The sequence below is a fragment of the Stegodyphus dumicola genome, chromosome 3 (assembly GCF_044657685.1).
Source record: "Stegodyphus dumicola isolate Sdum_Otavi_A_Nest chromosome 3, ASM4465768v1".
In the NCBI taxonomy this organism is placed as follows: Eukaryota; Metazoa; Arthropoda; class Arachnida; order Araneae; family Eresidae; genus Stegodyphus; species Stegodyphus dumicola.
Window position 1 is genome coordinate 115,075,907 of NC_140770.1, and position 140,424 is coordinate 115,216,330.

The 140,424-nt window shown below is 33.2% G+C and overlaps 2 protein-coding genes across 2 annotated transcripts; one reads left to right on the forward strand and one right to left on the reverse strand.

Annotated features, from left to right (window-relative positions):
• Nucleotides 1-28,497: 28,497 nt before the first annotated feature.
• Nucleotides 28,498-101,401, reverse strand: Pgant35A (polypeptide N-acetylgalactosaminyltransferase 35A). Its single transcript, XM_085813208.1, has 11 exons — nt 101,118-101,401; nt 93,996-94,641; nt 87,578-87,744; nt 78,490-78,623; nt 77,018-77,262; nt 72,596-72,713; nt 61,526-61,678; nt 57,319-57,564; nt 54,678-54,779; nt 37,734-37,865; nt 28,498-36,601 (listed from the first exon to the last, which is right to left on the reverse strand). Exons 2-11 carry the CDS (start codon nt 94,496-94,498, stop codon nt 36,461-36,463), a joined length of 1,941 nt encoding a protein of 646 aa, XP_085669334.1. The 5' UTR covers nt 94,499-94,641; nt 101,118-101,401; the 3' UTR covers nt 28,498-36,460.
• Nucleotides 101,402-101,645: 244 nt separating this feature from the next.
• Trs33 (trafficking protein particle complex subunit Trs33) lies at nt 101,646-102,548 on the forward strand. The gene has a single exon (XM_035374237.2). It carries the CDS (start codon nt 101,759-101,761, stop codon nt 102,224-102,226), a length of 468 nt encoding a protein of 155 aa, XP_035230128.1. The 5' UTR covers nt 101,646-101,758; the 3' UTR covers nt 102,227-102,548.
• The last annotated feature ends 37,876 nt before the right edge of the window (nt 102,549-140,424 follow it).

Genomic DNA, 140,424 nt, shown 5'->3' on the forward strand with positions numbered 1-140,424 from the left:
AATAGCATGTATCTGTAATGTGAAATTTTGACTCTATTTTGTTCATAAGATGTAATGTATGAAGTTTTCTACATGTATTTTTACAAGTACTCTTCTGTTTTTCCAATTCTGTGTTTGAAAGTTGATGTGTTAACACCTCAATGTATATGATATGTATTTTAAGCGATATATTAAAATACATCATTTTAACTTAATTTATACCATTTTACAAATAAACTTTGAAAGACCTCTGTATGAATTGTAAAATTATTCCATATCTATATGTCAGCTTTTTATTATATGTTTACAAAAAGTGAGAGATAAGATATATTTTAAAAATTGTTTATGAAATGAAAAAAAAAGTGCGTTATCTAAAAATTTGACTATTTGTTTCATTCCATTTAATACCAAAAATGAAATTATTATACACTAGTAAAGTTAATGTATATAAATATTCACATATTTATAATATTTATTTATTGTTTGTCTTGAAATTTTAAGCAATTATTTGGCAGAATATGTAAAAGATAAAGTTCAGTATGATATGTATAATTATCGTTTACTTAATTGCATCTTTAATTTTGTAAATATTCAAGATGAGCTTTTCATATTTGTACCTTTTTATGAAACTTCGATTTTTTACTAAGCAGATCATTGAGTCTATTATTTTCCATTATGCTGCAAGTTTTATTTTCAGTTTAAAGAGAGAAAAGGAATGCTAACGATATGTTCTTAATTTCTTTCTCAAATGTTCCCTTTTAAGTCTAAATTTGAAAATGATAAAAAATATGATGTAACTCACTAATTTCAAATAGTAAATGTTTCTTTAGAATCTTATCTAATCAGCATATGTTCTGTGTTATTTAAAAATTTCATTATTTTGTAAAAACGTGTTTTATTAATTCAATAAACGAATCCAAAGTAACGTTTTAAAATGTATTATATTTATAAATAAGCTTTAAAAAATTTCGAAGCATTTTTTCTTTTATCTTCTGAGTTATAATAATTTGAATAATTTAAAATAAGGATTCTCATCCTTACCTATAAATGGCCTTTATTTGGAAATTCTTTTTCGGTATCCCCTCTCATACGAATTTAAGGTTAAAAAAGTAAAATTTCGTTCAAAAATAGGCCGATGTACATGGCCTCCTAAAAATTCTATAGGTTTAAGTTGACAACTGTTCTTTTTAAACATTGAAAAACAGATAACTGACTCTTAGGCTTGAGGTTTCTAATTGAACGAGGCCCAAAAATGTGCGGCTACTTACAAAAAAAATGTTTGACTAGTGTTTTACTAGTAAACGCTGCTAAACCGCTCGTTTAAATTTTATTAATTTTAATTATAATAAAAATAAGAGACAAAGAAATTTTAGAAACATCAGCGATTCAAAAAATTCTATAAAACGTATATCTGTGAATAAGGAAAGGTTTTATTAAATTAAAGATATGTTTTACAAATTGCTGTCTAATATATTTTAAACTTCCTGTATAGCTTTGAATATTATGTAATTTTTATATCGTAAAATATGCACTAAATATAATGTAAAGTATACTGTAATATATAAATATATAAAGTGGTTCTATATTCATGTATATTCACTCATATTTGGAAAATAAAATACTTTCATTATGATAGATAAATATGTTAATTTTTGTAATCTTAATATCAAGATTTCAGAAGTAAAATCTACTAATACTAAAACGCAATACTATTATTTAAAACTATATGCATATTCATTCGTCTCAGGACTACATATATTTAAAGTGGAAGTTAGTATATCATTGTAAAAATTGCTTACTTTTCAAATTCATATTTTTTTGAGCAGTTAGATGTATTACGGCGCTTTACGGTAATATTTGATTTCAGCTCCTTAATTATACCTAATTACTTAGCTGTAACTTTCCTCGGTCTATTTTTTCCGTATCACTCAACGTAAAGATTAAACTAAAGAATTCTCCACGTAGCACAGAGCACTGTAAAATAAACTAAAATTGATTCTCTCGCTATAATGAGTTAAGTGCAAAATAAAACCAGGTTCCAGACTTCGCAGGCAGTTACAATCAAACAATTTAATTATTTAACACACACTCCAAAATTCTGAAAAAAAAAAAAAAAAGTCTATCTACAATGTTTGAATCCATTTTTTTCCCAAAAACTCAAATTTATTCGACTTTCATTTAACACTGGAGATTTCTTAACAATTCTAATGATCATAAAACTAAATCAGATTAAACGATTAGCATGTAAGAAAAAGCACATAACAGCAAGTACAAAACGATAAAACAAAAAGTTCGTGTTGTTTTCCATATTTAATAACACGTTACCATTTTCCTTAAACATGAGATTTTAGAGCAAAAGGAAGCCAGTGAATTCTTTTCAAAAAATAAAATCTTGCACATTTCTAGAATACAGTAAATAATATCAACCTATTTTTACTTCCTTGTACGAAGTAAAAAGGAAGTATTGTAATCGCGAAAAGCTTCAGGCAGCATATTTCAACGAAAATATCCACTTTGACCGCTTTCGAATGCAATTTAACGATGTTTTTGCGTGATATATGTACGTAAGGACAGAATAAAAGACTCTTTTCCTCCAAAAAAACTAAAAAAACTGCTTTAAAATGAATTCTGAAGAGAATTTTTTGTGGCGTCTGTACGAACGTATGTACGTACGTACGTATCTCGCATTACTCAAAAACGAGTAGCCTCAGAACGTTGAAATTTTGTATATAAGACTACTATAACATGCAGATGTGCACCTCGTATTTTGGTTTCAATCGGCCGCGCCAAACGTATATAAATATATTTATAAGTATATCCACTCTGTTATCCGGCTCAGTGATCTCAGTTTCTTTACTCTTATATGTTTGTAAATTGTACATTTTTTGCTTTAAAAATGATTGAATTATGTTATTTTTATCTTCCGGTTAAGGGTTTTATGCCTTTAGTAAATCTGTATATATATTTTTAGAATTATCAACAATTTTAAAGTTGTTTAAGTGCCGCTAAGCCTAACAATTTTTTTGATGGCGGGCATTGCTTGTTTACATTTGAAGCAGCAGACTAGTGGATTTGTTGCCAATCTAGAGAAACTTAGCTTCGCAACAACAAAGATAACGCATTCATTTATTATTGCCAATTAAATTATGCTTAATCCTTTCTTGAATTTTTTCGAGGAAATAAGCGTTTAAGATTTACTTCGCAATTTTTAATACAGATATTTTGAGTTTTTATGTATTTTTGCCTTGTCGCGAAGTGAGAACTGAATTAATTGAATGAGAAATTCTCAATCATTTGTGAAAAACTGTTTCTTTTTTGTTTTGTTTGCTTAATTTCTTTTATACATCGTTCTAGCTTTGTTATAGTATTTGAATCGAACATGTGGCAACGATTAGATAATTCTTTAAATGATATAAATATTGTGCATTCTGAGTTATAATATGAACGAAATATAATACTGTTAAATAAACCTAGCGCCAGAGTGTCGCTATGGTAAACAAAGTGAATTTTAAAGAATGCATTTATTCTATTGTGGTTTATGCGCTGTCGGCGAAGTAGGTTTAATTCAATCTAATAAGTTTAAATAAAATGCAAGAAAAAATGCGTATAATTTAATATTCCGTACAAGGAAGCCATGCGGTGTACACATGAGATTTTTTTAAACAAAGGATCAAAATCTTTCCAGTAGTTGCTTTAATGTAGGTATTAACTGACTTTAATGTACAATATGCACTCTCATGATGACATAAAACGACCACCGCTGAAGGCCAACAATCTTTGGGAATATAAATAAACATCAGCATTAATAATAATTATTTTACTTTCTGAGACAGGCATTCCCCAGTCTTACCGAAGCCCAAAATTGTGTATTAAGGCGAGCAGTAAAATGTCTAATTTCATTGTCCAGCTAAAATATTTTATATGCTAATAAAGCAAGGAGTTATATTTACCATTCTTACTGCAACAGCTGAACTACGTTTAAGGATAACAGTAATAATTAAATGAATATTATGCAATTTATTATGTAAGAAGGAATCGAACTATGAAACATATATCTTTACATAATTCATCATATTTTTAAAGTATTTATGCTTATTTCTCCTCTGCGCGGATTTTGTAAGGTTATATATCACGGATGTTCTTGAATGATCGTCACAAAATGCCCAATGAAATGTCAGTTCTCCGCAACCACTACAGAGGTACCTGTCGATGAAATATGTAATTATTCCTGTAAGAAAATTTTCCTCATTAAAAATAGTTACAAGTCTTTTTTGTGAAAATAGCATCCTGTTTCTATTTATGCTTTTTGAATTATTAAAATTTTATTTTTTCTATTACCCGGTGTACTTTTTGGATCATCCGGTAGATTATTATTTAAACAGGAAATTGCTATTTTTCAAATAGAAGAATCTGAATAGAAGAAGTTATTAAAAAAGGAAAGAAAATTGATATTGCATTCAAAGAGGAGATTTTGCCTTAAAAAATATTAATAAAACAAATTACTTCAGAAAGAAAAATTCGAAAACGCCTAGCATCCTCTGAATGTCTATAATACTTAGAATGAGCATAAAATCAGTTAATAATCAATCAAATTATATTTTTATTCTATTTAGTATTGTTTTTAGGTAAACAAACTTCATTATTTGCTTTGTATGGAGTTATCGCAGTCCTCCTCGCGTGTTTTTATGGTATTAGTGGTTAGCATGTGCATCTATTAATTTTAAGATCCGTGATTCCAATCTCTATAAGGCCGAGGACATTTCTCTTGTCTTCCAGCCTTTAAAGTCCTGATAATCAGCATTATAGCTCCCAAAGTAAAATGCAACAGATAAAACTCGTTATCAGTTAGATATAATGGACTGGTTCTTCTACCTCTCTCAAATCTCCTTTTAATTGGAGGAAGAACGTAATGAATTAGGCCATTCTTCTGTAAATGCTATCCTGGTAGTAAATCGGTAGTCATAATAAAAGTAGTAGTTTGGTACAGGTTTCCTGCTGGGAAGTGAAAGCTTTGTTGTTCGAATGCTGTGGGGATACATTTGTTTTTCACATTTTCTGGCTTCGAAAAGTATATCGCTTATACCGAAAATTATCCGGAAAATATAAATATATAATTATTATTAAATCATTCTATTTAAAATAAAAAACAATAAAATATAATATTTTTAATATGAGAAACATTAATTTAAGGTCTTGTAAGAAAACAGAATGAATATTTGAAGTCGCTTGTTTATAAAATAATAGAAAATAATTTACATAGCAAATCAAAAACTAAAAATGGAATGAATTCTATAGGAAACGCATATTAAATGTTTATAAAACTGAAAGAAAATTTAAGAATTTGAAAATGGTTCCATCACTCAAATTACACTCAGAGAGTTTCAAGACATCATTTGAGTGATAAATTTTTTTCTCTTCCTTTATCAGTCTAAAGATTTGATGTGGTTTAGTAAAAATATGTTTTAATGCAACTTTTAAGAAATAATATGTTCAATTCCTCGAAATACGATTTTCAGATACAAGTCTAAATTGTGCAAGTTCCCAAACAACAAAGATGATGAAACTTATAGTTGTACTACACCACAATTTCAAGCATTTTTTCATTTACATTTTTTCATCTATTAATAGTTTAATATAATTCCATACTAATGCTTTAATTTTATAAACCAATCTATGATTAGAAAATAAAGGATTACGAATATTAAAAACATCAAGGATGTAAATAATATTAAAGAGTTAAATTATTTATTAAGTTTATTATTAATTTCTTTTGTTTCGAAGCAGTGATTCTTTGTTTTCCCCCCAGACAATCTCTTAGGAATGGGTTATTTACAGCATACACATGCGATGGTGTAAATATACATATACAAAATCAATTAGGATCAAATATTTATAGAGTTGTTTAACATCTCGCAAATTATTTTACATGAATAAATATCAGATCTTATCAATAATACAAATATCAGCTTAACAAAAGCAATAAAGTGGATGCAATTAAGAAATTTTGCCTTTCCTTTTGTTAATTTATGTTTTCCAGAATCATTAAAAGATTCATTGCCGTTATTCTTAAATTTAATGAAATGTTTAACTTTTCTCAACGTCGTTTATTCCAAATATGTCCTAGCGGTATTGCAGAAGTTCTTTAAAGAATTTTTTAAGAAAAGGTTTAATATAAAGTGCATTTGTCAAAAGACAAATATTAGAGTGTTGAACCAAGTTCAACCAAGATTCAGCCAGCAATACATTTCGTACTTAATTAGGCTATTTGAATGCTGCAAAACCAGTCATGCAGCGAGCCTGTTCACCTGGATTCGAAACTAGGCTAGACTACCAAATACTCAGTGCTCTTAACCAACTGGCCATTGTGGGGACTAACCTTTCGGACTTAACATTCAGGTGATCTCTGAAAGTATTGTTTTGAAAACTTAAAAACCTAACCTGGGACAAATATTTTACCAGTATTTCTTTGTGGTATTTTAGTCATATCTGTTCATTTCCGAAAGGCTTCCATTCTCTCTCCTAAAATATTTTCTATATCTTAAAGCTGGACACTGTCGGCTGATATTACCTTTTTAATTGGTGTTATTACTAGTAACAATTTAAGATGTTATAAATGCGGAACATGTGAAAGGGTAATGATTAAAATCACCAAATGCGCCAGAGGAAGATCACTTTCGTTGAATCCAGATCATAGATCCATGGTTTAGAGAGTTTACGGAAGTACAACCTGCATTAAATTTAACAAAATCAAAAATCCAGACTCATCTATTCGAAAAACATGACTAAAAATTGACTACCTTTGGAAACCCTTCAATCTGCTCATTAATAGAATTTTTCTAGAACATAAAAATTCCTTTTTTTTTTTTTTTTTCATAAAATATGCGTTTAAAAATCATTTAACATCTAGAAAAGACGGAAAAAAATAAATACGACTTAGAATCGCTTCCTTTTAATGTCATTCGTCTGTAAGCAATTCTATGGGTAAAAAAATTAAATTACAATCAGTATTTTCAGCAGTAAAAGAAATTAATAAAGAGCATTTTCCATGAAATGCTACATGTTCGAATTCAGTGCTTGAAAATGTGATACTTGAATTCATTCCTATTCCTCCACATAACCTTCATTCATTAGAATTAGAGGTCAACATTAGCTGTTAGGTATTTTACTGTACAGAACAGCAAAAGGAAGCTCTAGCAGAAATCGATAATGAGAGACAAAGATGTTTCAAACAACCAATTTAAAATACTTCAAGCAATTAGTCAGATTTTTATCTCGCCACGAAATAGTATCAGCACTTCATACATTAGCTCTTTGCAAATAGTTTAATAAACAGGATTTTGCTGGATTATTTCATTTAGGCAAAGCAAGGGAAGATTTTTGCTTCTTTGCTTAGTTTCGACCTAAAGTGCACATAAAGAGAATTTACAGGAAATTCTTGCATTTAAAATTACAAATTGTTAATTAATAAATATCATTTTCTGAAAGGAAAGTGACATATTCATCTGACTCAATACAAAATTAATATATCCTCTCAGATAATAATGCTTCGACATCAGAAGTGCAAATGAAAACGGTGATTAGCTATTATAAAATGACTGATTATGAAAATTAATTCGCATCAAAATTCTGCATTGCTCTGGAATCATTGAAGATTGTTCGTAAGAAAATAGTTGCTCCTGTGAATTAAGGAAGTATTTTTAAAACAATAATAAAGAATTCGCTGTATTCAACATGCATGAGACACATTTAAGCAATCATAAATAACATGATTCCTGAAAACTTAAAACAAGTATAAATTCTCCGAGATCCCAGATACGGTTAACTAACCAAGATGAGCAAGAAGAAATCGAATCTTTATTGATATAAATAACACAAGATAAACAGCTACAAATAGTTCAAGAAGGAAAACAGAGAACAGCCAAATCTTCCTTACTAGTCTAGAAACACTACAGATTAACAAAACTCAATCGGGAAACAAAGTTCCAAAAGTCACCGCTAGGGGAATATTTGGCACTGTGTAATAGAAAATAGAGTGTTAACAAATGCAAATCAATACGGAAATTACCTTTTATTTTGCATTCAAATGAGGTTCATTGTGGCTGCCGTTGTTGTGGACCATATATTGCATTCTGTGCACAGTATGCACAACAGCAGAAAGTAACATGTTTGCAGGAATCTCCCGTACAGTCCGTGATATGTTATCCTTCAACGTAGCCAGGTCCTGGACCACTCCTTGATAGACCTTGGACTTAAGGTAACCCCATAGCCAGAAGTCGCATGGGGTAAGATCAGGGGACCGAGGTGGCCATGCAGTTGGAAAGTAGCGGCTAATGACACTTTCTATTGTGAATTTCTGTCGTAGCATCTGTTACATATATCTGTTACATATACAAAAAATATTTGCCTTCAACAATCATTTTGTTTATAATAATTAATCTCATACTTTAAGCAAAATTTAAGTAAAATTTTCGACCGGATATTTTTGCTGAAAATATTTAACGAAAGAATCGCCGTCTTTATGAGTGATCTATTTTTAGTCAAGATCACCGTTTATCAGAACATTACGTCAGTCAGATGTTTATATTTGTGTTGGGAAGGAAGGGAAAACAGGTGTTGCGCTGACGCAACGTCAGCAGGAAACGGGTAGTCAATCTCCTCTTTCACTCATTCCTTTCGATGTTCTGGTTCATGTTCTGGTTATTTAAAAATGCCTAGAACGAGGTATCTTACATTAGAAAAAGGCCCTTCAAAGATTTTTTGATGAAAAAACAGATGATGATAATGTTAATAATAACCAGAATGAAACTGATATTGTTGTTGTTCCCCCAGAAATTGCAGAGGCTAGTGACGAAGAAGAAAGGAATGTCAATGTTTTAAATAATGATAATGATATTTTACCAAATGGTATTGCTGGGGAAGTTGAAATTTACATAAGAAGTAAGTTTCAACCTTCTACAAGCAGTTATAGTTATACTAAAAAGTTTAAAAACAGAAGACTGAAATCTTGAAGTGGATAAAAAAGGAACTGTTAGTTATGTCTCAGGAAGAACAAGAAGAAAGAGATAGAAACGAAATTATAAAAGACAAAACACAAGGTAAAACTAGTGCACAGATTTTCGATTTTCTTTTTGGTTTAGACATTCACTCATGCATACATCTCGTTGAATAGACAAATATATACGCTCAGCAAAAACAAACAAAAACAAACAAAAACAAAAAAAAGCCCAGAATTTATTGCATCTGAAGCCTATATGAGAAGATTTATTGCAATATTATTGCTTACAGAATATGATTCTTTACCTCAAGAAAACATTTATTGATCTTTTGATAACGACATTTCTGTTCTTGTTGTACGAGAATTGATATCACGTTTGCAGTAATCAAATTAACAATACTGATAAACTATATGAGGTGAGACCGTATCTAAACTTACTAAATATCACCACTTTTTACTATTGGAAATATACTCTTTTAGATTTCAGACGTGAGAATGCATTATTCCTTTTGCAACCTCCTATTGAGAGTGTAGAATTAGCCAGAAATAGATCAGCAACAGGAAGAGCTAGTAAATTCAGCATTCAAAAACCATTGCATGGAGATGGTAGACATTTTATCGTAAAGTCCGTTGATAACAAAAGACTTTGTTGTAAAGAGTACCATAGCCAGACTGTTTATAGTTGCAAAGTATGTAATGTAGATTTACATCCTGATTGTAGTCAAGCTTTTCATGCTTGAATCTTTCAAATGAAATAATCTGTATTTGTAAAAGAAATACAATGTATATTTTAATATTAAATTAATTACAAGTAAGTGATTTGTAGATTTATAAAACGTTATAGAGCTAAAAAGTAATCCTGCGCTCCACTCAAAAGAAACATCACACGAGTACAATCCTACTCACTCAACATCCGTAGTCTTATTCCGCTAACGTTGCGCGAACGCAACACTCGCTTTTTCCACGGGTAAGAGCTTTTTTTTTTTATTTTCAATGTAAATTTATGTCATAAATGCTTAATTTAATATTTGTTATTATTTTCATGAGAAAAGAAACATTTGTTGTAGTTTTGGCGGTTAATGGGTTAAAAGTGCTGGAGATTTCAGAAAATAAGGTAAACAAGATAAATATTAGGTTTCATGGTTACGTAAAAAAATTAGTATTTGCTAAAGTAAATGATTAACAATGAAATTTTGCAATGAAAATCCAAATTTCTTGTCACATGTAATAACGTTATTTTCGATTAAATGAAATCACACAACCTTTCAGTGAATCAGACTCGCACTGATGTCCGCATTTTAATGTCTAGAAAATAATTTGAATTATTGTTAACCGAAAATCGGAAAAAAAAATCACTTCACTTCAGAAGAGAATTAAAAAGATCGCAAAAACTCAAAAGCGTGATTTGTAAAGGGTATAGACTGCAGATTTCTTTAAGACAGGAATTTGGTTCGTAAAAATGATACAATTAAAATAATGAAGTATACAATCATACGATAACGTATGTCGATTTTATTTACCCATAATCTTAAGTTCAGTTACAGTCGAAAACATCGCGGCAAAAACATCTAGGACGAAAACGTCGCGGAGAAAACAACGCAAGACGAAAACGTCGTGGTACAAAACATCGTGGAAAAAAAGAAAACATCGCAATTCTAAAATCATCATGGCACAAAATATCGTCATCGAAAATAAAGCGATTCAAAAACTTCGCAATTTAAAAATATCGCGATAAAAAGTAAAGCACCTACAAATGATGACATGACGATAACATCGCACACATGCATTTTTCAGGTTTTAAAAGTTGTAAAGGCATATTCGCATAAAGATTTGGAAGCGCAAGAAATATTAGCGACACTTTATGAAAAAATGGAAACAAAACAAGATACCAATTTCACCAAAACAATATCAGATTAACAAACGGGCAAAAAAAGTAATTCTATAATTAACTAAGCAGTTTTAATAGAGGTAACATCATGCAGTTATTTATCTTCCTTTTTCTAAACATTTTTAGGCTATATTTTTCATGAAAAATTATGAGTAAAACTTTGTGAAAAAGGATTAATTTATTAACGATCTTTGTAAATTAGCTATGTAAATTTAAAATTCTATGAAGCGCTGTAAGTTGCATTAATTTTCTACTCATTTTCAATTTTTAAATGCTAAAGTTTCCTTCTTACGTTTTCAGTAAAAGTTTATTAGTTCATTCAAAAAAAAAAAAAAAAAAAAAAAAAAAGAAAGAAAAAAGAAAAAAGAAATGTATAAGTAAAAATATCTCTCTTTCCTTCTTGTGCTCCCAAACAGTTATACGAAAATGCATCAACAACTTTTAAAACCTGAAAAACGCATATGTGAGGTGTTATCGTCATGTGATGATTTATAGGTACTTTATTTTCGACGGTGATATTTTTAAACTGCGACGTTTTTGAACCGCTTTTATTTTCGACGACGATATTTTGTACCACGATGTTTTAGAACTGCGATATTTTCTCTTTGCTTTCTTTTCTCCCACGATATTATTTACCACTACCTTTTCGCCTTGCATTGTTTTCTTCGTGACGTTGTCGTCCGCTATGTTTACGGAGGACACCGGTGCTTTCATATTTTGCTTAATGTTGCGTTACGCTACTCTAACATAGCATTACCCATTCAGTCTTGAAAATTACAAGTTCTTCGAAATTTTTCCAGTACTTCTTCAACATTAGATCTTTTCTATTGAATAGAAATAATCCTTTGCTTATCATCAAGTTATTAAAAAATAATACAAGGTGCATTTAAACACTCTTTGCATGTAGTACTAATAATATTATAAAAACCTAATTTTGTACTACTCAATTATTTTTATTTTAAGTAATTTTCCTTTCACTTCTGATTTCGATTTCGTGCCAGAACGTAAATTTAAATGACGTATGTGCAAATTCTCAATGAGTTTGGAAAAAGTATTTAAGTTTCAGAATTGAAGAGTTCGCAGTAGAAGAGTTAGTTACGATATACGAAGAGTTAGTTACGATACGAGCGGGTTATGCCGAGAACGAGTTTATGCCGCGTATTTGCAAGTAGCTCTGTAGCTGAATATTTCTGGTAGCTACTTACTTTAGATTATATTGGCATTTTAGACTCGACTTTGCTGTGTGCAACCGATAAAGCGGATTTAGGTTGAAGTAGAAGCCAGTCATTAGTTAAAATTAATTCATTCTGATTGTACATGTTATTTTGTGTTTAAGTTACTTTGTGTTTAAGTTAAACACAAAATAACATGTACAACTAACTTACTTAGCCGCTAGTGATGGCTAGTTGTAAGCACCAAGTGTGTGCATGTTCTGCTGAGTTTAGTAAAAGTAAAAAGGTTGTTATAATAACCTTAGTCGGCAGTCGTCTGTTTTTTCATGACATAGCGAGAATTCGCTATTTCGTCTTCAACAGGGTCTACATTTTATGCTCTCAGAAAGACACTACAATATACCTGATTTTTAGTAGAATACTGATTGTATAATACATCTAACTGATAACTTTTATAAGTGTTTTTACCATTAATGTAATTGCTAACAGGCGGTCTCTGAGCTACACGATACAACTTAAACTACTAAACTACTATTTTGTCCTTTAACACTTATGAATCTCTTCAGCAAAGATTAGTATACATAGATTATTTTTCAAGTCATAATTTTTTACCTTTAGTAATAAAAAAGGACATAAAATAAATATTAATTTATTTTTCAGTTAAAAAACTAGAAGAAAACAATTGCTATTTTAAAAGTTTTTGAAACAAAAGTTTTAATGTTATTATTATTTTTCATAATTAGTTGTTTTGTGATTTAGATCTTTACTGTCACTTCTCTTTCCGTTTCCTCACCAGAATACAAATTAGATTCAGAATTTAAGTCAAGAGTGTTATACTGTAAGATAGAATGTGTTTTTGATGGTGTGCGTGCACGTGCTACGTTTTTTCTAGCTTTGATGGCCTGAATTACTCGGCTTTGCATTATTTCTTCCGAATATTTGAATACTTATGATGGTTAGATTTGTGAGTTAACTTGGCGTTAAATTGAATTGCGTAGTCTTTGACTACTAGTTTATTTAAATTTTAAATTTACTGTTACTTTAAGTTATCTCGCCACAAGTGCTGGCTAAGTTTGTCAAGCAAGAGAAGTACCCTTCTCTTAAAGCTCGCGTTGTAGGGTTTTGGTGGCTGAAAGATCTCAAAAGCTAGAATGCTTAAAAATGTAAAACCTATTTCTCTTTCCTATAAAGCTAATCGTAAGTCATGCAAGATGTCAAAATAGCTTATTAAAATTAAAGAAAATTAAATAATAAAAATTAAAGAAAAATTAAGAAAAGGGGTGGGTGAAGAGCTTCTGGCCAAAAAACGAATCCTCTGCTCTTCATTGACCAAAATATCGGAAACTTAAACTAAAATGTTTTATTGCTCCTGAACGCAACTCCGATGCCGGAACTTATGGGCCAAGACATGATCAGGAATTTGATGTGCTGCTACAGGAAGTGGCTCGTTTAAAGCATTTCGGACGAGTACGACAAGCATTTCGTTTGTAAAAATTTCACTTCTTGATGGAATGGTACCTCCAGGGCTTAATAGAGAATAAACCATATTGAATTGTTTCCGACATGCTGGACTAGCAAAAGGTAAGAAAGAGATGAAAATGACGATCTGCTTATTATTAAGTGAATAAAAATAGTGTTTTAATATTTTCAGAATGTAATATGGAGTTTTTCAATCATGCAAAGATAATGTGGCTACATGAAACGATTCACGTGATGAGAATACTGCGACAGAAATCAAAATGAAAAATGTTGAGGGGGGTTCTAATCGTGGATGGTGATGAAAGTACTGAAGAAACGCATCAATCGGGAAGTAAACGCTCTACCACAATCAATGTTTCGATGCGTATCAGAAGTGCGTTTTTATTTACACAAACTCTGTAACCATAAATGATAGAATCTTTTCAGTTTCGGGGTAGAAATAAAATAAAACTTTCCTGCATATTATATACAACTAGAATTTTAAAATTATTTTCGTAGTTATTAAATGACATTATTTGATTTACTTTTTTCATAAAGAAGTAGATTAGCATGACAAAATATAGCACAAAAGAATTATGAAGAGGAAGATACACAAATTTAAAAATTGATTAAATTAAATAAATTAAAGCATTAATTTTTACTAATTTCCAGATTTTCAAGCTCAAGTTTCTTTCTAGCCTTTTCAGTAAACATTTATTAATATAAAAGTACGAAATAAAGACGTAAACATATTATTTAATTCTTCTTGTGCTCATAAATCATTATGCGAAAATCACTTAATTTTTCCCTTCAGAAAACGCTTGTCTGTGATGTTATCATCGTTCAATAATTTACAGGTGTTTTATTCTTTTACCACAAAATCTTATACTGCGATGCTTTAAAGCCCTCCAACCGTCAAAGGGTTTCGCTAAGAACACCTGAATTTTCCAAAATTGCCATGAGAAAGAGGTATTTTATTTTAATGCCAAAATGCACTTCCTGTTTTATGCCTGAATTTATATACCCTTAACATATAATATCAATTTTTTGGATTTATTTCATGATCTACAATACAATATATATATAAAAAAGAAATTATCTCCTAGGAAATCCGGAGTGAGATTAATAATGCAGAAGTGAGCTTGAGTTTCGGATATGTTTAATTCTTAGTTGAAGCGGATTTTTTCGGAATAGCGAAATGACCGAAAGGCGCTTTTCATGAATTGTTGACTGTTTTATGGAGAGATTCCTGTTCCCCTTGAAAAGTCTAAATGTTTATTAGCATTCAAAAGTGCTTTCTTTTTTGCCATTTTTGCCATAATTTTTTTGTCTTCTACATTATAAATTTCACTTCAGATCAGGAGATAATTTCCTTTTTTTCTCTATTATTAAATTTAATATTATCTTTGCAGCAATTGGGCAGGATTTTATTTTATGGTCCTTCTGAAATAATTTTGAAATTGACCTTTATAAAAATTTTTAGTTTTTTTCTCTTTATATACTTATATATGTTGAATGATCTAAAATTTACTTAGTTCGAAAACAAATACATATATATATATATATATATATATATATATATATATACTAGCGGAAGTACCCGATGTCAGTTTTAAGTTAGATTGGGAGTAATGTATTATTTTACTCATGACATCATTTGAAAATTCGGTATAAAGCATAAGGAATATGATGCGTCATTGTAATGCATAAAAAATGCCAAGGAAATAAAGTAACATTCAATACATGTACAGCTAATTATGTAATCATAGAATCATATGGTATATATACCGATATGACATATGGAGCTGCCATTTGGATCAGCAAAAATATAAACAAATACATAATTATTTTGAGCAAAATTAAATTATTTTGACCGAAATGGAACCCACATAAAAATTTTGATAGAAAAATAAACTAATCAGCAACAATGGCACTCAGTTTTTAATGATTTCGTCTTTCTAATCAAATGGTCGTACAAGCGCCAGTTCCATCTAATATTTCACTTATATTCGATTTTAGTCGATTAAATGTAGCAAAAAATTCACCATAATTAATCAGAAATCAATAACGCGATCAAACAAACACATAGACGTTCTTCCTTATATAGGGAGATTTTGCAAAATTTACAAATTTTTCATTAACAAACTATACGATTCGAAAGCGAACAGTAGCAACATTTTTAGAAATAAAGCATTTTTTCCTCCAACGCGCGAGACTGTTGCCACTCGGAAAAATGAATGCGAAAATTAATGTTTTCGGAGTTTTTAATTAATATTTCGGCTGATTAAAGTCGTACGCAGCCGAAATAGCTTCCCACGAATTTTTGGAATCGAGAATATTGTATGTAATGTTTGGCAATGCTATTTTTATTTCGTTATAAAACTTAGAATTTTTTTATTAACAAACTCTATAATATGAAAGCGAGCAGTGGCAACAACTTTCGAAATAAAGCAGATTTTCATCTCCAGCTTGCGATGGTTCGCTGATTTTGTTGGAAGCATGCCAATTAAATGTCAAAATATTATTGTATATTGCATTATATTATTATGTTTTTATATTGAATTTTGTGTTGTATTAAATATGCGTATCCACAATAAAAACATAAAGAAAGTAGTATATTGCTACATGAAAATTGTCAACTCAATCTGTATTATAATGGGAATATTTTCATCAACAAAATTTGAAAGACTTTTTAGTGAACATTTAGTTTGTGAAAATATATGAACATTTACCTGATGAAACTTTTTGCATCATGCATCAACAGACTACACAAAGCTTTTCATTGGACATTCAAAAGACATTGGATATTTTAACAACTTGAGGACTTTTAAAATGAAAGACAAAAATTATTTTTGTATTAATTTACTGTTTAGTTTCTTTAGAAATTACCTTGTTTGTAAATTATCTGTTAAGTATTTCGTTATCTGTATATGAGAAAGGTCATGAATCATGAAGGGGCATAGGCAAACCTGCAGGCTATGTCCTTGATGCTTCCTCATGTCTTTCCTCGTATAATAAACTTTCTCTCGAATCGCTAATTCAGTAATACTTTTCTGCCACCCTGCTCTCCCGACTTTTCTTTGAAGGGGGAAATATGTAAGATATTATAAAATACGAGAGCTGCTTTAAAAATAATTGGTGACCTCAAATTTAACTATTCTTGATTTGGTGCTGTCCCCCTAAATTCATCTGTTCTCCCAAATGCGAAATCTATGTTAGGTAACAACCTAAAATTAACCAATCACAGATTAACTGTACTTATATGTCAGACTTAGTATAAATACTTTTGGCACAATAAGCTACGTCATTCCATTCCTTTCCCTGGTTTCCACCCTGCAAAGACATCTGCGATGCTTATGCTGTCCTCTCTAAAATGCCTACGTCTTACTTTTAAAATCAGTGTACAAAGGCGTAACCGTATTTCATTATGATTGGATAACTATCTACTAAGATGATTTTATATGCGTGAAAATAAATACTGGAACTTCTTCAAAATTCATTTTGTGTCGGCGTCATCTGTTCCTTTTTCGACTCAGGCAGCACGACTACGCATTAAAAATATCACATTATATATATATTTACATACATTATAAAAAATATTCTAAGCCGGATATATACGGCCTTGCGGATCAGAGAATTAAAACTGAGAAGTTTATGCACCCATTTATTATTTCAGTGTGTCACATGTGACGCTCGTTGAAAGATGAAACACGGACAGCTGTAGTGAAGCCAAAGGGTATGAAATCTTTTATTGGAGCCAGTAAAAACCGAGAGGATGGGAAGTTAGTTTTGTTTAAAAGTTGCACACATATCGAGGTCCACGAAAAATGTAGAAACCAGTACACTAATGAAAAACTGTTTGTCGCTTTTGTTAAAAGGAAGAAAGAGAATACTAATGCATATAAATTACGCTCACATATACCTGAGTTTAAATTCAAAACCCACAGTTTTCGTGTGTGGTGAGAAGGTATTATTAAATTCCTCGAAGAAACAAGTAAAAAGCAAGCAGATAAGCGCCTCCTGCGTACCTCGTGAAAAATTAGACGTAGCAGAAAAGGGATTAAGGGTGGAGAGAGAGCAAAATGATGGCTAGGAACGTTCCATTATACATCGTATAGAGTCAATGCAGGATTTTACAGCTGCTGATGCACAGTACCATTTCTTTTGTATGAAAGGTGTGTACCAGCTATCATACAAAGGAGGAAATCCATATACTAGCAGCATATACTCTCTCTGTCTCAGTAAGTAACTTCGTGGTTTAAATACCGCTCCTTCTCATTAAATATTCAGCAAATTCCAAAACTACGTTCTGGCCGGAAGTAGTAAGTTGAAGTTAAGAATTTGACAGGAAAGGAACTTAAAATTTAACTGTTAATAAAATTAACATAATTCTTACAATAGAAATAATAATTTTTTTATGCATCCTCATGCATTTCTGAAACTTTCCTCAGGGGACATAGCTTCAGAATGTGCAACATATATACATCTACTTCAGAAGTCAAACAAAAAAATCAGCTTATATTTTCAATATTTTCACAGAACTAGTTTCGATGGTTTTACCGAACCACCATCCTCAGCTGCAAAACCGCAAATGAACAAGACAGGAAATAATGATTAGATAAGATAAGAAAGCTTGGACAAGAATAAGCAAGTGGCGCCATCTGTTCATGAAACCAGAACTAAAACATAATTTCTTTAAAGGCCGAAGGCAAAGATGGATTGGAATTAGGATCGTTAACTAGAACAGAAAGATTTTTTTGAATGTGAAATGCCTCTATAAAATCCAGTTCTCCAATGGAAGATATTTTTTGAATAATTTTGGCAGAGAAAAATTGAAAGTGTGATTTTCGAACCAACAATGTTGAGCAACAGAAGACTTCTGTGTTTCCTTTTTTCGAACATATGCCTCATGTTCCTTGACGCGAAATTTTAAGGCTCTCTTAGTTTGACCAATGTAAATTAAACCACTCTAGCAAGGAATCCTATAAATACCCCAGGAATTCATATCCAGAATGGGGTCCTTGAGTATGGAACTCCGAATTTTATTGATGGGAGAATAAACAACTCGAAAGTTAAATTTCTGGAAAATATGTGCAACTGTATTGATGGAAAGAAGAGAATGACAACAGAATTTTTATAATCTCCTGAAACAAGAGTGTGCCTTTTAGTGTGTTGACATGACAATTTTTTAACTGCTTGATTAATAATGTTGGATGAAAAGCCCCTGTCAATAGCTATTTTCTTTAAATAATTTAGTTCTTCATCAAGGAACCCACCAGCGGCCGAGCGGTAAAGTCCCTGAACACTGGTAGTTCGGTCCGAGGTTCGAATCCCGCGAACGGGCTGGCTGCATGGGTGTTTTCGTGGTTTTCCCCATTTGTAACGTGTATACGAGCCAGTTTCCCTTAGAAAGTCCTCCACGAAGGCATCCCTCCTCTTAGGCAGATAGCCCTAGTGTGCTTTGCCATAATTAAATACACCAAACACCAATCTTCATCAAGGGATAGTTTGGAGGAACAAACTTGAAGAACACGAAAAACATAGGAATAAAATGAAGCTAACTTTTGTTTAGTCGGATGGCATGATTTAAAGTGTGGTGGAAGGCAAATCGATGAAGGTTTACAGTAAACCGTAGTACTGAGGTTGGATGTGTTACGCGTGACCAGAATGTCGAGAAACGGAACAGAATTGCAAGTCTCAAGTTCAAAAGTGAACTGAATAGCAGGATCAATAGAATTTATTGATGAAAGAACTTTATTTAAATCATATTTATTACCTTCAAAAAGGGTAAAAGTATCGTCTACGTAGCTGAACCATGCCGGGAAGTTTAAAGTTTCAAACAATTTTGATTCATAATAATGCATGTAGATATCAGCCAGGATGGGACTGAGGGGGCTTCCCATGGCTAATCCCTCAGTTTGTTTGTAATATTTATTTTGGAAAACAAAATGTGTTTGTTTCAAACAGAGTTGAGTGAGAGAAATTAGCTTATCAATTTCGATGCAAGAGAAATGAAATTCGCGAAGTCTGGTTTCTAGACATCTTAATGCACCCTCCACTGGAACATTGGTGAATAATGATTTTACATCAAAAGAAACCATGAGTAAATTTCTAGGACAAATGTTTTTAATCTTTTTTACAAACTCTATTGAATTTTTTATGGTGTACATGTTATTGTCTAATAAAGTTGAAAATTTAGAAACTAAATATTTAGCTAATGGATACGAGGCAGTACCTAAATTTGATACAATAGGGCGGAAAGGAATACCACTTTTATGAAGTTTGGGAAGAGCATATAATCTGGCACAATTCGCAGCAGATGGGATAAGCGAATGTTTACAGTCCCATCCTGTCTGATATTTACATGCATTATTATGAATAAAAATTGTCTGAAACTTTAAACTTCCCGTCATGGTTTCGCTACGTAGACGATACTTTTACCCTTTTTGAAGGTAATAAATATGATTTAAATAAAGTTCTTTCAACAATGAATTCTACTGATCCTGCTATTCAGTTCACTTTTGAACTTGAGACTTGCAATTCTCTCCCGTTTCTCGACATTCTGGTCACGCGTAACACATCCAACTTCAGTACTACGGTTTACCGTAAACCTTCATCGATTTGCCTTCCACCACACTTTAAATAATGCCATCCGACTAAATAAAAGTTAACTTCATTTTATTCCTATGTTTTCTGTGCTCTTCAAGTTTGCTCCTCCAAACTATCCCTTGATGAAGAACTAAATTATTTAAAGAGAATAGCTATTGACAGGAGCTTTTCACCCAACATTATTAATCAAGCAGTTAAAAAATTCTCATGTCAACACACTAAAAGGCACACTCTTGTTTCAGGAGATTATAAAAATTCTGTTGTCATTCCCTTCTTTCCATCAATTAGCTATAAAGTTGCACATATTTTGTAGAAATTTAACTTTCGGGTCGTTTATTCTCCCATCAATAAAATTCCGAGTTCCATACTCAAGGACCCCATTCCGTATATGAATTCCTGAGGTATTTATAGGATTCCTTGCTAGTGTGATTTAATTTACATTCACCAAACTAAGAGAGCCTTAAAATTTCGCGTCAAGGAACATGAGGCATATGTTCGAAAAAAGGAAACACAGAAGTCTTCTGTTGCTCAACATTGTTGGTCCGAAAATCACACTTTCAATTGTTCTCTGCCAAAATTATTCAAAAAACATCTTTCATTGGAGAACTGAATTTTCTAGAGGCATTTCACATTCAAAAAAATCTTTCTGTTCTAGTTAACGATCCTAATTCCAATCCATCTTTGCCTTCGGCTTTTAAAGAAATTATGTTTTAGTTCTGGTTTCATGAACAGATGGCGCCACTTGCTTATTCTTGTCCAGGCTTTTTTATCTTATCTAATCATTATTTCCTGTCTTGTTCATTTGCGGTTTTGCAGCTGAAGATGGCGGTTTGTAAAACCATCGAAACTAGTCCTGTGAAAATTTTGAAAATATGACGCTGATTTTTGCTGTTTGACTTCTGAATTAGTATTTGTTCGGCATGTTATTGTGTCTTAATTATATATACATCTGTCGATAGGACGTAATAAGCTGATGAGCGTTTACTTGGAAAATAAGCTGTCCGTTGTTGGCGAAACGAAATGAAACAAATATATTAATAAATTGCGAAAATCGAATTCTTTTTATCCCATTAATAGTCGAAGAGTAATAAGAGCTGTCGTGGATTTTCCTGTGTGTAATGTTAAATTGTGTAAAGTTAGATTCCTTAAAAAAGTCTTCCCCGAAGATATTCTGTCCTGTCAACGTAGGTTTGCCCAAGAAAAAAGTATAGAAGTTTTTTCTCACCTTTTTTATGTTTTTAGTAGTGCTGAATTCGAATTTCAGGTTTGCCACCTCATCACTGGCCGGTTTCACAACGAAAATCGAGGGAGGAAAACCCTCAAATTTCTGGCAATTCTTTCAGTTTGTCGCTTAGAAGTCAAAAAAGCATTTTTTGAAGATGACCACTCTTCACAAAATTAAAGTAGACAAAATTTGTTTTAAAATGCATATATTAAGTTTAATATTCGAACAATTTGCGATGCCACTAGAGCGAGCTGGAAAAACGCCACTTTTGGATTCTCCGTGAAAAACGCACTTCTAACTGTCCGTTAGTTTCCTCATATCAACGTCATATATGTGAAAATAATTACTTTTTGAATGCTTTCTATGTGTAAGTCACTTTAATTGAATCAATAAACATCTTTGAGGTATGTGGTCAGCGGAGCGACTAGTTTATGGGAAATCGCGCTATTCCTTTCATTGCTACATCTGCAAATTGTGAATAAAACTTACGTATTTTAAGTGAAATGAATAATTTTGTGCTCTAAGTTGTAGAATGTCATTAAGATACCATGTTAGTGGGCATTTGTTGCTTGTATGTTTGTAGCATTGCACAGGCCATAATTTGCGTAGTCGAGTTAATAGAGAATCACTAATAAAGGAAAATATGATTGAACCAAAATTTTATTTACATAGAAAACGTTCTTAGGTCAAAGTAATTAAAGATTTTCTGTCTATATAAACTATTATTTCAGCTGTTTTCCGACATTTTCGGAGATTAGCTTCATCTAGAAAAGAAAGAATGAAGTTTTAGAGGAATATTATTCGGAAAAAAATAAGTCAATTTGAGCGGCGGATTTCTATGAAAAAGAGATATAAAAGATAGAATTTGCTGCAATGAATTAGTGTATGAAGTTGATGCCGCTTAATGCTCGGTGCTACCTCGATTTTCCTCCGAATGGACCAGTCTGGTCATCCTGAGAGTTGGTATATCGTCTTTTAGGTTACCTTATCTTACGGTTCTTGGGTTGACGGATATAGGAGTTTTTAGGTTGGGCATCAGTTTCATTGGAACAGTTCCGACACGTTCAATACTTCTTGCTGAAGGTGCATGCTTCAACCGAGCAATGTGCGTACTTGCGACAACAACAAACTTTGGAGTCATACAAAGTATGCCTCCCATCGAGTGGAATGTGTTGTCTTTATAAATATATCGCACATTGTAGCATGTGTTATCATATATTGTTTTAGAAAGTGCTTGTTAATTAAAAGTCAGAGGTGGTTGGATGATGGAGGACATTCCAAAACGTATGTCTTTCGTGATGAGCAAAATTTTAATGAACTCAGCACATCAAGTAACCTGGCGATCCGTACTTTCTATGCTGCAACCTTCACTTTCAGAAGAGATATATATACGACTTCACAGCTTAATAACGAGAAGACTTAATTTTTTAAGACGAAGCAGTGCACTATTTTTTCTTAAATAGATCATTTGTGCATGACACGTTATTCCAAGGATTTGAGATTTTATTTTAATTTAAGGCTTTATTAAGTATTTTCAGTAAATGAAGTAGCAAAAATTTCCATTTTTCTAAGACGCACTGGAAAAAATTGGCACGCTGAACACAATAACACACCTTGTTAGAAGTAGGAGTTATTGTATATAATAAAATTCTTCATAAATGACATTATGGATCATACCATAAAATAGAGGAAAAACCACTAACCATGGGGGAAAACACTCATACAGTCAGTATGGGTGACTGACACTATACAGTGATCCCGTTCGCCGGGATCTTGTGCAAGTTAACACGTTTTAAGTTGTAAACTCATTAAAGTTACATGAGTTTTTATAGTTCTTTCTCTAACTTTTTTGCAGATTTTTTCATATAATAAGATTTCGCTTTAATTATTTTTAAAAAAGTGAAATTTTGAAATACTATGCTAAAGAAAGATTAGGTTCAAAATGTCTAGCTATAAGAAGAAACTAATTTTTTAACTTAAAAACGGCAAATTTGTGCAATTTTACTGTCTCTGACATTTTTTTTGTAATAAAAATTCTTAACTATTCTCTTACAGCTATAAATAACAACAAAAAAGGGCTGGAATTTTTCTTTCCGATATCCAAGAATCATATTTTAGTTTGCATACTTTCGTCTCAACTCATATATAAATTCCATGCATAAATCCTTATACATTTTACTGCGTATGGTAGTAAAATTTAGAACCAAAACTTGAGCCACAAGCATGTTTTCCAAAATGCTAAACATGGTGAGAATAAAAACAAACTATATTGTGGAGAAAATAAGAAATCTTAATATTGAACTTTATTTGAACTAGAGCTATTAACGACTGAAACTGAAATGACGTATTCCCGAGAGGAGTTTTCAGTTTTGAAATGTGAACAGCTGCCAGTTATCACTTGCGTAACTTACTTTAGTCTCAAATATCAGAAGATCGACGAACTTAAAAGCCAAGAATAGTATAAATGCAGTCTTCGTGTCTATAGAAACAAACTTCATTTAAGTATTTCATATAATCCTAAATGGAAAAAAAAAAAAAAATTTTTTTGGAAGACTGTATTACACTGACTTATTTAATTATAGCAAATAGTGGAGACTATTTAATCATGCCACAGAACAACATGCCTATGGACTAGCACAAGTGTTTAAAAATCTTTAACGGGAAACCGGTCCGTATGTACACTGCATACATAAAGGAGACTGCAAAATGATCATTGAACTGTCAGAAACATACACCAGGTACCAACATACACCAAACATACCTTACTCGGCTTTAGCAATTCGACCGCTGACTTTCGAATAAAAGGGGGCTGGATTTACAAGTTATGACAAAATTCACTAGGGCTATCTTCCTAAGCGAAATTCATTGCGACTGGTTTTCATGTCATGCATAAGGGAAAACATGCACACTTCCACGCCTGTTCACCGGGATTTGAATTTTGTTCTATGTACCAGTGTTCAGTGATGTATGGAAAAGAAAAATATTTTTCACAGCAATAATAAATAACCAAAAAACTTCTATATTCAGTTTTTATTATTTGTTAAAAAGACTAAAATCTACATTTAAAAAAGGGAGAGGAATTCATTCCAAGAGGATTATCATCCTTTTTCAAGATAAGCATTACAAATCATAATTGTTAAAAATTTATCAAAATTACTTTATACTGTCATAAGCAAAATTTTTAACTATTTACAAACATAAATTAGCCTTCCCCTTAACTTTAAATTGTACCATAATCTAAACTTCGACATAAAATTCTATTTACACTACTGGCCATGAAACAAGCACACACCAAACCTGAAATTTGTAAGAAAGGCCTGGGATGTCATGCCATATGCACATTGCAGACAAGACTAATTACACTTCTAAGCAATATTTATAAGCTGACTAAAATGTCAATTTGGGTGGGGGTTGTGATTGCTCATTGTTTTTTCTGTTGCAGGTGATTCTTTGCATAAGAAAAAGTTCACTATCATGTTTCAGAATTCAGCCACAGAACTGTAGACTACTGAAACTGTGGATTATTGTACTATGCAACTCGTAGTGAAGATCCAGTGATTGTAATCAGAATTTGCACTGAGAAATCCAGGAAGGCCATAGAGAATGAGGTATGAGATCTCAGCGGCCCATACTCGGCAAAACACATCTCGTCTTCATCACCGTCAGAAACATCACATAACCTGGGTCAGGAAACAAAGTATCCTTACGTAGGGTGCGATGACATCTGTCATACCCTATATTGTCAGCAGGGCAACCATCACTTTTTTCTTGATGCTACAGGGCAGGAATAGGAGCCTTCAATGGTACATTTAACAACATAACGACTTTCATTGTCACGTCGTAATGGCGGGACACGGTTTTTTTTTCTAACGAATTTCACTTCTCCTTACAGTTTCATAACAAACCTATGGAGGGAGACATTGAGAACGTTGGAAGCTAGCATTCCTCATAGGCATGCCGGTCCAGCATCTGTACTGATGGGATGTGGTGCCACTGGTATATATCTCACTCATTTCTAATCCGCAAACCTAGTACTTTGATCAGTCATCATTACATTACTGAAGAATGCTCCTGACCGTGCCATATCTCTGGGCCCTCCTTCACTGCACCTTTCAGCAGGACAATGCAAGACTGCATATTCCCATGCAACACAGGGTGTTTAAATCCAGCATAGGTCAGTGAATACTCTAGAACTTCCACCGTCTGATCAATGGTTCAAAAAGACATGATAATGCACCAGTAAGTACTACATATGAACACTGGCACTGAATTGAAGCCACATGGACAACAATATCTGCAACAAGCATCGAAAGTCTCGTGATGTAACAGCTGCTACTTTTGACAAAGATAGGACTGAAAGTACTAATTTCTGCATATATTGATGGCATGTGGTGCCACTGGTATATATCTCATTCATTTTTATTCCACAAACCTAGAAATGATGACTGATCAAAGTACAAACCTAGTACTTTGATCAGTCATCATTACATCACTGAAGAATGCTTGTGACCTTACCATATCTCTGGACCCTCCTTCACCCCACCTTTCAGCAGGACAATGCAAGACTAGTCATGTAACACATCACGTTTAAATTCAGCGTAGGTCAGCAAATTCTCCGGATTTTTCACCGTCTGATCAATGGTTGAAAAAGACATTAAACATACCAGTAAGTACTACATATGAACACTGGCACTGAACTGAAAATGCATGACCTTCAATATCTGCAATAAGCATCAAAAGTCCGGTAATGTAATAGCTGCTACTTTTGACAAAGACAGGGCTCAGAGTTCTAATTTCTGCATGCTCTGTATCTCATAACTATCTAAATTTCTAGTCATGCCATAGTTAGTTCCATTATAATGCATTTGTAAAATAAATATGATTCTAATTCAGAAGTCGAACAACAAAAATCAGCGTTATACCTACAAAATTTTCACAGGACTAGTTTCGATGGTTTTACCGAACCATCATCTTCAGCTGCAAAACCGCAAATGAACAAGATAGGAAATAATGATTAGATAAGATAAGAAAGCCTGGACAAGAATAAGCAAGTGGCGCCATCTTTTGGCGAAACCAGAACTAAAACATAATTTCTCTAAAAGCCGAAGGCAAATTTGGATTGGAATTAGGATCGTTAACTAGAACAGAAAGATTTTTATGAATGTGAAATGCCTCTAGAAAATCCAGTTCTCCAATGGAAGATGTTTTTTGAATAATTTTGGCAGCAGAAAAATTGAAAGTGCGATTTTCGGACCAACAATGTTGAGCAACAGAAGACTTCTGTGTTTCCTTTTTTCTAACATATGCCTCATGTTCTTTGACGCGAAATTTTAAGGCTCTCTTAGTTTGGCCAATGTAAATTAAACCACACTGGCAAGGAATCCTATAAATACCCCAGGAATTCATATCCGGAATGGGGTCCTTGAGTATAGAAGTTGGAATTTTATTGATGGGAGAATAAACAACCCGAAAGTTAAATTTCTGCAAAATATGTGCAACTTTATAGCTAATTGATGGAAAGAAGGGAATGACAACAGAATTTTTATAATCTCCTAAAATAAGAGTGTGGCTTTTAGTGTGTTGAGATGAGAATTTTTTAACTGCTTGATTAATAATGTTGGGTGAAAAGCCCCTGTCAATAGCTATTGCTTTTAAATAATTTAGTTCTTCATCAAGGGCTAGTTTGGAGGAGCAAACTTGAAGAGCACGGAAAACATAGGAATAAAATGAAGCTAACTTTTGTTTAGTCGGATGACATGATTTAAAGTGTGGTGGAAGGCAAACCAATGAAGGTTTACGGTAAACTGTAGTACTGAAGTTGGATGTGTTACGTGTGACCAGAATGTCGAGAAACGGAAGAGAATTGCAAGTCTCAAGTTCAAAAGTGAACTGAATAGCAGGATCAATAGAATTCATTGTTGAAAGAACTTTATTTAAATCATCTTTATTACCTTCAAACAGGGTAAAAGTATCGTCTACGTAGCTGAACCATGCCGGGAAGTTTAAAGTTTCAAACAATTTTGATTCATAATAATGCATGTAGATATCAGCCAGGATGGGACTGAGGGGGCTTCCCATGGCTAATCCCTAAGTTTGTTTGTAATATTTATTTTGGAAAACAAAATGTGTTTGTTTCAAACAGAGTTGAGTGAGAGAAATTAGCTCCTCAATTTCGATGCAAGAGAAATGAAATTCGCGAAGTCTGGTTTTTAGACATCTTAATGCACCCTCCACTGGGACATTGGTGAATAAACTTGCTTATTCTTGTCCAGGCTTTCTTATCTTATCTAATCATTATTTCCTATCTTGTTCATTTGCGGTTTTGCAGCTGAAGATGATGGTTCGGTAAAACCATCGAAACTAGTCCTGTGAAAATTTTGTAGGTATAACGCTGATTTTTGTTGTTTGACTTCTGAATTAGTATTTATTCGGCGTGTTATTGTGTCTTAATTAAATATGATTCTATTGTATATTTACCTTCATGGTATAGCAATTTTAAACATCAGTAATGTACTTATGTACCTTTTCTCATAGTTCATAAATTTATAATTATACAAGGTCTCCTAAATGAGAATTGAGAAAATGAAAAACACTGAACTAATTGGGGAATAGGACTATTAACTGTTAAGACTATATTAAGCAGCTGTTAATGAGGACATAATTATTAATTTACATGCATTCTTCATTCACATCACAAAATATATCTTAAAATGCAGAGAGACTAAAAAAAAGTTTTAAAAACTTTCATGACTTAGTAATTAAAACTGAAACATTTTTAACTTGAAAAAATGCACTTTATTTTTTGTCTAAAGATAATGTAAACATCCTAACAACTTAAAGGTTGAAAATTTATAAAAGCAAAACAAAAATACAAGTTCATGTTTTAAATTTACTTTTTAAAGTCAATGCTTCTGAATGATTTTCAATGCTGATTCCTTACCACACACATTAAACATTCAATATTAATATTTGCTGTTTATATTTCAATGTTAAATATACTTGCATATGAATGACACAAGCAATTGCTAATTTTCAGAACTGCTGAATACAGATATTTTAATGATAACTTATTCTCAGTTCACATAACCAAAAAAGAATTTCATAATATCCATCTGCTAATTTTATGAATTATGGAAGCAACAAAAGTATGTTGTAAATATACACTACACAGTTTTATTAAATGATTTTATTGCTCAAAGAATATATGAATTCGACATGCAAAATCTATAATGATTTCATTACACTGTTGTCAAAACTTCAAATATATAGTACCATTTAATATCTGAAAAAATGAGTCTAGGAATTCAAAAATTAAAAATGACACAAATTTAAAATGCACAAAACCTTTTCAAGCAAGCTGAAAATAACACATGCTATGAACTGAAAAAAGTGGCTGAATGGTGTTGTGGGAAACACGATCAAGTTACGAATGCTGATCTTACTAATATTATTTATTACGTAAGAGATAAACAAAGCAAAAAAAAAAAAAAAAAAAAAGAGCACCTGATCATTACTAAGATGTGTGAGTAATGCTTGTGAGAGTGTCTTAGTTTAAACTTCAAATATACTTGAAAACTTTAAAAAATAATAATAATAAGCTGTTCCTTTAAAATGCATCCACGATTAGAATATTAGTTTGAGCAATATTATAACAGCAATATTGATGAAATTTATAAGAAAAATTATAAAAGAAAAAAGGGCAGTTTCGATGCTAATGGTTGCCCAAAATTGCTCTTTTAAAGTTTAATAAAGTTCATCAGTAGAGATTATTGATACAAATGGCTCAGGTGGAATATTAAAGTATTTTATAGGCTACTACATGAATATTTATTTAGACTAATATGACAACATTACATATCTTCTATATATTTGAAAAGTAAAAAAATACATAATGCAAGTCAATACAAATATTTTATGTTTTTAATTACATATATATCATAAACTAAATGAATTTTTATTTAAAGCATATTAACATTTTTTTAAATAATATCCTTAAGAACTACATCTATTGTTTTTAAACAGCTTAGTTTATTAATCAGTAACCAATAGATTAAATTTGAAATATATATATAAAATTTTCCAAAATGACAACAGACTTGAATGAAAAGTCAAACAATGCATTTACAATGGGACATTTAAAGCATATCAACGCAAAATTGTGTTTTGAGTCTTAGGGCTTTATCAAACAGCTGAGCAAGTAAAGTAACTGTTTACCAGATTGTATGGCAAGAAATCATTGATTCTGGAAACAGTCACATTACTTCAAATTCAGGGTAAATTAGCATAAAGAATTCAAAATGTAAAATAATTCCATTGTTTCACATTTATGAGTTATAGTCTTATTTATTCAGGTATCAATAAAAAGAAAATTATAAGGAATGCAATACACGTATTGAGACAAAGGGAATGAAATATAAAGGGGCTTTATCACAAATATAATAAAAAAATTAAATAGCATTAGTGTTATGGAATAAATTTTAATTAATTTCCTTTCATTAATAACAATGTTTCTGTATTAAAATAAAAACCAACTACATAATTTAAAATCTCTTGTTGAAAGAAAAAAATATATATATGAGAAAAAAAAACATTTACGATTGTATTCTGTAATAATTCATTACATTTTATGACATCAGCAAAAGTAACAAAACATTTTCTTTAATAAATTTATACATTATGATTGCTAATGTATGAAATATTTTTTCCATTAAAAACAATACAAAGATCCTCAGTCTGAAAACAAACTCAGTTATTTAAACTTCGAAGAGGGGATTAATTTTTGTCCTTGAGAGGATTACTCTCAATTGATACTTTACAATGACATAACACACCTCCTCGTTGAAATATTCTGCACAGAAACAAAAGTGCCTCCTTCATTTATTATTTTAGATTACTCTTGGACAATGCATTTTATATAATTCAGACCTTCAAACCCAGAAGTCACTAATATAGGTTACTGGCAAGAGCTACTTTAGTAGATGAAAGCAAGTATAAACAACTAAGTTCAAAGTTTTAAATAATAACTGTGATTGGCTTTTTTAAAATATAGAATACAAAATTAACACATCCAATCATGTATATTTCTTACTCTACTAATTTTCTCCTGCAATCTCTTCCTTTAGAAATGTTCATTGCATAATTTTTACTGGTGGACATGCAAAATAAGTACAGAAATTGTTTACACAACGCTGCTTTTCAAATAGCAACTGTGCTTCGAATATATTAATAGCAGGATTTTAAAACAAGGGTGCTCTTTTATAGTTTTAAACAAACTTGGGAAGCAAGGAGAAATCATTATTCATTCTAAATCCAGTAAGTGTAAGAAAGCTGGATGTATATATTTTTTTAAACAAAAATTATTCAGCAGCAGATAATTTTTAGAAGATAACAAAATGAATGCACTCCTCAAAGGCAAATTTATTTCATTGCAATTTATTTCAAAGTTTTGAAATTTTACTTGGCCAACTGATCTCACTGTTTGATAAAAAAAAATCATTGCATACTTGATACAGATAACAGTTTGTAACCTACAGATGCGGGTTTTCGTGAAAGGAAGCTAATCTTAAAACATTTTAAAACTGAATTTTTATTCAAACTCCAGTTTCAGTCTGACCACATTCTATGCAGCAGTACATTATCAGAATATTTAATACCTCTCAATCACTGCATAATGAATCACAGACATCAACTCTCTATACTTGGATTAACAACTTGTTTTTGAGTAACAGTTTATAAAAAATCTAAGAACAAATTCTCCAAGTTTAAATGACCTTCAACTTGAAGAGCATTAAAAAACATAAAGAATCAGCATTTTCTTTCAGAACTAAGGGAAATATAAATCATAAGCTCATGTTTCTTTTAATAATTCACTATCTCGTGTAATGAAAATGAATTTTGGTGGTGATTACATTTTTATACATTATAACAATCCCAAACATACAGAATTAGATATGTGGCAACTGATGTTATACAGCAGGCCTGAATTTATCAAATTTCATTTTAAGTTTTCAAACAAACTCAAATGACTGTTGTTGGTAATTTCTTAATGAAAAATCCTGATGGAAGTTTCAAGGCAACTTCCATCAAAGAATACTTAAAAAGAGGTTTTTAATACAAATGGGACTGCATATCAAATATTGAATTAAAGCACCAAAGGCTCCAGGCTGACTATTCATGTAAAGAGGATTCCACTCAAATATTAATTACAGAACAATAAAGAAATGTTTTACAAATGTATAGAGAAACTAGGAAAGCAGACTGGAATAGAGACAGAAATTAATCATTCTAAAATATTAAAATCAAACTGAAACTGATTTGCATAGAAGTAGGGAGAGATATTTTCAGATTTCCATTTCTAATGTTGTTATATTGTAATTACATTAGGCACATAAAATTAAAATGCTTTAAAAGTTTGTATTGCATGGCATTTACAATCAAAAATTTAATTTTATACTGCAGTTCATTAACATAACAAAGCTCTTTCCAAAATAAAAATTAAATCAATATGCAGTGTTACAAATTACAACTCAATCATGAATCAATCAATTATGAAATTATTTAATCTAAGAAAAAAGAATATTATAAAAAAAATTTCAGTTGTTATCAGGCAAGCAGAATATTTAATATAATCTACAATTTCTACTATAACTTAAAAAAATCATATATAATATATTTTTATAACTTTCAAATCATATGCAAATTATTAGAAAATATCCGAAAAATTCATTTTAAATTTTATTTATAAAATCTATTACAAGTTGCTATAATTTATGCAATATTATTTTTAATTAAAAGAGAGCATTCATATATCAAAGGGAATGTAATAAAAAATATACTACATTTAAAAAATAACACTAATAAAATGAAAAGTTAAAACAAATAATAATTCACAAATTTCTAGTAAGATCAGCAACAATATCTTAATTCAATGTTATCTTTCTAAGACACATCCTTTTTTACAGTTAGTTGTAAAATAATACCTTGTCACTCACTTTATTTAAAAATTGAATATTGTATTTCTCACCAAAAAGATTTGCCTCTGGCACATACCCATGAACATTGTATTCAAATAAAACTGGTACAATGGCAAACATTTAACACACCTATCACAGCATTTATCATATCTTACTCTTAAAATGTTTTTCATGTTTTAAACATTAGAAACAAGAAAGACCTTTCAAAAGGAATGCTAATTTGGGCTGAAAATGATACAGTTGATTCCATTCAATTGAAAATAATATTGACCAATATTGGCTGCTAAACTGGTACAAATAATTCAGAAAATGTTAATACAAAGTCTTGAAGGGCAACCTTTTAAGTCTTAAAGCAAAAGACAATGACATAACACACCTTCAAGTGAACTGCTTGAAGTTTTATAGGCCACTCATGATCACCAAAGATATCTCATGATTTATTATAAAATGAATTCTGAGTCTTTATGTGTTTGTCATAAAATAATCATGTCTCTAAATTTTAAATTAATATTAACTTTTTGATTTCCTTTTCTTTTTAAAACAACATTCTGATTTCATAACATAATGGTTTTTGAAAATCAAAAATACACATGATAAACACTGTTCTCAACAAGCAGTTCATAAGAAGCAAGTTATGAAATAACTTCAAAATGAAAAACTTTGGGAACTATGCATATCTTTGCCTACAAATGATACTTTAACAATATAGATATATGTTACATTAATATAGAATATCTGTTACATTAACTAAAAAACATCAGAAAGGGGAAAAAGGAGGCAGACTAAAATAATATTGAAAATATGGAATGTTTCACAAAAATCAACATATTAAACAACTTGGTACAGGCACCTTTTAATTTGATTCTCATAAAAAATGCTTGCAACAGTTAAAAGAGTTAGCATTTTAAATTCAGAGAAATATACTTCTTAATATTTCACTTCTGAAACAAACCTGACTAGATAATAAAAAAGAAATTCATGTACATGCATATTTCATATACGAAATGCATTTTAAAATAAAATGTAAAGAAAATGCTTCAAAGTCATCTCAGTCATCATTTTCAGCCAAAAGGAATAAATGGAAAAAATGGAATACTCACTATTTCAGTGCCATGCAGAGATGACAATGTAATTGCTGCCTTAGTTATTTAAGAATTTATCATAAAAATTTTCTTTAAAAAATTACTCTTTTTTGGGGGGAAGGGATGCAGTTATCCACATTTTTTCTTGATTTACATTTCTATGCTGATCAAAATTCACACAGACTTTTAAAAAAAAATAGATGCAGATTCACTGTGAGACTAGAAGAGTTGACAATAAAAAAATCCTGAGTCTCCTGAAAAAACCTGGGAGGGCTGACAGCTCTGATAAATGTCATATACTACCTCAAATCTATTAAAATTATGAAGATTTATTATTTTAAGTTTTAAAGTTTAAAAAAAAATCTTCAATTTTTAAAAACTGAAGAATTATATTAAATGATTAGATTAAAAATTTGAGACTTCAAACTGAGTCTTAAGAATTTTAAGGCTCAATTTTAAGAGAAGCACTTAAAAGTCTTAAAATTAAAAAGAACAAAATTATTTTATTTTTAAAGATGCTAGAAATTTTCACTAAAAGATTCTCATATTTTTGAAATATTTCGCCTGTGCATTTAATATTTAATAATAATGAAAACATCAAAAAATATGAATGAGAATTTTATGTATTATTATGATAAAATTTATGATACATTTACAAAATTTAATTATAATCAATTTTGTTACAATGCCTATTATATAAGACAGTTTCTAACAGTTAATAAGTTTTAATATACTTTTTAGATCAAAAATCATCTCACTATACAAATATATTCTACTAGGATAATTTTAACACACACAGTATTAGTATTCTAAAATATTGCATCAATATTAAAAATAAGTAACTAACTCAGTTAAATTAATCATTAATGCTATAAATTTTAACAGACTTTACATAAATTTTCCAGGAAATTAAACCTAAATTGTTCATAACACAGATTGTGATAACTATGTTTTAAATTAATTGTTCTAAAACATCGCTCTCTGCAAACAGAATACTTGAATAAGATACTATTGGCAAATAAAGTGAGATACTTTAAAGTGATAACTTTTAATGACATGCTCCATCAATGCTAAAAAATATGCATTTATATATTATGGACACGAAACGTTAGGGAAAAATATCTCTCATTTAAACAAGATATTGGGATAAATACTGCCTATGAACAAGTATGTACTAATATAGTATATGCTACTGTATTAGTTATCAGAGTCTGAAACTTATAAATAATTATTGGAAATATTGGGACAGACACATGCACACATGCAAACACAGTCATAAAAAGACTGCACCCTACATTTTCTTTTTCATTTCTTATTAAATAAACATTCAGGCTCGATTTTGATTATCCTTGAAAACAATTCTTTCTTCAATTAGATTATAGATGCATATAATGCTATGTTAGAGGTAATTCTGCATACCTACCAATAAAAAAATGAGTTTCTCTCAGTAACATCTCTAATCTTTGAGAAAAGGCAAAAGTTGCAAGAAGGCAGATTTCACAAATAGAGTGATACTGAGATTAGATACAATTTACTTCATAGATAAAGCATTGTAGATTGGGATAGTTTCTTGTGCATTATCTGACCATTTCTTAACAATTTCCTTGTTTTGAAAATTACTGAAGTTTCATCAAGGCAAAACTCTAGATTTACTATCTTGCCTCTGGAAACCCACTCTTGAAATATGAACAATTTATGTATGTTTAAAATTGGGCAAAAAAGCAATCTTAGGTTGGTGAAGATTCTGAATATAATTTTATCGATTATGAAGGAATGCAGACATATATAGGTGGATTTATCTGGAAATGGCAAAACAAATTTTGCCTTCTCAAGTAAAGGAACCTATGTCTGAAAGCTCTCAAAATCAATAGTTTTATTCAAAATGTAAACCAACCTGAGGCGGCATTTTTGCCTAATTTAAAATTTGATATTAAAATGTTCTCCTTCTAGTTTAGTTCATGAGCTCTTTTGGGGGAAAAGGGGGGTGAAATTATTTTTTCAAAAAATTTAATGTTCACTCGCTATTACCCTACTTCCCAACATTTTCAAATCAAAGATAAGAATATATCTATATTTTAATGTTCCCACTCATTACTCAGTTCATCAGAGAAAATTGAGTCATGGTGGTAGGCTAGAACAAGACACATTTAATCTTCCACTAAATATTAGACACAAAGTTTATAGTTAAAAGCACTATTACAAATAATACAAAACTCTTAAACCTTTTTTAATATATTACCTAAAACATGTGTATATTTTACATTCAGATTTATTTTTCAGATTAAACGTTATAACAGTCGCTTATGGTCTCCATTAAAATGATATAACATAAATAAATTAAGGCTTGAAATAAACATTTTTAACTTGTACAACAAAATACTTTTCAAAGCAAAATACATACACAGTATGTATGTTTTTAATACTGAACAAACAATTTAATATTAGATAAAATATTAAGATTGTTTGGGGCAAATTAAAAAGCAAAAAATTGTTCATATTTTCTTCATGTTCAATAAAACATATATAAAAATTAAATAACACATATTTTGTTCTTGAAAATACTTAATATCACTATTTTTACACACAGTATAATATGGTGAGTTAAAAATGCCAAAATGAAATACAATCAACAAACATAAAATCATTTCACTGAAAATTAAAGTAAGAATCAATTTATAAATTTTATCACATAGCATTCTTACATTATGAGCAAACTGTATAGGAAGAAATGAAATAATTTATAAACCACCATTTAAAATAATAAAAACTTTAAAATTACCAGATCAATAAAACACTAGAATACAACAAAACAAAAAAGTTAAAACAATGAAATTGTTCAAACACTTGTTCAAAATACTGACATGATTGTTCAAAATACTAACTCAATTTCTATGATTATATTCCAATGTGGTTTGTTTTAAAAGAATAAAAATCACAAAAATATCTTCAAATCAGATCTGTCAGAAGGAAACATTAATATTTTAGTAAATACACTATTATAAATTTAGTACAAACTATCAAAATACTATATGGTAAAACTATGAATATATATCACAGGGAGATAATGGAGGTATAGATATCATGGTAATGCATGAAAGAGCAAATTCCATTTACGAGATGTGGACTGGCTGCATATAGAGAGAATAACATATTCTCCAGCAGATTCCCTACTACACCCAAGGCACAATCCAGCAGCAGTATTATATATGGGTGAATTCATCTGTAAAATTTAATATCATTACTTATTTTGTATGCAAAAAGAATATATCATATTTTTGTAAATAATTTTAAATTAAATAATACTATCCAAAATAAAACTACTATAAATAGTTAATTAGCTTGTTTTGTTGAAATCAAGATACCATATAATCCACTTAATAGTGATTTCTCTGAGGAGATACCTATGGTGATATGATTAAATTTTACCATCAAGTTAATATTACAAGGTCGTACATTAGGAAAAAAGAAACTGAATTAACTTTTCTAAGTACTTAAAATTTAAGGGGGAGAAAGAGCATAACTTTCAAATAATCAGACAAAAAAATACTTGCAAATAGTTTCTTAATTATTATGATCATTTAATCCTTTGCAAATAGCTTAAGGATATCTGCTTTTACTTGAAACAAAGATGCATCACTTATCTACAATATAAATATTTAAAAAATGGTTAAGCTTATCCCTTGAATCAGTAGATAATCAAATAGAGATATTATTCATTATAAAAGTTGTAATGCTCATACTATAAACTATATTATGAAGGCTAATACTGTAAAAGAAGTAGAATTTAACAATACAGAAAAAATTATCTGATTCAAAAAGAGTTTTGTATGAATATAGCTTTCAAGTCAAGACACATAGGATTAAAATTTAGCATCTAGTCAATGAATATTTGGAGCCCCAGGACACTGGATCTAAGGCTCATAAAAATATAATCATGAATGAAACTTGACTTCAAGGGTAAAATTTCCTTTAAATTTTGATTGCATCTACACATGCTGTCAAAATTGAAAAATATATTTATAAAGTTGGCAAAAAAATATACTGCATATTTCCTTAAAAAATTAAAAATCTGATATGCTTTTGCAAATTTCATTTTTACTTCTTATAACCTATTATTCTAAAGAGTCATATTATTTATTAATGATAAAATTTTAAAGCTATCTCAATATAAAGCATTTCTTCCCCTTTTTGAAATTTGAATTAAAATCAAAATTTAGCATTGCTAAAAATATTCAATAAACATAAAATTAAATTTTGCTAGGAGTTATTGTTATTAGTATTATTCTGCCCATTATCTGAGCCAACATACATACATCTGCATTATACATAATAAAATATGTGAAAAAATATACATTATCAGCATGTCTCCAGTCTTGAGATCCTCCCATTTCATGACACTTGGACAGATGAGGATACTTTGCACCAGCATCTAGACATAAAAGCTGTGCCAATCTCAAGTCATGTTTAGCAGTTTCATACCACATCTGCAAAGAGAAATGCATAACTTTTATCAGAGCAAAAATTTCAGAAGAAAGTTTTCCATTATTAATATGGTCATAGCTAGATTACCTAAGATTCGAATTTGGGCCACATGAAATAAAGATTTCTGAAGAAGAAATCTTTTTTGCACTATTTCTGTTTTACAAAATTATCTTTGATTTAATTATATGATATTAAAAAATAAATAAAGCTATTATCTTCTGCTCTGAAGCTTGGAAGTTTATACAATTAGTGTCAGATGTAGGATTCAGTAGTGATTAGCTGATTGTATTCGTGGTGGGCCGAATCAAATAAAGATTTCTGAAGATCTTCCACTATTTCTGTTTTACAAAATTAACTTTGAGTTAAGTATATGATATTAAAAAGTAAATAAAATTATTATCTTCTGCTCTGAAGCTTGGAAGTTTATACAATTGGTGTCATATGTAAGATTCAGTAGTGATTAGCTGATTGTATTCAGTAACACTTGATTTGCTTGCACCATGTTCCAACTAAAATTTCCTAAAAGAGATAAACTGATGTTGACTTTTCCCGCGACGGGGGGGGGGATACAGTTGGAACAGAACGGAATGATGATATGGTAAGATGTATAGATCCGGCACTGTGCCGTGTATGATATTTCATATTTGTTTAAATCATGTTTGTTGTTACTGTTTCAATAAATAATCAAAAGACAACTACTGTGAATTAAATAACTAAACACTTCAAAACAAAAACACCACATTGTTGGTGAACGCCGAACATGATTTGGGATTACTGCTAACCTTCTGATAGAACGTGGAACTTTCTGATTCACGACCATGAAACAGTTCTTGAAGTGCTATGATTTTGTATGTGATAGGAAGTTTTGAATTTATAGTGGTGATCTGATTTTTTAGTTAATGTAAATTGATTTAAAATTTAGTTTTGAAAACAGAAGTAGTTTATGCAAACATGTTGAAAAGAGTTGAAAGGTTAAGGCAAAAGCGAAACTGCATTAGGCAGCTTTTTTGTAATCTTTTGACAAAAATTGAAGATGCAATAAATAAACCTTTCAGTGAAATTTAAAGAACAAAAACTTGATGATTTTTATGATCAAAGAAACCAGTTGATTGAAAAGATAAAGAATCTTAAGGGTTTAGATAGTGAAATAGAAGTGATAATCGGTATAGATGAGTTAGAAAACGAAATTGCTGAGAGTGAAGAATATCAGGAACTCGATATTTAATGGAAAACAAAACTAGATAGGCATATAGAAAGTGCTTTTAACAGGGTTTCACAAAATGAAATTCGGGTTAATGAAAATGTTAGGTTGGAACAACGCAAAGTAAGAAACGAAAGTAGTGTATTTAAGCTTCCGAAATTAAGTATTGAAAAGTTTTATGGCGATTGAAGCTCTTGGTTGGATTTCTGGAATTCCTACGAAGTAGCTATTCATAATAACAATTCCTTAAGTAAAGTTAAGAAGTTTTCGTATCTGAAAACATTTTTAGGAGGTACTGCCTTATCAGCAGTTTCGGGATTTTTGTTAACAAACGAAAATAACGATTAATCAATTAAGTTGTTAAAAAAAAGATTTGTAAGGCTAGATTTGTCTATAAACTCGCACATGAATAAACTGTCGATAATCAATTCCGTTAAGACATGTGTGAATGTTCCAGCATTGTGAAGAATGTATGATATGACTGAGATTCAAATTCAATCATTAAAGACGTTAGGTGTTGCAGCAGGCACTTATGGTAGTTTACTTTGCCCGGTAATACTACAAAAAATTATAGAAGAGCTAGATTTGTATTACAATAGACAATGTAAATCACGTGAATCATTTGATATAGAGCACTTAGTTGAGTTTTTGAGGAAAGAGGTAGAAATAAGAGAAGTGTCTTCTTTATTTTCAGATTCAAAAATTTTTAAGCGAAATGAAATTCCTTTTAGTAATAGAGGAACGAGTCAAAATTATCAGAAAAATTATGTAGACTCAAAACCAAACATTTCAAAAGCATGCATTCCAACAGAAGCTGCTTTAACAGCCATAGCGAATGAAATATGTAGTTTTTGTTCAGACAAATCTCACGAAACACATAAATGTCCTTTACCATTAACAGAAAAAAGAAATTTGTTAAAAACACAGAGACGATGTTACATTTGACTGAAACGTTGATATACACCAAAATTTTGCTTGAAAAAGGACCAGCTCTGAAAAATATGTAAAAAACTTCACAATTATTTACTATGTGATAAGGCTGAACCAACAAATAATGCAGCCGAATCAAATGGTAAAGAGACGGACAATAATTTATCTACAGTACACTCATTGCATTGCTTTGGAGGAAGTAAAAGGGAATTTGTAAACAAAACCGAGAGAGCAGGAAAGTGGTCTCCAGTTTTATTACAAACATTCAGCACTATAGTAAAAACAAATAAAAAGAGCAAAATCTTGAGGGTGTTAATAGAGGGCGGGAGGTAATAGAACATTTATAAGAAGGAAAACTGGGACTGGACTCGTTAGGATTGAAGGCTACCCCGATGTGAAAGGTTTGTATTACAGTCAAAAGTCGTTAATCCGGACACCCATGGCCCGGAATGATCTATAATCTGGACCTCAAAGCTACAAACTTTCTGCTCATGCGTCACGTTGATACATGCGCATAAGACCTTTACGGCTGCAAATATGCATGTGCGGCTACGCATAATATGTTTACGCTTCCGCGTTTAATGTATAATGGACAGTATAAGCTAAGCTAAAATTATCTAATTTGGTTAATGTTGCAGATTGCGTTGTTCCTTAATCTTCAAATTGGATCCGGCTTATTATTTTTTGCAGACTGTTAGAGCAATTTTATAAAAGTAAGCTTGAACTTTCGATTATGTCAAATAGAATTTCCGATATATATTTACTAATATGTAAAGGATCTACACAGCGAAAGTATGTTTCGAAGTCCATTAAACAAAAAGTGGAATTGCTGCAAAAAATGGATAAAGGTATATCCTTCGTTTCTGAAACTATTCCAAAATCTGTTTATCAATTTCACGTTGCTCTGCGGTGGGGGGAGGGGGGAGGTGAAACACCACGGCATGCAATGAATTGGAAGTTAATCTGTCAGCACTATCCTTATCTTCAGGGCAGATGTTTTTATTTTATTTGGCTTATAATTCCTTACTAAATGTAGTATTTCATCAAGATGTACTTCGTCTTTGATTGATTTAAATCAAATTCCTCGTCATTATAATTTGCTTCCGATAAAGAAGAAAGTGACACAGAGGTTATTGAAAACAAAAAAATTTCGATTGACAAATTAGTCGGTATTCTCGACACAGCAATTATAGGACTTGAACAGCAGAACTTTGTAACTGAAGAAGAAATTATGTCTGTTTATAGAATTAAAGAGAAAGTATTATCACATAAAACGAAGCAACTTAACTTATATTGAAAGAAATATTTAATAAAGTAAACAAATAAATATTAAGCTTTTTTTTAAAAAAAATTTTGATACCTTTTAGATCATAACTGTTCTTTATTTCATAAATTATGGTTTCATATTTTTAACTTTATAATTTCTGCATGCCATCTTACCAGATTTAAACTGATGATCTATAATCCGGAAAAATCGATAATCCGGAATCGCCGAAGTCCCGACGAGTCCGGATTAACGACTTTTGACTGTATATGGGTTTGGTAGCGAGTGTAAACCTAAACAGCAGTATAATATAGTTCAGCTTGATTTGCAGAATAGAATCAAAAGTTAGAGATAGACAGTCGTCCAATAATTGTTTAGATAGTGTTCCAAACCTTAATCCAGATTTGCTCAGGATTATTTTAAGATTTCATTATCACTCAATTGGTTTTTGTGCTGATATTCAGAAAGCAGTTTTAGAGACTGGCATAGAAGAGGAGGATCGAAAGTTTTTGCAGTTTTTATGGAGAAATGAGGAAGGGATTGATTTCAATGATTGTGATATCAGAATTTTACGAATTACATGTGTTCCTTTTGGTGTGAAATGCTGTCCCTTTATTTTGACAGCAACTATACAACTTCATTTATCAAAAAAAATCAACAAAATTCACACAATGAAGCACGTTCTTTATGTTGATGACCTAATAAATGGGGCATCAACTGTTGAAGAAGTGGTATCTCTTACAAGAGTAAATTTATAAAGAGTAAAGCAAACATGAATTTATGGCAATTCAGCTATCCTTAATCAAAGATGGAACGAAACCCAAATGGAATGCCGTACGCCATTGAATCAAACAGATATACCATTAAAGTTATTAGGATTAATTTGGGATAATGATAAGGACACCTTGAAGATAGATCTGATCAATTTACAAAATTTAAATATGTGACACCAACAAAACATACAGTTCTAAGTGCACGTGGCATGTTGTTTGATCCATTAGGTTTAATTACACCATTCAGTGTTAGAATTAAATTGATAGTGCAGACTCTTTGGGAAAAGGGCTTAAAATGGGAGGAAAATATTCCAGTAGAATTGGAATCTATGTTCCAGAAGTGGTAGAATGAAGTAAGCTTGACAGGCTTGTCATACCTCGACCATATTTTGATGAGCTGGAAGTACATATATTTTCTGATGCAAACCCAAAAGCAGGGGTGTTTGTGGGACCCCAAAAAATCCCCTGAAACTTTTACGGACTTACTACCGACATTTTGGAGTTTCGAGAAGGGGGGAGAGAAATGAAAAATTACAATTATGAAGTATTGAATGACCTAATTATAAAAGTTCAATGAATTACTTCTTTTGCAAAATTAATAACCATAAATTTTCAAACATATAAACTACTACATTTTATGTAAATATTTTAAATTACCGGAATTAATTCTTTAAAAAAAAATATCTAATTTCTGCTGCTTTTTTTTTATTTTCTGATGTTTGTGGGCTTGTCTTTCTTTTGTGGTGAACTTCATAATTACAGGAAGGTTGACTTTTATTTTCCTCATTTACAGTTGAAGAAATTTTCTCGAGAACTGCACATGCAGAGGTAGAAGCAGTTTGCTTTTCTGCTAATGTAGAAGGTTTTTCAGAGACTTTTATAGGTGACTCATCTGAAATACATGTTTTTAAGTCCTCTTGATAGGTTTTTCAACTTCTGTTCATATTCAGTAAGAGATCTTTGTGAATTGGATCAGTCATTGGATTTTTTGAGCCATATTTTTCACATGAGGTTTCTTTAGAACCCATTAAATCATATTTAATAGTCTGCACTGCATCTAGGGAATCAATCTTAAGAGAGGTTCTATAGTCAGTGACAAGTGTATCCATTAAGTTGAATGCACTTTCCACTAATGGGCCATGGAAGCAGCTAAGGCAGGCTTTGACCAATTTAACCAATATAGGACACTTATAATCATTTGTGAAATCCTCTTTTAAATTAAAAACTTTAGACCAATATTTATCAATTGTACACTTGACTTGATTTCCACTTTCATCAGATGTGTAGAGCATTTCTTTGGTGATATCAATATCACTCTGGTATAACCTTATTTTAGCTTCTACTTTTGACTTTTCATTATCACTAAAAATATGGGACATAAAAGATGATAATTTTTCAAAAGCTAATATTGTACTGGTTTTACCTCTTAGCTCTGGATCTAATGCTGTAAAAATTTCATAGTGAAATTCTATTGCGTACATAAATAAAAAAATATTTCAATAAACGAAACGAAAAATTTACACGTGCATCAATAAATGAAACGAAAATTTTACACAGCGGAGAAAAAAAAGTTGAGAAGCGATCAATGACAAATAGCTAATACGGCAAAAAATCCCCCTTCTCTACTTATTGGCGCCACGCCAAGAGAGATAAGACCTTTGAACCCAGAGTCACGTGATTGCACATCTGGTCGAACGAAGTCTCTCCCTTTTTTTTCTGCCGCGCCTACTTGCCGAAAAGAATCCAGAAGAGAATGTCCGAGAACCGGGGGAATGAGTCATAACTCGCAATAAGGAAAGAACAAAAAAGAAGTTTTTTCCCCCTTTTCACGCATTATCACTGCCTTTGGAGAAAGAAAGGAAAAGTTTTCACCACACACACTGACCTTGCGTTTTCTGCTTTCAAAGCAAATAAAATTACCCAGATCAAAATAAATAATTCATTATTATTCCTACTTCCTCTTGAACGACGATCCCCGGAATTTTCGGGTATCGAAGTTCAAAATCCCCGGGATTCCGGGGTTTCCCCGGAGCTCAAACACCCCTGCAAAAGCACATGGTACGGCCACATATTTCAAGATTAGATACCATGACAAATGTGCGACAAGTTTTATAATTTCAAAATGTTGTCTAGCTCCACTGAAGAAAATGATTTTGCCATGATTAGAACTACTAGGGAACTTGATTTCCGCATGATTGTCTGATTATATACGATCCACATTTTCTTCTTTGAAAGAAAGTGATTGTTTATGTGAGTATCGTTTGCTTCATTTTATTGTTGCAAACAGCGTAAATTCCTTTTGCTTTTCTTTCTTTAGTTTTGAACTTTATGTGTGGCAACAAGATAATTGATTGATAGAATTGTGTTTGTGACAGCCATTTAGAATGGCTCGCTTATTTTGTATCAATTATTTTGCATCGCTGACAAGTGTAATTTAATAAAAGTGTAGGAATACAGTCCATTTGTTGATTGATTATAGTTTGTGAAACATATTAATTTAATAGAACACATATTGTTGGTCAAAAGTCTAGCCGGAGAGCTAGTGAAGATAGTGACTGTTCTAAGTGTATTCTAACAACGCAAATATGTATATGGTTTGTGAAAATTATCCACTTTGTGAGGTAAGCGGATTTTGAACAAAAATTCGTTTAATTTGTTGTTAAATTTTAAGAACAATGTTGTAATACAACATAGAATTCGATTTCATTTTAATAATAGTGTTAAGTGATTTAAGAACAATTTCTGTTTTTGAATTGATCAATTATAAGTGAACTTATAACTTTTAAAACAAAAAGAGCGGTCTTACGCAGGAGTGCTACTAATTATGTAAAGAAAATTGAAACTATTTTAACTGCAGATGAAATTAATTTAATAGAACTAGAGGAATGTGTCGAATTATTGAAACAAAAAGAAACTGAGTTAAGGAAGCTTGATTCTGAAATCGAAAGTTTAATTACAGATACTAATGAATTAGAAAACGAAATAGATAATGTTCAGGAGTACACAGATAAAATTTATTTGTGGAAATTTAAAGGTGAAAAAATATTAAAAAATCAAAATAATAAAAATAATTCTAATAGTGTAATTTCAGAACAGGTTCTTGACAATATTAAATTACCCAAGTTAACATTACCGACTTTTGGTGGTAATATTACAGAATGGATAGCTTTTAAAGATCTTTTCAGTGCTTGTGTAAGAAATAATACAAATTTATCTAATGCTCAAAAATTGCAGTATTTGAAGGCTTCGTTGAAAGGTGAAGCATATCGCATTATTCAAACCATTCAAATTTCGGATTGTAATTTTGAAATAGCATGGAATCTGTTAGATGAAAGATATTCAAATAAGAGAGAACAAATTTTTGCATATATTAAACGTTTTTTAAGTTTACCAACTATTCAAAATGAATCAGCATTTGCTATTTTAAATTTAGTTGACAATATTAATGAAATAATTCGTTCTTTAGAAGTATTGAATCAAACCATTGATAATTTTGGTGACACGTTAATGACTTATTTAATTTTGCAAAAATTAGACCCTGCTACAAAATTATGGTGGGAACGTCAGTTAAAATCTAATGAAATTCCAAAACTTACGACCTTAATTGAATTCCTAAAAAACTATGCAAGAACACTTCAAAATAGCAAATCAACTTTATGTGTGGCAACAAGATAATTGATTGATAGAATTGTGTTTGTGACAGCCATGTAGAATGGCTCGCTTATTTTGTATCAATTATTTTGCATCGCTGACAAGTGTAATTTAATAAAAGTGTAGGAATACAGTCCATTTGTTGATTGATTATAGTTTGTGAAACATATTAATTTAATAGAACAGTGATATTTTCATGTGGACAGATTCCACAATATGTCTACATTGGATTAGAGGTGTTACGAATGAGTGGAAGCAATTTGTCCGCAACAGAGTGTTGGAAATCAAAGAAAAGACAAATCCATCGAATTGAAATTTTTGCAACGGAAGCTGAATCCTGCAAATAAACTTACTAGGGAAGTAAGTGTATGATCTTTAATTAATGGTGAAACATGATTGAGAAGCCCCTTGTGGCTAATAGAAGTTGATGTTCTAAACAGTGAAGAAATACCGAATGCTGATATTGATACATTTGAAGTGGAAAAGAAGAGGAGAAAAAAACTGTATTGCTTTACCAACATATGTTGAACGTACCAATTAGCTTGTTGAATTTGCACAGATACAGTGACTTATCTAAGATACAGTGACAGTGACAGCACAGATACAGTGACTTATCTATTCTTCGAGTCACTGCATACATCCTAAGGTTTATTACTAACTATAAGAGGAATTCCGAAAGGTGTAAAGGAGCGCAAACTGCTGAAAAACTCGCAAGTGCTGAAAGTTATTGGATTTGTTTTATAAAGCATAGTGCGTTTGGAAAAGATCTTATTAAATTGACTTGAAGGGAATCAGTTCCGATTTTAAATTATATGGTCTAAACCCGATCCTGACGGCAGAAGGAGTCATATGTCTTGCTGATAGATTACAACATTCTGACTTTCAGTTTAAAGAAAAGCATCCATGGATTATACCGAAGAAATTTAGATTCACTGAACTGCGAATCAAAAGAGATCATGAGAACTTGCTTCATGCTGGTGTTTCAGATACACTCACTCAAATTCGACAAAATTATTGGATCATCCAGGGCAGACAAGCTCTAAGATCGTGTTTGAATAACTATTCCGTTTGCAGGAAATTTAAGGCTAAAAGGGGCACTCAAGCAATTGCTCCATTACCAGCAGATAGAATTCATGCAGCGAATGACTTTGAAATCACAGCTGTTGATTTTGTTGGACCTTTGTGTACGAAAAATAGAGACAAGGTTTACATTTGTTTGTTTACTTGTGCAGTCACACATGCAGTTCATCTTGAAATTGTTTCTAGCCTAAGCACCGAACATTTACTTTTAGCCTTTCGTTGCTTTGTGTCAAGAAGAGGTGTTTGCCAAACTATAAACTCTGACAATGCCAAAAGATGCAGATGTAGAATTGAAGAAGTTATATGCAAATATTTTTGCTCCATCTGTACAATATTATTTTGATAAAAAAGGAATAAAATGGCATTTTATTGTTGAAAGAGCAGCTTGGTGGGATGGATACTGGGAGAGAATGGTGAAGATGACAAAAGATATTTTGAGAAAAGTACTAGGAAAGGCTTGAGTTTCCTTTGAAGAATTACAAACCATTTTGACAGAAATAGAATCTATTCTGAATTCTAGACCACTTACTTACATTTACAATGATACATCAGAGCCATTCCCTCTCACTTCTGCTCATTTCCTAACTGGAAAACGGTTAACATCCTTACTGCACCAGGCTGGTCATGTTAAAGAACATATTGCAAGTAACAAAAGGATTTTAATTAAAAGATATTTGCATTGGGAAAAAATTTTAAATGATTTTTGGAGACAATGGAAAAGAGAGTATCTTCTCCAATAAAGGGTGCAAACTGTTTCAAACCTGTTAATGTAACCACTGATTTTAATATAAACAATATTGTTTTGATAGGGGATGACAAACTACCTTGGCAGTTGTGGAAGCTGGGAAAGGTGATGCATTTGTACAGAGGCCATGATAACAAGGTAAGAAGTATCACAGTGAAAACTTCTTCAGGATAAAAAGACCTATCCAAATGTTATATCATTTAGAACTCGGAAAGAGGTATGAATGATTGTTTTCAGAATTTTCAGATATCTATTTAGTATTTCTTTAGTAACTGAAATTTGTTACTTGTGTTAGTTATTGTTTGATAATAATTGTTTTCTTTTCTATTTGCATTTAGCTTGTGGTAGTTAGTAAGATAAAATGTACAGTAGTAGCTAGTATGATGATAATGTCCTTTATATACAAAGTATTCATGCTATGTTGCATGCTACAAGCTTGTAAAAGTATAAGATGTACTATTTTATTGTAAGATTTTGAATTTATGATAAATGCCTTCGTCGCAGGGTGGAGGATGTTCCAACTAAAATTCCCTAAAGGGATACACTGATGTTGTCTTTTCCCGCAACAGCGGGAAAATGCAGTTAGAACAGAATGAAACAATGATATGGTAAGATGTGTACAGATCCGGAACTGTGCCGCGTATGATATTTCATATTTGTTTCAATCACATTTGTTGTTATTAGTTCAATAAATAATCAAAAGACAACTACTGTGAATTAAATGATTCAACACTTCAAAACGAAGACACCACACACCATTTATAACAGTTAGAAGTTCAGAAAAATTTTCCAATAGTGAATTTTAAGAAATTTAGAAACATTTATACAAATGGAAATGAAATGATAACTAAACATAGGCTTCCACGTGATGCTTAAAATCCAGGAAGAAATGTATGCCAGCTAGGAATTTAAGAAACTTTTCAAATCTCTATTCACATTATCAGTTCACTCAATATTATCATATATATAGGAAAATGTTCCAATAGTGAATTTTAAGAAATTTAGAAACACTTATACAAATGGAATTGATAACTAAACATAGACTTCCATGTGATGCTTAAAATCCAGGAAGAAATGTATGCCAGCTAGGAATTTAAGAAAGTTTTCAAATCTCTATTCACAGTATCAGTTCACTCAATATTATCATACATATAAGTGATTATATGGTCACTTTACTTAACCTGTTCCGCCAAACTGAGTTAATGGCACTACAGGGTTAGGAAGTTATCCTATTCATTGCTAGCAATCTGACGGTTAGGCCGCCTTTCTACATTTTACTTTAATCTGTAGTTTCTTGGATATAATTATTTTCATTCACTTGCTTCATTATCTCTAAGATGCCCTTGTTGCAGTAATAGTCCGTGAACAGTCTATTCACAGGATATGTGATGTAGTCGGAAGGAAAGAACTGCTGTCGAAGGTGCTCTGTCAGAGGGCAGGTAATGAAGTGCGTCCGCATCTTCCCCGCGAAAACCGCAAGAACAATTGACATCCCGTCTGAGGAAACGTCTGTAATACGCTGGGAATTTCCCGTGGTTGGTACAGGCTTGGAGGAAGAGTCGGTTACATTTCAGCCTCTTGAGAGAAGGTATTGGGAAGATGTTGTAAGTAAATCTTCCTGTCTCTTCTTCCTGCCATCGTGATGACCATGTCTCTTGAAATGCTGTCTTGAGGAGCCTTTTTGCAACTTCTGTGGAAAGCGGAACTTCCTTGTCAATTTCTAGTTTGAGAGCTGCAGTCTTAGCTAGTTCATCCGCTTGTTCGTTGCCTTTCTGCCTGGTATGTCCTTTTATTCAGTTGATCTTTAAAGGTATGGAAGAGCCTAACGTCTAAGTGCTGCCGTGTGCGGATGTTTTGGAGGAAAGGAATTCAGCGCATTCAAAACGCTCATGCTATCTGTGAAGAATGAAGTGTGAGCTGCTGGTTGTGTACCTAACCATAGTGCTGTTTCTTTGAGTGCTAGGGACTCGGCTTGGAAGACTGAAGCATGATCGCTTAGATGGAATTGTGCTTGATAAATTTCTTCATTGTTTGAAAAGACCGTGAACGCTGCCCCTACTCATCCTGAAATTTTTGAACCATCAGAAAAAATCTCTCTTTGTTGTCCTGAGGGTGGCGATTTGCACCAGGAAAGGATGGGTAGATCTCCTGGATGTAAGTTAGGGGAATCTTGGAAGCTTTCTATGGCATATGATAGATGTAAATCTTTTTTAGTGTGAAGGTCCTCTTTGTAATGTAGAAGTCGATAGATTGATCTTTCTAATTCTGCTTTTAGGTCGAGTGGGAGCGTGCCAGCTAAGACCTGAAGTGCTGCGGTTGATGTGGTGCTATATGCACTGGTGATTTTTAACAGGATTACTCGCTGTTATTGATGTAGTTTTTGACATATTCTTGCTGAGCCATTCATCCAGACTGGGCAGCCGTAGAGGATCATGCGTTCAATTGCATTAAGGTATAGATGTTTTAACAGGCGCCCCTTTTGGCTCCACTTGTCTGTGATTATCCTGTTTAGTTTATTGATGATTCGACGCATCTTATCTCGGACTTCTGTAAGATGTGATACCCACGTGAGCTTCTTATCAAGCGTGAATCCGAGGTATTTAATGGTATTCTGGCGTCGCAGTGGATGCCCTTCCCACTTTATGCATGGTGGATTCGCGTCTATTTTTGAACTTTTTGGAAAGACTATCATCTGTGTCTTTTCAATACTGAAACACAGTTTGTTGTCTTGACTCCATTTTGCAAGCAATTTGAGTGCTGCGTCTGCTTTACGCTCTATTGCTGTCCTATTGCCTCCGTCTATTATGAGTATAATATCGTCGGTGTAAGCTTGTATCTTGGCATTGTCTCCTAAGTTGATGTTCAGTGCTGAGTCTGCAATTATGTTCCACAAGATGGGTCCGATATTAGACCCCTGTGGGGCTCCTTTGTGGTAATTCATCGTGATATTTAAGCTGCCTCTTTTGTAGGTCACTTGACATTCTGTGAGGTAGCTTGCGATCAGTTGGTAAAGATTCTTTGGACATCGCAGGTCTTTTAGTTTTGTTTTGAGTGCTGGCCACCATAGTTTATTGAATGCGGAAGCTACGTCAAGCGATATTATACACGTATGGAGGTTATTTTGTCTGTTATTTAAGATGATGTCTTGAACACGGTTGAGGGCGTCGGTGGTGCTCCGCCCTTTAGTAAACCCGAATTGGGCGGGGTTTAGTAGTTTGTTTTTGACCAGGTAATACGTTAATCTCTGCGTAAGCATCTTGTCAAGGACCTTGCCCCACGCGGAGAGTAAGCAGATAGGTCTGTAAGAACTGGGCATGGACTTTGGTTTTCCCTCTTTCTGGAACAATACTAGCTCTGCGTTTTTCCATTCCTTTGGAAAATAACCTAATTCAAGGCACTTGTTAAAGAGTGCTAGAATTTGTTTGTCGTCCGCGAGCCTAAGCTCTTCAATGGTTTCAATTGTGAGGCCATCCAGCCCAGGAGCTTTACCTCGGCGTGTTGAGTTTATCGTACGATGCATTTCTTCGAGTGTGAACGGCTGATCGTCTTCCGAGTTTGGAATCTCGGTTGATTGGGAACGAATATCTGCATGGTATGTAGAGTCCTCGTTAGGGTCGTCTTCTGGAAAATGGAACCTCATGATTTCTCTAATTGTATCCTCAATTGTGCTCGTCATTGTGCCATCTTCTTTTTGAACTGAACCTATCTGTAATGGATCCATGCTCTTCCCTTTAGCTAGGTCGAAGTATGTCCCGAACGGAGAGCTAACAGTGATTTTGTTCCATGTCATGTCCCATGCTTTTTTCTTTTCTTTATACATCTTTTGCCGGTACTGTGCACGTACCCTCTGGTAAAGCAGCCTGTTATGGGTCCTTTCTTCTCTCTTTGATAGATCTCGTGAAGACTAGTGGTAACTTCTCTTACATATTTATCGATTTCTTCGATAGTTGTCAGATTTCTAGGGTCTGCTAAAGATTTTGAGACATACCTTTTGAAACTTAGCCAGTCGGTATGTCGTACATTGATTTTCGATCTTCTCCATGTTGGGTAATGAATGCTGGAGACGTCAAAATAGATATTATTATGATCGCTATTGTTTGCTTCGTCCGTTACCTTCCAATTATCGATCCGGATTCTGTCTCTACTTATGATAAGTGTGAGGTCAATCCAGCTGTTGCCACTTACTCCTGCAAAGGTTGGCGTATCCCCTATCTCGTTGACAATCGATAGTCCAGTGCTGGCAATGAATTCGCATACTTTGAGGCCTCGTGTGTCCGTATTATGTGAGCCCCATAGGGGACTTTTGGCATTGAAATCTCCAGTAATTATTGTAGTCATGTTGTTATTGTCCTGCATAAACCTTTCTAGGGTTGTCAGGATTGGTGCAATATCTCGCGATGGAGGACAGTATACCGTGATTAGTATAAATCTTGAGTCACTGCCTATTGCAAGTGCTATAATCTCCGGAGAGCTGAAAAGTTCCAGAACTGGGAGATTTGAGTCCGCTATAATCACTGCAGTTATTGCGTCTGTTCGAGAGTAGAACTTCCTATATTTTGTGGGGAATCCGTACAGTTTGTTCTGTACTGTGTACGGTTCCTGGATACATGCTACTTTGAGTTTGTCGTTTTGTTCAAAATTTATCTTTAAGTTTTCTGTTGCACTCCTGGAGTGCTTAAGATTAATTTGGATTATTTGGATACTATCCATAATTTGTTCGTTGTTTTAATCTTCACTGAAATTATCACACAATATAGAAGTATTGTTCTAGAGAATATATAAAGGCTCTCCAGTGCTTCAAAAATAGACAAATAAGAAGCAAAAGCTTCAAGTATGGACAATAAATCCAAAATATTTTAAAATAATATAAAAAATAGAAACTGAAATCACAGAGCATCTCAAAATAAGGGCACTGAAGTAAAATATTAAAGAAAATTCGGTACTTACGTACTATGACGACCAACTAGATATCTCGTCAAAACTGGCGACCCTTGTAGATTATACAGGTTAACCCTAACATAGGTTAATAGAGGGTACTAAAATAAAGAGTATTACCCTGCACTAGTCCCACACTTGCTATTACCACACCATTTCTAGTCAGAGTTCCAGACTGGAAGGCAACAGCATTAATGCGTGACATCGAAAATAACATTGCCAAAGGCTCAACAATAATGTCAAATTCGTGGCCTGGATATCAAACAGAGGAGCTCATTGCTGCCGGTTTTGAACATTTTAAGGTGAATCATCAATACAATTTTGTTGACCCATCTACACAGACTGATACGCAACACGTTGAAAGGATGTGGGTTTCCGCAAAATGGAGGAACAAGCGACAACGTGGGAAAAGCCGCCATCACTTGGATAACTTTTTGGTTTTTACGTTTTGTTCCTTTATAATTAGGCTTTATTTTTAAAAGAATTTATAAACATAAACTAAAAAACACCAATAAAATGTTTGTTAGCAAATACTGCCAAGGTAGTCATTATAGTACACAAGTACTGAAAATTCTACAGTCACAAAGTAATGTGGAAAAATTAAGTTTCTAGAAGTGAAAATAAAACTTTCTTTCTATAATTTATAAAATATGATGACGGTTAATGTTACTGAATTTCCACCTGTCTGTATTTGAAAACATGGCAAATACATCACTTATTGTGATCAACCAATTGATTAATTATCAAAACATTACAGAATGAATTTTTTAAACTTTGATAAAGTCAAAATAAATTATCAAAACTGTCAAATGTGAGTGATGTTGCTAAATAAGGGACCCAGCCAACAAAGTGCTTGGTTTTGATTTAGTCAATCACTTCAAATTAGGAAAAAAAGCAAGTTTGGCATAGATTTTGAATAAGTCTCTTAATTTTAGGAGAAATCAGATTGCTATTCTTCAGAAAAAGGGGAAAAAAAAATTCTGGAGAATTTGGTTTTCTTCCTGAAACAATCTATGCCAAACTAAGGATTTCAAATTTTCCATTATCAAGTTCTCCTTCAATCTAATTTGACACAATCGCTGAAAACTAAGAGAATAATTGTTTTGTTTTGGTTTTGATGACCTGCTGTTAGACTCTTAACCCTTTTTTATCATTTAAATTTTGAATTAATTACTATTTCTTGATTATCATCATGATTTACAGCTGCAACACTTCAAATTCCTCAGAGAATATGCATCTTCTCAATAAAATTTTGACTAAAATACCAAATTACTTCGGTTTCTAAAACAAAAATGCAAACATGGTATTACAAAAAAAATACAAGAATTTATTTTCTGGCTCTTTTTAGCAATTATTAACAGACCCATAAAGGCTGTTAGCTCCAAATCTGCTGCAGTGGTCTATTATGTAGTACATGATATTGTATCAAAAAGCAAATTTATCAGTTCACTTCCTTCATATTTTTAATTCAGTTTCTAAACACACATAACAACTTAATTTTCATTTAACCTGGGGTCTCTTCTTTTTCTCATTGTTTCAGCTTTCAGTATTTTATCATTCATAGCATTTTTAGAATGAACTTAAGAACTGTTATTACTAACAGAAGTATCTTACATAAGTATCACTGATCGAGCAGTTCTCATAAATTCAATAATTAAAAACACTGTTTCTTAGTAAGTTTAAACTTCACATTATGTTCTCTCTTTTAATAAAACTAATCATTATGCTCATAAAGATCTAGATTCAGTTTTTAAAACTCTAAAGAATTATAAAATTTTCTGGCCAGTAATTTCTAAAACACTAGCCATTCTGCTTTTGGAAAATTCAGACTTAAATGTGTTTAAAATTTAATAACAATGCACAAAAAATTTAATAACAATGCACAAAAAATTTATATTCATAAGAAATTCACAATTTTGATTGCATATCTGTTTCTACTTAAATTATTTAAAATATTTCAGCAGTTTGGTGAATTTGCTAAAGTTTTTCCTATCTACTACTAAAATTTACCATTTTAATTATTATCTAATTCTACCTCTTAAAATATACTACCTTTGAAATTAAGATTTTTTTTTTTTTTCTTTTCTTTTCCTCACCTTTCCTAGGCAGTAGGAAACATGATTAGGTAATTTTTTTTTTTCTTCTTTCATATTTTAGTTCAAAATAATTTTAAAGGTAAAATCAGATTCAGACTTGAAGTCCCTTTTTTCAAACACTGAAAATTATAATCGTTACCTGTCGTTTAATTGGTGCACACTTCTGTAGTATAAGCAAAGAACCTTTAGTAGTTACATCATCTTCAGATTCAACACATAGCTCAGTTCCAGCTAACTGAATCTTTAAAAGAATCAAAATGAAAATTATTTAGCATCAAAATTCATATCTGTTTAATATATAGTAAATATAATTTTAATTGTAATAATTCCTAAAATTAAATTTCAGTTGGTGTGAATCAAATTATAACAACATGAGTATTATTTACAAGTATTTATAGTTTTTTTGGGGGGAGGGGAGGTGTTAACTTTGTCAAAGTGTTTTCTCTCTGCATTTGAAAATATTTTATAGAAAAGGTCATAATCTGCTGGAAGTCAGCTTAAACTTAAAAAAAGGTATTTTATTCATGGCACATTTGCATATAATATCTATTATTATGCAAAAAATAACACCACCTTTTTACTACCAACTCCTGTACAAGCAGATAGATTGTGCTGAAGTTTCTCTTTCATTTCATAAACCTTTCCTCAATAATAAGGCCCTGTGAACATCAGACTTCTTCAGGGAAGAAAACAAATAAATACAGCATCTAATCAGTACACAAAAATAACCCACTGCATGAGTGAATAAAGACATTCTACAAAACAGTTCCTTCCAAGATAATATCTCAAACCAATATTCTTAGAAGCTCAACACTCAAATAACTCTCCCCAACATTTATAACTGTTACCAATATATCCTTTATAACTGTTACTGTGCGTCAATAAGTCTGTGATAACACTATTTTATCACAGATTTATAGATACAAGCATAAAAATTTAGTTCTAGAACTTAAATTTTTATTCCTGGTGCAATCTTATTTAGGACATGAAGTAAACTTTATTCTTCAAAGTGCTGAATTTTAGAGCAAGTTAGACATATCATCAATGCATTAAACTTGCTAAACATTTCCTCAAAGCTGCCTTGTCCAAGTGTTTTGGAAGATACAGTTCAGTGGACACTGTTAGATATGGGACTGTGCAGCAGCTACCTGGACCATGGATAAGTGGAAGACAATTATCTGGTTGAATGAATCATGATTTCTCATTTATCACATTGATGATCGTGACAAGGTATGCCTTCTTCCAAGAGAAAGTTGCTTCCTCCTGTATGGCAGGTCATACATAGGCTGGTGGTGGCAGTGTTATGCTTTGGGAGACATTCTCACAGACAGCTTTGGGACTCTAGTTGCGGTAGAATAGACCATGAAAGCTGCAGACTATCAGAACATAACTGCAGATAACTTGCACCTTGACATGGCATTTGTCTTCCCAACTGGAAATGGAATCTTCCAGGAGGACATTGCCCCATGTCATAAGCCTTGAATTGTGTTGGAGTGGTTCAATGAGCATATGGATGAATTATAACTAATGTCTTGGCCGCCTAACACATCTCTTAATTTGATACAGCATATTTGGGATGTCATGGAAAGGCAGCTAAGAGCTCAAACATCACCATGTTAGAATATTTTAACTTTGCGTGACCGCTGCTTAGACATTTGGTACAACCTGTCTCCAGTCATCTACCAAGAACTTGTGGCATCTATGCCAAAGCAAATTGTAGCTACTTTGCATGCCAAAGGTTGCACAGTACATTGTTGAGTAGATGGTCATACTGTTTTGGCTCTTCAGTGTATATATTAAATTCATATATATATGCAATGGTTCTGGATATGCATTTGCTATAAAAACGTATTGATCGTAGCCCAATTTTAATCACCTATACATCTTTTTCTCTTTATTACTTATGTTGAGTTTCATTGTGATCAAATAATTTTCCTAAATTTGCAAAATTAAGACAGAATTCATATGCATATATGCATACATGTCTGATACACAAAACTGAATATACAGACCAATGTTTCCCAATCTATTGTATGCTTCCAACCCTAGAAAATGCTTGGCTGATGTTCTCAGTTTACTACAAAAATAATACGTTTCATTAATGCTTGCTACCCTGAAGTCTTTCAAATAAAGCAAGATTCAGCACTTAAGAATACACTCTTTAATCACAGCCCCTCAAATTCCATCTCACTTTCAGGGGGCCCACGAACATCACTATTTGAAACTCCTTATAAAGATGTAAAAATGTACAAACTAATTTATCTAAAATTATAGAAGATAAGATAGTGTAAAGTTGCAGAGTATATGCTTTTTGGAAGCACTAATGATTAACAAGTAGAGTTCTGCATGAAACTTGGGAAACTTAATTATTAACATGAATTATATTGGAAAACTTAATAAAAACATGGATTTATATCCTGCACTATAGTACAAGTATATTATCAAATTTCTAAACACTTATTCATACTATACAATCAATTTAAAATAATGCAATAATCAATATTAAATGAAAGAAAAACTTTTGTTTCTTTTACATTAAAAAATAATGTATACTTTCTGAAAACCATCAGTTTATTTATTTATTTATCTACTTCCTTATTTTTTAAATGGCCTCTTTTTTATTATATTGCATGATTTTACAAAAATCGTAAAACAATTATTCAATAAATTGTAGGTCATATTTTAACTGACAAATTGTTATGTTTAAATTTGAAGACCCTAAAATTAGTTTGAATTAATTTGTAACAACAATTTTTAGTAATGATATAAGTAATACAAACCTGAAACCTGAATAAGATTTCAGCTGTCACATGCTTCCACTCCATAGGAGATTTTTTTAATTTTGATAAGTGGACTTTCTTGGCTGAAAGATTACTTTTGACTTGAGGTGGCCCTAGTTCTGGATATATATTTTTCATGTACCAATCAAATGACTTGCATTGCAGTTTTTTCCTTAATTCAATTCTACTGGAAATATCTCCATAACTTTTATCTCGGGCATCAGGTCGAACCTTAAAGAAATTCTCCTAGGGAAAAAAATTATTATGTCAATGATTCTGACACTAAAAAACTTGTATCGCTATGATTAAACAGAATGCATCTCAACTCTAAAAGACAAATATCTGTAAGATCAAATTCAAACAAATCTAAACTGGCGTAGGACTTTTATTTTCAGGAAGGGGGGGGGGGAATCAGAATTCTATCATTGGGAAGAAAATGATAACAGAGTTTATGTAAATGCCTAGATTCTCAATCTCAGAAAGAATCAGACTATGCAAATTTCAGTAACAGACCTTACAATTTGGCAGGTATAAAAGAGTGAACACAAATCATATCTGTTTAATAAGAGTGATGTGCAATGCTAACTTAAAGAGATCAAGCCTTGCAGGTAAAGCTTTGCTATACCCTGAATTCAGAGCAATTAATTATTGTTAATCAATTTTTAAAACACAGAATAATTTTTTAATAATTTTTACTCAGTTTTTAGCAAAAAAACTTATTTTTGTATGGCATTTTAAAGTTAAATTTTTTGGTCCTAAGAAGTGGATCTTCTAGTTTAAATATATACAGTACAAAACCAAGATCCCACTCATCGGGACATCATCGGGTGATTCTGGATTTTTGATTTTTCCGGATATTAGATCATCAGTTTAAATCTAGTAAGATGGCATGTAGAAATTAGAAAATTAAAAATATGGAATTGTGATTTATGACATAATGAAGCATTTTGTGATCTAAAGAGTATCAAAATACACAAAAAAGCTTAATATTTATTTGTTTACTTTATTAAACATTTCTTTAAATCTAAATTGTTTAAGTTGCTTCTTTTTTTGTGCTAATACTTTCTGTTTAATTATATAGACAGGCATAATTTCTTCTTCAGCTAACTTTATAAAATTAAAAATATGGAATCGTGATTTATGAAATAAAGAAGTATTTTATGATCTAAAGGGAATCAAAATTTACAAAAAAAAAAAAAAAAAAAGCTTAATATTTATTTGTTTACTTTATTAAACATTTCTTTCAATAAACATTGTTTAAGTTGCTTCCTTTTTTGTTCTAATACTTTCTGTTTAATTATATAGACAGACATAATTTCTTGTTCAGTTACAAAGTTCCACTGCTTAAGTTCTGTAGTTGTCGAGTCGAGAATTTCGACTAACTTGTCAATCAAAATTTTTCTATTTGCAATAACCTCTCTGTCACTTTCTTCACTATTGGTAGTAGTATTTTCTGGATCTAGAACAAAGTGACCACATTTTCATTGAGACAAAGCGAGACAAATGGAATGAAATAGGAATTATAATTTAGTTATGAAAGCAGACCAATAATTCAAAAAAATATATTTTGTTATATATATTCATATACTTGTCTATAAATATACAAAATATATTGATTATTAACTATTGGTAACTATAAAAATATTTGTAAAAAACAACAATTTGAATAATATGTTTTTAAATTAATTTAATATTTTATTTAAAAAATAATGATTTTCTTTCATGGTAATATTTTTTATCCGAGTGAATACTTTGCAATAGATTCGGATCATTTATTAAAATGTCGTGAAATTTCTCACATGAATTGGTCAAATTATATTTTAGGCTTAATACAGATTTTAAAGTTTTAAGCTTCAACTGCTTTCCCCCCCCAATTGTCCATATTTTATTGATATTAGAAAAAACATGTTCTGTTGCTGCAACTGTTCCTGGAAGGGAGAGCATTTGTTCTACAATTTTCAAAATATTTTCATAAGGAATATTATTCTGTTTAAAATGAAGGAATAACTCAATCCATTTTTTGTCTGTTTCACATTTGCAGACAACCAACATTTAGTTTTTTCATCAGTAACATATCTTTTTACCAATGACACCTCATCAAAAAGATCATTTTTGATAATATTATTTTTCGGAAAATGGTTATTAATATATTAAAAAGATTTTCCACATATTCCCATAAAATCTCCTTTTTTAATATTGCCCAATGAAAGTTTTTAATATCCTTGAGTTGAACTGTCCTTTCTTCAAGATATTCCAAGCAGTTATAAAAATTTCTGACTTCTTTCAGAAAATCAGGTCATTTAATATGGCACCTTGTTCTTCCAACCTAGTGATGTCCTTTCGAATAACTAAAGGAACATAATCGTTATCCATTCTTCCTCGCAATATTTTGTTTAAATTATTGATTTCATTTGACATTTCCATAACTGAAATTTTGTCCCCTTCAATAATTTTCACAGCATTGTGAAATAATGAAGCTTGGTTGAGGATGAACTGAAGATAAATTTATGATGTGTCATTTTCAAAAAACTGCTACAATATTCTTGAACATTTATATTATTTATTCTTGAACATATAATTTGAACAATAAAATTATTGCCTCATGATAGACAATAATTTTATTGTTCAAATTATTCTTTTTTAAAATAGTACTTATTGAATCAAAAACTAACTATGTTTAGGCATCGCTGTATGAGTCATTACTCAAGTTTTCATGTGTTGATAAACATGTGGTTATGAAAGCAAAATATAATAAATAATGATTTTCCAGTTTGGCATCAGGATTATGAAATATTAGTAGTCGCAAAATCAACAATGTTTCAGTCTGAGATGTATGCCAAGCAGATATGCAGCTACAGAGCCAAATTATCGATCACACAAATTTATGTTAAAATGATTGTTTCTTCAATAACGAGGTATTTTATTTAGTGCTGAAGTGAAATAAAGAATCAGGATTCTCCAACAATGTTTTATTATGGGGAAAAAATCAAATGCATATGCGTAAAGCATAAAAAAAGTCCTAACAAAATTTTTTGGTGCCTTAAAGGTCTGGATTTTAGATCATTCGGAATATTGGACATCTCGGACTTTGTACTGTATATATATATAGTTTTTAGTTTAAAAAGAAATTACTTTTTTAATAGATTATCCTATCTGAGGAAAAACGGAACAGCCAATAAATTGTGCCTGTAGACTGGAAATGAAAAAAATACACACCATAATACCCCAACCACAGGCTTGTCTCCGTCCTACTGTGCATCCGGGAGACAGGGTTTCATTTGGAAATCGGCATATTAGCATGCGCCCGTCAACACATTGGACCAGAAAACGTGATTCGGGAGACCATACAACTTTTTACCATTTTTCTAATGTCCAATTCCAATGTTTCTTGGCCCATTGCAGACGCAGTTGCTATTATGTGCTGTCAGTGCAGGGACATGCTTCGGCCTGTGGCAGTGTAGGCCTATAGGCAGCAATGTACACTGCACAGTGTGTTGAGAATCACTGCCTGGGTTGTCACTGTAATAGCTAATGGTGATTTTGGCTGTTGTAGCTTTTCAGTCATGGCAAAAAATATGTAGCAATCTCTGCTCTCCTCTGGAATCAATAAGCTGTCAACAACACACTGCTGGCCGGAAACTTGTTGTTTCACCATTCATACACCACTTTCAATATGTGCTCACAATAGCTGCAGCTGCATGTGAACAGCCCACTAAACGCATCGTTTCTGATACTGATGTTCCCAGTCACTGAACCATAGCGATTTGACCTTTATCAAAGTCTGATAAATCAGTTGCTTTTCCCATTATGTCGCTAATCGCACAATGTTTGGAAAGACAATGAATAGCCGCTTTATATACTCCAACATCAGGCATGAATGCACAGCTGTTTTGTTCCTTGGCAAGTCCACTGTTATGGATGGAGGGTGGTCATAACGTAATGGCTCTTTGGTGTATAGTAACTTTACACTGCCTATGTTAATTTATTATAAACATGCATTTAGAAGCATTTTTATGAGCTTCTGTAAAACATCTTGTTTTGAAAAAAATGATGGAAAATTTATATCTACATTTAAAAGATTCATCAACAATATCTTTGATAATAGAATTTATTTTCTCCTGAATTTATAAAATTTTATTTATAAAATCAAATAATAAATTGCGTAATTATTCAGAAAATAATGAACCATTGAAAAAAACACACATACGATGTACTCATCCATCCAGACGTGAGCAACACGCAAGGAATTGTATGTCAGGGTATCTTCTCCATCAGGAGAACCATATGGCCTGCGACGCCGAAAGACATGCCCCACTCGAGAACATGGTATGATTTCTAATTTACCACCACACATCCAAATCTATATTCAGTGAGAAAGTTATGAGATTTCAGTTTAACAGTTACCAACATTTGCAATAGTTTTCATAGTTTTCAAATTATAACAAAGAACAAAAGATATTTATTAAAATTCACAGAGAGCATTTTACAAATTTATAGAACACTTAAAAATACAAATAACAGTATATACTATAATACATTTTAAAAGAGGACAAAACTAATTTAAACCATATTTAAAGAACAGATATTCAAAGCTATTATAACAGCTATTCCATGTTTGAAAGAATGGAGCTATCCATTTTAATGACCATGTCTTTTTCTACCATTTGGCTGAAAGTGTAGGATGAAATATCAAGTTTGAAGCGTCAGATGACTTACAAAGATCTTTCAAAGATTTCTTTCAAAGATCTTTGTATTAAGGATCTGGTTTTCTCTGTTTTTCCATTTTCATTCTTGCTGCTGCAGAATGTACAACTGTATTTATGCCTGATATGCAGACACTTGCACTGCTTTGGAATATATTGTACTTTCACAAGATTTCTTGGAATTGTTTCATTTTGTAGCAATATGTCAAAAAGGAAACTGTGACTGGCTGAAGAAGAAATATGAAAGCTCTTTTTTAAAAGTTTGTGAAATGCTAAATTATGTAACATCCTAAAATACAAGGTACTGAAGATAACAACTAACTACCATGTAACTTCTTTTTCCCATTCTTTAATAAACTATATACACTGAAAAATTTTCCCCTTCCAGTATGAACGTTTTCTGTCAAAGTTACCACAATTTTGTATAATAGTACAGTATAACAGATTTATACAGCAACCCACATTCTCTAAGTAAAGCTTGAAATTAGTAAACAAACAAAACAAAAAAGGAAAAAGGTAATTTGCAAGCACATATAGTACTTCCCACTGTGATTTTGTACTATTAAATAAGTTAACATTTTTGGTAAATTAAATTTCTTCTATTATTAATAACTTAAATATAATACTACTTGCTAATTTTCAATACACTGAAATGTTACTTGTTCAAATAACCCTCCATTTTCTAATTTTTAAAACTAAATACATTTGTTGAAACTCTCACTGACAACCACATGATTTGCGCATGCGCGCAGCAAAAACTAAAACAGAACTTTTTTAACTGAACTTTGAGAACTCGTGATGGACGTTTGAGTGAAACATGTAATCCTTATTCTGTGTTATATACATATTTTAGTTTAGTGATGTGATTGTAAATTAAATATCTTATTATCTTAGAAGCCTCTCTCTTTCTGTGAGTAGTGCATCGATGAATGAAATTAAACATTCCCGGATATGCCTTTGGATTAGAAAGAAGATCGTCTAAAAGGTAAGCCTTTTTTACCTTTTATTTTCTAAGAATTATTATGATTACACATTTTTTGGCATCCCGTGCAGCAAATTGCGAATTGTTGATACTTGATGAATTATTTAATATTAAACAATGACAAAATTCATCGATACATTGAAAAGGAAATGCGGCCACATAAGGGCTGCCGTTACAAAATTAATTGGCCGAGTCGAAACTGAATTACCAAAAACAGAAGTGAATGCAGAGGAACTAGAAATTTCCTTAGAACTCTTAAATGAAAATTCGAACGAGTTAAAACAAATAGATGCCGATATAGAAAAATTAATAGACATAAAGGATCTAGACCAGGAATTAAACTGTGTTGACGAATATCATGAAAGAATAACTACATTTAAATACAAAGCTAACAAAAAATTGAAAGAAATTAACATAGAACAACAAAAATTTAGTCTGTCAAGAAGCACTGAACAGTTAAGTGAAAGTATTATAGAAAACGTTAAAATCGAAAGTCATAATGTGAAGCTTCCTAAACTTATGATTCCGAAGTTTTATGGAGAGAGCTGCGAATGGCTGACATTTTGGAACACTTTTTCATCAGCCATACACCAAAATAAAACTCTTGACGCTGTAAGCAAATTTAATTATTTGAAATCCTTTTTGGGAGGTACTGCTTATAAGACCACTGACGGTTTCGATTTAACCGAAGAAAATTACGAAACTTCAGTTAAACTCCTCACAGAAAGATTTGAAAATAAAGATGTACTGATAAACGCCCATATAGATAAATTACTGAAAATAAGACCTCTAAAGGATTCTAATGACATTCAAAATTTCCATAAGTTATTCAATTACATACAAAAACATATTCGATGTCTTGAATCATTAAATATGACCTCAGAAACATATGGAGCTTTATTAACACCTATTTTGCTTAAAACATTGCCCGCAGATTTGGTTTTGAAATATAATAAAACATTTCAAAAATCAAATTACGATTTGAATCACCTAGTGGAATTTCTTTCTGAGCAATTAATTGCACGGGAAAAAACAGCTTTGCAATCGAAAGAAGCGGCGTCAATTTCCCCCCCCCCCGACAAACAAAACGCAAAAGCAAGCTGTCAACTTTGCATGATAAACGGGTACCAGATGTATCATCTGCCTCACAGTTGCTGTCTACAAATGAGAATCAAAATTATAAACATTCAAACTGCATATTTTGCGATTAAGATCATGAAAGTTCTGAATGTTGGAATGCGAGTCATTTAAGCTTAGATGAAAAAAAGCAAAAATTGCTGAATCACGGATTCTGTTTTAAATGTTTGAAACGGAACCATATTTCCTGCTTATGCAAGACCAAAGTTAAATGTTCCATATGAGGTAAAGCTCATTTGTCAATAATGTGTAACTCTTACGGAAATAATTCTACAGACATTATTGGGGATGAAAATAATAAAAAAGACTGTGTTCTGACAAATAAATCTTGCATGCAATTAGTAAATTTGCAAACTTTAGTAGCAAAACTTCGTGGGGATGGGATCGAAAAATATGTGAGAATTTTAATAGATAGTTGTTCCCAGCGATCCTACATTTCGAAGTATGCAGTTAGTATAATGAATTATAAAACAAGTGGTAAAGAAGAATTAATCCATGGTTTGTTCGGAGGAACTGAAAAGAAAGAAACTCATAGTAAATATTTAATTAGATTGAGTAGTCTTAAAGTGATTATCACTGTAATTTTCAGGTTTTGGATCAGGATAAAATATGTACTGACATTCCTCAAATTCGTAGAGATACATATCTTACTGAACTGCGAAAACATGGAATTTATTTAACTGACATGCAGAATAAATCTGTGGATTCGATGTATGAAAAATCACCTTTAGAAATTCATATTCTTTTAGGTGCAGATTTGGCAGGAAAGCTTCTAACAGGGAAGGTTAGACAACTAAAATGTGGGTTATCATGCGCACACACTAGATTAGGATGAACAATGATGGGAAAAACTGAAAAGCGTGAGTTCTCTGACAGTACGAAAATTGTCACTTCATGTTAATGATGCTAAAATTTCGGATTTATGGTGTCTTGACTCGTTAGGAATAACGAATCCTGCTACAACCCACACAAGAAAGGAAATTAATAAAATCGCTAAAACATATTTTCGCCAGTCATTAAAGAAAGATAGTGAGGGTAGATATCAGGTCTCTCTTCTTTGGTTAGAAGGGCATGAAGTTTTACCAGATAACAGATTATTAGCAGAGAAAAGGTTAAAATCCTGCATCAAAAATCTTCAGTCAAAAAACTGTCTGAAAGCCTATGAAAATATTTTTAACGAATGGGCTGAAGAAGGTATTATAGAATCTGTAGAAGATAAGAAAACTGAAAATTGTCATAACCTACCACATAGGGCTGTAATTAAGGAAAGTTCAACCACAAAGATTAGACCTATGTTCGATGTCTCAGCGAAGGAAAGGAATGGTGTGTCCTTAAATGACTGTTTAGAAAAGGGCCCAAATAATTTGGAATTAATACCAAGTATTTTAAACAGATTTCGCCTAGGTAAATACGGGGTTATCTCAGATATACGTAAGGCCTTTTTGCAAATAGGTGTCTGTCCTCGAGATAGAGACTTTCTTAGATTTCTCTGGTGGGAAGGAGGAGATTCCTAAAAATTGAAAATATATCGACATAAGCGCGTTGTGTTTGGCGTTACTGCCAGTCCCTTTTTTCTCGCCGCCACACTGAATTATCATCTCGAGAATGTTCCTGAACATCAACAAGAGGTAGCTAAGAAATTAAGGGAATCAATGTACGTCGACAATTGTGTGGCCAGCATTGATACTATTGAAGAACTAAACACTTTCATTAATGTGTCAAAGGAAATTATGTCAACTGCTAAATTTGATTTAAGGGATGGTGTTACAATGTATCTACGGGTGAAACTTTAAAAGGAAATCCTTGCAATGAAGACTCCGATAAAACCGTATCAGTTCTGGGGTTGAAATGGAATTTATCAAATGATACTTTGTCCTGTGACTTTAAAGATAGTTCTGTGAAACAGCATGTCAGCAAAAGGAATATATTGTACACAGGATTTTTGACCCGATTGGGTTTACAGCTCCTGTTACTCTGATTCCTAAGCTAATGCTTCAAGAATGCTAGAAACAGAAGATTTCATGGGATAACAATTTACCTAAAAGCATTTCTGACAAAATTCGAAAGTTGGAAAAATAAATTGCACAATTTGGAAAAAATAGCTATACCCAGAAGAATTTTTGCTGACTTCTAAAGAATTTCCGATTTATCTTTACATGTGTTTTGTGACGCGAGTAAATATGCTTATGCCACATGCATATTTATGCGAAGCTGTAATGAAAATTCCATTACATGTCAGCTCATCTCAGCTCGATCCAGAGTGGCACCTATCAAGCCAATTTCCATACCACGACTAGAGCTCTTAGCTTTTACATTTGGTGCTAGACTGGCACATCGTGTTAAGGAAGATTTGAGACTAGAAAGCTTGCCTATTTATTATTGGAGTGACTCTATGGATGCATTATTTTGGATAAAAAATCTGATGTGTACAGCACATGACTTCCTTGTATTGGAATATTAAATTATATTTTTTCTTGCATTTCATTTAAACTTATTGGAATGAATTAAATCTACTTCGCCGACAGTGCATAAACCACAATAGAATAAATGCATTCTTTAAAATTCACTCTAGTATTTGTTTACCACAGCGAAACTCTGGCGCTAGATTCACTTAACAGTATTAATAATTATATAACAGTTGACTTATATAATAATTATATAACGGAAACTAAGTTAACTGTTATATAATCCAATAATTATATAACAGTTAACTTATATTTCGTTCATATTATAACTCATAATGCACAAAATTTATATCATTTAAAGAATAGAATTATCTAATCGTTGCCACATGTTCTATTCAAATACTATAATAAAGCTAGAATGATATATAAAAGAAATTAAGCAAACAAAAAAAAAAGAAACAGTTTTTCACAGACGATTGAGTATTTCTCATTTAATTAATTCAGTTCTCACTTCGCGAGAAGGCAAAAATACATAAAAACTCAAAATATATATATTAAAAATTGCGAAGTAAATCTTAAACACTTATTTCCTCGAAAAAATTCCAAAAAGAATTAAGCATGCTTTAATGGCAATAATAAATGAATGTGTTATCTTTGTTGTTGCGAAGCTAAGTTTCTCTAGATTGGCAACAAATCCACTAGTCTCCTGTTTCAAATGTAAACATCAATGGCCGCCATTAATAAAAGGCTTAGCGACAATTAAACAACTTTAAAATTGCTGATAATTCTAAAAATATTGCACACAGATTTACTAAAGGCATAAAATCCTTAACTGGAAGATAAAAATAACATAATTCAATCATTTTTAAAGCAAAAAATGTACAATTTACAAACATATAAGAGTAAAAAAACTGAGATCACTGAGCCGGGTAACAAAGTGGATATACAGTCAAAAGTCGTTAATCTGGACTCGTCGGGACTTTGGCGATTCCGGATTATCGATTTTTTCGGATTCTGGATCATCAGTTTAAATCGCGTAAGATGGCATGCAGAAATTCTAAAATTAAAAATATGAAACCATAATTTATGAAACAAAGAACAATTATGATCTAAAGGGTATCAAAATTTACAAAAAAAAGCTTAATATTTATTTGTTTACTTTATTAAACATTTCTTTCAATGTAAAGTTGTTTAAGTTGCTTCGTTTTATATGATAATACCTTCTCTTTAATTCTATAAACAGACATATTTTTTTTTTTTTCAGTTACAAAGTTCCTCTGTTCAAGTCCCGTTAATTGCTGTGCTGAGAATACCGACTAACTTGCCAATCGAAATTTTTTCGTTTTCACTAACCTCTCTGTCACATTCTTCATGTCTTTATCCATTTTTTGCAGCAATTCCACTTTTTGTTTGATGTACATCGAAACATACTTTCGTTTCATACGATCCTTTGGGAGCTCCAGAATCGGAAATTCTATTTGACATAATTGAAAGTTCAAGTTTACTTTTATAGTATTGCTCTTACAAACTGCAAAAAATAATAAGCCGGATCCAATTCGAAAATTAAGGAACAGCGCAATCATCAACATTAACTGAAATAGATAATTAGATATTTTTAGCTTATACCGTCTGTTATACATAAAATGTGCACGCGAAAACGTATTCTGTGCTTGCACACACGCAAATGCGCAGTCGTAAGAGGTCTTGCGCATGTGTCAACGTGGCGCATGCGCAGAAAGTTTTTAGCTTTGAGGTCCGGATTATAGATCATTCCGGATTATGGGTGTCCGAATTAACGACTTTTGACTGTATATATAAATATATTTATATATGTTTGATGCAGCCGATTGCAACCAAAATACAAGGTGCACATCTACATGTTATGGCAGTCCTATATACAAAATTTCAACGTTCTGAGGCTACTCGTTTTTGAGTTATGCAAGATACGTACGTACGTACGCACGAACTCAGATGCCACGAAACATTTGTACAGATGCCATGAAAAATTCTCTTCAGAATTAATTTTAAAGCAGTTTTATATATATATATTTTTTTAAGGAAAAGAGCATTTTATTCTGTCCTTACGTACAGATATCACGCAAAAACATTTTTAATTGCATTCAATAGCGGTCAAAATGGATATTTTTGTTGAAATATGCTACCTGAAACTTTTCGCGATTACAATACTTATTTTTTACTTCGTACAAGGAAGTAAAAAGAATGAAAACTGGGCCGTTTTCATTCACAATAGAGTGAAAGAAATCCGTACTCTAAGTAATCCAAACGACTGGAATTATATTCCTGGAACGCTAAATCCAGCGGACCTCCCTTCCCGAGGATGCAGTCCAGAAACCTTAGTCAAATCGAAATGGTGGGAAGGTCCCAATTGGTTGAGAAATGATCCAGAAAAATGGCCTACCTCTGAAATTGTACCGAATTTTGACATTATAAATGCTGAAAGAAAGAAGACAATAATTTCTGCAGTTAACTTGAATGCTATGACTGAAGGTTATTTTGATAAGATTTCTTCGTACAATACCATTCTAAAGATAATATCTTGGATCTTCTGTTTTGTTAAAAATGACAGACTAAGTCCTAATGAAAGAACTTTTGGAGCAATTACAGCGGAAGAAATTAAAGAAGTCGAATTAACTCTTTTGAGATTAGTGCAGAGTGAATCATTTTCTGGATTAGACGACAAAAGATTACGTGTACTTCAACCAATGATTGATTCTAACGGAATTCTTAGGGTTAAAACCAGAATTCTGAGAAGAGATGATACAGAAAATTTTCGATTTCCTATTATTCTTCCTTCAGATAATCCTATTGTAGTAAAATTAATTAGAGCTAAACATGAAACGAACAATCATGCAGGAGTACAATTTTAATATCCACTTTATGAGAACAATATTGGATTTTGAAAACATGAAAGACAATCAAGAAAGTCCTAAGAAGCTGTGTTGTATGTCAGAGGTTCGATACTAGTTCTTCGAAAACACCCATTGCTCCTCTTCCTGAAGACCGAGTAAGAGATACAGCAGTCTTTGAGATTGTAGATGTTGACTTGACTGGACCATTGATATTGAAGGGAAATCAAAAATCATGGATAGTGATTTTTACCTGTGCTGTCTTTCGCACAGTACATTTGGAATTGATTTTCTCGCTATCAACTGAAAGTTTTCTGAAAGCGCTGAGACGTTTCATTGCTAGACGTGGAAGACCCCACACCATCTATTCTGACAATGGAACCAATTTCAAAGGAAGTGATAGATTCAAAAGCTTAAATTGGGATAAAATCTTAGAACAAGCTAGTATCCACAGGATCACATGGAAATTTCTTCCGCCATCAGCTCCCTGGTGGGGACGATGGTGGGAGCGATTAATAGGAGTCCTGAAAAGAATCCTTCGCAAAGTTTTAGGATGATCATCTCTGAATCATGAAGAAATGATAACAATTTTGTGTGACTGTGAAGCAATAATGAATAATCATCCATTGACGTATGTCTCGGAAGATGTTGAAGATTTATCTCATCATACCTTCCATGTTCCTCCATGAGATTCGACAAATTGGAGTTCCTGATCTGGATAATATAGATGCGAAATCTTTAAACAAAAGGCTTATTTATCGACAAAAACTTTTACAAGATCTACGTAAAAGATTTCGAATCGAATATCTCGGACAGTTACGGCAAAATTATGAACATGTAAAAGCTTCACAACCTCTGAAAATAGTAGATCTTGTTTTAGTGTCCGATGATAATAAGAAGCGAACAGACTGGTTATTGGCGAAAGTAACCGAGATTTTCAAATCTCGGGATGGACATGTGCATTTAGTTAAGGTCAAGACTAAGCTCGGAGAAGTTTTGCGACCAACCAAGCGTTTGTATCCTTTGGAGATAACATCATCAGATGAACAGTCTAGATTTAGAAATGAGGCAAGCAGCTCTTCTGATGAAACAGAGACTTACTATGATCTTGATATTCGTAATGACTTGCCACAAGATCTTAATAGTGAAAATATTTCTTAGGCCCGTTTTAGATGCAAACTAGAATTTATCCAAAAGTTGAAAAGGAGCCCCTAGGAGGCCAAAGAGGTTGAAAATCAAAATAAGAGCTTTCAGGTGTATAAAATAATAAAGTTGTTTAACGGTGTTTCTTCCTGAACGAAAAGATATGTCACAACCTATATTTAAAAAAAATAAAAAAAAGGGTCCCTTACGGTCCTTGATAATCTAAAGTGTGTGTGCGTGGGGGAGGGGGTGATTCTTCGTATTATAGCATGAACCATGGTTTTTTTTTACATATTATCTAAAGCATAAAATATGACTTTCTCATCCAAGTCCTAGTGTTTCATTTTTTAATTTTTTTGGCTGTTATATCTCTTTGTAATATTATACTAGTTCAGTTATAGCATGATATGATTTACACATGCAGTGTCATATTTAGTAATTTTTTATAAAATAATAATATTGAATTTAAATCAATTTCAAAAGCTTTTTACCCATATTTAACATAAGTATGTTCAGCCGGGTTGCATCATCAAAGTGCATAAAAACATAAATTTTATGTTTAAAATTTTTAATTTTTACCGAAATTTTAAAAGTTTTTGTCTTCTTACTTGCATAACTATATTCAAGTACCCATCTCTACAGATGCACATTAAAAGCATGCAAAATTAATTTGAAAATCAAAAATTAACAATTAGCACCTATCTGGAAAAAAAAAATGTCTTCTCTCAAAATTTAGGATTTGTAAGACTTTTGTAAGTCTCAGTTTTGTGTCTTTAGGATCCATAAGTTATAGTTCATGCAAAATTTTACCACAATTTAAATTATTTTATATACCACAACTAAAAGGGTTAATTATTGAATTTTTACGGTTTCTGTTACTTTGATTACTTATTATTTTTTACAAACTATGCTGTTCCTTCCTTGTCTGCACTTACTTACTGGCACAGTGATTAATATATTTAAATAACAACAGGAATGCAGTTTGATTCCTGGTGATAGCATACTTGATTGTTTACATTCTGTGCTCTGAAAAACATTTAGTGATCTTTAAATTAGTATCCAAACATAAATTTGATAAATGATACTCATCCCCACTTGGGTTTGGATCACTTGGATTTATAAATTTCTTTAGTCATCTTCTAAGCATTGGGAAAAGGAATAAAGGAATAATATAGGAGTTATAATATTTCCACTATGCAATTGCTAACACATCCAGCTAGCAACTGGAAGACCTATGGTTTGATATTTCAAGAAGGCAAACTTAATTTTTCATGCTGCCTTCTTTGGAACAAAAAAAAAAAAAAAAAAATGGCCTAGGTATTTAAAGAAATTTTCTCACATAGTTTAACACACACACACACACACACACACACACACACAAAAAAAAAAAAAAAAAAAAAAAAGATAAAGAAAAAAAAGAAAAAAAAAAAGAAGAAGAAGAAGAAGATTGATTGAATGAATGCATTACCACTAATAGCTAGGATTGATCACCTACACTTCAAGAATTACTGCCAGCATCAATGAAGACAGGAAATGTCGAGAGAAAAACTTCAAAATATTCAATGAGCAATAACAATGACCTAGCTCTTTGCAGAAATGTTAAGTATTTATTTACAACAAGTAATAAATAATAAACTGGTAATAAAAAGTGCTACCTATTTATCTATTTTTCCTTATTATTTTAAGTTCAACACACCATTTGAGGTCACTTTTGTATATCTTTTAGTCAGTTTTGCAACTCTTCTTTTCCATTAATATAAAACTTTTCATTACACTGAAATATCATATAACTGCAGCAAGAAATAATGCATATTTATATAAATAATATTCATATGTACCTCATAGCTAACCAAAATTACATTTTCAGAATCTCAAAACATAATGTTTATAAGGAGAGAATGAATAATATATTTCCTAAAAACTACATTTAATAATAATCAGAAATCTGAAACAATGCATTTAAATACAATTACAGTAGTATAGCAAATTTTTAAATTACTACAGGAACTTATTAGAATATTTTTTAAATAATACAGTTACCCTGAATGATATTTCTAAATTTTCACCACCCCATATATCCATGCCTTGATCATATTCACCCAACTCGTGGAAATATTTTCTATCTATGGCAAACAGACCTCCAGCCATTGTAGGTGACCTAAAAAAAAGAAATACAATACAATAAATAAATAATATTCTTTTTTGGAATAAATAACCATTACTTTGAAATATTTTGCTATTCATTATTCAGTACAAAGACCGAAATTCAGATGGCCAATATTTGGAATCCAGATCTCCATAAACTTTTTTACAAGTATAGAAAATGAGACTATAATAGAAGGAGGGAAAAATAGTGTACCATAAAACATTTTTTTTTCAACTGATATTCCTGTATGTCAATTTCAAACACTTGCTGGCTAGTGATCACATAGTGGGCATGACAATACATTCATTCATAGATCTTGGATACTTATTTCAATATTGCCATTCAGTTCAGCTGGCAATTCTTAGCAGCTCCTTTTACTTAATCTTAGTTGATCCTATGAAGCAGCCTAAAAGCTTGATGATTCCCCAGACAGAAGAGAAAATAAAAAAAAAAAAATCTGAAAAAGAAAAAGGGACGAACTTTTGCTCTAGAAGAAGTGACAAAATCATGAAAACGTGATCTGATCGACATAGGAGTGAATCTGGCTGGAGAGGGAAGCAAACATATGGGTTTGGAGGGTGTGGCTTCTGAAGATAGTGCTGGGCACATGATCTCAAGAAGCAGAATTACTCCTTATTAAATAAATAAGATAGTAGTAGCCATTAAATAGTAGCCCAAAATTGAGGAAAATATGTGAAGATACTTGAAAAGTGCATATTTATCTGGTCAACACTGCGCTGCTAGGATAGAACCTATAATCTTCTGTTCTGTAGCCTGATGGTTTTACCAATCAAGCCCAAAACAGCTGTCATTGAAGTGAGACATAAATATTGGTTCTTTCATAACCAGTGCTTGCAGTTCCCTGCATAGGCCCCTTTGCTGCCCTTTAATTTGATATATGCAATACTTAATTTGATATATGCAATACTGATAGACAGTTTGCATAGTGTTGTGAGCATACACAATCTGAGCCTGTGGGCATGGACGAAAGATCCAGATCTATTGGTGCCCACATATATAGGTGATCTACATTTGGCAAAAATCTTATGATATGTAAAATTGTCAAATGATAAAGATATTTACATGGAAAATAGTTTTCATTGTAATCAGTGCTATACAGTTTTTACAAAATGGTAAATACAAAACTCTTTAAGTACATAAGTTAGTGCTAAAGTCCATTTCAACTTCTGTATTTCTTAGATACATTCTTTAGAAACTTCTATAAAGAGTTGAAAAGTGAATTTAAAGGGACAGAAATTTTTCATGTAAAACGTTTTCATAAACATACCTGAAGCTGGGAACAAATCTAAAAAATATTTATATAGAACAATTAATTTACCTGCTCATCAATGCTATAAAAGTAAGAGGAGAAAAGTTATAAACTGCACTATTTATGAGAAAATGTACAATTAACATCAGCCATTATGCAAAGGGATTTTTTAACTATAAATTTTCTTTCACCCTTCCTTCTTTTTTTTTTTTTTTTTTTTTTTTTAACGTAATTAACATCAGATACATATGCCTTCAAATGTACCATAGCAATACATGAGGGGAAAGAAAAAAAAATTATTTTCAAAACATGTTTAAGTGAAAGAATATACACTAATCTGTATTTCATCTCAATGATAAGAACTTGCTTTTTATAATCTACAAATTTATGGGAAAAAGCTATTTACTTACCCATATAGTAGTTATCAGATAATTACTTGATAAAACATTATTCATTATAAATTTAAGAGTATTTACTCAGAATTCATTAGGGACAGATAGCATATACAGTCATATATAAAAACACTGCTTGATATAGTTTCAGAAATGTATAAGTTACTTCAGTAATTCTCAAATTCTTACACACCCATTCTGCAAGACTTGCATAATAATAATAATAGAAGTTGCCAAATTTTCACAGTGAGCCAAATGCTGGCAACCTTGCACATGACCATTCTTCTGGCAACCATCCTCATAACAATCCTCCTGACTAGAAATACTGCCACTGTCGGATGCATTCGTTTTTTTGTTGTATTCGAAGTTCCAACAGTTTTTATAAACAAATTGTGACATTTTTTGCCTTAAACTTAAATTTACAATATGAGCTTATGGAATTTGCCAGCGATGGAGCCATGGAAGAAACTACAGTAAAATTTCTGCAAGAATACAGAATGTTGCTGAAAGTTTTCTAAAGGAAAAACAAGGAAACACCATTCTTCGATAGCTGCTGTTGCTGAGAGTTGCACGAAGCTGAGTCTTTACAATTCTCTAATGTTTTTTTAAGCAAAAATAGATTGCTGTTTACTTCAGGAGAACAACAACACAAAAAAAAAAAAAAAAAAAAAAAAATTACATAAAGATTTGAAAAAGAATGTACGTGTTTTATTTTTTTTTTAATGTACCAAGTAATCCTTATTTATTAATTCAAATTTTTACTTTAAATTGCTAAAGTATGTTTTCTTTGCATATGTTGATAATGTTTATTGACTTAGAATAAATAGCAAAAGTTTGGGGATTTTAAAAAAAAATACAACTAGCACCTGATAAGTAATTTTTACCTTTTCCTGTGTAAAAAATTCCCAAATTGTGCCCAAGTGGTTGCATTAATGTGTAAGTATCCATTCTACACAGAGGTTTATCTTCAATACTAGAAAATAACTTAATAATAATGGGTGTACAATCATCCTTAGTTTCAGAATTTCTGAACATAAGGCAATCAACTGCAATTGATGCCCTATATAAATTAAACACATTTAATACTTCACACTAAAATACATTTTTACTTAGTTCATTAAAAGTGAGCATGTTTAACCCTTAAATGAAGGTGCACCTTTGTCTAAGATACTCGTGCGAGAAGGAAAGGAATCGAAGGCAGTCACCATACAGGATGGAGGTTTTGCATCGCTAAGCCTAATTTTATAAAAAAAATCAGGGGAAAAAAAAAAGTTTTACTTCTAACATCGTAATTTTTGGTACCATTTTAGATTATTACTTGAGCTCTTACATATGTTAAAATTAGTACTTAATAATTTTTATTTTTATTTTACATGAAAATATACTTAAAAAATTGCTTATCTTGTAAAATAATTTTCAGAAGTGTTATTCAAATTATTTCAAAGTTTTAATTGATAAAATCAATCAACAAAGTTTAAAATTAATAAAACAACACAATAAAGACTATTTACAGTAAGAAGTAACAAAATTTAAAATGAAGACCGAGTGTGGTAAATCTCGAAGCCCGGAGAAGTATCACTTTCTAACTTTTAGATAAAGTATCACTTTCTAACTCTTTAGAAACTCTTTAGAAAACAAATGATCACTCTCATCTGCATTAGTAAATGGTTCATTAACCACACGAGGGTATTTTTCCTCAGATAAATAGTGCCTTCCCGTCATAATACACTGGAGGTGAGGCTTTTCCAAATAAAAAGAGAAAAAACAGAAATATATCTGAAGGCAATACAAAACGTAACAAAACTCCATTTAGTAACCCTAAAAGACCATACATAGTAGAGGAAAAATAGAATAAAAAAAGGAATTGGATATAAATCAGACAACGAATGTTTATATTAGCACCCCACCCCCACCCTCGCAGCAGTTGATGAGTAAAATACCAGAGTCAAGCAAAATATATAGGTCAGGAACCTAAAACTGTGTTTATTTCAAAAGTAATAGACAATGATGCCATCTAGTGGCCCCCAGAAAAACGTTCCAGCTTAAAATGCGTATACACATCACCCGTTCTCTAAATGCAATCTCTAGTGATGCGTCGATGGGATGCTCTGCTGTAAGAGACGTTCATAGGGAATGTGTATATGAGATGCCAGTCCTGAAAGGACTAACATTCAGATTCTATTATAAGTGAACTCTGTATACCTTTCATAAGGCAAAATAATTGATCATGTCATCATATTGAAATTCTTAAATAATATTACTTTCTAACAGGACACATAAAAAAGAATTCCACTTTAATTTTTTTACTTAATGATGATACATAAATTTTTCTCAATTTCAGCTTAAAAAAACTTCCTTCTTCTACACTACTGGCACAGGAACTGTCAAAAAAAGTTTTAGATTGACCCATTCATTAAGATAGGTATTCAATAAATAAAATTAAGAAACAACAGTAACAATACACAGTGCAATATATTCCTCATTCATAAACAAAATTTGCCCAGTGACCTTCAACAATCAGGGACCCAGGCCTCTCGGAACCAGGCCTGTATACAATTTCCAGTTACTTAAAGTTAATAATTAAATTGCCAGAGAGAAAAACAGACTAACATGTTATTTCAAATGAGATGTTAAGTTTTGTTAAAACAGCATACTCTATAGGTTTGATGAAATCTTCTTTACTTCGGAGTTGATTTGGCTGCACAGAGTCCCATTTGAAGTGTAAACCCCAGTTGAAACCACCCCGAACAATAGGAGATGAAACATATTCAAAAGTATCAGCATTAATGATATCAATAATGGGACACACTACTGCAGTGCGATTTTGCTGTATTCGTTCCAGAAGAGGTTCCAGCCAGACTTCATTCACTTCACAATGACTATCCAGAAATACTAAAACCTATAAAGAAATTATATTGTCAAAAATTTTTAATACATTTAACAGTAACAGAAGAAAACATATACCTCAAATAAACAAGAAAACATTTATGGCAGAATTTCAATATTTCACATTAAAAAAAATTAAATAAGAAGCCTTCTGGCTGAAACAACAAATTTAAGAAGAAAAATACTATTATTTTTTTTAAAACTGTGAAAAGTATACATAATTTGATATTCCACAAAGCATATATCACAAGAAGTTCTAAATATGCACACAAATGTGAACATCAAGAAATGGTACAAATCATTTTTTTTTAAAAATGCATGGAAACAAGAGAGAGGTCCAATTTTCAAGGTTTCTCAAGGTCGCTACTGACCTATAACTGCATCACTTGGGGGGTCAAACAATGGAATCGCATAGAAAATTTATTAAAATAATACAGAAGCAAAATTATGAATTAAAATTATAGCCAAATGGAATGGTACCCGTGAAAACTGCTGATCACTAATGCCCATCAAGGCCATTGGTCACCAATAACCTATGGATTGATAGTCATCAGAAATTCAAATGTCACCAGGTTGGGGTGGTGAAGAAAATTTTAATAAATTTTAAAAATAAAAGAGAAGGATAAGTTGCCCTTATAGCTGTTGGCTACTGGTGACCTACTCATTGGTCAACCTACTCATTGGTCACCAATGGCTGATAATTATTGGTGTAAATATAGGGTTGCTGGCATTGGACAATGCAGTAAATTTAGATAAATTGTTAAAATTAAATTAAATAGAAGGATACTATTAAATATAACTGAAAGTAACCAGAATCTCTGTCAAGACCATTCATCAATGATGAAATATATGTTTTCAATCAGGGTGGAGCAGTGCAATGTTATTGCAGTGGCAGCACTTGCTAAAGCAGCAGGTGATAAGTATTTAATAGATAACATAATGCTCCAAAAGTTTCAGTAAGATAACTAAAAATATTTATAGTGGCAAAAACACCAAGACAAAGTCGCAGAATTGGAATTCACCAATTAAAGAATATAAGCAGAGAAAATCATATTCCTGTTATGTCACTCTACATTTTGCTCCATTTAACATAAGCAAATGAATGTAGTTTTTCTTCTCTAAATGTTCAAAATATGTCCTGATACAGATTAATTATGAATTTTTAATTTTTTCAAGAAATTTCAATAAATTACTTTGCAATAAAAAGCAGGAACATCAGATGCACAATATCAATACCTACATCACCAGTAGCATGTTGAGCTCCAAATACACGTGCTCGCATCAATCCAGCTCTTCGCTGAATTCTTAGCAATTTAACTTTCTCACTTCCAATATTGCTGCGAAGAAATATCTTAAGCTTGTCTCTGAACATCTCTAAAAATAAAAATATGAATGTTATTTTATTCTGACACTAAAAAACATGCTAAAATTTAAACTATAAAATAGCAAAATTTTATTTAGAATGCCAAATAATCAAACATTGTTGGCATTTTGGGACATATTTGATACAAATAGTTGTAAGATACTATTTTTAACAATAGGACTAAGTTTGATGCCCTAACATTACAAAGTGCAACTCAGTACAAAATCATTTCCAAATATATACGAGCTTGCTCTCAGACTAAATCAGCAATTAAATGATCTGATATTGCTGAAGAGAGAATTTTTAAAAGTAGGAACTATTTTACTTGAATCCAGTCCTTGAAAAATATAAATTTCACTAATTTGGGATTATTCATGTATTAGCATCAAAATAAATTCTAAAGATTCTAAAAGTTGATATATATATGAATATATTTATAAATAGAGAATGTTTGTTAAATTGATATATATATATAATACTTATATTTATATTAATTACCAGATTTTATACATATTTATACATTATCAGGTATCATTTTATTAAAACCTTTTCATCAAGTTGTGTTGCTCATTAATTAATACCACACTTCATTTTAAGCCCACCAGTGGGTGGAAAGTAAAGTTGCTAAGCACTAGTGGTAGTTCAACCTGGTTTTGATTCCATGTGAATGGGCTGGTCGCACAGATGTTTTTGTGCTCTCTCCATGTATAATAAGGTTAATATAGGGTTGCTGGCATCATATTTGGAAATGATTTTATATTAAATCCCTACCCTTAAGCAGATAGAACTTGCATGCTTTGCCATAATCAAATAATCCACACCCCTTCATTTTTTAAAAAACATTTTTTACTGAAAATTTTATACAATACACATTTAAACTCAAATTAATAAAAAATTTCAGTCATATTTTGGTATTTATTTACTATCCCATTAGTCAAAATGCTCATATGGAACTTTGCGATTTTTTTTTTTTTTTTTTTTTTTTTTTTTTTTTTGCTATCAGTATTTAATCTAATAGTATTTGCTATCAGTATTTAATCTAATAGTAATATTTAATCTAATAATTTGCCTTTAAAAAATATGAAAAGGAAAAATTTAATTTACAATTTACTTGAAATGGGAAACTGTACAGGAATGCAACTTAATACGATAATTAATTATGGACAGGCACTACTCTGGCCCATAAAAAACTAACCTATAATTGTTCCATAAATCTAAGTCTTTACACAGTTTACGTACATGAGGATTGGTGTAAAACTGCCAATTATGCTAAACTCAGAGCCAATATTTCAAACCAATGGATTAATATACATATACCTTTGCTTCAGTACAATAATTCAAATAAATCATACCATTTTGACACACACACACAAAAAAAAAAATTAAATGTTACTCTAATTTATCAACAATTTTGATTTGATAAATATCATAATATTATAGATGAAAAAATTTTAAATAATATCAATAAATGAAATGCTTAGAAAAATGTATTATAAATAATGAACTTTAAATAATTTACTAAAATTACTAGATTTTATTTGAATGGAGTTTAAAAAAATTTCATCCATCAGGTGATGAATTTTTCTGCTTAATAGTCTAAGAAGAAAAACAGCAGATAAGACAATTATCATAAATAATGTAAAATTTAAGTAATTTAATATTTTTCTTATAAAATACAAACTACATATTTTATAAATATGATTTTACTGATCTGGTAACTTATTAAAAAAACTATTTAGGATATTATATTAAAATGATGCAAGTTGTACAGAAATTTAAAGCTTTAAAGCCTAAATTGGTTTCATTAATAGAGGGGGGAAAAAAGATAACCTGAAAATTATATCTGTGTAAAAAGTGTGAATATTTTTTCAATTAACAGAAAAGAAGAAACAGAAACTTGTATTTATATTGTTATTTACATATTATTCCAGACCATGAAACTGTCAATAAACAGCATGATTTAGCACCAATTATGGATAAAAGTAATCATGTGATTAGCACCAATTAATGAATAGCATAATTATGGATAAGTACTATTTATTAAAAGGTTAATATTTTTTCAACTAACAGAAAAGAAGAAACTAGTAGTTACATTGTTATGTTATATTTTGTACTTATGCATTATCCCAAGGACCATGAAACTGTCACCAAACAGCATGATTTAACACCAGTTATAGGTAAGTGTAATTACAGATGAGTACAACATACTCAGAACATCTGCACTTGCTTCTGATACTCAACTAATTCTTAATAAGCCCCACTTTTTTTTTTTTTTTTTTTGAAGAAAATGATGAAAGAAAAGATATATATTAACTGTTACTGATGTATTTGTGGTGATGGCGATAAGGAGCGCGCCTTGCACCCTCCGATAAGTGTGGCAACCCGAGAGGAGAAGTTTCCTACGAGTAGCGAGCAGAGCGAAACAGGCCGGCTGTCGGGGAGTATGCGCGAAGTTCCAAAATAAAGCTTAATTTTTATTGTGCACTATGTCTTGTTAATATTTATATTAATGCAGTAAGAACATAATCTGTGATATGGAATTCGAGGATTGGTGGTAAAACATATAGGAAATCACCATAATGGTAACCCGGACTGTGTTAAATCAAGCCCGTATGAACAGTTCTCAAGCACTTTCGATTTTGACTACAAGCCATCACTCAAGATCTCCAAACCAGAAGTAATGGATTACATCGGTTTTCATCCTCCGGATCACAGATGAGTAGTAATTATAGATAATTTTATAATTCTGTTTTCTACTTATCATTTAATTTCATTTTCATTAGTTAAATTTTTGCTTTTATTTTGGCTTAAAAACCTTGCACAATGTCTGATGTTCATGCCATCCAAATTCCAGTTTATAACCAATCAGACCCACCTTTATGGTTTATTATGTGTGAAAGTACCTTTACTCTTGCCACCTCCAAACCTATCACAGAATCCATTACTAAATATGATTATGTAGTTGCTCATCTTCCTCCAGATATTGCATCACTAGTGAGGGATTTACTTATGAAACCAGACCCTATTGATCCATATACGAAGCTCAAAACTGAGTTAATAAATCGATCAAGAGAATCTTCTCAGCAAGAAATTCGCCAATTATTATCTGGAGAAGAATTAGGTTCTCGAAAACCTTCCGATTTGCTTAGAAATATGAAACGTCGAGCAGAAGCTTTAAATGTTCCTGATAACTTAATGTTAGAATTATTCCTTCAACATTTGCCTTCGACTGTTCAGTCTATTCTGGCAGCGGTTTCCAATTTAACTGTAGATAAAGCTGCAGAAATTGCTGACAGAATTTTAGAAGTAAATCCAACCCCAGGGACTTGTGCCGTTTCTCGCACAGTCGATCAGTCTCTTGAGGATAAATTATTTAAACAAATAGAAAAATTAAACAAACGTATTGATCGCATTTCTCTTTCCCGTGGTCGCTCACCAAATCGCAGTGATCGCAATAAGGAAAGAAGCAATTCCAAAAGGAGAGATTATTCTGTTTGCTGGTATCATAGACATTTTGGGAAAAAGTGTAGAGAAGACAAATGTACAAAACCTTGTTCATGGCAGGGAAACGAAACCAGCAAAGAATAGAGGCAACTTATTCTTTGCCTCAAGTTTCACATCACCTGTTCTTTCGTGACCGTAGAACAAACCTTTCATTCTTGGTTGATGCCGGCTCTGACGTGTCCTTACTTCCAGCAATCTAATTCTCAAAAACGGAATTCATTGCAACAAACATTTTTCGCTGATAATTCTTCCACTATTCATGTTTATGGTCAAAAAACACTTTCTTTGGATTTCAAATTAAGACGACAGTTCACACAGACTTTTCTTATAGCAAATGTTAGTACACCTATTCTTGGAGCAGATTTCCTCCATTTCTTTGAATTGGTGCCTGATCTCAGAAACAAATGTCTCAAAGATTTAAAAACGCATTTTAAAACCATCGATTGCATGAAAAATGCAAGCATTTATTCAGTAAAAACTGTATTTAGTGATACACCATATCACAAAATTTTAAAAGAATTTCCTTCAATTACTAGATTACCAGATCCTAACCAACCTGTTAAACACAACACCGTTCATTATATCATAACTAAAGGTCCACCTGTGGTTGCAAAACCTCGTCGGTTAGCTCCAGATCGCTTAAAAATAGCAAAACAAGAATTTCAAACTATGATGCAATTGGGGCATTTGAGACCTTCGAGCAGCAATTATGCATCCCCACTTCACATGGTTCCAAAAAAGGGAAGTCTGGAATGGAGACCTGTAGGAGATTATTGAGCATTGAACGCTCAAACAATAAAAGACAAATACCCTATTCCATGCTTAGCCGATTTTACTGCTGCATTGCACGGTACTAAAATTTTTAGTCATGTCGACCTGATTAAGGCATACCATCAAATACCAATTAACCCAGCCGACATCCACAAAACCGCCATATACACACCATTCGGTTTATTCAAAAGTACCCGTATGCAATTCGGCTTATGCAATGCATCCACGACTTTTTAACATTTTATAGATGAAGTCACGCAGGATTTAGAAGGTGTTTACGCTTTCGTTGATGACTTGCTCATAGCCTCTAAAGATTCTGAGGAACATTGCAAGCATTTGAAAGCTTTATTTTCCAAACTTCAGGAATATGGACTTTGCATAAATGTTTCAAAATGCACCTTTGGTCAAACGTCTATTGATTTCTTAGGTTTTCACCTTAGTGAAAACGGAATTGAACCTCTTCCTGACAAAGTCAAATGTATTTTAGATTTTCCTCAACCTACCACTCTCACTCAGCTTCGATTTTTAGGCATGTTTAACTTTTACAGATGTTTCATACCTAAAGCGGCACATATTCTTTCTCCTTTAATAAAATTGTTAGAAGGCTATATTAATAAAAAGAAATCTCGTTCTTGTGTTCAGGATTCATCCCCACAATTAAATTGGAACGAGAATGCTGAACAAGCCTTTATCACTGCCAAAAATGCCATTGCTCAGGCTACCCTTTTGAGACAACCTATTCCCGGAGCCCAGCTAAGCATCTGGGTAGATGCCTCAGACGTCGCAATAGGCGGCACACTTATGCAGTTGTCTCAACAAACATGGGAACCTATAGCATTTTTCTCTATGAAACTCAATAAAAGTCAACAGAAATGGTCCGTGTACGATAGGGAATTATTTTCAATTTATTCTGCAATTAAGAAATTCCGACACATGTTAGAGGGCAGAAATTTTATAATTTATATGGATCAAAAACCGTTAATATACGCTTTTAAACAGAACCCTCATAAATGTTCACCTCGACAATTGCGCCATTTAGATTTTATTTCTCAGTACTCTACTGATATTAGGCAAGTGCAAGGTTCAAAAACTGTCGTTGCTGACACTCTTTCAAGAATTGAAATTGATTCCATAACAAAATCTCTATTTTTGGATTTTAAAAAATTTTCGGAAGCTCAACGGCATGATCCGGAGGTACAAGACCTTCTCAAAAACAACACATCATCTTTGAAACTGGAATTTAAACCATGCCAATATTCTGATGGTAATATTCTTTGTGAAATATCAATGGACATTCCTCGTCCATTTGTTCTGAATTCCTTTCGCAGACTCATCTTTAATCATCTGCATAATCTGTCACATCCAGGAATTGCAGCTACTACGAAGCTTATTTGTTCTCGTTATGTATGGCCCGATATGAAATGTCATATCAAAAATTGGGTAAAATCCTGTGAATCTTGCCAAAAATCGAAAATTACTAGGCATACTAAAGTACCACTGGGCACATTCTCTCTTCCTTATGCACGTTTTTCAGAAATCCATATGGATATCGTCGGACCGTTACCTCCATCAGAAGGCAACGTGTACCTTTTGACTCTAATAGATAGATTCTCCAGATGTCCTGAAGCCATTCCCATCCCGAATATGAAAACGGAAACCATTTGCAGAGCCATCTTCAACTGTTGGATATCTCGTTTTGGCTGCCCATTGATCATAACAACAGACCAAGGTTCTCAAATGAGATCCGCAGTTTTTGCAGAATTTACGTGCATTTTGGGTACGAACAGAATCACAACAACAGCCTATCATCCAATGTCTAACGGCATCGTTGAACGATTTCATCGACCTTTAAAATCTTCTCTCAAGGCTCACGATACCAATAACTGGACTGAAACACTACCAGTTGTTATGCTTGGTATTCGGACAGCCATAAAGGAAGATCTACAGTCATCTTGTGCTGAACTGGTGTACGGCACAACTCTCAAGCTGCCTAGTGATATGATAACGTCATCTAAGATATCTCTGTATGACACTTAATTTATCATGAATCTTCGGCATAGAATGCAACAATCAAATCCAATAGCAACATCTGCACATTGCCCAGAAAAGTGTTACATAAGTGCCAACTTAAAGTCTTGTACGCATGTATACTTATGTGTCGATCGAGTAAAGCCACTTATATGCCAACCATATACAGGTCCGCATAAAGTCCTTTCTAGAACGAACAAAACTTTCACAATTGATATTAACGGTCTGAAATCTATTGTGTCTATAGACCGCGTGAAACCAGCCTATTTGCTTTCAGACTCTAATTTGCCTGAACTGAAAACAAATAAAAACTTACAGACAGTTCAGCAGAATAAATCTGCAAACGAACTCTCTAAGACACAAACTGTCACCAGATCGGGAAGACATGTTCACTTCCCTAAAAAACTTGCTTCTTACATAACAATTTAGCCCATTTTTTTAATTCATACATTAACATATTTTTTGTTATTTCATGTTTATTATATGTGTCATTACCTTATTATATATTGAATTGCATTTTGATCTTTTCTAATTTTATATTATAATTTTGTAATTATGAAAAAAATACCCGGCAGTACGGATCCTCTGAGATAATCCTACTTTGATTTTAACTATGTCCTACTTTAACCTACTTTGAAAAGCTCTCAAAGGAACTGGGGGGAAACTCTGTGGTGATGGCGATAAGGAGCGCGCCTTGCACCCTTCAATAAGTGTGGCAACCCGAGAGGAGAAGTTTCCTACGAGTAGCGAACAGAGCGAAACAGGCCGGCTGTCGGGGAGTATGCGCGAAGTTCCAAAATAAAGCTTAATTTTTATTGTGCACTATGCCTTGTTAATATTTATATTAATGCAGTAAGAACATAATCTGTGATATGGAATTCGAGGATTGGTGGTAAAACATATAGGAAATCACCATATATTTTTTCCTTGCATTTTAAAGAAAAAAATAATTAAAATTTGTGACTTGCTTTCTATAGAACAATATGCAGTGGATTATGCTCAAAGTTATGGTATCCCACCATCAAAAAAATTATTTATTAATGGATCCAATATGGTCAGCCAAATATGGTTGACAAAAGAGGAATAGATCAAAACAATGGCCTGAAGGAAGTTTGTTATGCATAACACTCTAAATAAAGCTTCTGATTAAACCAGAGGGCCTAACAAAATAATAATTAAATACCGGGTGATCAAAAAGTCAGTATAAATTTGAAAACTTAATAAATCACGGAATAATGTAGATAGAGAGGTAAAAATTGACATGCATACTTAGAATGGCATGGGGTTTTATTAGAAGCAAAAAAAAAGTTTAAAAAAAGTACTGTTATCGGGTCTTTTTTCTTCGAGGAAATGCATGATTCTGGCTTTGTAACTGCTACCGTGACGGGTGAGAGGTACGCCGATATGTTACAGAATCGCATCGTTCCCAGCCTGGCTGATAAACACCTGCTGGAACGTACGATTTTTATGCAGGATGGCGGTCCAGCCCATATTGCTAGACACGCTCTTGTGCGCGTCGTTTGGTGATGATCGTGTGCTCAGCCGCCACTTTCGTCATGCTTGGTCTCCCAGGTCCCCAGACCTCAGTCCATGCGATTATTGGCTTTGGAGTTACCTGAAGTCGCAAGTGTATCGTGATCGACCGACTTCTCTAGGGATGCTGAAAGACAACATCCGACGCCAATGCCTCACCATAACTCCGGACATGCTTTACAGTGCTGTTCACAACATTATTCCTCGACTACAGCTATTGTTAAGGAATGATGGCGAACATATTGAGCATTTCCTGTAAAGAACATCATCTTTGCTTTGTCTTAATTTGTTATGCTAATTATTGCTTTTCTGATCAGATTATTGCTTTTCTAATTATTGCTTTTCTAATAAAACCCCATGTTATTCTAAGTATGTGTGTCAATTTTTACCTCTCTATCTACATTATTCCGTGATTTATTAAGTTTTCAAATTTATATTGACTTTTTGATCACCCGGTATATCAAAACAATGGCCTTAAAAAAAGCTTGTTATGCATAACACTCTAAATAGAGCTTCTCATTACATCAGAGGGCCTAACAAAATAGCAGGAATTGCTGAAAGCCTATTTACAAAGTGCAAAATCAAAACAGGTCAAATTCTGAAGTTTGGTAAATAAAGAGACATGAGTTCCTCCAGAATTTTGCACAAATCATTGGCACAGCTTTAGCGAGATCTCCATCATCTTTCATGGTTTGATGGTAGCCAATATTCGTGGCCGATGGGATAATATCTAAGTCTGCTATTTTTAATTAGAAAATGTCATCAATTGCAATCAGCAGAATATGTTTAATAAATAAAATAAAACCTTCATAAAAAGAAATAAATAAGTCCAAGGGAGGAGGAATATATTACAAAGGGGGGATGAATATACAAGCACAAAACAAAAGGTTAAAAGAAAGATCCTTCATTAGCTAATATATATATATATATACAAAAACTCAAACATATATAAAATGATATGTTAAAATATGAATTTATAAATTGGTACAGGTACTAAAAAGAATGTCAACCTAAAGCAGAATAATTCAAGATAATTCAATTTTATCTTAAGGAAATAAGAGATCAATAAACACCTTAAAATTTTCTAACAAATTAATTACTATAAAAAGTAAGAGATAAATATTCATACCATCATCACTACAGTCATCAACAAGAATAATTTCAAGCAAGAGATGATCTGGAGTTCTATCAATTATTGAATAAATCATACGAAGCATTGTAGACCAAGCCTCATTGTAAAAACAAATAATAATACTAGCTTTTGGAAGATTGAGAGAATAAACCTGCTTTTTGCATCTGAAAGAATAAAAATATCAAACAAAATTAACTCAGTTTAAAATTTTTAGTAACAATTATGTATTTAATATTTGTTACACAATACCTATTAATTATGAGGTTTTGAAGTTTAAAAAATAAAAAATAAAAATATTGAAGTAATATTTAAGATATGCTAAAAATTTGTTGATGATATAAAAAACGTAATTACAATCTCTTTCCCCCAAAGATGTGATTAAGATACTAATATATTACAGCACAGAGATTCAAATTACTAATGAAATATCAAAAAAGGTATAAAGTTACTTATGCTGCCATATTATGGTACTTTCCTGTTAAAGCGCACTTGGTGTATTTTTGTTTTGTTTAGCATATCTCCTCAGGGACAAACACTGCCACTTTGGTTTGCTTGATAACCATCAGTTGTACAAGCATGATTTTCATCTAATCATGGTTATTGTTTCTTTATTACAACCGATTTCGCTGCTTGGGATCTGCAATATATTTTGAATAAAATCATTTTTATGATTTTGTTGACCTAAATACTAGATGCCACACCAAGTCTCTTGAATGTGTCGGGGATCAAAGGTGGATGGGGCTATTGGGAATTTGGGAAAATAAGTGAGGCACAATGGGCTATAGGTTGGTCTTGTCACTAGACATGCTAGCACCCTTATGACAATACCTTTATAAACAATACACAGTGTCATAAAGATGCAGCTTGAGTAAGTTTAACCCTCTAAGCGGCAAGGGTTTTTGGATCTGTTATAAAAACTTGTATTTATGCATCATTTATTCGCTAAATTCATACACAGTCAAAAGTCTTTAATCCGGACGTCCATAATCCCGAATGATCTTTAATCCGGACGTCCATAATCCGGAATGATCTATAATCCGGACCTCAAAACTACAAACTTTCTGCGCATGCGTCAATGCATAATGCGTTAATGCATGTGCACAATACCTTTACGCATGCGCGTTTAATGTATAACGGACGGTATAAGCTAAGCTAAAATTATCTAATTATCTATTTCAGTTAATGTTGCAGATTGCGTTGTTCCTTAATCTTCTAATTGGATCCGGCTTATTATTTTTTGCAGACTGTTAGAGCAATTTTATAAAAGTAAGCTTGAACTTTCGATTATGTCAAAAAGAATTTCAGATTCTGGAGCTACCAAAGGATATACAAAGCGAAAGCATGTTCCGATGTCCATCAAACAAAAAGTGGAATTGCTGCAAAAAATGGATACAGGCATAACCTTTGATTCTCTAATCATTCTGAAATATGTTTATCAATTTCACGCTGCTCTGAGGGGACGGGGACGACACGGTGCGCTATGAACTGGAAGTTGATTTGTCAGCACTATCCTTACCTTCAGGGCAGATGTTTTTATTTTATTCAGCTTATAATTCCTTACTAAATGTATTTCATCTCGATGTATTCCGTCTTTGATATGATTTAAATCAAATTCGTCATTATAAATATCACGAATACACATCAAATAGTTTTCTGGTTGCAATTTTCTAATTTCGACTATGCGTAATGTATGCTTTACGCATGCGCGCGTTGAAAGAAATGTTTAATAAAGTAAACAAATAAATATAAAGCTTTTTTTTTGTAAATTTTGATACCCTTTAGATCATAATTGCTCTTTATTTCATAAATTAAGATTTTGTATTTGTAATTTTATAATTTCTGCATGCCATCCTACCAGATTTAAACTGATGATCTATAATCCGGAATCACCGAAGTCCCGACGAGTCTGGATTAAAGACTTTTGACTGTATTTACTTATTTTAGCCTCTATTTTCATAAACTTACATTCACTAAGCTTATATTTACACTATTAAAGAAAGTAAGAAAGCAAAATATCTTAAGCTAATATATATCAAGTGAGAAAAAAAATCTCATGACCGGATAAAGACGGTCATACCACTCAGATGGTTAATCAGTGACTGTTTGCTAAGACAGAAGCCTTCATGAAGGTGGTAGCAAGAGCTTTGTTCAAGTCATAAACTGAACTTCATAATGGTGCTGATATCTTTATGAAGGAATTTTGTAAAGACTAGTAATTCAGGTACTCTGTTTAAAGGCACCTTAAGCTCTGTTTAAAGATACTAGTGATTTAGGTGCTCTGTTTTTGAATCCAAGTTTAGGCAATTCCCAAAATTTTTTTAAGCACAAATAGATCACTATGTATAAGAAAAATGCCAACAAAAAAAACAGGATATTTTGAAAAGATAAGTGTTTTGTTGTTGTAAAACGATAAGTGTTCATACTTCTTAAATTTCATAGCCTGATTGCCCTTGTATGGATTTCTTAGGGTGCTGCCAATTTGAAAATGACTGCTGTTTTTTGCACATTGCTTGCACACACTTGGCAGAAAATTAACCAGCAACAAGTTTACAAATGCTCTTCCCAAATTCATGACTTATCAGTGAGCGCCCAGATAATAAGCAAGTACTATAAAATTTTTATTCAATAAATAAATGTATCTTATCTGTGATCTAGATTCTAGTCCAAAACTTCAGTTGATTCAGGGAGATAAAAATAGATTACTGTTTAACTATAAGTGATATGCAACAATGTCAGAAGTTCTATTATTATCTTGCTATTTTAGATTTTTAACACAGCAATAAAAAATTTTCACTTGTGGCACCATATGCATTAAGGCTGGTTTGAATTTTATTAAAAAGAAAATAATGATATAATACAAATAAATTCTTCCTTTTTATAGCCCAAAGCAGTATTAGCCCAGAAGAGCTATTATTCTTGAAATGGCATTTGTGATTGAATCACTATAAATGACTGTATAACTTCAAATTGTTGTCAACAAATATTACCACCACATATTATATTTAAAGAAATTAAATAATGAAGAATCTGCATAAATGTATATACAAGGTGTGGCTATTAATTTCCAGGACTGCTCTAATAACACCAGAACAGATGTGAAAAACCTAACCTTTTAATATGTTTCGAAGTAATCGCCATCTGCCGTAACACACTTCTGTGCTCAACTGTATAAGTTGTGGAAACAACCTTTAAAGTCCTCGTTTGGAAGGCTCTTCAATGTCGAAGTCGTGTTCTTCTTGATGTTTTCAACATCCACAAAGCGCGTTCCTTTGATCACAGTTTCGATTTTGGGACTAAACAAAAAGAAGTCTGCAAGGACCAAGTCAGGAGAGTATGATCGAACATTCCCAAAATCAAAACTGTGATCAAAGAAACACGCTTTGTGGATATTGAAGACATCAAGAAAAACGCGACGTCGACATTGAAAAGCCTTCCGAAAGAGGACTTATGACTGTATAAGTCATAAGTCATATATGAGGACTCCGGCTGTATAAGTTGCTTCCACAACTTATACAGCCGAGCACAGCAGTGTATTACGGCAGATGGGTATTACTTGGAAACATATTAAAAGGTTACGTTTTCCACATCATCTGTTTTGGTTTTATTAGAGCAGTCCTGAAAATTAATAGGCACACCTTGTATGTTTCTTGCATTGTGAAAAAATAACGATATCTAGAGCCATCAAATTTTGAATATGGGTACCTGGAAATGAAAATGTTCAATTTCACTTTATATTTTTTAAGCTTTAACGATTGAGAAATTTTTCATCAAAAAATTTTACATTTTCAAAGTGAGCAGTGACAACACACAATACAGAATAAAATATTTTTATCTCCAGTGCAGAAGACTGTTTGGGGTCATATTAACTGCTAGACATATATTTAGAAAAATTAATTCTTTTAACAAATCAAAATATATCCATAGCGTTAGGATAACATAAATCTCAGCGATGAATACAGTGTGTACACGGACATGTAAAAACAGAAGGCAAAACTTATCTTTTTGCAGTCACGCAGAGATGAGATTCTTATCATACATGCATGAGGAGGAGAACTCGAGGCACTGAAGAAATGTGGGGGAGAAAGGTAGCCCCACAACTGTCTATCAGAAATTCTACAGATATGCTGTTTTAAAATATTTTTAGCAATAAAGGGGCATTACCTCAATTATTTTCAAACTGTGCATGTACATGCAAGTGAAAAAAAAAGAAATACCTCTTATAATATAAATAATATAAAATCTGAAAGCTTTCAGATTTTTTCAAACATCTGTTTAAAATAATCTGTTTTAAAATTTTAGGATCTTTTAATCTGAGCTCATTCCCTTCAGATCATATACAGTAATTCTTTCCCAATCTGTTACACAATTTTTTCATCAGTCACACAGATCTAAATTCATTTTTTGACTATTATTGATAAGGAAATTATGAATTCATTAGTACTGGCCATTCTGACATGACAAAAAAAGAACTACTTTTAATTCTAACTGTAATAAAATTAAAAATTCTAATATTTTTCTTGTAAAGAGCAACAGTCATTTCCAAATAATAATCATAATGCAAATTTAGTCAACGCAAATTTAACAGTACACGCAAGAAAATACTTTTCGAAAACAGGATTGTGATTGTTTGAACAACATTTTTCACTATCCATAATTCTTTTTCCTGAAAGAATTTGATGATAGATCTTTCAGCATTTAGCGATAGCCTAATTATAAAACTAACTTCAGTTCCTTTGTTAAAATTTCATGCAGGAAATGTCTTCAAGTTAAAATATGAACAATTCACAATGTTTGGCATATAAGATTGCTACCTCTGGAGTGTTTATATTTTGGCTCTGATACCATGAATAACAGATTAAGAAAATTGTAATTAGTGCAATCTTAATAATAAGGCACAGAGTTAATTTTCAGTTCCAGGTATAAGTTTAGCGACTTTGGGTAAGATATCTACTTGGTGATTAATAAAATTTATTAGCTTGCTTAGCCATTGCTAGTAATTTCCAAATGTCACCAAAAATTGTCAAACCCACCTGCATTTCACTGTTGACATCAAAAAAGCACAGTGAATTTCAGGTATTTACATTAAGTCAAAGAATAATAGATCTTTTACTGGATCAGCTTTAACCCTCCGAGTGTTACGGGTTTAGCCTTGAAATTTTAAAGTTCCTCAAAATGTCATGAATAAGTGGTATTTTCTTGATTTTAATTAAAAAATGACTCCCTCATTTTGCACCTTGATTCCTTTTCTTCCAATATACATCCAAAATGAAATAAGATACATTAAAAACTAGCAGAAATTTTCATGTATAATGAATATAGAAAGCATCCTTCTATGCGGAATTTTCCGGCCGAAACGCTGAGAGGGTCAAAAACACAAAATTAACATATTATTAGTGTAGCAATTAAACATTGCAATTGCATTCAATAAATCTTTATATAGGATACACAGCATAAAGATTTAAGGCATACTTACCAAAAAAAAAAAAAAAGCATTCTAGAAAGCATTAACATATTAATATGGAAATGTACTACAAATTAATAAATAGTAATGAAAAAATATAAATCAATTCTCACTTAGCTCGCACATTTCATTGTAGAGAAAATTTGTATTTATGCATCATCCCATCGACTGTGAAAGCTGGCGGATATTCGATCAAAGTGCATTAATCTTTCCAAGGGAATCCTGAAAAAACTGATGCTTCTTTATTTAATAAACTATCAATATTTGACCTGTTATGTTTGTGCACTTTTTAAAAAAAAACATTCACAGATTTTACTTCAATTTTTTTAGATTTCACCCATCACTTTTACCTGAAGCTCTGTTTACAATGACTACAAACTTCCCACAAGTAATTGTTTAAATTTGTTATTGTCCTGTCAGCCATATCGTGTCCACACTTCTTTTTTTTTATGACAGGATACCATAACTTAAAAGATAATATAGATGCAAGTAGAAAGCAGGTCCCAAATCTGAATCTTCTTTTTCCCGAAAATTTCCTCCAAATCCAAGGAAAAAATTCACTCAGAGTTAATTCTATATCCAGAGAGATATCTTCATTCAGTTAATTTTGTACTTTTGTTCATAAAAACAAAATTTAGCTTAATCAGTCAGAGTTACATCAAACAAAATCACAGATGTTATGAATGTGTTCTTACATCATGCTTATCCATAACTGGCACTAAATTGTGCTGCTTAGCAACAGTTTCAGGATTGATGGGATAATACATTTTTATTTTTTTATTAATCTTACACACACAATAAAATTTGATATTGAATTATCATTTATGATAAAAAATATAAGTTGAACTTTAAATCTGAAAAAAAAAAAAAAAAAAAAAAAAGGAAGTAATCAATGATAGCATTATAAAGAGTTTACATATATTGCTTGAATGTAATAAATATTTCTAAACTTACAAAGAATGAGCTGTGTAAGGTACCAGTCTTCTGTAGCCCAATCTGTCACTGATGAGGAGGTTAAAGGCATGCTTTTTATAGCCTTCATCTTTAGTTCTTTGATCTTGTGGTGAACTAATCATTCCCAAATGCACTAAATCAGTTGAATTTAATACTTTTTTCTCTTTCTCCATGGCATTTGGAGAGCTTTTCTTTAATAAAGAATTATAATCAAAGTCACTCCCATCAATCATATTATTTTCTCTTTCTGGTAAAAGTCTTTTAGCAACAAAATTCCTTTTTAACATTTGTTCTTTTGATTCTAAAGACAAAGAATCTACTTGAGCTATACGATGCATATTGTCCACTCTTGGCCTTAACTTCCATTTTGCAATTTTATCAGATGAGTTTTCAATAAAAAATTTGTTTTCAGTAATTTTAGAATGTAAATATAAAATTATCAGCCATGTGATTGAAGTCAATATGATACCTAAAAGGAATGATTGATATCGGATGGACACCATTACCTTCTTTCATTGGTTCTAGCATTCATGTGGAAATATTAAATGTTTATACAGAACAGTAATAAATGAAAGCACAGTGCAATTATATCAAAGGAATAATGAATTTCAGATGTTGCTGCCATTCTGGTATACTGCAAATGAAACTGAAAGAAAAAAGAAAAATATATTCTGCATTAAAAAACTCAGTTAACAACAATTTTGACCTGTTAAGAACTACAGTAAACTCCTGGATAACTTCGATAAATTAACCAAGCTTTCAAAATAAAGTTTTGTTTGTTCCATGCAGTGTTGAAAAAATTACTGTCACAAATCATTTATACATAACATAAACAAAAGTATATAAAATATATATAAAAAAAGAAAAGACAAATGTCTAAAATTAGTGCAGTAATAGCAAATGTCTACCAAATGAATTCTGCCAAGAAACAAAATGTTATTACCAACATTTTATTAGAATATAAATCCAATGATATTGCTCATGTCTTCATACAAATATTGTTTTTTAATACCAGTTTTAACTTAGTTCCTTCATTTTTAATGATGTTTATTTTTCTGTTATTTGCAATTGTTCTTTTCATTACACAAACAAATGTTCTTATTCTACAGACTAAACTGCTTTAAAATCAGTGTAGCTAGAGGAGGGACATCTGTCCTGAATAGCAGCAACCAGGGGGCACCTCATTGTTGTTAAAAAAATTATTAATTAAATATTTTCCATTCTTGGCAAACAGCAGCAAGCGTGAAATCTTCAGAGACTGAAAACCCTAGTCTCTGTTTAAAATAAAGGTAAATTATTAATAGCATTTTTCTGTTAATTACAAGTTTATTCCTCCTCCCTTTTTTTTATTGTTGTTGTTGGATTGACCATGATTTTCAGCTAACTCTGCATGTCATCAGTAAACAAAGAGTTAACTGTAGAATACTTACATATTAATGCAACCACCTTAGTAAAAGCGGCCAGATTTTCATTCCAAAACCGCATGCGGTTTTGCAGCTGAGGATGGTGGTTCGGTAAAACCATTGAAACTAGTAATGTGAAAATTTTGTAAATATAACGCTGATTTTTGTTGTTTGACTTCTGAATTAGTACTCAGTATAGTACTTAAAAGCAAATGTATCATTAGTCAATTTTTGTCTGAATTAGCTGATATATTTCTTTTTTAAAAAAGTATTATTTCTACAATACAGAAAAATCCTGCATGTTGTTTCATCTTTAATAGATGGTGAAATTTTTGGCAAAGTTTTAAATTCACCACTGATGACTGTGAATATATTGGAAAATATTGCTGCCCACTGTGAAGAACTTGATGAAGAAGTTGTTAAGAACGAAAATATTTCAAATGAGTGCCATATTTATTTTCCCCACCCTTTTCTGCTAATTTTATCATACAAAGCCTGAGAGGGGAAAATAAGCGGTGTATATTACTTCTAAACAGACAGCTTAAATAATAAATATAGCACATTAAAAAGCACACATAAAGGCACACTAATATTATTATATTATGTATTCCAAAAGACTTTTCAACTTTGCTAATATTTTTTTTTTCAATTTGTACAATACACTTTCCTATTCATGAATACATTTTGCACTGTTACTATAAATCAAAAGTTTCTAAATATTATGCTGAAAAGTTAAAGGGTAAATACAACATTTAGTAGGAATTCTTGACATGAAAATTATAGGAAAGTCAGAAGAAAAGGAAAAAAAGTCAATAATTTTGTACCTAAACAAGAAATTATAGGACTTTCAACCTTAAACAAGAAATTATGGTTGGATCCTAGCACAGCCCACACCCTTGGCACGAATGATTTTGGTTATGGTGCTTATCAACGTGTACATGGACAAAGTCAAAGGAGTATGCAATGCGAAGTTTGTGCAATTCTCTGATGTTTTTTAAGTGAAAATAAGTTGATGCGTACATGTATACCAAGTTTCTGCAATTCTTTGACTTGTCACTTTCATATTCGCGAAATGCGTGAAGCAGTGCGCACTTTCCCAGTCTGTCGCCAAAGGTGTGGGCTCTCCTAGGATTTTACCGAAATTATGTCTTTCCACAAAATTAAACAGACACAAAAGATAAAATTTCTTAAACAACTTAATTTGAAAGAAATGTTGTTACTACTCTTATATACGCCCTCAGATGCATGACGACATCCAATGTGGCGACGTGTGGTGCCAAATGTGTTTCAAATGTATTCTGCGCTGGTTTGGGGCATGAATGAGAGTTCTGTGATGGTTTGGGGCACGATGTTCTTTTTATGGCAATTGGAAATGGCTTATGTTGCAATAAAAAATGTGGTGGCAAAATTTCAGTTGCATATTTTGGACTGTGTGCAAAATAAATTTAGCATTAAAAGGTACAGGAAAAATTTTAGTCATGTATGTATGCTGGACTTTGTATGCTCTGTGTCTCAGAAGATAGGGGAAAAGGATAAAGTGGTGGAAATTGATGAGTTCTGGCTGATGTTTGAAATTCATATTTGTTTTTTTTTAATTGAAAATTTTAAATTTGTGCATTTTATTTTATTGTTGTTCTTATTTTGTAAAATCTCATGTTCATTGTTGTTTTTCTATGAGTTTCTGTCGTTATTGTTATTTTTTGAATTGTTTGTAAATTATTTTGGTTATTTTAGTTTATTTTGTTGACTTGTGTACAATGGTGAGGCAGTGCACGATGCCTTGATTCAGCAATTCACTGATGTTTTTTAAGTTAAAACAGAATGCTGTGTACATGGTATTGTTTTAAATTTATTGTTGTTATGTTAGTTTATCAGTGTGCGCAATTCCTAGATTCCTACACTGCATAGATTGTGCAATTCTCTGATGTTTCTTTAAGTTAAAACAGGTCACTGTGTACATGGATTCTTGTCAAATATTTTTGGTTAGAAATTTTACATTTTTGCTATCTAAATTTTTTGTTTTTATTTCGAATTTTTCGTGTAAATTGTGCGTTAGAAACATGGTTTTCGCACGTGCGAATACCGCGTTTTTGCAGACATTTTAGACTTAAAGTTCAAAATGTAGACAAAAAATTTAGATAGTACTATGGCACTGTGGAGTTTCTCAGCAAAAATGTTTGCCAAGAAATTTGTCACCAACTGAAGGCGTATATAAGAGAAGTTCTAAAATGTTTAACAAACTGAAAACAAATGTAATATTGAACTTTTTCTTATAAATTTTGGTTCCTTTAATGTCATAAATGCTTCATGATTTCACAAACAACCATGTCATATTTTTAATTCTGTAATTTTCACATATCATCTTACTAAAATTATAATGATGATCAAAAATTCAGAAACTTTCAAATCAGAATCATTGCAGTTCCGACAATTCCAGATCTTGGACTTCATATTGTACTACTTATTTATTTTCTTCAGCATATCATTTTAAGATAATAATAAGCTTTTGGCAAAATTTAACAGCTGGCATTAATTTCAACTGAACATGTTCAGAGAAACAATCCCAAAATTTCTCTCTTCTTTAGGGAAAAAAAACTATTCTGCAAAACTCACTTATCCTTCAGCAGCAAAAGCTTATTTGCTCCATAAATTATAAATAAAAATGTTGTCAAGCACACACTAAATCTTGTCATTCACTGGGATTCACTGGGTACTATACATCAGCTACAGACTGGTAAATACTTTCACAGTTGTATTATTCATATGACCACAACAAAGAATCCCATATTAGAATCATACAAATTAAAGTTTGATATTTTTCCATTACCAACAACACATGCACACACATAAAGAAAAAGAAAAAAAAAAAAAAAGAAAAAAGTGCCTTCTTAAAGTATGAGAAATCACCAAATGTGGTAATCCATAAGAAATAAGTGCAACTGCTTGTGCTCACAAATGCCATTACCAAAAGTTTTCCTTTATAGGAAGGACACTGTATAGGACTGACACGGCATAGAACCAACACCGGAATTCAACTGATGCCACTCATCAGCACTCAGTCATCAGTAGAATTTCAGTAATGATAATAATAATAATAATAATAATGGACATTTGCCAACTTTACAGAGTTTCACAGGTATATGATCAACAGTATCCAGGAGCAACATTGCATAATATAACCAAGAATTATAATTAGAACAGCACATAATCATGAGAGAAATACATTGCCCAGGATCAACATCAGCATGCGATGTTGCATAATTTAACCAAGGATGATAATTAAAACAGCATATAATAATGAGAGAAATAATTTGATTAAATAATTATTTCTTGGAATACCAGCACAGGACTGACACTAGTATAGAGTCGAAGCCAGTTTTTGAGCTGCCTTATTGATCCTGTGTTGGCAGATAGTCTCTTAGTTCTATGCATGCTTGATTTTATGCTGCATTCCTGCCATAACATAAGAGAAATGATCTACAATTTTTATTTGCATACCAGTGCTTTAGTACATATATATGTAATGTTAATTATTTTATCATTTATTGATTTTGATTTTTAATAAAAATACTTGGTTGATCTTTACAATATGGTAACTGGTAGTTTGGCGACATTTTGGAGGCGATAAAGGTTACTACCTGGCACTTTGATAATAATGTGAGCAGTACTCAGTTCCGATTACGCATTATTTTGTGTGAGGGAAATGAGAGATCATGGGATATGTCATGTGATATTAATGGACGAATTACGGTTCTTTAATCGGAAAAGGGGGGAAATCGGGAAAAAATCTGGAAATTTTGTATGTGGCTTTATTCTGTGTTGTGTGAAACAGTGTTCATGAATTTTTGGATCCCATGGCCGTAACTAAAGTGAATTCGGAATGGGTATTTATGTATGTATTAATTTAATGTATGTGCTCATTTATATTTTAAGTAGTGTTTTTGAATTTAATTATATTTTAATTAAATGATAGTTATTTTGTGAATTTTATGTTTGTAGGAATTTGGTATACGTTTTAGTTGAAGTAAACGTGCATGGAAATAATTTAAATATCTGACAATAAGTATTTATAATGGTTCCGGTATGAATTCGTTGGTGACGTGTATAATGTAATAGATGATTTAGAGGTAAAAGTTTTTGGATATTTTATTTATTTTATATGTGGAAATGTTCATTACTTTTTTGCGATCAGGTAATTTCATATATGTTCTTTTTACCGGGTTTAAAGATTGAGAAAATTGTCATGTATTTTCGTAAAAATTTTTCTAATTAATGAGAAAAAGCAGTGTACATGGATATAGTGAAGAGTGTGCGCAATGCCATTTTTGTGCAATTCTGGGATGTTTTTTTAAGTAAAAATAAGTCGGCGTGTACATGGTTTATGTGTATGTGTTATTTTGAAAAACGCGTAAGGAGTGTGGTATTGTGCATTTTTTCCCAATTTTGCAGTGAATATTTGTCATGATTAAGCAGTTTTGTTAGATAAAATTTCTAGCATAAGTGTAATTCGGCTAGTAGATTGTTGGAAGAAGTGTTCAGTAGATAAAAAGAAAAGAAACATGTCTTTACTTCGTGAAGACAAAATGGTGGCGGGAAAAAAAAATAGAGGGTTGCTGTAGGAGAGTTGGTCGCCAAATTTTCGCCAAAAAAACGCCAAGTTACCATAATGTAAAGATCAACCAAATACATAACTTATACAGTATCTAATTCATAATTCTTGTAAATATTTGCACTATTGGTTGAATTAATAAATAAAATTTAAAACACCTTGTTTTTGACTGAGATATCGTAAAAAAAAAAAAAAAAGAAAAGAAATCATTTGCTATCAGTTGGCAACAATTTTTTTTCTCTCAATTATTTTAAAAACTGCTCTTTGCTTTTATGCATGTATAATATACATGTATAAACATGTAATACAATATAAGTACATAGGCGTAATATAATGTAAATTTTATGTTTTAACTTGTAACAGATAATGTGGAAAGAAACTTATCAGCTAAACCAACGGGCTCTTTGCAGATGAAAACCCACACATGCATCAAATAAGTTATCAAAAACTATTAAGAAATTTCCTGAACTCAGATAGACTGCTGTTGATACATGCATAAATAATACATATGCATAAAGAAACAATTAAAACAGCAACCATGGTTTTAATAATTTTTTTCATCATTTAAAATTGAGCGGTTTAGTGGCAATAATTTGCATGACTAGTACTAACTGCTGTGAATGTAAATTACTACCAGTAAAAACCTGTCTATTTAAAATAATGCGGAAAATAAACAGCACAGAAATAAAACAAATTTGACAGAACCTGAAAATATGAGTAATAAAAAGGGATTTGTATGGTGGAACAAAACTTGCAATAGTTAAACTGAAAAACGACAATGTGGACTTTAATATTTACATACATTTTTTCAGTAAGTCGGATTTTCAACCACTCATCCCCTCCCCTTCCTTCTTTCAATTGGGCTTACTAAAGTTTGACTGCATTTATCAAAAGAACTCGAATGCTTTTACAATATGACTGATCTCGAAGAAGAAATGTTCCTACTATATTGGGTAATGTCATTATAATAACATATTATAATTATGATTCAATTTTATAATTATAATTCATTTAACGTCATAGATTTAGTTATAATGTATGATTGTAATTCCTAGTAATTAAACTTATGAGAAGAGATGTGAATGTACAGCAGATTCAAAATATTCTTACATAGCAAAATCCCAACTTTATCAAACTGCAATGATTTTTCCGGATTCATATCTTGTTCAATATCACCCGTAAGTTTTCGAAATATATTTTAGCACACAAAGAATACTTCTATTTGCGATTCAAACAGACATTAAATTCACGCAATTTACAACGCATCAATGATATAATGATGGGCTCATTATATTTTATAAATTCATCAGTTGATAAAACATAGCATTATTTTGAATATGCCACGGATTAAACATACCAATAACATTTGAGAAAAAATAACACGGCATTTTAACTCAAATGTAAACATTAAAACGTTGAGTTGCAATTTAAATACTTTCGTAGTTTTGGAATAGCGAGTTAATGTTGAATAATATTTTAGTAATTACAAAAATTAAAAAGTTTAAATAATACTTTTATGCATACGAATATTTACTAATATATTTTAAATGGAACTGGAATCCAAAATTATGCATAACATAACGATATTTTAAATAACCGATATAAGAGCACAGATAAGAAGACCTGAAACATCTCATCTTTTTTTGTTTGCGCATGAAATAATGGGAGGAGATGTAAAATATATTTTGTATGAAGTACTTAATCAAGTAACTTAGGAATTAAAAATTCTCACGTGATTACATTGTTCAAATATGGCTGATGAAGTTCTGTTTGATCTCTTACACTTAGAAATGGTTTGTGCTTTTACTTCATCTGCTGAAGACTGCAAAGATCTTGATGTTTCGAAATTGGAAAATATTGGATACTGCACTGGATACCGATTAGTTGAAAGACTAACTAGAGAGTTTGCAAGATTTAAAGATGAGTTAGATATAATGAAATTTATATGTAAAGACTTTTGGTCCAGTGTATTTAAAAAGGAAATTAATAATCTTCGTACGAACAATCAAGGTGTTTATGTTCTTCATGATAATGCATTCAGGTTTTTGACAAAAGTGACGAACAGTAATCAGTTTTTAAGTGCTACCCCTAAATATATAGTTTTCACTTGTGGACTTGTTCGAGGTGCATTAATGAACTTAGGTATAACATCAGTTGTTACAGCTGATGTTTCAGCCCCTCCTAGCTGTAAGTTCCAAGTTGTAGCTCAGCGCATGTGAAGTAGATGCATCAAGTGATACTGACATTGTTTTGCTTACGCTGAAATTCTGAGAAATGTCATTTATGGCATAGTCAATGAATAAACCCGTACCTTGTGGTGACATAAATGTGAGTGCAAATGCTACAATAATTATTGTCTGTGTTATACTGTACTAATCCTCCAGACGTTTTCCGTTATCTCTTCTAATTTGTATGATAGCTATTTATTTTAAGTACTGTGTTTCATAGATTTTGTAAGGAAGAAAGTGCATACATCGCCATTAGGATTTTACTATGAAGTTGTAAATTTGAATTACATTAAAAGAAATACTTTACTCAAGATTTTCTTCATAAGTGTGGACAACTGTGTAATATCATTTCTAATTTCTTGGTATATATTAGCTGTAATTTTTATAATGTAATGTTTATATTAATTTGTCAACTATGTCCATCTTTAATTGCAAACCTGTAATAACTTGTAACATAATTTTCTGTAATATAATTACAGCATGCAGTGTTTATATTAATTTGAAGATTTTGCCCAGCTTTAATTACAGATCCATAATGATCTATGACATAATTTTCTTAAATGTAATTACAGCATACTAACACACATTTTGTTTGTATGTATTAATTAGAATCTAATATATCCCTAAATATGTTCTGTATTTTTATAATGTAATAATATGAGTAAGTACTCCATGAAGGCATTCCTTTCCATAGGCAGATAGCCCTTGTATGCTTTGCCATGTTCAAGTAACCTAATCGGTAATGTGCTAAGAAGTTAAATATTGTTTACCAAAATAGATTGTAAACTATCTGTTCATGGTACAACTCTAATATACACCCTAATTTCACCAAATGTGGCAATATGTGTTCTGCGCTGGTTTTTGGCACGATTGCGTGTTCTATGGCAACCTTGTTGACGTTGAAAAATCTTTCGCTGGAGCTCGTTGGTTCACCTCTGTGTCTGAGAAGCTGGGAGGGAAAGATAAAATGGTAGTTGTTGAATTGAAAGTTCGGCAAAAGGAAATATGATTGTGGCTATCCTGTTGAGGGGTAGTGGGTATTTGGAAGTGTGGAAAGAGGGTCTGGGAGATTATTTTTAATGGCAGTGCATGATAGAAGTAGGTATTTGTGATTTTATTTATTTGTGAACTATAGTATAAATTTTCTGGATAGTGTGTCTGGCTGTCATGTAAATACGATAGTGGTTACGTGGCGGTATGAAATTTATATTTCTGCTATTCGAAAACGCATTAATTCATGGTAAGTGCATTTTATTTTAGCCTTGTTCTTATTTTGTAGAATGTTATGTTCATTGGTTCATTAGTATGAATTTCTGTTGTTGTTTTTTTTAAATTGTTTGAAATTTATTTTAGTTTATTTTGTTGTTTAGTGTCTAGACTGTACAATTCGTAGATGTTTTTTACAGTTGAAACAGAACGCTGTGTACATGGTATTATTTGAAATTTATTGTTGTTATGTTATTTTATTAAAGTGGGGAGTGTGTAGGTCATAGATTCCTTCCTTGCCTAAATTGTGCAATTCGTAGAATTTTTTTTAAGTTTAAACAGGATGCTGTGTACATGGTATTCTTTGAAATTTATTGTTGTTATGTTAATTTATTAAAGCGAGGTGTGCGTAGTTTGTAGATTCGTTCGTTGCCTACATCGTGCAATTCGTAGATGTTTTTTTAAGTTAAAACATGTCGCTGTGTACATGGATTCTTGTCAAATATTTTTGGTTAGAAACTTTACGTTTTTGCTATCTAAATTTTTTGTTTTTGTTTTGGATTTTTAGCTAAATTGTGTGTTCAAAACGTAGTTTTTGCATGTGCGAAAACCGCGTTTTTGGAGACATTTTAGGCTAAAACTTCAAAATGTAGACAAAAAATTTAGATAGTAATATGGCAGCGTGAAGTTTTGGCAAGAAATTTGGCGACTTGAGGGCGCATATCAGAGTAGTTCCCTGTTCATTTTACATCATCCATGTAAGGGGGATCTAAAACTATTTTGGAAGAATGAGTTTGACATTCATAACTTCCTTTTTTCTGACACACTAGTTATGTAGTGTTTTTAAAATATTTACAACCAGTGCTGATGCATTTTTTTGGGTGGGGGTAAGCACTTCCGCAAAGGATCCAGTAAATGTAAACCGCCAAAAATGCCGATAAAAGTTCAAAGCTGGTAACCCGGTGAATTGATTTGTCGGAGGTAGCAACCTGGTTCGCTCTTATAGAGAATATTTCTCGTCTGTTCGGGGCTCCATTTTGCCGCTGGCTAGCGGTGCGTCACTACCGGGTGAGGTGGTGAAAATAACATGGCTTTTTAGAATAGTATAGCTGTGCTCTTACGTAATTTTTAAGTCTTTAAACACGCAGAACCACAGGGCTCCTAGGTGTTTATATACAATAGATGATTAGAATAAAAAAAAAAATTATTATTGGTTCTCTGAGATGACAAAGTACTTTTATGTATTCCCAGGGTCATCAAAGTTAGTAAACCACTGCTTTGAGTAATTAATCAAAGTTTGAATGAATCTTGAAAGATAACAAGATGCATAATGTTTATTCTAGTTTTATTTACAATACTACTTTAAAGGATTTGAATATTATTGAAGATACTTGGCATTGTCAAATTTATTATGAAAAAGACAGTTGTTTCAAAATAAAATATTTTAAGCTATCACCAAGTAAATTCAAAAAACAACTTTGAAAAATTGCTTGTGTAAAATTAATGTTTAAATATATTATTTAGTAATGAATCCATTAATCTGTAAAATGTACAGTAGCACTAATTCTTAAACATAATTTTGAGAATATCAACAAGCAAAGCACTTAATGAAAAAGACCCTTTTTACTAAAAATATTAGTGTTCTGTGTGAATGACAGAGAATATATGTAATGAATACCATGGCCAAATACCTATATAAAGAAAAAGAAACAAAATAAACAAAAAAAAAGTAATACTCTCTACCTCGAAACTTGCAAAAGTAATCCTGCTATGCAACACATAGTTAATTTCTGATTTCATGATATTGCAAGCATTTTCTTCAGGTTTTTCCTACAACCAGTGGCGTAGCTTTAATGGGGCAAGTGGGGACATCTGTCTCCGGGTGCAGCATCCAAGGGGTGCCAAATTGATGCTACGAAATTTTTTAATGAAATGTTTTCCATTCTTGGCACACAGAAAGAGGCGCAAATTCTTCTGTTGTCCCCGAGCACTGGAAACTGTAGCTACGCCCCTGCCTACAACTGATATTGAATACTGGTAATTTGATCTGGTTTAATATCATGGTTTAAGGGCTGGTTGCATGGTTGATTTTTCGAGTTTTACTCATAAGTAATGCAAATACAAGCCAGTTTTCCTTAGAAAGTTGTTCAAAACGGCATCTTTCTTCAGGTCCATAGCCGGTATTCTTTGCCATATTCGAATAACCTAAACTTTCTTTCAGATTCTACATTGACATGATGTATTTGTTGTAAGCAGGACAAGGATCATTCCGCCTCTATCCATGTAGCAGGAGTGTATTTAAAACATGTCAGAATCATGGAATTCGTAACAAAATCGACCATGTTTTAATCTTTATAAAGTTTCTCAATTTTTTTACATCATGGGTTTCACTAACAAGATATTCATACTTTTGTTCAAGTTCACAAGCAGTTGAGCAATACAATTGCTATATACTGGTAGTGTGACCCAAGTTTGAATCTTCAGTATTCAGTATCTTGGGCCATTACACTGTCATGTCTCCTAAAGTTATTACTGCATGGCTTAATAACAATCTCACTTGACCATGTTGCCCACTTTGTCAAAACTAATATATCAGTTGCAGTCTCTTCAAAGACTCTCACTATAACATAGATTTAAAAATATCTTTCTTAGAATAAAAATAGGTTTGTCAACGTCTGGCAACAATTCATGAACTTTTCACGCAAAGCATTTACGACTGATTTCAGATACAACATTTTGAGAAGTGTTTCATCTGCCTTTTTCATACATATGTCTGCATCATTCAGAAGAAAATGATGTCATGTTTAATTTCATCAGGGTTTTTCTCACATCTGTTATAAGGAGAAATAATTTCAATGATATTCTGGAACTGGAATTATCCTAGGGTACACATGAATTTGTCAACAGCATTGGTTATTTCATAAATGGAAATGAGAATATTGCTTTTTCATATTCTAAATTGCACTAATGTATATAGTATTGAATTAGGTCCATTTTAAGATAAATCTGTGGAATATCATTTCTTATAAGTTTCCAAACATCTTTTCAGAGGTAGACTTCCATACAAGATTCAGATAATGAAGATATTGTAATATTTTGTTATTTAACAAATAAATATATATTTGTTATTGAAGTGGCAGTGCCATATTTGTATGATGTAACCATTGCTCAGCAACGTAAGAAATTGTTTAAAATGAGAATTCTGAAGTTTTACCAGCTAGTAGTTGTAAGAAAATTTTCCCACTAAAGAATTTTATTCAAATTATCTATCTCCCTAAACTAAAAATAAAATTTGTTTTATTAAGAAGATCATCTGTTATTTGTCAATTACTGCAAAATATTTAGTGATCATTAGTCTGAATCAGAAAAAGAGTGCGACTCTACAGAAGACATTCCTTGTGATCAAACTGACTATTTTGTAGAAAAAGATAAAACAACAAAATGGAAGAAAGAACACATTCGAATTCAAAGATTCCCATAATATAAAAAAATTGCCTGGCAATACACATATATCTAAAGATGTGCCTTCACCCATCGATGCATGGAAGCTAATATTGATGACACAATGATTGAAATGATTGTGAGGTACTCTAATATTTATGTAAAAAAAATATTTCGGAAAATTTTAAGAGACGCAAAACCTATGGAGAAAGAAGAGTTTCTTGCTTTTTTAGGACTCATACGTAGGTGGATTGCCTAAATCCTCCTGTGTAAATGCTAGAGAAATATGGGTGACTGATGGAACAAGATTGGATATTTTTCATAAAACAAATGAACTATATATTTTCTTTTCAATCTTCGTGCCTTACGATTCAATAATGTCGGAACACGAAATGACAGAAGGAAGAGTGATAAATTAGCTCCAATAAGAGATTTGTTTGAAAATTTTGTTGAGAATTGTCAGAAATTATATCATGTAGGGGAATACATGACTTTGGATGAAAAGCTAGAACCTTTTCGAGGACGATGCTCCTTTTGGCAGTATATGCCTAAGAAAGCTGCAAGATATGATATAAAGATATTTACTGTGGTTGATTTTAGAACCTTCTATACTTTGAACAGGAAATATGCAAGGATAAGATTATTCCACCTGAATTTGTGTCGAATAAGAATAGAGAACAGCATTCAACTCTCTTGGGGTTTCAAAAGGATATAATGCTACTCTCTTATATGGCTGAAAAGAACAAATGTTTTAACCCTTTGTCAACAATGCGCAATGATGACCATATTGATGAAAGCATGGGAGATTTGAAGAAATCTGAAGTAATTACGTTTTATAACATGACAAAAGGAGCAGTTGATATAGTCGACGAAATGAGTGGCACTTTTTCTGTGACCAGAATATCAAACTGATGGGCATATTATTTTCGATATTAAATATTGCCGGCATAAAATCAAGGATCTTGTTTTTATCCACTAAAACTCCACCAGAGAAGTTCAGGAATAGGAGGCACTTCTGATTTGGCCTTTGCACTTTTAGATCCTCATTTGAAATCATAACAGAAACAGTAGGAATACAACGAAGATTCGCAAACACAGAAAAGAAAATTATGTTACCGAAGATGTTACATGTGCTCAAGAAAAAAAGACAAAAAATCAAAAATTGTATGTGTGAAGTGTAAAAAAAAAAAAAAAAAATATGTCAAGGACACTGTGAAATAGAAGCTTCATGTATAAACTACAGAATATCTAATTCTTCTTGAGCCTAATTGAGTGGAAAATTAATTATGCAACTCACTGTCCATGTAATAATTCTGCATAATTTCGATTATAATTGCATTCAAAAATAAAAAAAACACAAATTTCTTATAGAAATCAATGCTTCCTAGTCATCTGAAGAAAATGTAAGTACTTTTATTTGTTATTAATTTTCAAATTAACATTATTCAGGGGTGTTTGTGCTCCGGGGAAACCCCGGAATTCCGGGGATTTTGAACTTCGATACCCGGAAATTCCGGGGATCTTCGTTCAAAAGGAAGTAGGAATAATAATGAATTATTTATTTTGATCTGGGTAATTTTGTTTGCTTTGAAAGCAGAAAACGCAAGGTCAGTGTGTGTGGTGAAAACGTTTCCTTTCTTTCTCCAAAGGCAGTGATAATGCATGAAAAGGGGGGGAAAACTTCTTTTTTGTTCTTTCCTTATTGCGAGTTATGGCTCATTCCCCCGGTTCTCGGACATTCTCTTCTGGATTCTTTTCGGCAAGTAGGCGCGGCAGAAAAAAAAGGGAGAGACTTCGTTCGACCAGATGTGCGATCACGTGACTCTGGGTTCAAAGGTCTTATCTCTCCTGGCGTGGCGCCAATAAGTAGAGAAGGGGGATTTTTCGCCGTATTAGCTATTTGTCATTGATCGCTTCTCAACTTTTTTTTCTCCGCTGTGTAAAATTTTCGTTTCATTTATTGATGCACGTGTAAATTTTTCGTTTCGTTTATTGAAATATTTTTTATTTATGTACGCAAGAGAATTTCACTATGAAATTTCTCGATATAAATAGTGATATTATACAATTAGAAGAAGGTGTCTGGAATGCATTTAGGTGGAATTGGATTGAACGGAGAGATGGTAATGGGGATGCCATCGGCACATGGTGCAAGAAAATAAATGTTGCTGGACAAGCATATTGTGTTTTTTGTAACTCACTGCTGAAGTATGGTGGGGAAGGATTCAAGACTTTCACAAATCATTCTAAAACTGTGACGCACATAAAATATTTAAAGTGCATTAGACATTCAATGACTTTAAGTAATTATGCTAATTCAAAAAATACTGATGACTTACTGGAGACTGATGCTCGGCCATTGGATATAGTGACAAGAAAAGCACGCCAAGAGTTATTAATAACTTCGTTTATCGCCGAGAATTCTCTTTCTTTCAATGTAGCTGCCAATTTAATTGAACTCTGCAAACAGTTGAGCCGCGATCAGACGGCACTAAACTCGTTGGAAATGTCCAGGACTACTGCATGTTATAAGATGAAATATGGGCTCGCAAAAACTATCACGGAAAATATCATTAAAACTTTAAAGGAGACTCCATTTTCTCTAAATCTGGATGAAAGTACTAGCAATGCTCAAGAACGTATACTGGCAATATTGGTGCAGTTTTATGACAACAATCAAAATGAAGTTGTAGTTCATCATTTTGCATCTCTAAAGATGGAATCTTGCAATTCAGAAACTGTTTTTAAAGCAGTTGTTAATACTATTGAAGATAATAATATTCGATGGGCAAACTTAATTAGTGTATTAATGGACTCATGTAACACCATGCGTGGAAAAAAAAGGGTGTTGAAACCAGACTACGTTCAAACAAAGCACCCCACTTATTAGATATTGATGGTGACACATGTCACACAGCTAATAACTGTGCAAAAAAATTTGCTTCATGTTTTGATAGATACTTAGAAGATTTGTTTGATGACATCTATTTTGATATGAAAAGCTGCAGTAAAAGAGAACATTTTTTCAAAATCTGTGAATCCCTTGCCATTAAAACTTAAGCCCTTGAAGAGACCAGACCATAGGTGGGTGTACATTTTATGTGTTTTAGAAAGAATCAAACATCTGTGGGATGCTCTTATTGCATTTTATTTTCACTACTTGGATAAAACTGATAAAGGGGATTATTTTTCTTATGTTGAAACTGTATACAATAAAAGAAATATTTCTGCAGCTCAGAAAAAAATTGTTGAAAGGGTGTATTCTTGCTTGCATTCCCAACAACTCACAAAGGATGCTTTAGCTCGGAAAAAAAGAATACTAAATGGGTTATTTGTTATGCAAAACAAAACTTTATTGCATATCGCATTATATTCAGCAGTATTACCAGAGTTCAACTCATATATTAAATTATTTGAAACAAAAAAACCAATGCTTCATTTAATACATTCCAGTATTTATAAATTGATGGCAAAATTTTTCTCTTTTTTTATGAAGCCAGAAAATATAGAGTGCACATCTTATAATGATTTATTAAAGGTTGATGTCACAAATCCAGAATTCCATCTACCTAGCAAAGCAATATTTACTGGTGCAGAAGCTTCCACTCTCCTGAAGAAATTATCAAAAAATCATCCAATAGCAAAAGAATTCCAAATTTCTCTGATGAAAGCTTATACTAATACAGCACAGCATATGAAACAGAAATTACCCCTTAAAAATTCATATCTAATTAGTTTTACAGCATTAGATCCAGAGCTAAGAGGTAAAACCAGTACAATACAGTCAAAAGTCTTTAATCCGGACTCGTCGGGACTTCGGCGATTCCGGATTATCGATTTTTCCGGATTATAGATCATCAGTTTAAATCTGTTAAGATGGCATGCAGAAATTATAAAACTAAAAATATGCAACCGTAATTTATAAAATAATGAGCAATTATGATCTAAAGTGTATCCAAATTTACCAAAAAAGAAGCCTAATATTTATTTGTTTACTTTATTAAACATTTCTTTTAACGCGCGGATGCGTAATGCATACCTTACTCACAGCCGAAATTAGAAAATTGCAACCAGAAAACTATGTGATTTGTATTCGTGATATTTATAATGACGAGGAATTTGATTTAAATCATATCAAAGACGGAGTACATCGAAATTAAATACTACATTTAGTAAGGAATTATAAGCCGACTAAAATAAAAACATCTGCCCTGAAGATAACGATAGTGTTGACAGATCAACTTCCAGTTCATTGCGCGCCGCGACGTGCCCCCCCCCTTGCGCAGAGCAGCGTGAAATTGATAAACAGATTTCGGAACGGTTAGATAAACAAAGGATATGCTTTTATCCATTTTTTGTAGCAATTCGTTTTTTGTTTGATGGACATCGAAACATACTTTCGTTTTCTAGATCCTTTGGGAGCTCCAGCATCGGAAATTCTATTTGACATAATCGAAAGTTCAAGCTTACTTTTAGAAAATTGCTCTTACAGTCTGCAAAAAATAATAAGCCGGATCCAATTTGAAGATTAAGGAACAACGCAATTATCAACATTAACTGAAATAGATAATTAGATAATTTTAGCTTATACCGTCCGTCATACATTAAACGCGCACGCGAAAACGTATTCTGCACTTGCACAGATGCATATGCGCAGTCGTAAATGTCTTGCGCGCACGAGTAAAACGCCTATGCGCATGCGTCAATGCGGCGCATCAGAAAGATTTTTAGCTTTGAGGTCCGGATTATAGATCATTCCGGATTACGGGTGTCCGAATTAAGGACTTTTAACTGTATTAGCTTTTGAAAAATTATCATCTTTTATGTCCCATATTTTTAGTGATAATGAAAAGTCAAAAGTAGAAGCTGAAATAAGGTTATACCAGAGTGATATTGATATCACCAAAGAAATGCTCTACACATCTGATGAAAGTGGAAATCAAGTCAAGTGTACAATTGATAAATATTGGTCTAAAGTTTTTAATTTAAAAGAGGATTTCACAAATGATTATAAGTGTCCTATATTGGTTAAATTGGTCAAAGCCTGCCTTAGCTGCTTCCATGGCCCATTAGTGGAAAGTGCATTCAACTTAATGGATACACTTGTCACTGACTATAGAACCTCTCTTAAGATTGATTCCCTAGATGCAGTGCAGACTATTAAATATGATTTAATGGGTTCTAAAGAAACCTCATGTGAAAAATATGGCTCAAAAAATCCAATGACTGATCCAATTCACAAAGATCTCTTACTGAATATGAACAGAAGTTGAAAAACATATCAAGAGGACTTAAAAACATGTATTTCAGATGAGTCACCTATAAAAGTCTCTGAAAAACCTTCTACATTAGCAGAAAAGCAAACTGCTTCTACCTCTGCATGTGCAGTTCTCGAGGAAATTTCTTCAACTGTAAATGAGGAAAATAAAAGTCAACCTTCCTGCAATTATGAAGTTCACCACAAAAGAAAGCCAAGCCCACAAACATCAGAAAATAAAAAAAAAGCAGCAGAAATTAGATAATTTTTTTTAAAGAATTAATTCAGGTAATTTAAAATATTTACATAAAATGTAGTAGTTTATATGTTTGAAAATTTATGGTTATTAATTTTGCAAAAGAAGTAATTCATTGAACTTTTATAATTAGGTAATTCAATACTTCATAATTGTAATTTTTCATTTCTCTCCCCCCTTCTCGAAACTCCAAAATGTCGGTAGTAAGTCCGTAAAAGTTTCAGGGGATTTTTGGGGGTCCCACAAACACCCCTGAATATTTCTAAGTTATTTTATATAATAAATGTTGCAATTAATACGGAATTCATTATTTTACTGAATTGTAATAATATTGTTGCGTGCGTACGGATTCGTTATGAAGTGAATGCATAAGTCCGATGAAAAATGAACAAAACTTTTTATTATCACAACAAAAATGCTTAAATTTTCTCAAATTATCATACAGTATTACAATATCTCACAGTAGTTATCTTTTAACTACTCAAATGTACAATAGAACGTAATTCAAAACAGCTAAAGAACGCTAATCCGCGAATTCGCTACAATCAACAACAGTAGTTTTCTAAACAACAACAAACTAAGCAACTCCTACAAACTGAGATGTTTTCCTCCTTTTATAAGATTTTAAAATCACGCGCTAGAATTTTCCAGTACTTTCTCGAAATCAAAAAGAGATATTTATTTATTTAATGCACGCGCTCTTATATTTTCAATTTTCCGGCTTAGCTCTCTTTTAATATTCGTCACGCGCTGCTCTGCGCGAGAAATAAAACCATTTAATTTATAATTGAACTAACATTAGCTTTTTAAATACCAAATTCGTAACACTGCCCCCTTCCCAAGGACTGCACGTCCCGGGCAGTACAATCCCTGGACAGGAAGCTAAACTTACAACTGTGGCATAAATGCATTAATAAGCATTTCATTACAATAATAAACAACATGAACAATAAATGCAATACAAAAAAAAAAAAAAAACAAATCAAATGCTATCAAATACAAATCAAATACACATTTAAAAACAAAATGGACCATGGTCTTATACTATTTACAATTATTTACATTATGTACTATGGCCATAGTAATGAGCTAACCTGTCGTAATGACCGACTTTAGGTTTAGAGTTCGAAGACTTACGGAGACGTCATTCAGTCTGTTCAGCACTTTACATGGACCATCCGAAGGTGACTGTAGTTTAGGACTGAGTCCTTTTCCTTGAATCGGGTTCCACAACCACACCTTGTCTCTTTTGTTGAATCTATGTCCAGTAGCTCTCGCGTTGTATCTGGTCTTCACTTTCTCCGTCGCCAAGTTCACTCGCTTTCGTGCGGAACGGTGCATCACTTCAAAACGAGCCTTGACATCTTGGATGTGTTCCTCAGGCGATGAAGGCGCATCCGTACGGCGATGAAACAGGCGGTCACAAGGCAGACGAATGTCTCGACCGAAGAGCATCTGAGATGGAGAATAGCTGGTAGTCTGGTGTTTCTTTTCGACCCTAGCATGATTTCGGCTGTTTCTCGAGCTGGTTCTTTCGGACAAAGCGTCGGCATTTCCAGATGAGGATCCCTTCATAGGATGGATAGTCATGTCTTCAGATCCTGAAAGCAGTTTGTTGTTTTTCAAGTCTAAGGTAAAATTGTATTTCCTTAAAAAGTCCAATCCGAGTATGCATGGATCTGTGATATCCGCCACATATGCCGTGTGATGGTAGGCGGCACTTCCAAACGTGATGCTTACGTTTAACTTCCCAGTTATGTCGATCTTGTCACCAGACGCAGTCTGAAGGGTAACACAGGATGGCGTCCAAATAAGTTTATCTTTAAACTGTTCAGCTAAATCTTTCCTAATGATGGTAACATTAGCTCCTGTGTCAATGATCATATTGCAAGGAACTCCATCGATATTCCCATTAATGGACAGTCCGTTACTGTTGCCACTCACTGTATAAATTTTAAGCGCTTTAAAACAAGGTTTTTCATTATCTGGCAACCTCCGTTCCTCGATATGGTCACTAATTTGTTTACTGCGTCGTTGCTGGGAAATGGTCTTATTTTCCGTACCTCGGGGTGTTTTGCAGTTTCTTCGTATGTGGCCTTCAACTCCGCAGTTCCAGCACTTTAGAACTACTTTCTTTTCACTTCTGTTCTGTCTCAAGCCACTGACTTGTCTGGTAAAATCATCTGCTTTATATTCCGTACTCTGGGGTGTTCTGCAATTCCGTCTTAGGTGACCTTCACTACCACATCTCCAACAGCTTACAGCTACTTAGTTCTCACTGCTACTCCGTATCAAAGCATCGACTTGTCTGGCTAAATCATCTAAACGAGCCACCAGTTGATCCACTGGCTCATGGACTCGCACAGCTCTAACTGGGTAGCGATCTCTATTAGTTGCTTCCTGGGCTGCCTCGAACTTCATGGCGTACACTAGAGCGCTTTTTAAATCTTTTACATCCGCCATTCGCAGTGCTTTCTGTATTTCAGGGTCCCGGATGCCATCGATGAAATATTGCAGCGACAGGATTTCCCTCGTTTCTCTCGGGCACTCCGTAAAGGCGAGGTGAGACAGCCTTTCAACATCCGTGGCGAGCTCCTGAAGTGTTTCGGTAGGCTTCTGTTGACGAGATTTTAATTGGAGCCTGCAGTAGTCTTTTAAACACTTCTCCCCAAAGCGCAGCTCCAAGGCGCCGGACAGAGCTTCGAAATCTGACCTTTTGTTTTCGGGAAGAGTCTGAAGGATATCCGCTGCGTCTGCTCTCAAAGAAGCGGCGAGATGACAGGCCTTAGTTTGGGAATCCCATCCATTCGCATCCGCCACTATAGCAAATTGTGTTTTATACACTTGCCAGGATGTCTTTCCATCATATGTGGATAGCTTCAGAGATGGACGAGTAGGCATCGGTAAGAATTTAAAACACTCACTATTATTCCCAGCCGTCGCTACGAATTTCTTTAAAATATCCATTTCTTTGGCAACTGCAGAAACTCTCTCATCAATTTGTTGTTCGATTTGGTGTTGGACGGCACAAACTCTTCCTTCAATTCGTTCCTCCACAGCAGAAACTCTCCCTTCTATATGTTCTTTTACAGAAGAAACTCTTTCTTCTATTTCTTCTTTCACCAAAGAAACTCTTTCTTCAATATGATCTTTTACGGAAGAAACTTTTTCTTCGATATGTCCAACTTTATTTTCAACTGCGTCAATTCTGCCCTCCATAGCTTCAAATTTATTTTCTATTATGCAGGTAATCTCTCTTTTCATTTCTTCTTGACCTGCTTCAATCTTTTCTTGACCAGCTTGAACGGCTTTCATTTCGTCCTTAACAGATTCCTGGCCCAATTTCATTTCTTCCTTAACGGAGTTGACGGCCCCTTCCATCTTTCCTTGGCTAGATTTCATCTCTTCTTTCATTTCTTCTTTAAACGAGGCAAAGGCTGTTATCAATTGCCTTAATTGCTCTTCCATTGCTCTTGTTATTGGCATTCAAATCCCACTTCTGACACCAAAAATTGTTGCGTGCGTACGGATTCGTTATGAAGTGAATGCACAAGTCCGATGAAAAATGAACAAAACTTTTTATTATCACAACAAAAATGCTTAAATTTTCTCAAATTATCATACAGTATTACAATATCTCACAGTAGTTATCTTTTAACTACTCAAATGTACAATAGAACGTAATTCAAAACAGCTAAAGAACGCTAATCCGCGAATTCGCTACAATCAACAACAGTAGTTTTCTAAACAACAACAAACTAAGCAACTCCTACAAACTGAGATGTTTTCCTCCTTTTATAAGATTTTAAAATCACGCGCTAGAATTTTCCAGTACTTTCTCGAAATCAAAAAGAGATATTTATTTATTTAATGCACGCGCTCTTATATTTTCAATTTTCCGGCTTAGCTCTCTTTTAATATTCGTCACGCGCTGCACTGCGCGAGAAATAAAACCATTTAATTTATAATTGAACTAACATTAGCTTTTTAAATACCAAATTCGTAACAATATGTTTCATTTGTATGTCATTTAATTGCGACGCGCTTTCTCGTGTTAAATAATACATCGTGCGTCCTCCCGGGTTAACTATACACCGCTAAATGTCATTATCAAGCTATTTATTTTACTTCTATATGCTAAATATCTTATAACTTGACTTGTACACCGCTAAAATCATGGCTTCCATATGAGAAATATCTTGCAACTTAAATATACCAAAGAATGTCTAGCAATACACATTCTTTGACTATACACCGATAAAATCACGGCCGATTAGCCGTCGGTGAGCTTGGCGAATAAATACGCATCGGCGCCAACGGAACCTTTGCGGAAGAAAACCTTCTTTTATCAGAGTGTAAGTCCATTCTTTTCAATAATCATGAAAATTGTAAGTCACTGCTCAAAGCTTGAGATAGCTTTAAATAATTTAATAGCTGAAAGTATGTGCATTCCGTATAAAATATTTAGGAAAGAAACAAAGTCAAATTTTTCACATATATTAAATATGCTAGTTTTAATTTGGTTAATCTTTGGATTATGGTAACTTGGCGAAAATTTGGCGACCAACTCTGCTACAGTAATTTGCTAGTTTTTTTTGTACGCCATTTTGTTTTCACAAAGGAAAGGCATGTTTTTTTTTATTTTATTTTTTTTTAACTCAACATTTTTTTTCTAACAATCTGCTAGCCGAATTACGCTTATGCTAGAACTTTTATGGAACAAAAGTGCTTAATCATGACGAAGATTAGGTGGGAAATTGGGAGAAAGTGCAGAATCGTCCACTGCTTGCCGCGTTTTTAAGAATTGCACATACACGGTATCCATGTACACGTCGACCTATTTCCACTTAAAAAAACAATCCAGAATTGCACAAAAATGGCATTGCGCACACTCTTGTTTTTATCCATGTACACTGCTAAAGTCCTATCTAGTAACCTTTATCGCCTGACCAAAATGCCGCCAAACTACCTGTTACCATATTCCAACGATTAACCAAAAGGGCTAACAGCTTATAAAGTTTGTTTAAAGAAAGAAGGGTGTTGTTCTGTTTATCAGAACCAGATTCAGAAATGTATGTGTTCATGTATATATGTAGGTATGAATGTGTCTGTATACGCGCATGCATACATTTCTGAATCTGATTCTGATTGCTGAACAGCACTGAAAGAAGGATCCTATGTGTAATAGTGATCTGATTTATTTTTGTCAGCTGAAAATGCAAGAAGTCAATATTTGCTATGTTTATATACAGGGTGATCTTTTTTAAAGTTACAGTGTTTGGAGCACCCTGGGTAAAAATATAGTTTAGGGTACCCTTTGGCGATTTTTGGCGGTACATGGATACTGATTTTGTGCAATTTTTTGACTCGTTATTTTGGCTTGCGAAGCGGCGATTTTTGCGCCAAAAATAACAAGACAAACAATTGCACAAACTCTATCCATGTACACATCCGAATTGCAATAAAAAAATCCGAATTGCACAAAAATGGCATTGCGCACTCTTTTAACTTTATCCATGTACACGTCGACCTATTTTCACTTAAAAAAAAAGATCCCAGAATTGCACAAACTCGCATTGCGCACTCTCTTTACTTTGTCCATATACACATTGATATATTTTCACTTGAAAACTCAAAAGAGCACCATATTCTACAATATAGGCAAACAAAAAATACATGATCTCAATAAAATACATTTTAAACCAAACAATAAAATAAGATAAAAAAAGGAAAAACATATTATACATTTAAGCACTACCAAAAGCAAATACTCACTTACCATGATTTTCGAGTTCGCTTCGTACACCCAGAGCCACGTAAAAATCAAAATATCAATCATACTCAAATGACTTTTTTCAAACCAGGTACTCTTTCTGATCGAACGCTTCACATAGTGACCATCTGAACCTTTCTTCCTACAAATCCATCTAAACGGTTTTAACACACACCACAAAAACGTTTACAGAACATCCCATGATTCAAAATTTCCCAGAATCATGCACCCGATTACGTCACAATAGGGTTTCCATAACATTCAACTACTCAGGCTACCCTAAATGAAACAACAACTTAATGATAAATCAAACAACAACTTCGCCATAATACAAGGGGTACCTTAAAGTCTACTCTACCCGCTCCCTGTAGCGCGATCTAATGGCCAAAATGGCACCAAACTTGGTATTTAGACTAATCAAGGCATGGGGAAAAGGATTCTGTGAGAAAAATTTTAGTTCCAAAAATCGCTGCTGTAGCTTACAATAACGAGAGTTAGCATAAAACACAGGTATCAAAGAAAAATGCAAATGTTGTGCGATGACAGCCCCAGTAGTAGGGGCTATAAAAGCAAGTAGTACACAGCTCCGACAAGTAATCTCGGCTGAAGTAAACGAGCTCCAGTGGACATGCCTCTCACGTTACTGATGAAGCTTGTAATACATCCTCAGCTCTTCGGAAATTTCGAACCAGAAAAAAATTACGAAATTGGCCTTTATCGATGTAAGCCAGTATCAGAAGGTGTAATAACTGATGTGGCAACTGCAATTGTCGAAGAATCGCTGGGAACCATTGCTGGTACTAGCAGCGCACGGGGTGTATCTCGACAATTGGACATGAATTATTCCATGGTATGGAGAGCTATGCGGCGCGTTTTTGGATTTTACCTCTACAAAATCAGCCGCTTGCACGAACTGAAACCAAGTGATTATGATAAGCGAGTGAAATTTGCTCTATCGTTTTTTGCCAGGGTAGAAATTGATGATGCTCTCCCATCGCACATTCTGTGGGGAGATGAGTGTCCTTTTTATCTCAATGGGTCCATAAGCAAATAAAATAGCCGAATTTGCGTTTCTGAGCAGCACCACACTGTGCACGAAATCCCATTAAATTCCCCAAAAGTCACTGTTTGATGTGGTTTCACAGCCTAACTCGTAAGTGGGCCATTCTTTTTTGAGACCATCACTCAGACAGGACTCCAAACTTGTACCTTTCTTTCTTTCTTTCCACCGACAGCGAGGCAGCCGGTCCACTGGGTAGTTAGCATATCGGCCAGGTAGCCCCGCTGACGGAAATAACTTGAACAAAAGACACACTTATAAATACATATTGTGCTCAAGACGACTGCTGGGGGCAGTGCAAACAAATGCTGGACGAAGACGATAGCGCATGATGGAAGAAGGGTGCATTGCGGGCGTGAAGAACAGTTCCAGTTACATATTTACAGAGTAATGGATAGGTGGTTACAAATACTAAAAGTAATAAGAAGTAAAATACTAGAAAATAAAACAATGCATAAAATAAAAAAAAGGAAAACAGTGGAAACAATACATAAAATAAGGCAAAATACATAGTTCAAGGTTCATAATTCAAGGTTTACAGTTCAAGAAGATAAATATATACAGGGAATAAGAAAAGCCGAATAAGCTAACTTAAGATAAAATTAGTTCGCTACAGGTACAGAGCATACAGGGGCTGTGCTGGTGACGAGGATGGTGGCTGAGAATTACTCCAGCCTGTCTGAGATTATGCGTGCAATGTTTATGCAATCGCATATGCGTTTCAATGCATTGCGATTTTTGGAAGTAGCTTCGGCCCATGCATGGATGTGGTTTGCTACTGGTTGCCTAAGATGATATTTAGCGGTCTCTCTGCAAGCGAACAGATAGTGGTCCGGATCTCCTACCATCCCGCATGAGCAATGCTCGTTTTCGCGTCGTCTGAAGCGATGCAGGTAAGTCATGAAGGGACCATGTCCTGTTGGATACTGAGTGAAGTGAGACGAGCCAGATTTTAGAAGCCGGCAGACTTTTGGAAAAAATCTGTAAACTCTTCTGCCGGTGGTTTCTGTCTCCCACAGATGTTGCCAACGTTTGAGTAATTCTCTCTCGAGCTCAGCTTTTAAGAACGAACCCGGGAGAGGCACGTCAAGTGTGCGAACGTGGGGGTCAGTTGCTGCTCTTTTGGCTATTGCATCTGCAATTTCATTACCCAGTATTCCAGTGTGGGCAGGTACCCACTGGAGTTCAGGCCTATAGTATTTAGGTGTTCTTAGTAAGAGTTTTTGTATGGCCCTGACGAGTGGATTTTTACTACATTTGCCTTGGATTGCCTGGAGGCTAGAGGCTGAGTCTGAATATATACTGGAATAGTTATTTTCCAGTGCGTAGACAAGTGCAGCTTTTAATGCAATCAGTTCAGCCTGAAAAACTGAGTTGTGGTGCTTAAGCTTTCTTTCCCAGGTCTTTAAGATCTGGTTCCCAAGTAGAACACAGTATCCGCTACCGGTGCCACATTCTCCTTTGGAACCATCGGTGTAGATTGCAGTGGCGTTGAACCACGCTGGTGACCTGCAGTTAATCGAGATATTGAATTCGGCCGGGTGGCAAGGTGGCTCGGGAATGTTTTGCTCATAGTCAGTATAAACATAAGTCCTATCCCATAAACTTATTGTCTCTTTGAGTCGGAGCACTCGCACTATTGCACTTTCGCGCTGAGCTAAGAGATGCAGAGGCGGTAGTCCTGAAATCACGTTTAGAGCATTAGTGGGCGAGGTTTTATATCCTCGGGTAATGCTCAGGAGGAATGGTCTTTGTGCTGAGCGTAGCAGATTCTCCATTTTAGTAGTGATCGTTATGCCCCACATGGAGGCTCCATGTAGTGCAATACGTTCAGCAACTACAGAGTACCACGTCTTAAGCATCCTCGAAGAAACTCCCCATGTTGGTGCTGCTGTTCTGAGCATGGAATGAAATATCCTGTGAAGTCGTGCCTTGACCTCCTTTAAATGTGGCATCCAAGTCAATGTGTCGTCAATTATAACTCCAAGGTACCTCAAGTTTCTGACTATTTTAATATTTTCCCCATGAACGTTGATGCACGGGGTTCTTCGATGGCGCTTACCTGGACAGATAAGCATACCTTGGGTTTTTGAGTTGGCAATAGTTAACTTATGGTCATTGGCCCATTTGGCCATCTTGTCCATTGCTTGTGCCCTAGTCTCATATGCGTTGCGGCTGTGCCCTTTGGTTACCAGCAAAAAGTCATCGGCATAAGCCAGTATTTCCGTGTGAGGATCTGTGTTAAAGAGGGTCAGCGCTGTGTCCACTACAAGATTCCAGAGCAGTGGACCCAGACAGGATCCTTGAGGACAGCCTCTATTGATGGAACGTGAGTGTATTCCTGCGTCCGTAGTGGCTTGTAAGCGGCGATCACTTAGGTAGCTGTAAATAAGGTCAAAGAGAATCTTAGGGCTACCCATGTCCTGTAATCTCTTCAGTACATCGGGCCACCACAACGAGTCGAAAGCGCCCTGTATATCCACAGAGATAATGAGACTATGTTGGTTATTTATTCTGTTATTTGCTATTAATTTTCGTAGGTGCTGCAGCGCGTGATCCACCGATCTGCCAGGAATGAAGCCGTATTGTTTGTCATTTATGCTTTGTCCAGACAGGATATAGTGTTTAAGTCTTTGAAGGACGACTCTTTCTAGTACTTTACCCAAGGCAGGAAGAAGGCAAATAGGCCGGTAAGACGTTGGTACATTAGGGTCTTTTTTCGCTTTGAGGAAGAGCACCACCTCACCAAGTTTCGTGCCGGCTGGGAAATATCTGTTGCGCCAACATGCAGTGATGTAGGCATGCAGTAACTCCGGTTGCATACGGTTAATGGCTTGCAGAATGCCATTATCTATCCCATCAGGACCTGGTGCTTTATTGGTGTTTAACGCTTTAACAATGTCGCTTATTTCTTTGGTGTTAGGCAGTGGTTCAAAATCTGTTTTCTTGGTATTGTAATATTGCTCAACGCTGGCTCTGATATTTCTTTGTGCGGGATTATCTGTGTCTGCGTTATCAGGTCTAAAGATATTGTCCAGAATGTGCGCAACTACTTCTGTGCTAGTTGCTGCTCCGTGGCTTATTGTGGCAGTAAGATTAGTAGGTGTAAACATCTTGTCATGTGCAATACGGAAGACAGTTCCGAACTTATTCGCAGTGTTAGTACAGTACTCTTTCCAGGATGAAAACTTCGCTTTTGCAATCTGTCTTTTGTAAGCAGCTCTGTGCTTTCGAAAAATTAGCGAGTGTGTCTCTCTTTCTAAGGGATCCTTGCATGCTTGCATTTTGCGCCTTAGGGCACGGACTTTGCTGCGTTCAGCAGTCAGCGTGGTGCTCCACCAAGGAGTGCATTTCGGGGCTGCGTAATGTTTCTTTTTCAAGACTTTTTCGCACACTAAGAGCAGTGTTTGCATAAGATCTTCATGCATGGCGTCGATGTCTTTACTACTGTTGCAATTGTTACATTGTGCCACGAGACTCTCAATATGGGTTGAAAGTGCATCTTTAAATTTGTTCAGGTTTATATACTTCGTTTTCCATCTGTTCTTTGTTATAAATTGGTGCTCCGAATCTATTCTGAACTCAATGTAGCGATGGTCACTGAACGAGGGAGTTTCGCTAACCTTCCAATTGTGAATATTATTAAGAATACCAGTGGTGGCTAAAGTGATATCAGGCCACCCCTGAGCCCTGGTAGTCCAGTATGTAGGAGGGCTGTCGGTGGGGTTGACGACTGCAAGGTTATGAGAAGTGATGAAGTCAAGGACAGGGCAAGCACGCCTGTTTTCCTCTGGCGCACCCCATAGAGGGCTAGCAGCGTTAAAGTCCCCAGCGATTATCTTATTCCTAGTCGGAATCATCATGACTTGTTCCAGCTCCTGGAGTGCAGTGACAATGTCGTGCGAAAGAGGAAAATACACGCTCGTGATGGCAATTTGACCATAAGGCCCTTCCAGTTGTACAGTAACTGTGTAATCTCCTTTATGCATTAGCAGGGGCGTGAGTGGACCATTGTAGGAGATGGCTGCTTGATTACCTACTGAATGGTAAGTTTTGAAGTTGCTGAATCCTGTGATCCTGTTGTTAATGGAATGAAACTCTTGTAGTGCTGCTAGATCTACATTGTTTTCTAGAATAACCTGGGCTGCATGGACAGTTGCGGCTTGGCTGCGTTGCAAGTTGCTTTGAAGAATTGCAAAACCATGTACTGTACTTGGATATGCAATAGCCTGCTGTTCATCTACCATTGCGCCGTTGATTTCATTCTGAACAGTTCTGCCTTGTAGGCTTGACATTGTCTTGCACTAGACGGGTGTGTGGTGTCGAAGCTAGTGCCTTTGGATTTATTGTGAGTTGTGCAATTGACGCAGTGTGGAGTCTTTGCTTTGCAGTTATCCTGGCTATGAGCTTGTCCACAGTTTACACAGGCCAACGCTGCTTTACAAGAATGACTCAAGTGTCCTAGCCGCTGACAATTAAAACACCTTGCAACTTGAAAGTATTTTCTGAAAGCACAAGAGCTGAATCCTATAAGAATTCTTCTAAGGTCCTTAATATCCTCGTACAGATTCTGCTGTAGGTCGACGATCCAGGTGTGGCCGATAGTTGTGCGAATAGGATTTCTTGGATGTATTTGTTCTTCACTTGCTGAGGGCACCAGGCTCGCAAAAGCTTCACGTATGTCGTCTGCTGTTGCGGATGTGGGGGTACCAAAGACGATTATTGTGGACTTTCTGAAAGAGGGCTCTCTGAGCGTGACTGCTGCTGAGAGTGAGGGCTTTTCTTCAATCGCTTTCCTGAGTGTTTCTATATTTTGTCTGTGGCTGCACCTAATTAAAAGTTCGTTAGAGCGTGTGGGCCGCACTTCTTCAACAGTAATGCCCAGTTCCCTGGCACTAAGTTCAGTAGTCAGTTGTGTTCTGACTTGTTCTGGAGTTCTATCTGTTTCTTTTGCTTTTAATAGGAGGACGTGATCTGATAACTGTTTGTTAAGTTGCGCAGTTCGTGCTTTTCTTTTTCTCTTTTTGACTTCAGTAAATGGGGTTTCTTCTGTTTCCGTCTGTTCTGGAAGGTCTTCTGGTGTGGCCGGAACTGTTACAGAACGATTATCATTCACGCTGAGTTGCTGTTGCAGCAGCTGAATTTTTCCTTGCAGACTTGCACAGTACACTTCTTGTTCTGGAAAAGTATTGCGGATAGAGGTAATTAATGAACCAAGCAGTTTTTTCTCGCTCACGCTGAATTTGCGGCTGTCTCTTGTTTGCATTAAAAATGAATGTAGCTGGTCGCTAAGATGATTGATGGTCTCGATTCTGGAGGCTGGTGAATTGATAGTAGTGGTACGCGTCTCAGCTGGAGGGGAAGCGTTCACATTAATCATAGCACCATCTGAGTTTGCTTGGGATTTTGGAGTTTGCGAGCTCATTCTAGTGACTAGAAATTATCTTGCATAAACAATACGAGTAGGTTTAACTCATCAAGTAATATAATACAAGTAGGTATAACTCAGCACTAGGATGGTAATTGCGTAGAATTATATGCACCGTCGCACTGAGAGATCCTCTCAGTAGGGTACAGAGCCTCGACCGCCAGCCCCTTTAAATAAGCATATACAGGTAATCTAAGAATTAAACAGTTGGAAGTAACTTAACTGAACACACTAAATACTATTAAATTGCATAATAAGTATGAGCTAATAGCTCAGAACAAAACATAGGGGAAATGCACAGCGTTAATAAATTATTAAACAGCTACATATAAGATAACCCAATACCAAAAAAATATCAAAACAAAGAAATAATTCAATTATACAAAGTACAATGAAATGAGAGAAAACTACGGAGAACTGAGATACACAATTTACACTCAACACGTACTCAACTCGTGTTATTTACACGAGTATGTTTACACGAGTATTAACACGAGTTATGATGGGCAACGTATGCTAGGAATATTCAAATAATACAGAAATTAAAATTATAATATCCGATAGGCACAATGTTTGAGAATTGAAATGTTTAAATTATGATGGTTTCAGCGTATACTAGGCATATTCAAATAACACTGAAATTAAAATTACGATGACCGATAAGCACAATATTTGAGAATTAATATGTTTAAATTATGATAAGTGCAACATATACTAGGAATATTCAAAGTATACAATAATTAAAATTATAATATTCGATAAACACAATGTTTGAGAATTAAAATGACTATGTAATGTAGAATAATAAAGGTACAATAATACAAGACGGACGAGACCACTGAACGTACGTTGCGGAGTTATTGCAAAATTTGCGACACTGTAGATTTTAGCTGAGAGATAGTAAACTGTCGCATGCAAGATGAAAACTCAAAAATGCTCCAATGCAATAAACAATTTTAAAATCCTACCTTATGATAATATACATCTATTCTTCTCTTCATAAGAATCCACAGATAAAACACGCAGATACAAATGTTAACACTGAAAACACAGACACTAATGTAATTACCCGAATTGACTGGGTATTATCTAGTAGCGGAACACGGGATGGCCTTGCCTAAATTCACTCTATAACGCTGTACACACAGATGTAGTCACTAATTTAACTGAAGTTTATTAGTTGTATGTATAGATCGGCTTGCAAAATTCAGACTAGAACACTCTTCCCGCACAGATGTAAACGTAAATTTAGAAGCGTTGAAAAATAATTGCTTGTCATTGAAAAATTTGCTTAAATCACTAAAACCAATTAACTTACTATTTCGTCAAATTTGAATTTTGAGTTGGTGGTGTCCTTCGCTGTGTAAAAAGTTCGAACGAAACTGTATAAAAAGCTAGACTTGGAGTTTTCGAACTAACAGTCCGAATTTCTTCAATTTTAGAAACTTTGGTTCCACTCGATGTGCTGTTTATGGGAAAATTAGCTCGGAGGCGCTAAAGTAATTAGCAGCGGAGATATGACTTTGAAAATAAACACTCACTTCCATTTGTTATCTCTCCTTATTGCAGCTCCATAAGTTCCCTTTGCAGGGGGGAGGCGGGGAAGGTTGCACTGCTGCTCTGCGAAGGTCAGAGTTCACGGGTGGTAGCTCGGACCTATCGAACGGCAGTGCCGCTTCTAGGGAAGTTGTAGCTCCTTCCTTTACACAATGCACGTAAATGGAGATACTTTAATATTCCATAATAATTTTCATAAGCATCACACGGTCAAAATCGTTAATCGACATGTACTATAGAGCTTGCTCTTTGCGATGATACTATTTTTGACTATTGTCACACACTATATCTGCATATACACGGCTTTAAGGCGGAGCGATAAAAAACGCTTGCTACTTCTCCCGACTCCTCGGGTCATCTCTCCAAACTTGTACCATAAATGCTGCAAATGTTTGTTATTCCGTAACTTCAGCAAAGAAACCGTCTGCAACAGACAATCTTTATGCAGGATGGTGCTCCGCCACACATTAGTAATAAGGTAAAGCAGCTGTTGCACCAAAAATTCACTGGTGATAGAGTCAGAAGTCGCAGTTTTCCAGTTGCATGGCCGCCTCGTTCCCTTGACCTCACGCAATACGATTTTTGCCTCTGGGGTTGTTTGAAATCTCAAGTTTATGTTGGTGGAATATCAAATTTGTCTATTCTAAAGGACAGTATAACAAAGACAGTGCAGAATATTCCTCGTGATATGTTACATTCGGCTGTGGAGAACGTTGTGCACAGAATGCAGGGTGTTATTTCTGTTGGCGGTCGCGATAAAGGCAAAGCATATTTTGCTTCCCCTCAATGAAGCTAAGACTAATCTAAATAAAATTCATGCTTTATTCCGTAAATTTAAAAAAAAAAAATCTAACACTGTAGCCTTTACATTTAAAATCATTGAGTGAAAGAAAACTAGCATTATGCTAACTCATTAAAAAAAAGACGTTCGCCAATACCGGCGTACATATATATATACTCGGCCAACCCGCCGATCTTGACGTCATCGGCCAATCAGCGGCAACCACTTTAGCTTACCGCTGATTGACCTCCGATCAAAATTTGCATGAGGAAAACTTAAAGCCAACAAACGGCCCTCTTTTCCTCATAGAAAAGCAAAACTTACACAGAATTTCATTTCTATTATACGAAAACACTTATTGTCTTTAAACACTGAAAACATCTAAACAAAACTTCCTTAAATTAACTGCAGTCGCCGCTTTTGTAAATAAGTCCGCAGTATTTAGTTTACTGGTGATAAATTCAAGATCAAACACTCCATTTACTAGTCTTCTAATAAAGTGATATTTTATGTCTATGTGCTTAGTTCGGCGATCTGGAAAAATCAATGGCAGACTTGTTATTACAAAATAGTTTACATTCTCTTAAATTAAACTTTAAAATTTCATCTTGTAAGACACTTTTCGTCCACATTAATTCCTTCGCTGCCTCCGATAAGGCGATATACTCCGCTTCCATGGTTGATAAACTTACACATTTTTGTTTAACAGTTTTGCAGATTAACTTCATCTTTACTGGTACTTCATCTAAATATAATGTAAATCCTCCCATGGACACGCGATCATCTCTATTACTTGCATAATCAGCATCTGAATAACAATATAAATTTAGATGTTTAATCTTCGATAAGTTTAACTTGTATAATTTAGTACTATTGAGATAACCAAACAATTTCAACAATGCTTCCCAATGCCTAATTCCAGGATTCTCCTGAAATTGTGATAAAATATTCACTGCATATGTAATATCAGGCCTTGTCCTGTTAGCTACAAAAACTAAGCATCCCAACAGATTTCCAAAAGGTAATGTATGCATTTCCGCAATTTTTGCACTTGTAGATGGACAATGTAATTTTGTAAGAATAGTGCCTTTAGCTATGGGAAGTGAAGTTATTGGTATCTGGAAATGTTTAAATTTTTCAAAAATTTCTTCGTCTCTAAGAATTCAATTCCAAGTAACGTTTTAGTTTTGCCTAATACTTTAAGATCAGAAAACTTACTCAGTTGTGAAATTACTTTATCTAGCTCTAGACTATATTGAACTTTACTAAAAATCACAATATCATCTACATATAACAAGAGAATGATATTTGAACTCTTATAAACACAATAACACCATTGTATTTTCTTAAAATGTAGATTTTCTAAAATACTTTCAAATTCACAAAACCATTCACGGCCGCTTTGATGTAGACCGTAAATGGGCCTTGTGTAATAAACACACTTTATTTTCCTCTTCAATAAATCCCTCTGGTTGGGTCATATATAGTTTTTCATTTAGGCTTGCATATAAATATGCGTTCTTTACATCTAACTGACAATTAGTCCATCCATATAAACATACCAGTATAGTGAAAAATATTCTTATGATTGAAAAATTTACTACAGAACTGTAAACGTCATCAAAATCTTCACCTCTTTTCTGCCTGAATCCCTGTGCTACTAAACGTGCTTTGTATCTAACCATTTGATTCTTTTCACTTCTTTTTAGCGTATACACCCATTTGTTTCCTATCATAGTTTTATTTTCTGGCTTTTCGACTAATTCCCAAACCTTTCTTTTCTTCATTGTGTCAATTTCTTCTTTCATTGCCTTATCCCATTTTTCGGCATTTACATATTTTCGTGCTTCTCTAAAATTTTGTGGGATAACAATTTCTACGGAATTTGCCTCTTCAGACACGGAGCTAGTCTCCTGTTCTATAAAATTAACTTTTCCACGAGTATTCGTTTTTTCCACTAAAATCAAACTTATCTTTTTCAAATTTAATATTTCTTGCCTCCCAATACTTTTCAGTATCATTATAGGATCTAAAACGGGTGTCTGTTCCCTCTACATAATAATATATGTCTGTACGTGTTCCGTCTGGCCTTTTAACTGTTTTTTTTTTTTTTTTTTTTTTTTTTTTTTTTTGGCCAGTTTAAGTCTGATACTCCTTTCGGAGTAGGTTTGTCATCTGACAACTTTATTTCTTCTCTAGAAGTTTCCTGTTCTTCATCTGATTCTCCTAATAGCTCAGATTGCTCTAGTCTTTTAAACTTGGTTTTTGATTTCTGTTCCAGGATGCCATTGGCTGCATTCAGTTTTTCATCGAACTTCACATTACAGGTTTCTATTAATCCGGGTTCTTCTGGTAGCCATATCCTATATCCCCTAGTTTCCTTCGCATATCCTACCATGATTCCTTCTTTGCACCTCATTTGTAATTTATTTCTAATCTGTTTTGGCACTCCAACATAGGCTTTACAATCAAATATTTTAAAATAAACAACACTGGGTTTTCTATTTAGGAACATTTCATTAAGGGCTCGGTTGTTTTTACGACATACTCTGTTCCACGTATGTACGAAACAGCTAAGAGCTTCTGCCCACCATTCTTTTCTCATTTTACCATCATTAAGCATAGCTTTAACTGCGTCTAATGCCGTTCGGTTAAAACATTCACACACACCGTTCTCTTCTGGGGTGTACGCGTTTGTGCGTTCAACATTAATTCCATTTTCGGCTACGTACCCTTCGAATTGCCTGTTACAGAATTCCCCACCGCTATCGGTGCGTATACTTATTAATTTTCTATTCCTCAGTCTTTCCATTTGCCTATGATAATTCTTAAAGTTGTAGAACGGTTCATTTTAATTTTTCATATAATATACTGTTACTAATCTGCTATAGTCATCCACAATAGCAAGAAAATATTTACTCCTACCCTTAGATGGAACTGGTAGTGGGCCACAAACGTCTAAATAAACCAACTGCAATGGTTTATCCGATCTTTTCGGAACAGTTTTAAAAGTTATTCTACTAGATTAAGCAATAATTCACGGTTCACACCTCTCCATTGGTTTTCCAATTTCTGGTAACCCTTTCACGCTTTGATTCTTAGTAATTTTCTTAATATAATCAAAATTTACGTGGCTAAATCTCCGATGCCATAGCATCGCATCGTCTACTTTATTTAATTTTTCAATTTCTGTACCGTAACCAGCTTCCTTTTTAGCTGTTGCATATCTAAATGGTTTTACGTGATAAAGTCCGTCGTATCGTTTAGCGTAGCATAATCTATCCCAATTATTAAAGTATATCCACATCTTCCCTTTTGAAATCACAAAATGAGCACCTGCCTTTTCTAACCTTGCTCCCAATAGTAAATTTCTTCTTAGATTTGGATTATATAAGACATTATCTAACTCAATCCAATTTATTCGATTGCCTACTTTTACTGCAAAGTTGACGGTACCCTTTCCTAGTACTTTACTTGCACAATTTCCGACAGCTAAAGACATACGTATATTGTTTATTTCTTCAAAATTTGTCATTAAATTTCTGTTATTACAGAAATGAGTTGTAGCTGCAGTATCTACGACCCAATTAAATTTATCTGCGTTACCTCGTTTATCTGTAGCTGTTACATAATTTTCTACTAACATTAATTCTTTATCTTTAAACTGTCCATTTTTATCGTGTATTTTAAACTTCTGATTTTTACTTACATTTTCTTTACTTTGAGCGATTAAGTGCCCAAATTTATGACATCTGAAACAAGGTTCTATTCTCATGTTCCCCATTTTTTCCTTAGATTTAGTTTTATTTTCAACTCTTTCCCTGCATTTGAACTACTAGTATTAAACACGCTTACCTTGCTGTCTTCTAAATCGGCATTTACCTGGCGAAGTCGGCTTTCTTCCCTTACCAGTTCTTCAGCAATTCTGTCCAGCGTAAAATCTCCGTCCTTCCATCTATAGATCAACTATACAATGCCGGAGTATTCCTGGGGTAATCTCCTTATTGCCTGAAATCCTTTAAAAATGATTTGCCAAGTTGTGTCCAGCTTCAGCCAACTTCTTTGCAGTCATTCTTATCCTCGCGATGAATAATCCTATTTCTTCATTTGGGGTATATTTAATGCTAAAAATTCATCTTGTAACTGAATTATCCTTGCTCTTGTTTTGAGTTCGAATTGCTTCTGTAGAACTTCCCATGCTTCTTTACCACTTGAACATTATTGTATCAGCGGCCTGAACTCAGTTTTAATTCCATAATATAATGTAGTGAAGGCTCTATTCTCTCTCAGTCTGAATTCCTGCTTTTCACGTCTTGTTGCACTTTTAGCTAATTCCTCTTCTTTGTCCTCTATGAAGCTCCAACAATTTCTATCCAGTAACAGCATTTTCATATCGACTTTCCATCGATCCCAGTTGTCATGATTTAACAGCTCAAAACCTTCAGTTAGTAATGACATCTTCAATTAAGCGTGAGCACAACAACTTTAACAAACTTCTAAGACAGGTCAGCTTCTTTTCGTGGATAATGGCCCTTTTCACCTACATTCCTTCAATGCTGAGTTGAACTGGATGACAGATTAGCCGTCGGAGCTGGGCCCATAACCCTGCTGGCAGTGGCGATAAAGGCAAAGCATGTTTTGCTTCCCTTCAATAAAGCTCCCGTGGGCTATAGGGACCAATTTCAAACGTATTATGGCCATTTACCATTTAGTCATATATTTTAAATGAAAGGAACAGAGAAACAAATCGGCAGGGTCTTGCACTTCCTAATCCATATTAAGGAGTAAATTTTAAATCTCCATAGTTTATTGAAATTTCTTGAGACACATTTAAAGTAGTGAAAGTGCGGGATATATATGCCTCAGCCCCCTGAAAAAAACACAAAACAAAAAAAAAAAAAAAAAAAAAAAACACTGTAGCCTTTACATTTAAAATCATTGAGTGAAAGAAAACTAGCATTATGATAACTCATAAAGAAAAAAAGACATTCGCCGATACCGGCGTTCATATATATATACTCGGCCAACCCGCCGATCTTGACGTCATCGGCCAATCAGCGGCAAGCACGTTAGCTTACCGCCGATTGACCTTCGATCAAAATTTGCATAAGGAAAACTTAAAGCCAACAATTTCTGAGAACGGTGCTCACATTGAATGTTACATTGCTCCTCACCATGCCATTCCCCATAATTACATTTAGAATTTACATTTAGAATGACATTATTCCTCACCGGAGAAGTTAATGTAGTAAATAAACATTAATAATTTAACTGTATGATTGTATGTCTTGATGTCCCATGTCTTGATTATTCTAAATACCAAATTTAGTGTTTTTCGGCTACTAGATCTCGCTACAGGCCGCTCCAAACACTGTCTCTTTAAAAAAGATCACCCTGTACTTTTTTCTTAGTTAAAATTCTGGTGCTGTTTAGATAGTGGGGGCCATAATAATAAGGGAATACTCTTATTTTTTTATTTGAAATGTATCGCAGTTATTCTATGCCACTCAGATTGTATAGTGGTTAGGAGAGCCGACTGCGATACCGAAGAGCCCAGGTTAGAATCCCGGAGAAGGCATGATTGTAAATGTTAATCTCTCCATAGGAGGTAATGGTGGCCGCCTATTAGATGCCACAAGAATAAAATGGCCACCACTTCTAGCCTTAGGAGTAGCCGGTGTAGAAAAAAAGACAAAATAGTGCCCAGCGTTAAAAAAAAAAGTTGTACTATTGTGCGTTCTTAAATAAATAAACATTAAATGTTTATTTAAGATTTTTTTCAAGGGAGGAAGGATATGATATCATTGTTTGTACTCTGATTATTTACATTACCACCAAACAATTGGAAAGAATACTGATGAGGCAGTACACCGTGTTGTCAGGAAATATTCATGCAGCACACATGAGTCCACATGGATTTACACTTTTGAAATTTGTCATATGAACCAAACTTATGGAAAATGTAAAGTGACATAAGACATGCAGATGATTATAATTACAAAGCGATTGCGCATGCTTGGAATGAGAAATGGCGGCTTGTTCCGTGTGTATAAAGGACAGTAAAGTTGAATTGAAAACTGTTTATAATGCTTTGTGTGTGGTGAACTTTTAATTAGTGATCAGTATACCTCGTCAGCAGCAGAAAGTGTTATACCAACAACTAACGGAGTTTGAACGAGGCTGCATCGTCGGCATGTAAGAGGTTGGACTTTCGTAACGAGCAATGGGAGCCCGCACGTAGCATAATAACACCACAGTGATGCCTGTGTGGAAGAAATGGAGAATCAAACAAGGCGAAATCATGGCAGTGATGCACACAATAGTACAATGGCATAAGACGACAGATACCTCATACACATGGCTGTGACAGATCGTACAGCGCCCTCTCATGTGTTAGCACAACATTGGAGCACACGTGTCGTGTTATCTAGCTCCACAATTCGTCACCATATGCTGCAGCATGAACTGCGTGGAAGGGTTCCTCTATGCAAGATTCTCCTGTCACTGAATCACAGATGCCTCCGACTTCAAATTGGTAACACAGAGCGTGGCAGGCCTTGTAGTAACAAGTTGTTTTCTTCAATAAATCTCGATGTAGTCTGGAGTAATGTGATTCAAGATTACACATCAGGCGTTATGAAGGGAGCGTCTGCTTCCACAGTGTGTTATCTAGTGTTATACTGCATAAACTTCCCACACTACGGCATTATAGTGTGGGAAGCTATTGGGTATAATTGTTGATCCCATCTAGTTTGACCTCAACAGTGATCACTATAAGAGAAGTTGGGAAGCCAGAGGTCTTCCTATTTTGAGCACTTTATTTCAGCAGGATAATGCCCGTGCATATGTTTCTCAGACTGTACAAATTTTCTTTAGGGCACAGCAGGTTTCGCTTCTTCCATGGCCTGCTTATTCCCTGGGTATGTCGTCCATTAAGCATGTCTGGAATTTCATCGGTCAATGACTCGCTCATTCAGCTAGTGGAGTACACACTAAGACTGAACTTTAATGTCAAGTCAAAACCATATGGAATGCCATTCCCCATGATTACATTTTAGAACCTGTATGATTTAATGCCACGACATCTACAGTCTCTCAGCAAGGCAGACACACAAAGTACTGATTTCCAACATGCATTTTGGTTTTTGTCTTGTAAATTCGATCGTTTATTTGTATCATTATCAGAAATATGTGGAATAAGTTTCATTCATTTCTGACAATTCCTTAATGGTGTTGTATTTTTCACAAACATTAGTGTACAAATGTATTCCGAAACAAAGCGATTTTTCTTGGTGCAAAAATTCGTAATTTACTGTATTTAGTTTTTGACAAAGTTAATAAAAATCTGTATTTTCAAACTTTGAAGGAGACTTATATCACATTATAAATGAATTAGCTGTATTTGTAGACTTTTGTGGTGCCTTCTTCATGTACGCTTTTAGTGGCAATGAAAATGATGCAAACTCAAAGAGCTAAAATATTGAAAATCTTTGCAATTCTATATTTGTGACAAATATACATAATCAAAATGTGCTTGCGGGCTGCATAAAATTGCATTAGGGGTCACCACTGCTGTAATTGCGGGTTTTAAAATAAATGGCTAAATATCACCATAGATAATAAAAAAATATCAGTGTTTATTAAAATTTGCTTTCATTTCTGCATAATTATTTTTTTTTTTTTTAATTTCTTGACATCTCTCTTTTTTCTTTTTTCTGACTTTGTGAATTTTAGTGCCTACTAATGACAAGACTGAATGAAATTAAAAGTCAAATAATACGCATTTCTTATTTAATTCATTCCGTTTCAAAATAAAAAAAAAATGAAGATATAAATGTTTGTTCTTGACATACATAACATGTTTATCTAAAAAAAGTAACAACTTGAAAGATTCCATAGATTTCTGTCTTGAAAGATAACAATCTTGAAAGCAGACTGACTATCGATTTTCATTTCATTGGAGAGTTTCGTCCCAAGATTTGAAAAGAAGGAGAAATTATTTGAATTTGTTTATTTATTGTGAAGGTCCTCGGGAAAAAAAATCTCTACTGGCTTAATTCCTTAAATATTAACTCTAGACACAATATACATCCATTTACAAAATTTCTGCAAAGAACATAAAATTAAATAAAAAAAAACTGCATAGTGAATGCTTGGGATTATGTAAGTAAGGAAATACAACATTTCATATATAGCCTTCCTCACGTAATCAAATTTCCTATTAATGAGCTATTCATTATGTAAGAGGTGTTCAAATGAAAAGGTACGAAATGTCATAACAAATAACCCGGTTGAAATTTGAATATGCCGCTTTGGCATAATGTAGTGAGAAATCTAAAGACGCGAATGTAGTGTCCATCCGGCGTGGTTGTGCGCATGCGCGGTCGCCTGCATATGACGCAGGAGAGAAGCAGGCAGTTGTGTACTCCATCCAATTGATGCAGCAGTCCATGTGAGGGCATCATGGCGTTCACATTACAAAATTCGACGACTGAGGAACAGCGAGGTGTTATCAGATTTCTGACTGTGAAAAGGGTTAAATTACCCGATGTTCATCGCCGGATTGTGGCCGTATATGGGGGGAGATTGCGTGTCCGACAAGTCGGTGAGAAGTGGAGTGAAAGCTTAGTTTTCGTGAAGGCCTGGCGTGTTTGAGTTGTGACCCGAAAGCAGCCCGGGCAATCACGGCCCAACTCATCAACAAGATGAATGACCTGGTTAGAAGTGGCATCTCAAAGGGAAGCGCTTCAACTCGGACAACGAACTGAAGGACTGGCTCTTGTCACAGCTACAGCAATTTTGGGAAGAAGGAATCCTTCGACTCCTGAATCGTTTCATATATAACCTTCCTTATGTAATCAAATTTCCTGTTAATGAACTATTATGTGAAAGGTGTTCAAATTAAAAGGTACGAAACGTGATAACAAATAAACCTGGTGAGAAGTGACATCTCAAAGGGAAGCGCTTCAACTCGGACGGCGAACTGAAGAGCACAATGAAGGACTGGCTTTAGTCACAGTTACAGCAATTCTGGGAAGAGGGAATCCTTCCACTCGTGAAAAGTGGGATAGTTGTGCTCAGGCATTTCGTGATTACTTATGAATAAAGCTTTCAATATATCCGTAATGTCGTTTCGCATCTTTTCATTTGAACACCAGTCATACTTTAATCGTTAAAATATAAAGTTCCTTACATTTAAGTACGAAATTTGAGAAATTATAATATTACGACTTCGTCGATCATGGTACCGGCTATTATAGGGTAGAATTCCTTATTTTGAAATGACTCCTTACCTTTTATTAGTTCTCGAAAAGTAAACCACACATATATTGAGACGCCAACGTAGTTTATACCCAGTTGTTTTCTCAGAACAGTGGACGCAGTTTCTTAGAACTTTTGTAATGGATTCTTCATCAGGAATTAAAATAGGTCACTTGAGGACTTCCTAAGGCTTCGGGTTCAAATGTGTGAATACTTTCTCAAATGCCTGCTTAATGTGCTAGCAGTAACCCCAAATTTTCTACTCTTTCAAACAAGAGCAGTTAAGCTTACCTTATTATAGACCGGAAGAACGGACAGCAGTAGTTACTGGACGTCTACTTAACATGCAACTGCCAATAGCCAAGTTGGCATGGTCTTTGTGATTGATAATTTTGAATTCGAGAATCTGAAATAGAGCAGTATTATTCCAGTGAGAAAATACTCTTATTTTTCATAATTTTTACTTATGCTTTTTGCATAGTTGTTCTAGCCCATTGTCATTCACTTTACATTTTCTCCGCAAAGTCGTAATGTAATTTGTAGTGAGCATTTGCAGTTTAAATGCACCAAAAACTACCTAATGCGAAACCACCTTCCGAGGCTCCTCAATTTTTGGACAACCGGCAACTGGGGGAGCCCTAATCTGGCTCTGAACTCGGAGATGAGTTTTGTATACTAGCGTTACAAAAACCTTGGCTAAATCTGAGCTAGATTTGAGCAATTTATCTTTCATAACCTCATTTTTTCATAGCATTTGTATGAAAAACAGGAGTGATAACATTACTCAAATCCGATGGGAGGTCATGTGGAAAAGGTACTGTGATGGCTTTTCACTGCATCATCTATCAAAAATTTTTGCAAGAAGTCCTTCTTAAACCTTGAACATGTGATGACTGTTGCTGCAAAAGTGGTTAGTTTCATCTGGTCCTAAAGACTTTAATTACAGTCAGTTTCAACAGTTCTTGAGAGACTTGGAAGCTGACCATAATAACGTTGTGTATGACATAAAAGTAGCTTGGTTGAGGCGAGGGAAGATGCTTGAGAAAGATGAAATTCAACAAATCGTGATATCTAAAGGCAAATCCAGCCTAAAATGGCTAGTGCCCGCTATAAAAAAAATAAATAAAAAAAAAGAGGGAGTGAAAATCTATTTGCGAGTTCCCTAGAAGTGATTATGAGACTTCTTATTTCTTGCCGATATTACTGGCTATCTCAGGGATCTAATCTATCATTTACTGGGGTCTGCATGTTAATAATCTTCATGACTCTGTGAAACTTTTGAGACATTATTAATCCTATGAGAAAGTTATTTGTTAAATAAGAATTTCCTTTAATTTCGAAAATTGATGGAATTGTGAATAAAACTAGAACAAGGAACTCGAACGATTACGTACAGTGCATTTCAAATCTGAGAATGGAATGCAGAAGCAGATTTTCCGACTGAAGTGAAAATAGAATTTTCATTGGAATTATTGCGTTTATATACACATTTTGTTTTCCTTATTATATATGCATCTGTTCTAAATGTAAATATTTAATTCTTACAATTTTGTGTTGCCAGATTCAAAAATTAAATTCCGCGTGTAGGGATTGACGTCACAAGCAAGACTGTCTCAAGTAGAATTGGATGATACGCTCCGAAATCGACACAAAGGACCGATTCCCTTAATTGAACGAATGATCAGCGCTCCGGCGAAAACGGAACCAAACGTTTGACAAAAATTTGATTCCTTTTAATGTAAACACTAGCAGTCTTTTTCTTTATTATTTACCTGAAACTTCTCTGACCTTTTTATTTATTTATTTATTTATTTATTTTTTGGTGTGTGTGTGTGTGTGTATGTGTGTTGCTTTTGGCTTATTTGTGTTTCATTTAGTATTAAAAAACGAAACATTAAATAAACAGACACCTCTCAGCGAAACTGACCAGCCCTTTTTGCAAATGGATGGAGTATTTTTCCCATCTGGCAGTACGAGGATCTGTTTAGAATACGTAGATTATAGTAACTAGTTCTTCGAATTCCCAGCTCTCAAAGCTCCGACACTATTCGGAATCGTGATTGGATCTGATTCCGACGAGTCTTCACTATTCGCTCTTTCAAATCTATCTAGTTGCTCGGATTCTAAGCTCTCTGATCTGGCAATTATTATATTTCTTTCAACCATAAGCGGTTTTAACTTAAGAGTAAGCACCTCTTTGCTCCCTGCTAAAAGGGTTCCTGCGCCCAGATATTTTATTTAAACTCAATCTCTTTAACATAATTTCTTTGATCTATTACTGACATATCATAGCACTTAAAGCTATTAATTTATTTATCTCATGTATCTCCTCAGAGGCAGTTCTGCCTCTCTGTCTCTCTAAATATAACTGGGCTGACGAGTTCCCAGCTCGCTTTCTTTCCCGAATCACTTGCGACGTGAATGTAAAAAAAAAAAAAAAAAAAAAAAAAGGTCAGAGACGTTTCCGGTAAATTGATTTTGGCCCTTTATTCGATCTCAAAATTACTAAATTAATTAAGTTCTTCAGTGTTTTGAACCTTTTTTTCACTGTGGAAGGTAGTTTACCTTTTGTTATGTTCACAATTCGACACTAAATTTTACCTCTTTGCCGAGCCCTCTTTTTGATGATAATTATTTAATTTTTGATGATGTGGGGACCAAAGAGCCTCGTAATTGACCCCTTCCTTGATCCTTGATCGAGCTCTCAGCGCTCCGGCACTATTCGGAGTCGTGATTGGATTTGATTCCGACGAGCCTTCATTATTCGCTCTTTCATATCTAGCACCTGTGGAGTCTTGATTATTTGCTGTTTTTGTTTCCTTGGAGCTGTTTCTTTGAGTTCCATTTCGATTCTTTAAATACTCTGTCATAATATGGCTATGTATATTAGGTATTAAGTTTTTTATACAATATTACTGTAATATTCATGTAAAATGATAAATTATATTTTATTGTTTTACTTATTTTACTAACGTCTTGTAACGAATTGTAATTGCTGTGAATTTTTCTCTAATCTTCTCTAGAATTAGTATATATTTGTGAACATAAATTTTTCCATCTAATGTATTTTGTCAAGGTTGCAGAAAAAAGTATGGATTTTACCTAATAAAAGATCCTCGAGCGATATTTGGTATCATTTTGTCAAATTAGATTAAAAAAAAAAAAAAAAAAAAAAAAAAAAAAAAAGGAAAATGCAGGTATGGTCAGCAAACAATTTCCTGTTTTTCAGGATCTGCCTGTAATCTAAAAAGTTATTTTTTCACTGTGCTTTGCATTAGCAACAAAGTATCAATTATAGTAATAAAATAATGTAATCTTTAACAAAAGTGAAAAGTTTTCATTATTTTATAACTTTTAGCCTTTTTTTTATTCCAAAATTTTATCGTTGTTCTAAGTAAAACATTTTATCGTTGTTCTAAGTAAAAAGGTTTTTTGTAGGGATTCTCGGAAATACAGTTGAAAGAAATCAGTCCAGGGAGTGAGCAGTTTGGTCGAATTGATTCCGGCTATCCCGCTTCATGTTCAGTTCTTTCTACTTTTTCTCCATCTTTGCACACCACTCTCGATCCATGCCTGTTCCGAACGCATTCATTAAGGTCATTATGCGGCGAATCGTTAAAAAGAACTGATTCACTTCACTGAGCGAGTGGTTCCAATCTGATCCCTTAAAGGGGCGGTTTTGTCCATCTCTAGTCTCGAGAGGCTGGGACAGGAATGTTCTCCTCGTCATTCTCAGTAGACGTCAAAGTGTTCCACCTGAAGAATTAGAATTTGTAGATTTGAAATGTGACTCTAGATTAAAATGCAAGTTTCTTGAAAATTCAGCGTTAATTGATTTTGATTTGGAGAGCGTATTCGAAGACAAGTATCAAGGAATACCTAAACATGCATTGTTCGTGTCTTCTATCTTCGGCAGCACCCAGTCCCTATGTGTGCAAAGTTATTTATAAAGAAAACGAAATAAAAAACAAAATCATCATTAGGGAGGGTATTTTGCGAAACTCAAGAACTCAGATTCCACCGAATATCGAAGTTTTAATAAATTAAAAAACAATTTCAAGTTTCTCACTAAGATTGAACTGACTTCCATTTTGCTAACAACGTGAGTTTTTATATTGTCAATGGATTTTGTAATATATGTTATTGTACATATATCATGTCACCTTCAT

Coding starts and splice junctions, on each gene's coding strand:
- Pgant35A (XM_085813208.1), bottom strand. CDS start 94,498: ATGGTGTCCATCCGATATCAATCATTCCTTTTAGGTATCATATTGACT. Junction 54,780..57,318: donor AAATCTTATTCAGGTTTCAG/GTTTGTATTACT, acceptor ATTCTTTTAAAG/ATTCAGTTAGCTGGAACTGA. Junction 37,866..54,677: donor GTGCACCAATTAAACGACAG/GTAACGATTATA, acceptor TTCTCTTTGCAG/ATGTGGTATGAAACTGCTAA.
- Trs33 (XM_035374237.2), top strand. CDS start 101,759: ATGGCTGATGAAGTTCTGTTTGATCTCTTACACTTAGAAATGGTTTGT.